We start from the raw sequence: 143,489 nt of genomic DNA, 5'->3' as shown, positions 1-143,489 counted from the left end.
TAGCGTTTAGTTTTGGCATCAACCAATATGAGATGAATCGTGATTTTTCTAGAGTTTAATTTGTTTGAATGATTAGTTGTGTTATATAAACCATCAAAATATAAATCCCCTATATATAATTAATATTGTACGTGTTTAAGAATTAATGTTCAAGAATTTTTTTTCCCATCATAATACTACCTCTGTCCTTAGTGGATATTAAGATAGTGGATATTTGTATTAAATATCTTTGTAATTACTATTGTTTTTACAATTTTATCCTTTAAGAAAGAAGATTGGTTTATGTTTCAACATTCTCTATTTATTGCTGATTGAAGAAAAAAATGTATAATAAATAAGGGCATGTATGTAAAGAAATAATTAATGTAGTTGAAACTAGAAAGAGATATTATAAAAAGGGACAAAAAAAATTCTCAAAAGGGTCCTATAATTAGGGACGGAGGTAGTATAATATACGAGATATTAAACATATATTACATCTTGTGTGTATTATACGGTGGCATTTAACATACACAGGTCAATCTTTTTATGTATCGTACACAAATGTATTTTTTACCATTGATATATTATTAAACAATTCAATGGCCAAGATTGAAGAATGGGTATAGTAAGTTTAGTGTTATATTGTAGGTAATTGCAAAGAGGGTATCCAATAATACTGGAATTGTATTTATGCATTTATATAAAAATATTTATTATGACAAAAAAATAATCAAATATTGAAAATATTATCTGATGATCATCATCGTATAGTAATAATTGACTCCAGATATTGGTTTAAACTATAATTAATTTTTTTTGGTATACTATAATTAATTTTTAAAAAGTGAAAATATTATAAATCCTAAAAAAATTTACTTAAGGAATGAATATTGTTGAAAAACTATATCTAGTAAAAATATCAATTAAACTAAAAAATTAATAAAATTAAGTATTTACTATCAAATTTAATAAAATTAAGTATTTACTATCAAAAATGAAAATATTTAATAAAAAAGTATTATTAATAAAGGACTGAGAAAGTATGAAAAACTATATTTAGTGCTAATATAAATAAAAAGTTATTATTTTTTAGTAAATACTAAAAAATGTATTTTGTTTTAAAAAAAAAAAACTAAAAAATGTATTAATTTAAAGATTGAGTACTTATAAATTATATTTTGTGGAATAACAATTATTGAATCCTTTGATGTATTCTCTCCTTTAATTGGTCAAGCTGTTGTTTTCTGGATTTCAACATGAATTGGGGGAGGGGCCTCACACAAACCAGCACAATCCTTACAGAAATATGTACCGGAAGAAACTTTGAAACAACCTAAAAAAAATTGTCTTCACCATCTTCGACCAAGCCAAATCAAACATTCCAAATTCCAATTTTGAAATTGTGATATGGTTGAACACCACATTCACAGTTCCCAAATTTTATTGCATCCTCAGCGTCGTATAGACCACGATTCAATTTTCTTCTGACTTTGGCTTAGATCTACTGGGGTTTCGACCTACTTGTTCCAGATCTAAGATGGTGGTTTTAGATCTAAGAGGGAGAGGATAGTGATTTGTAGGCATGACAGAGGGAGATGAGAGGTAGAGGATTTCAGGTTTACAAGAATTGTTTTGAAAGGAACTCATGTTTACAAGGATGTTGTTTATTAATAGTGATTATGGGTTTTCACTATGGAGAGAGAAGCATTTTCTTGAGTTTTAGACGTGAAAGAAAGTCTGTTAAATGGTTAAACTATTAGGCCATTTCATAATAATTAAAGTCATTGGGGTAGCTTTGTTGTAAATAAAAGTATGTTGAGAGGTTAAATGTCTATTATATATATTACCAGAAACTGCCTACGGTGGGTAAAAAATACATTTGTGTATGATACACAAAAAGATTAACTTGTGTATACTAAATGCCACCGTATTATACTATTCAAGGAATTCTCGCCTGGGTTACAATACACAAACATAAAATTTGTGCATGATGCACAAATGCCTCCAAAACCTCCTGTAGCCAGTCGTCCGGTTTCTTGATACTAATCTTTTTCCTGACATAAAGTTGTACGGCAGATGGATTCAGCTTTTTATAATATACTAATGTGTACTGTAGTGAAATGGTATGGTTTAATTTTTATTTTTGGCAGTAACAATGATTAAAGTGAAATCGAAACAAACAAAAAGCGAAACAGTTCGAGTTCTAGCATTTATTTAGATTGATTATTATTTTGAAATAGGTTAATACATCTTATAAGTAGTACTATTATATTTTATTAAAAAAAAAATTGCTACATCCGTTCCTTTTTAATTATGACATTTTGACATTTTACACAAACCAAGACAATTAACAATGTTATTACTTTTGATACAATTGTTTTTACTTTTACTGTAATGACTTTATTAATTTAATATTTCATTTCATATGTTTTTCTCTCCGCAATAAATATTCAAAGATAATATTGGTAAAACAACATTTATTGTTGCATTGAACTTTGAAAGTGACAGTTAAATAGGAACAAATTTTCTCTCTCTAAAAGTGACAGTTAGAAAGGAACGGTGGGAGTAGTACTATTATTTTATTTATGAAAAGTTGATTAAATAATTATTTAGTTCTTTAAATGTGTGATGTATCTCTATAGTAGTTTTCTTTTTGTTTGCAAAATTGTTTCAATCATTTTTAAATGTACCAAAAAAAATAATTTAAAGTATCAAAATTACAAAAAAAAATGTTATTAAATGTGTCTTTAGTTAATCAATTATTTTGGCATTAATGTGTGTTTTGCTAGTTAAATTAGAATTTAAATGTCTTTTGTTAATAAATTATTTTAGTAATTTTTTAAATAGCTTTTTCGTAAATCTTTAATAAAAGGATGTGGTATTATTGTGGTGGTTTTTAGATATGAACATTTTCTTGTGGTTGTGGTTTTCCATATCCAAAGATATGAATTTTTAGGAAGAGTTTTTTTGGTGAAGATGAAGATTCTTTAAAGAACACATGAATAATATTAATATTGTTTTGGGTAGAGATTAATAGTTTATTTTTATTTCCTTTCAATAAAATAATTTATTTTTAGTTAAAGAAATGATCCTATAAAAAATAAGCATAAATTTACACGGTAAAATAATTTGTAACCCACGTAAAAGTTTATTTCCAACTTTTATTATAAACAATTTAGAGGTGGGGTCACTATTTTTGTTGTTGGTACAATGACAAAAAGTTGATAGTAGATAACTCGTCTTTAATCTGAACCGTCAATATATAATAATAATATATCAATGGTTAACAATGAAAGAGAGAGTAACTTGTGCATGATGCACAAATTTTATATTTGTGCATAGGGTTGGGAATAGGCCAGGCCAGGCTTTGATAGGCCTGAGTCTGGCCTACGAAAATTTTTGCAGGCCTGAGCCTGGCCTATGGCCTTTCATAGGCCTATTTTTTTGGCCTGGTCTGACCTATTTAAAAGCCTGGCCTGGCCTGAAAGCCTATTTACAGGCCTACTTACTATTAAAGTCACTAAACATTCCATTTTAGCTACTTTTAAATAGGCTTAATAGGCCTCCAAGCCTATTTCAGTGTAGGACTTGTCTATCACTACTATAAGGCCTTAAAAGCCTATTTCACTATAAAGCTTTAAAGCCTATTAAAAAAGTCCACTATGAAGCCTAACATGCATAAACAGGCCGGCCTATTAGGCTTCATAGGCTTTTTTAATAGCCTAAGCCTGGCCTATTTACTTAAATAGGCTTTTTAAAAAGCCTAAGCCTAGCCTTTTTAATAAACAGGCCAGGCCAGGCCAGGCTTAAACAGGCCAGGCCATAGGCCCCTGTAGGCCGACCTGGCCTATTCCCAACCCTATTTGTGCATTCTAAATGCCACCGTAGATTTGGGTCACAAAAATGTTCATTAGACTCTTGAGAGGGTGGCGTTTACAATACACAAACATAAAATTTGTGCATGATACACAAATGCCTCCAAAACCTCGTGTAGCCAGTCGTCTGGTTTCTTGATATTAATCTTTTTCCTGACATAAAGTTGTACGGCGGATGGGTTCAGCTTTTTATAATATACAAATGTGTACTGTAGTAAAATGGTATGGTTTAATTTTTTTTTTTTGGTAGTAAAAATGGTTAAAGTGAAACCGAAACAAACAAAAAGCGAAACATTTCGAGTTCCAGCATTTATTTAGATTGATTATTATTTTGAAATAGGTTAATACATCTTATAAGTAGTACTATTATTTTTTATTTAAAAAAAATTGCTACATCCGTTCCTTTTTAATTGTCACTTTTTGATATTTACACAAACCAAGACAATTAATAATGTTATTACTTTTGATATAATTGTTTTTACTTTTACTGCAATGACCTTATTAGTTTAATATTTCATTTCATATGTTTTTCTCTCTGCAATAAATATTCAAAGGTAATATTGGTAAAACAACATTTATTGTTGCATTGAACTTTGAAAGTGACAGTTAAATATGAACAATTTTTTTCTTCTAAAAGTGACAGTTAGAAAGGAACGGAGGGAGTAGTACTATTATTTTATTTATGAAAAGTTGATTAAATAATTATTTAGTTCTTTAAATGTGTGATGTATCTCTATAGTAGTTTTCTTTTTGTTTGCAAAATTGTTTCAATCATTTTTAAATGTACCAAAAAAATAATATTAAAAGTATCAAAATTACAAAAAAAAACGTTATTAAATGCGTCTTTAGTTAATAAATTATTTTGGCATTAATGTGTGTTTTGCTAGTTAACTTAGAATTTAAATGTCTTTTGTTAATAAATTATTTTAGTAATTTTTTAAGTAGCTCTTTCGTAAATCTTTAATAAAAGGATGTGGTATTATTGTGGTGGTTTTTTAGATATGAACATTTTTTTGTGGTTGTGATTTTTCAGATCTAAAGATATGAATTTTTAGGAAGAATTTTTTTGGTGAAGATGAAGATTCTTTAAAGAACACATGAATAATATTAATATTATTTTGGGTACAGATTAATCGTTTATTTTTATTTCCTTTCAATAAAATAATTTATTTTTAATTAAAGAAATGATCCTATAATAGAGACATTTGAATATGAGACTATAAAACTACTAAAAAAACTGATGAAGGCATCGCAATAAAATTACTCAATTTTTTATAGGGACTAATTTTTAAACAAGTTTTTTTTGGAGGAATTTTTAAAACAATTGGTGGTAAATATAAGATATTACACTAAATTATTTGTTGTTTGATATATTTTAGATTAAATATTTTTTTCTTCCTTTAAATATTTCAATTTTAATTTTTAATCTCTTTAAAAAATTTCTTCAAACTTTGAAAAAATCAAAGTTCAATTTTTTTTTTAGAGACTAAAATGTATTTAAAGGCTTTAAAAGCATGTTTAACCATATATTTTATTGTCCTCGTGAGCATAGTTCGGTTAGTATGGACAATGCATAATATATGCAAGATCTGGAGTTCAAACCGCGCCACCACAAAAAAAAAACCTATATTTTATTAAAAATATGTAATATTGATTTATTTAAACAACAATATTTTATGAATTTTTTATTCAAAAAAATATTTAATTACTTTGTTGTTTCGTGGCCTATTATTTCACACAGAAAAATCCTAAACCCATTATCTTTATAATGTTTAAATAATTGCTTGTGGGGTCCCATTTTTTGTAGTTGCTTTATGACCAAAAAGTTACTATCAGGTTACCATCAATTGATCTAAACCATTTAATTAAAATAATATTATATCAATGGCAGAAAATTGTACAAAAATAAACTTTTTCATGATGCACAAATTTAACACTTGTGCATATTAAATGCCACCTCTAAAGAGACCTTGAAAGTTCTCCAACTTAGCTGCCACATGTTCATATATAAATCAAAATAGGGCTCGAGTTAGAGTAGTTTTTGGTCTAATCACACACATGGTGGGGCAAAGTTAGGTGACAATAATGATTTTTTTTATTAGATGAGATTTGTTTTGAACTGATTCACGTGTTTTATACTCCTTGTGTCATAAAATAAAATATAAGAAAAAAATCTCATTTTTTTTTCTCAAAATATAAGCAAAAAAGATTAATTTTTATGCTATTTTTATGTTTTTTTCAAACAAATCATCTTTTTCAATGTAAAATTAAATGCAAGTTGCATTTAATTTGTTCTCCTTTTTATTTTCTCCATAATTTTTAACCAATGAGAATCATTTTTACATCTTTTCATAAAACTTATTAATAAATATGAATTAGTGTTTTTTTCGCTTATAAATTAGAACGGAGGGAGTAACTATTAGTCTATTATAATCAACCCCACCTTTGCAACAATCAGCTGTACGATATTTCATAAGTGTAGTAAAGTAATGGTGATGGCCATTCCAAAATGAAAAAGTATAATGGCGAAACGGTCTCGATTTCCTCCAAAAAAATTGTCACTAATATAGCAATGAATTTTTTTTAGGAGTAAATAGTCAATTTTCTCATGAAATTGTAAGTTTCATCAATTATCTTTGTGAAATTAACAAAACTTCAATTACCCCCCTAAAATTTCACAACGTTTCAATTTATCCCCTCCGTCAAATTTTTCTGTTACTGAACATGACGTTTTGCAAATACCCCCCTGAAGTTTTGCACTTATGTGCAAAATGCCCCCCAAACTTAAAAATTTATATTATTTTTTTCTTAAAAACAAACAATTAATAGTTAAATATTAAAGCTAACTATTAATTTTGGAGTTTGGAAAAACTACATACATATATACATCAAAATAGGGAAAAATGTGTATTTTTAAAGTGACAATAATGATTATTTCTAATAGACAAATTATTATTTTTAGAGGTTTATAAACAAATTAATAATCAGATTTAAATTTATATTTTCTCCTTCACCATCTTAGTCTTTTAACTCCTCCAACTCCTTCAACAATTTGCTCAAACCATTTAAACTACACAACCCCCAATATTAATCCACAAATCATCCCATTATTGTCACTTTAAAAAATACATATTTTCCCCATTTTGGAGCCTATTTTGATGTATATATGCATGTAATTTTCCAAAATTCCAAAATTAATAGTTAGTTTTAATATTTAACTATTAATTGTTTGTTTTTAAGAAAAAATAATATAAATTTTTAAGTTTGGGGGGCATTTTGCACATAAGTGCAAAATTTCAGGGGGGTATTTGCAAAACGTCATGTTCACTAACATAAAAATTTGACGGAGGGGTTAAATTGACTAACGTTGTGAAATTTCAGGGGGGTAATTGAAGTTTTGTTAATTTCAGGGGGGTAATTGATGAAACTTACAATTTCAAGGGGTAAATTGACTATTTACTCATTTTTTTAGTGAAGCCACCCACTTTTTTTGTCTCGAGATTCTTACACACGTAGTAATGTACATACACTCCTCCTATTTGGCGTTTACGGTACCCAAGTAAAAGAGTTATGTATCATGTACAAATTGATAACTAAAGGACAGCTGTCGGTCTGGACTTGTTGTACTATATCCAATTAAATAAACACAAGACATATTTTAATGCTAAATATTGATTTTTTGTTTTCGCTAGATGCATCCACTTATCTGAAACAATACCATTAGCAAGGTTGAAAAGCAACGTTGTTTCCTGCAACCTGCAATCTTTTTTTCCCCAATCCAATTATGCAATATCATCACACTCTCAATATTTTTTATCAAGTGAGAAAAAAGAATTCACCCTCACCCACAATTGCTAAAAAAACGAGAGTAGCCCAAATGCTACATTACAACAAAAAAAATTAAATATTGTTGTTTAATGAAATGGTGGGTCTCACATTTACTAATTGAGAATCTAGCAAAAGGTCACCAGCAAATTACAGGTGAGAGATCTAAACCATTGATATATAGTAATAGTATATCAACGGTCTACAACAACTGTCATCAACAAATCAATCAACAAATCAATGTACTTATGTATCATGCACAAATCTTATTGTTGTGCATAGAAAACGCCACCTATTTTCCTGTAATAATTTGTTACATGTGCCCTGTCTCTAGGCTGACCCGCTGATTTTGTTTGTATACACACATATTTCACTTGCACATGCATTCCTTGCTATTTGCTTTTAAGTGCAGTGCATATTGAACTTGACACTATCATGCATCATTTGAGTAGACACGTATATTGATCTGGTGACCGCACCTGACTTCATTCCAGATGGCACGTCCATGTAACGGTTGAAGTGGATCCATTGGAATTAATGGAATTGGATTAGATTCGATTAGATGTAATCACAACCACATGAAGTCAGGTACGGTCACCAGATCAGAATCATTAGATTATGATAAGACAATTCAATTTAAGGTAATTTCCGATTTACGTTTAGTATAAAATTCTGATGTTAAATTATGGATGGTCTGATCAAGATCAGACAGTTCTACTAGCTTTCTTACTTTACGCCATCACTGATCTGTGACTGCTCTGGAAATAATGGCTGTTACATGTACTTGTTTTGAAAAAAGGAAGTGTCATGTGGGTTGGAGGCTACACGTTTTTTATTCCTGGGCCAAATGAGGTGTTGAAGGAACCGGGGGTCCATATTGTCCGATTAGTGTTTGTTCACGTACAAATCAATTCAAATAAAAATCATACATGTCATACATAATATATGTGATAATACCGTTAAATATATTTTTGGTCCCTATAAATATATCAACTTTTCGTTTTAGTTCTTCTAAAATTTTCCTTTAACTTTTAGTCCCTCTAAAATTTTCAATCACTACTTTTGGTCCCTAGTTTTAAGTAAATTTTTGTATTTTTTAATGAAATTGTGCAGAAATGTATGAAATATTGTAAAAATCACTCCAAAAAAAAAAATAGAATTTTTTTAACAAAACATGAATTAAATATGAATTTTTTACCGCCAAAAATATAAAAATTCATATTTAATTTATGTTTTGGTAAAAAATTCTAAACTTTTTTAGGAGAGATCCTTGTAATATTATAAATTTTTCTGCAAAATTTTATTTAAAAATATGAGTTTACTTGAAACGAGGGACCAAAAGTAAAGATTGAAAATTTTATAGGGACTAAAAGTTGAAGGAAAATTTTAAAGGGACTAAAACGAAAAGTTGGTATATTTATAGGGACCAAAAACATAATTAACCCAAAATATAAAGCGTAGAGTTTTCATATAACTCCTAATCTAATTTTCTTCCTACTATGATATTAACAAAAGTATAGCTAAAAGTACTTAAAACAAGTTAAGGAGAATGCTAACGAGTATCTCTATGATACTTTTTTTTTTAAAGATCTCTAAGGTCCTGTTTAAGAACTTTAAATAATAAGTTTTTATGAATTTGTGTGATCAACGTATAGAGAAATATAGTATTTCACTTTTTTTGTAGATTTTTTTTTAGGGATTATAGATTTTTTTTTTAATTTATGATCTTGAGCAACATCCAAAAGTTAATTATGATATTTCGTGAATACGTATACGCAAGTATTCATAGATTATTCGGATAAGTCACCATGTTCAAAGCATTCAGGCTTTTAACCAAGTTGTTTGCACTCCGGTGGCAAGAAACTCCTTCTAAGGACATACCCGGATAATATCAGGTTCGATTTCCAGGGTGAACAATGTTTGGCCAATGCGCATGCCCCAACACATGAGCCGGATTAGTCGTTCACAATTGATGGGTCGAAAACCGATGCTAAAGCAAAAAAAAAAAATCAGGCTTTTGGATGTTGTTTGAAATATTCCGTTCGTTATCTACTTCCTCTAATGGCTATTATAAGAGAAAATTTACTTTTAAGATTCATTCAATAAATGATGTATTTAATATATATTATAGACTATATACACCCTCCGGTCATTAACATAAGCAAAAATCCACTTTTTAGATACATTAATTTAATGATGTATGTGGTCTTTATTATATGCCACATACATCATTAATTAAATGTATCTAAAAAGTAAATTTTTGCTTATATTAGTGACCGGAGGGTGTACGATATTTATTAAATGCAATCTAAATAATGATTTTTCTTTTACAATAGAGACCCGAGGAAGTATATCGCTAATATTCAATAGTATTTATTTAATATAGTGTAACAAATCCGTATCGAAAATTCTTAAAAAAAAAATAAAAAAAAAATCCGTATGGAAAAAATATCTAATTATGCCGTGTCTCATGTGCCACGGTAATTAGGTTAAAGTCCCTGTAAATAGTATTTATAATTAATCTGGGTTTCGATCAAAGATTGATTATTAATTAATGAATAGATAAGTCGGTGATCCTTGAATGTGAATCCGTCCTTCTTTGTTGAATGTTTTAATTGCTATTACTATAAATAATCCTTTTTGTAAGATTCGGTTGCTGGGAAATAGTTTTCATAAGAGGGTGTGATAGTACAACATTTACCAGCAAGTGAAGAGAACAAAAACAAGTAAAATGGCTTGACCATGAACCATTAACAAACACATTATTCAATACGTGTTGCTTAATTACATGAAATCGTTTTCAAAAACGTACAACCGTAGAAACAACGCTTGGTGTGATGAAGAAACGCATCGAATACGAGTGAAAACATCTTAGTGATACTCTTTGTTGGTCTTTAACGGTTTCATGTCTCAGTCGCTTTAGAATGAAGCAGGCGCAACCGTTCTGGATTTTCCATTCCAGACTTTTTGGGACAGATGGTTTTCTTAATTTGGAAGGCTTTTCCTAATATGTAACGGATAAATTTTTTTCTAAGTCTTTTAAAGATGAATAAATAGGGTGTTTGGAAACAATTTTGGAAAGTTACTCTGGTCGGATCAAATGATATTTTTTACCCTTTCCGTTTCAAAATATATGTTGCAGTCAACCACTCTCACATGTCAATGCAATATCTTTAACTATCTAAAGTAAAAATTATAAAAATTTAATATTTTGAATATATTAATTGAGACAAATCAAACAACATCTTACATATTAATATTTGTATTTATATATTAATTAAAAAGTATGGTCAAAAGAAGTCATATGAATAATACACATTACAAAATACATATAGTTTGAAGAGTTAAAAGAAGTGAAGTGATAAAGATAATCTCATGTTTAATTCTCACTTCTCACATCAAACAATTTAGACAAAAAAAACATAAGATTAAATATTAAATACCTTTTAGATGGCATTAAATTAAATATTAAATTGAACATTCTATATGCACACAAATTTGAGATCAATAACAACTAAGTCTTATTCCATTCAGTGGAATCGGCTATATTTATACAATAAATATGAAAAAATAGAGAAAAATAAAATACTAAGATAACGTGTACTTTTAATATAAGGATGTATTGGTTAAAATGTTAAAAGTACATGTTATTTCATTATGTTATTTTAAAATGTACTTTTGCATAATTTAGTTTTGAGTTTTACTATGTAGATTTGCTCTATTAGAAGTATTCTTATTCGAGATGTATTAGACACTAAATATAGATATTTCTTTAATTAAAGTTTTAACATTGTAAAAGTTTAACCACCATCGTTAAAGACAACCGTCCGTTGCTAAAAAAAAATCGTTTGAAATATATAGAAGTTTTTTTTGGTCAAATAGTTTAACAGCTAGAAATTTTCTTTTTAAGGAGAATACATGAGGTGTTCGGATTTCCCTGACCCTTGCATATAGTATTATGCAATGTGCATATCAACTGGGTTAAACTCATGTGGATAAATATATAAAAGTTTTAATTAATCATAATATATATTCAAATCATTTATATTTAATGAAATGAACGTGTATAATTTCTTGGGTAGGGTAAATAATGTGTTTTTTAGAGAAATAAATAATATGTATTATCAAGGTCTTAGAGTGTAATTTTTTTATTTTTTTTTTATATAAGAGACTCATTTTGATCATGCTAACAAGTATCATAATAAAGAATACTAAAATAATAAATATTTTGCATGGAAAATGTAAAACTTTAAACTTTGAAAAGTTATAGATTACTTTTTCTCACTTTTAGGGTCTGTTTGGTAAACCCAAAAAAAGAGCTTTTAGCTCTTAGCTTATAGCTTATAAGCTCGTTTCACAAAAAAATCTCTGTTTGGCAACACTTTTTGACCATGAGCTTATAGCTTATTTCACGAGCTTATAAGCTATTTTTCAGAAGCTATTCCAAGTAGCATTTGAGCTTATAGCTTATAGCTTCTCATTTTTTATCTCATTTTTACCCTTATCAATTTAACAAAAATTCATATCTACCCTTTGTAATAAATAACTACGTTGAAGAAAAACATATCACTTTTAATCCCAAATTTCACTTTAACTAAATATATATGCTCACGCTTTTATTTATTTTTACAAAATATTTGCTCATGTTTACAAAAATAAAAACTACATTTTTTCTTAAAAAAATATATGTTACGTTTGCCTAAATAAATCATATTACGTTATGTTTAATTTTGTTTTTAAGTCTAAAAACAAAATTTTGTTTGATTTTGGGTCAATATGTTTAATTTTGTTTTAGTGGGTAACAATTAATTTTTTTTAAAGGTTTTGTTTAATTTTTTTATAAAGTCTAAAAACTGAAATAAAATCAATTTTAAATAAAACATTACCCAATTTATGAATTTAAAAATAACATATGAAAGACATATTAGATTAATATATTTAAACTATGAAATTTTAATATTTTAAATATCAATTGATACAAATTTTATAATGAATTAAAAATACCCTTTTATGTCATTTTACGTTTATAAGCTAGTTGAACCGCTAATTTTACCAAACACTTCAGTTAGCTTATCAGCTATCAGCTAAAAGCTATCAGCTAAACGCTATCAGTTAGCTTATAAGCTATCCGCTATTTTTACCAAACAGAGCCTTAAACTCAAAATTTATATATTAGCTACCTTAACAAGTATCACAATGACACTCTTTAAGAATACTCTTCTTATCAAAACTTTTTCTATATAAATATTTGTCTAAAAACATTAATTAAGAATGCAAAGAGAAGTTATAGAATTTATTTTATAAAAAAAATAAAATATTTTAATTTCCAATATATTTTATTATACAAATTTATCGTTCACCTTTCAGAAGTTACCGCCGACAGTTTAAACGGGAGGGAAATGAAACTTGGAAAGAGAGGGAATGGATGCTCAAAATCTAATGTGGACCAAAACCTGAAAACGCTAGCAAACCATCCACGATGAGTCATAAATAAAATACTTCCAGTACAAGAGCAATGTGAACTTTTCATCTTCTATTCTGGCCAGCCAGCCAGCCCCATCCATATTCTCTCTTTAATATATTCCATTTTTCTATTACCACCATCACCGTCCAAACCGTGTTTTTCAAATTTCAATACCTCAATACTCCATAATCCCACCCCATACATTACGTTCACAGATCTCACTCTTCTTAACCGACGACACACTCACAAACAAAAAACTCAAATCAAATTATGCAATCCAACCCAAAACCACCATTTCTATTCTTATATCTCATCCTTTTTTTTTTCTTTCTACCATGTTTATCATCTACCATCACCCATCAATTCAAAGAAGCTCCTGAATTCTACAATTCCCCAAAATGCCCTTCCATTACCGACACTTCAAAATCAACAGTAGTCCAAGTAGCAATGACACTCGACACAACATATATCCGAGGATCCATGGCAGCAATCTTATCAATCCTCCAACATTCATCATGTCCACAAAACATATTCTTCCACTTCGTTTGTTCATCAAACGCGTTCAATCTACGCGCCGCAATCATAACCTCCTTCCCCTACCTCAAATTCCATCTCTACACCTTTGATGACACTACGGTCACCGGACTCATCTCAACCTCCATTCGTTCAGCTCTTGATTGTCCTCTCAACTACGCTCGTAGCTACTTACCAAGTCTCTTACCACTTTCCGTTAACCGCGTTGTTTATCTTGATTCAGATCTTATTCTTGTTGATGACATTGCAAAATTAGCAGAAACACCTTTAGGAGAAAACTCTGTTTTAGCAGCACCTGAATATTGTAACGCAAATTTCAGTTCTTATTTTACTCCATCGTTTTGGTCTAATCCTTCTTTGTCTCTCACTTTTGCGAATCGAAAGCCTTGTTATTTCAACACGGGTGTGATGGTGATTGATTTGGAACGATGGAGAGAAGGGGATTATACTGCAAAGATTGAGGATTGGATGGAGTTGCAGAAGAGGATGAGGATCTATGAATTGGGTTCGTTGCCGCCGTTTTTGCTTGTTTTTGCCGGGAATATTGCTCCGGTGGATCATAGGTGGAATCAACATGGACTTGGTGGTGATAATTTTCGTGGTCTTTGTAGAAATCTTCATCCCGGTCCTGTGAGTTTGTTGCATTGGAGTGGGAAAGGTAAACCTTGGGTTAGATTGGATGCTAGTAGGCCTTGTCCTTTGGATGCACTTTGGGCACCCTATGATCTGTTACAAACTCCATTTTCTTTTGATTCTTGACAAATCTTCAATTCACTACCTGTGATGAAAGGCGTGTTTGAAAGTAACACATGTGTAATACATTCAATTATTACCGGTGTCGATATCTGATATTCATGTTAATGACTCATGGCTTGTGAATCGGATTCATCCATTTATACACATTTTTATATTTACATTTACATATACATGTAGTTATATACAATTTGAGCACTCCTTTGGCGCTTTCCTATTGGTTAAGAGAAGGTTGATCTTCTTTTTGGGTAAATAATATTCACACCAAGTTGAATCATTGGGGGAAGAAGTGTTAAGGGAGAAAAGTTGGTGAGTAAGATTTGTGATTTTTGCAATGATAACTAATTGATTGTTCTGTTATTATTATTTGCTGTTGATAATTGTTCTGTTATTTGTGTCAAATAACTCTGCATATCAAGATATCTCTGTAAGTTGGATGCTTGAATTCATGATTCATGAATTCATTATGATAATGAGAACGGAGTAAACTTCTGTATAGACTATATATATGATTTTCAATTCGATCTAATTGTAATTGATAAAAAAGTGTGTATACATTTTTTTATTACATAAATTTAGGGTGAGAGGTTGGTGTCCAGTTAATGACCGAAGACATTCGATATTAAAATACAATTACAGATGTATTTATATTTATCTTCTTCAAAGATACTAGCATGACTCAAACCCCACCGTACATGTTACATATAGAAAAAATGTGTATATATGATTTAACATGACTCGTTTATTTTTATTTTTTTTAGAAGATAAAATAGAATATATAACCAAAAGTTAGTCTCTCAAGCACAAGGAATGTCAGAAGAGAATTAAGGAAGACAAGTATATGTTACATCAGTTAACCAAAAAAGCTAAGCGATAAGCCATAATGTAGGCTCGCTTATAACCACAAAAAGAGATAGAATTAAGTGAAACTAAAGATCAACTCCCAAAAGTAAAATTAGGATGATTTACGTTCAACCATCCAAAACATTGGAGCTTAATTTTATCTATAAGTTGATTAATAGAATGGGGACTTCTACGATACACTCGTAAATTGCAGTGTACCGGTACTCTTGTTTCCTAAATCTATAAATTAACGATCAATTTTATAAAACAAATAGTTATTTATCGGCATTTATATTTTAGAAAATATAATTTCATAAGAAAAACAAGTCATTCATTGTTTTATAAGAATCATAGTAATTTTTTTACATATTATTGTATAAAATAATCAAAGTTCGATCATAATTCAAAAGAATTCAATTTTATTTCGTTGACGTTTTTGATGAATAAGATTTAATCATTATAATCATAGAGATAAAAAATAATATTTTTCTTAAAAAAATAACTCATTTAACTATAAATTTAAAGGTTTGGTGTACAGGTACATGCAAATATGTTGGATGTACTGTATATTTTGCCTAATAAAATTCCCTTTTTGTTAAAAGACTTTAGCATTCTTGTCATGCCAAACGGTCCAAATCAGCTACCAACACCCTCACTAGCGCTCCTCTTGATGCTAAGCAAATTAGACCACTACAGGGAAGCTAATCTCCCTCCATCACCTATAGTTCAACCTTCCTCACCATACCACGCAGCTAAGACTCTAGTATCCCATAAGTTAAACAGTGCCCAAGACACTTGACCTAAATCTCCTCCTTTTAAAAATTAGCCTACTGATGCTCACATTTTTTCATGGATTCTAAATAATTCTCCAACTAAAAACTCTACTAATATAATATGGTCTAAAGATAGCTTATATTTTTTCAAACTATCTGTAATTTAGATAGTCTCCCCCAAAATATGAGACCACAAAGAACTTCCCCACTCTTAGGATTAACTCAGCTAGTATGAGCAGCCAAACGCCCTCCTATAATAAAGTTGATTGCCACCTACATATCTATCTCCACAAACAAGCACAACTTTAAAATCCCTTCTCAAAGCAAATTGTAAATTTATTTTCCAATCTTGTATTCTCCTCCATCATTTAGTTTTCGTATTTGTGTTAAGACATAAGTTTCAATAAAAATATGTTAAAGAAATAAAATAAGATAACATAATAATAAATAAGTTTAATTTTTATGTACAGATAGTCATATAATTTTGTTTACTTAAATATGTAAGTCATATAATTGTAAATGTATGTAATATTTTATTAATTTTAAAAGTATTTCATGAAATATCTACATCTTAAGATGTGATTGAAAACATTCCAATAATTGTAGAGTGGTAAGAGGTTTTATGCACAACATTGTCCCAGTCGCAAGTGATGATAGGGCTCGTTAAGTTTGAGTAAGCTAAAACTGAACGGGAGAGGAAGAATTATTTTAAGTTTGAGTTGTTTTGTTTAATTATTGAAGGATGAAACGTTCTTCTATCATCATAAACATAAATGAATAATGTTGATCACACACACACATAAAAATATTTTTGTATCAAAATACTAAATCATCTTATTATCAATTTCTTTTTTATTATTAAAAAAATGTTTTAACGTGTATGTGCCCAGATACTATTTATTTATACTTATGACTATAATAAATTCTTCTTAAACAAGAGTGGAAATGAGGGAAGCAAAATGTCTAATAAGTCAATCTTATTCACCCTTCAATGTGACGTAAAGGATAAATTAGTTCCTCACATATTTATCTTAATCTCTACATGATTATTGTGATTTATGACAAGATCAAGATCATAAAATTCAGAGTGCATTTGAATTAAGAACAAAAATAGCCTCTTCACAAAAAAAGAACAAAAATAGCCTCAAAATAGCCTTAATACTAAAATAGCCCTTTTGTTTACCAAAATTCATATAAAACCAAAAATTAATCAGTGCCTTAAAAGTATGTTTTGTGTTATGTCTTGTGTTGTTACGTCTAATACTGGTTGTTTAGTAAATCAAAGGTAGCTCTCATTTTGCTATCTATATTCAACAATTACAATGCATATGTGATTTTAGATAAATATCAACCATTTGAAAAACATACACAAAAGATTACCTTAAAATAACAACCAAGAAAAACCTATTCAGATTCCCGTTTGCAACACACATACATGATTTTATCTCACGTTTCAAATCAAGAGCAATATTACGTAGTATGTGATCTTGAAAAACTCTAACTCAAACTTACATTATGCTTGGAAGGTGATGGAGAAGAATGTAATATAGTACCACTTTATACTGTCACATATGAAGGCACCGTGTGAGTTTGTTCCTTCAATAAGGAAGAATAAATTGAAAAGGAAGGAGTAAAGGGAAGAGAAGGAAGAAAATCAAAGATTGGTCATAGATTTAAATATAATTTGAGGATCAAATAGTTTAATTTGCAATTTTATTATAGGGACCCATTTATATCATAACGTCTTCAATGTAATGCCTATTTAATGTAATAAATGATTTGTGGAGTGTCACATGAACATTGGTAAAAGCATATATGAATATCATAAGGACAACTCAGATGATAACATTTTATAAACTATGAATGTGACAGATATCAAAATTAACGATACTCAAAATTTCAACACTTAGTGCTTATGATGAAAAAAATTGGTTGTGTGAAAAAACTTGATAAAAAGTCTAAGATATCATATTTGTTTTGGTCAAAACATGCAAATTATGTGTCTCATTGTTCAAGAGAGGGTTTGTTTGGTTAGTTTATAGTTGAAAGCTGATAGTTTATAGTTTATAAGCTTATATGTTAAAAAGAAAATATTTTAATAAGATAATTCAAGTAGCTTATAACTTACTGTCTCAAAATATAAGAAAAATTGGTTAAAGAAAGTTGATATAAGCAAAATATATGTTAAATTTAATTTTTACATTTATTATTATAATTATTATTTTGTTATTATGATATTGATACGAAGTGTCCACTCCCATTTAGCAGTGATTAATCTTCGTAAAAAAATATATGAGATACACAATGTGGATTCTTCCCTGCAATTGATTTTTTTTCTCTTACACTTATAATTTTAATTGAAAAATAATAAATATTAAATAAACTTATATTTTCTATCTTCAAAATTTTTAGTAAACTTACATTTTTTTATGTCATTTTATCGAACATTACAAGTTGAATCGGCTAATTTATCCCCTGTTAAAAGTAATTTTTAGAAGTATTTTTCCAAATTTGATTTCTTTAGTTTTTGTGAGAGACAACAAGAGCAGTTAGCTTTATTATGAAATGAGACGTGGATAAAAGGAAAAAGCTGTGCATGGAAAATTTGGAGCGAAAAAAAATGCAAATTAACACCGTGAAGGCGTGGCAATGGACCGCCTAAATTGTTTTTGCAACCAACAGAATTAGTTGGAAGCGTTGAACAGTGAAGTGACACGAGTCACGATGGAAGAAGCAAAGAGAAAGAAGATCCAACTGAAACCGTTTTCCCCAATTTCCACTCCTAAAAATAATACCCTGCGTCATTCTGCATCTCGATTTTCAGATCAGAGATTCGAAAATGGCGAAATCTAGCGCCGACGATGCCGAACTCCGGCGAGCTTGTGAAGCTGCAATTGAGGGCACCAAACAGAAGATCGTCATTTCCATCCGAGTTGTCAAGACTCACGGTACCTGGGGAAAAGCTGCTAAGCTTGGTCGTCAAATGGCCAAACCTAGGGTTCTCGCTATTTCTAGTATGCGCCATTACTCTCTCATTCTCTGCATTTTTCACCCAATGTCACGCCAAAATGAATTGAAATGTTGCATTTGTGAATTTCGGCGTGCGTCTTATGGAACTTGTTAGATGAATCAGTGCCTGTAGTGCTCGTTGTTTTGTTGATATATATTATTTTACGTAACACTTTCTGAGCAATGTAATAATTACTTGGTTCTGAGGGTGTGTTATTAGCTATGAAGCAAGAACATAGTGACATATTGACACTGATAATTTTTTAGAAAATGTCATAATTCAATGTAATTACGTGTGTTGGTGACACATGTCGGACACCAGGACCCGCCTTCATCAAGTGTCGGTGCTATAGAGGTCACTAGCTTAGGTTATATGTTTAAGGGTTTACTTGAATAAGTTGATTTCATAAGGAGTTAACATTAGTGTTTATGCATACAAATACTTCTTCGAGTTTTGAAACCAGTTAATAGACAATTTCTGTTTAATGTTAGCAGCGGCCACAGCGGGGGTTTAATCAGAAAACAGAAACTAGGCTTCTCTTATTTTCATTTAACACATCATCATTGTAGGTTTTTCCTTCTTGTAGTTAGTATAAATGTGAGGAATTAGCATTTGAGACATTAGCTTGCAGTGTGTTCTTATCTTGTTTATATACTGGTAAGATTATGTTGGTTGAACAAAAAGAATAGAAAGGGAGGTGAGAGCAGAAATCTTCTTTCCACTCTGTGTAGGTGATTACATGTGGTCAACCTGTTTACTGCTGCAATTAGTTGTTTAATTCTTTATTTGTAGAATTGTTGGTGACAACATGTTATTTTGTGTAGCAAAAGCGAAAACTCAACGGACAAAAGCTTTTCTTCGAGTTTTAAAGTATTCGAATGGAGGAGTTCTTGAGGTGATTTCCTACTCATCTCTCTTCCTTGCCTCTCTGAGACATGCTTGATTTTGTACTTTGCTGCCATTTCCATTCCATTTCACGAAGGAACCAGAGAAGTTGCTTTTTCCTTGCATGTTACTAGTATTGATTTCCTGCTCATCCTATTCCATAATCCATCTTCCATGTGCTGGTTTCCCAAGAAAGGAAACAAAAAGACCATATAAGAAAAATGATCTTTGTATAACTCTAGTTGAAATAATGCTCATACCACCTTTGCTGCCTTCCTTTTTTATTTAAATTGTTCAGTATATACAACTTATCCTTAGCGACTTTGGAAATCACACTTGCTGCAAGGTTTGGCCGTGTCAATTTTGCTTTATCTGAAGTGAAGAAATTGTCTACCTTACCTTTGTTGGTAAAAGAAACTGATAAACTGAAACTGGTTCAGCTAATATCTCACAGCCCTCTGTCCCAAATTTGTCTTGGTCAGATGTTTTAACATATTTTATCTATAAAGTTCCATGGAAAAAGAACGTGGTTGTGTAACATTTATCGTTCTTGCAGCCTGCTAAGATATACAAGCTGAAGCATCTCTCAAAAGTGGAAGTTGTAACAAATGATCCCAGTGGATGTACGTTTACGTTGGTAATGTTCCATATTTTTCTTCCATACAAATCGTTATGTTATGAAGATAGCTGATGTTGGACAATCCAAGCAGGGTACTCTGCTGATAACCTAGGGCTCCCCTACTCTTTGAATGAAGAAAAATTTAAGCATATAATCACGCAGTAATAAAAAGCATTCCATGTGTACGCTAGAATTATGCTACCAACACACTCTTTATTGGTTGAAATTCATATTTGTCCCACTAAATTTATGTGGGGCCTACATGATTTAGCTGAACCATTTGAATTTCGATAAATAGAAGAGTGTGTTGCTAGCTCTCTCTGTGTACATTGTAGTAATAATAAGCTATTCTTAATCAAAAGATGGAAAAAGATACTCCAAAATAGAACGAAATCCCTAAATAACATTGACAAGCAACAATAAAGAATCCCAAACAAAAAACCCTAATTATAATATCAGAAATCCTAAATAATTAATAAAATTAAATAGCCTGACTTACATCACAATGTTCTCAGTTTCGTAAACACAAGCAAATCAAGATACATCCATTTTGTATTTGGAAGTTTGTTTTAAATGTCTTTTGTTTATCTTTTTTGTTTCTTTTTCCAATGGGGTGCAGAGTACTGATGAATGTATGTCTTACAGGGATTTGATAACCTCAGAAATCACACTGTGGCTCCTCCACAGTGGACAATGCGCAATATTGACGACAGGTTAAATCTACACAAGTAAATTTCAATCATCTATGATTGTATGTAAGGAGACGGACTTTTGCTCATTGTATCTATTACATTATTGCAGGAACCGCCTCCTGCTTTCTACCTTGAATATCTGCAAAGATGTCCTGGGTCGCCTTCCTAAGGTTGTTGGTATTGATGTTGTGGAGATGGCTCTTTGGGCTAAGGTGCATAATGGTCTTCTAATGCTCAAACTTGAAGTTGCTTTACAATCAAGCTACAGTCATTGTCTTCTTTACTTGTTTAATTTATGTACTCAACATTTATTACTTTGGACTGAGGGTGCTTATCTCATTAGTGATCTTGAAGTCCTTGAATTAATGCGGAGAATTATTCTAGACCCTATGTAATCGATGACTAATTTCTGTTGATTATTCTAGACCCTATGTTCTCTCTATTTATTTTCAGCAATGTTATATAGGAAAATACACCTGCAGTTTCCACTCAAAATAACCAAACAGATGGTGCTACTGTTGAATCTGCTGTCAATGAAGCAGAATTGAAAGTCAATGTTGAAAAGGAGCTTGTCTCCCAAGCAGAGGAAGAGGACATGGAAGCTCTTTTGGGAAAGTAGGTGCTATCATTCAGCTTAAAATGTATTCTGAGTTTAACTGTTTATGATGTGTAAGAATATAATGTCTTATGGGTGCAGTGGGTTTATTCAATGCCATAGAAAGCCTCACTTTCTCTATGAAATTTTTGGCCATATTTTACGATTGACTAGGAAAACTATTAGAGAAATCATTAGAAAGGATTTAGAGGTCAATGAGTTGGATCCAAATATGGTTTATGATAGAACACTATGGCGTCATCTGATCCATGTAGCCGACCCCACTTAGTGGGATAAGGCTCGGTTGTTGTTGTTGTATTTTACGATTGACATTCACAAATTAGTTGCTAATGTCATGGTGTAATTTTAAAATCTACTAGAAGCATCTTGGGGATAGAACTAAGCCAACACCCAAGTAGGGATTACTTTATACCTAAAAGGGTGTGAGGACACCCGTGGTATTACTACCCCCCAACAAATAGAAAATACCGAACATGATGCTTGTACATTTTGTCAAAAAGAATTCAAATGAAACAACTATGTGCTTGCATTGGTTGGATACTCTTTTGATATGTATAGATTTGAATTATATTCTGTTGAGAAAATCTCTCTATATGATTAGGTTGGTTAATTTTTATCCCTATAATCAAGGGATTTGATTTGTAGATTTGATCGTAATCACTTGGTTATAAATAACAAGGCTGAGAGAGTAATTTCTCTCAAGCAATTCATCTATGCCTGTATAATTTTTTAAATCCTATCTTCTTTAATGTGTAGAATTAAATTTTTGTAGTTTTTGAATGGGCAGTTATATCACGGGTATTAGTCAAGCAGAGGCGTTTTCTGAAAGGTTGAAAAGAGAGCTCCAGGCTCTGGAAGCAGCAAATGTGCATGCTATTTTAGAAAGTGAACCTCTGATAGATGAGGTACAACTATTCATTGAGTTGATTATTACCTTTGTTTTACTGGTATCACATTATTGTTTACTTGTGTTTAACAGACCCCTTATTTCATATAGTATAGTGTTCCTTAGTTTTCTCACCTTGTGAATTCATACTGATAGACTGAAAAATCCGTCAATGTTTTTCAAGTCATGATTATAATTATTTAAAACGAATACAGCTTGGATTCTCTACCTTTTAGATAAACCAGTTTGCTTAACTTATCCCTTAGGTTTTGGTCTTAACCCAACCCCACAAAACCGGCTGGTGCCCAAGGCTTATCTAGACCATGTCTCTAGTCAATGTGAGACTCTCAACACACCCCTTCATGCTCGGACTGAGCATTTGAAGCATGGATTAATGTGGGTGGAATTATAGGAAGGGATCTTGAAACACCCCATCACACCCACGGTTGAACATCTAGAACGTGGTCAAATGATGAGATCATGGTCCAATAACGGGTCTGGGATAAACTCTAATACCATATTAAGTTTTAGGCTTAAGTGAACCCCAAAAAACACTCTTGTAAGGTGAGATTCTCCTCAACAATCCCCTGCCTAAACCTTTAACCTTTGCAGATATATTTTAGCTGCAATTTTATATCATCTTTGCCACTTCAATGGTTCAACCATTAAAGCTGTTGTGGTAACAACACTATGATCGGCAAAATGCTACTTCGTTTTATTAATCCCCATGTTTCTGATAGTTGGTTGTTTAAATTTGCATTCACACGTTTTTATGAAGTGACTCAAACTAATTTGTGTCTTGAAGGTTTTGCAAGGACTTGAAGCTGCTTCAAATTGTGTCGAAGATATGGGTGAATGGTTAGGCATGTTCAATGTGAAACTCCGACACATGAGGGAGGATATTGAATCAGTAAGGGCTTGTAAACTTCAAGTTGGAGCACATTGTGCCTATTCACGTCATGATTTTCTGTGGTTTTATAGCAGTGTTAATGGAAATCCCTGTTCATTCATTTAATTGATTTCTTAGTTTCTTGGCTAAAGCATCGCATGTCACATTCACAAGTCTAGTAGATTTTCTTTTTGTGGTTTGATCTCTGTTCTTCCTTTTCTTTATGCTGTTGTAACCACAATAGCGAAGATACTTTTGATTTTTTTCTTCCTTTTTTACTCTGTTGTCTACGTATATTAATATCTTATGTTTATTTTATTTTAAAAGTTTTGTTTTCTAAAACCAATACCAAGAACAATGTGAAAGGAAAAAAGGTAAGCAGGAGGAGAAACAAACCATGAAAACAGACCCTTTATCTCCCAATCTAGCTTCAAAACAGTTACCAAGTTAATTTTGTAGCATCCAAGTTCCACTTTAGTCTGGAGTGGAATATCTGGTTTGATGGCACATGTGGTGAATCTTGATTCTTAGATTTGTCCTTTTTCATTTGAACCAGTTTATGTTGCTTAGCGTCAAAGAATTTGACTGGTGTAAAGAGTGATAAACTTAATGGCTCTTCGCTATTCAGCCCTGTGGAGAGGAACGGGATAGCTTTATTGTCTTGAGCATTTTTTTCGTTCTTTTTTTTTTGTCTCTGTCAAAGAGGATATTGTTGGGAACCAGTTGTTAGGAACCATTTTACTAACCTTCTCACTAAGCCACTCCTCTAAGATTTGTCACTCAGACACAAGCCTAAGTTGGAAGACAAGATGACTCTCATTCAACTACCTTGACTTTGAGCGGAAGTAATAGTGTACAGTATAGTTTACCAAATAACTGACTCACATTCTGTTATAGCTATCACTTAATATCACAGTCAACTACTTTAACTTTAGTATTAATAGTTTATGCTCTCTTTAGACTAAAAGAAGATTAATATTTGTGTCAATATTCAATCTGTGTCACTCTTGGTGGACATGGTTGGAAAGTAAGTTGCATCTTCAAGGAGATTTCATTTGATGAACATCTTCTTTTGGCTAAGTTTACACATCCGGGCTATACTTTATGTAAAACTTATGGTACTTTTTCCAGGGTTTCTTTTATAGATTGTTGAGAGATTGGGTAGCTTTGCTGGATTGTAGTGTTATTTAATCTCTTGTTTGTTTTCTTTTATCTCTAGGGAGGTTTTCTTATCCTCCTAATCCTTTATAACGATCTTCTCTTTGTCTTAATGAACTTCATTAATTAAAAAAATGACATCTTCATCTTTGTTCACTTTACTTTTCTTATTTCTAGATTGAAATCCGCAATAACAAGTTGGAAATGCAATCAGTAAATAACAAATCTCTCATTGAAGAGCTTGATAAACTTATTGAGCAATTGAATATCCCTTCTGAGGTATGTCTTTATGCGGTGAATTTTCATAGTATGAGTTTAATATATTTAATATTTATTTTAATGAATTTTCATTTGCTGTAGTATTCAGCATTTTTGACAGGAGATTCGTTTGATGAAGTGCAAATGCTTCAAAATATAGAAGCATGTGAATGGTTGACCGGTGCCTTGCGTAATTTTGAAGCGTCTAACATAGATCCTACTTATGTAAAGATGAGAGCTGTATGTTCTCTGCCTTACTTGTAAATATGGGAAAGTTGCTGATAATATGGTAACAAAACAGTTCATGGTGATACAAACTTGATTTCATTTGTTAAAAAAATGAAAGAAATAAAATTGTTTTAAGGAGGAAATTATGATTTTTATGAGAGAGAGAGAGAGAGAGAGAGAGAGAGAGAGAGAGAGAGAGAGAGAGAGAGATGGATATGCACAAAGCATTGAACTTTGTTTGTACTAGTACTGAATACATAATCTTGATTAAATAAGGAAACAAGTCATAAAACCTAAGGGTTCATTTTCTGTTTTCACTAATAAATCACAATAACGTCACACACTGTCATGCTTGTTTTCCTGCTTTCAATTTTTTTCCTTGGTTGATGTATAAATCTTTGAAAAGAAAAACAAAGTAAAGGGGACATTTTGTAATTATTAAGGGAAATATTTACTCAAATCAAATAAATCTCAAGGAAATATAAAAACCTATTAAGAGATAATCTAAATTACTCTACATGATGCCATGAAGATACTATGAGATATTTTTCCCATGTTCTAACTAAAACATTTTTAGGACCTAAAAAGTCATTGGTTTTAATGGTGGTTTTTCTACTTCTGCAGTTCAAAGAGAAGCGAGGAGAACTTCAAATAATAAAATCTACTTTTGTCAGGAGAGTTTCTGAATTTTTGAGGAATTACTTTGCTACTTTTGTTGATTTCATGATGAATGATAAAAATTACTTTTCTCAGGTATTTTCTGCATAAATTATTTATGGAACTATAAACTTAAAATCTTTAATTTTCACTTTGTCTGCTTTCTCTAAACAGCGAGGACAGTTGAAAAGGCCAGATCATGCTGACCTTCGATACAAGTGCAGGACATATGCACGCCTTTTGCAACAGTTAAAGGTTTGATTATGAATGAAATACAACATCTTCTCAAAGTTTAGTTTTGCAAATCTATATTTGTTGAGTTTGCTTCTTTTTATTCTCCTCAACATGCAGATTCTCGATAAGAATTGCTTGGGCCCATTGAAAAAAGCTTATTGTTGTTCTCTAAACTTGCTTCTTCGCAGGGAGGTCTGAGATTACAAATACTTACTGTTATTATTGTTATTTTTATTTATTTATCATTTGGTGGTAAAATCATGCTATGAATTGAACTTGAGCATTTTATGAACTGCGAAGTGACCACTATACATGTGGAAATATTCACTGTTGTAATTACCTGTAAAAAATCAAGGTTTTGAAACGAAAATTTCAAAACATTACTAGCATGAAGTTTTATGAAATGTCTTGGACATGGTAAAAAAATCCAATGTAATCTCTCTTTCCTGGATATCTTGAGTGATACAAAACAGGTGGAAGAATTTTTGTTTTCTGAATCATTGTACAAGGAATTTTCGTTATGTATATACTATTCCTTACCACTGCTTTCCAATATTAGTGTTAAGTTACATTATATAAATTTGTTCTAGTAAATGGAAATAAAGAAAGAGCTATGCAAGATGGTGGATATGTATTGTTCTCTACTTCCCAATAAGATCTTGAAACCAATTGGTGGGAAGTCCTTTAGATGAAACATCTGCCAATTGTTGTCTCAAAGGAACATAAACTGTATAAATTAGAACTCCGCCTAGTTTTCCTTTGATGAGGTGTTAGTCTATCTCTATATTCTTTTTTCCCTATCACGCTTAGCTAGATTAGGAGCGATTTGCAATTGCTCAACAGCAACTTCATATATTCCTCGAGGCACAGATTAAGAATTACCCGCGTTTGAATGGGCAACTACATATTGTTTCTTGCTTCTCCATGCAGCTATGTGTTACCATGAACACATAGTAACCCGTGATTGAACTTCCATCATTGGCTGATTCTGCGTAGTCAAAGTTTGCATAGGTTTCCACCCTTTCTAAATAATAGCCTTCTACAAGTTGTAGACTTGAGATACTGTTGAATTCTGTTCACTGCTTGTAAGTGCGTCATTCTTGGGTCATGCATGAGTGTGATAACAATGGTAATTTCATATGCTTGCTATGGTCTCATATGAACAAGATATATCAATTTCTTCACTAACCTTTGATATTGATCTTTATCAGCTTTTGGGCATTCTTCATCATTCCCAATCCTGTGATTTTATTCCATAGTATACTAGAAAGTAGAAACCTGCCAACCTAATTTCCTAGTCTCCTTAAGAAGATGAAGAACATGTTTAGTTTGAGAAATAAAAATACTCTTTTGGAATAAGCAACTTCAATTACTAGGAAGATACCTCAGTTTTTCCAGGTCCTTTATCTCAAACTCAGATAGTACATTTTCTTTAGTAGTTGTTTCTTGGCCAAGTCATCATCTGTAAAGATAATGTCATCAACATACATTGCTACTGTGATTTTAGTATCTTGTGAATGTTTCAAGAATAGAGTATGGTCATCCTACACAAGGAGAATGTTTCAACCCATACACAAGGAGATTGTTTCAATCCATACAAAGCCTTTCTCAATTCTCACACCTTTGCTCCTCGTATGAAATCATACCCCTAATAAACTTCTCCATGTCTCTACGAAAAATTTATTCTTTACATCAAACTGTTGTAACTTGGAACTCCCAATTTTCATCATATAATGCATTTTGCACCAATGCCGGGATTCTTATAGAGTCTGGAGAGGATATTGGGTACAAGTCCATGTTCTTTCTCTGAGTTCAATCGATAGGTCATTTGATTTTGGATTACAAACATTCAAAAATATGTCTTAGGTGAAAGTTAGAAGTGTAGGAAAATCATTACCTTCAATAATTACCACAGGTTTAGGCAATTGGAATTGCCATTAAACCAATTTGGGTTTCCTCTTCCTCACATATTGGATTCATAGTAAGTCTTCCTTTAATTTAACAAGGTCTAAGAACTGTAGACGTAATATTCGCAACTCATACTCCGTGATCCTTTCAGAAAGAAAACACACTGGAATCTCAGGTGCAACACTGAAGCAACGGAGACAATGAGCTTGCATAACCGGCTGAACTTCTTAAAGCCAAACCAGATAATTTTGCTAGAACTCACAATCCTCACCTTACAAGCCAATGTTGTGGGGGCTGAGTTCCTAAGCCCAAATTTTACTAATGACAAACTGCTAAGGCTGATGCATGGCCACACAAAACCTGATAGGATTAGGAATGATTGGTTCAAAGATCTTTTTGTTGGGCCAAATTCTAAGATAATATCATAGTCTATTCTAGATCTATTGTTGGGTCGCCTGCTTCGGCCACTCTCTAGGTTGAAATCCCTGTGCATGAGAGGGTATATCGGAAATTCACATTAATTGAGGTCCCCTCTTAGCCGCCTTAATTGCAGAAACCTTGGGTTGTCTTCATTGAAGCCTCATGCACCTTCACTGTGCAGGGTTTGTTTAGTCCCACATCACCTAGAGATATGACCTAAGCAGTGCTTATAAGGTTTGGACAACCTTCACCTAACAAGTCGGTTTTGCTGGGATGAGTCAAGTCTAAGCTCAAATTTTATGAACGAAGTGTTAAGACAGACACATGGGCACACAAAAGCAGTACTTATAAGGTTTGGACAACCTTCACCTAACAAGTCGGTTTTGCCGGGCTGAGTCAAGTCTAAGCTCAAATTTTATGAACGAAGAAGTGTTAAGACAGACACATGGGCACACAAAACATGATAGTATTAGGAATGGTTGCATTATAGATCAATTTAAGGTAGCCCCTTTTGTGGAAAATATTATAGAATTTTAACTTAGGCTGTTGGGTATGTGTAATGTCTGTAGAAGCCAGAGTAAGAAAAGTAGATTAGGGGGAGGCTGGCAGAGGTAGAGACAGACCTAGAAAAACTATGCGCGAAATAATTATAAAGGATTATTTAAATGATTTTTCAATTTTCACTACATGACGCTATTTGATCCAAGTAACCAACTCTTCTAATGGAAAAAGTCTTTGGTTCTTTTTGTTGATATTAATTTGGGTTCTAGGTCATATTTACTAGTTTGTTATGTTTTGGTAGAATAGTGTGTATGCAGAACCTAAAGTTTCACACATCCCTTCGCAGGCTCGTGAATTTGCTAATGAACTTCGTGCTAGTACTAAAATTTCTAAAAATCCAAATGTTTCGCCTGAAGGTTCCGTGGGCTCTAGTCAGAATGTAAATTCTGCCGACTCTTCTGCAATTTCTGATGCATATGCAAAGATGCTCACTGTTTTTATCCCACTAATGGTGGATGAGGTGAAACTTATTAATATTCACTCCTTATTGAAACTAGTTTATCTTTAATGAACTTAAAAGTGTAACTATTCATGATTATGTTTCAGAGTTCTTTTTTTGCACACTTCATGTGCTTCGAAGTTCCTATGCTTGATGTTAATAAATCCGGACACAACGATGATGATGATTTGGGAATTGCAGACATCGATGAGAATGATAGTAATAGTAAATCCGGTACATTTACCTCTCAACAAATATCCTTTTCGAATGTTTTATATTTTATAATTAAACACCGTGGTTTGATTTTCCTCCGTTGTGATAAGTTGTTCCATAATTTGGCCATTTATTTATTCAATGTTCCAGGTATAAGTTCTGCGGAGCTTGCAGCTTTAAATGAATCACTTCAGGATTTGCTAGATGGAATTCAAGTATGCATAGAATGAAATCTTTCTCTCTTTTACAGTTTGAATTTATGATATGAGAGGAACGGATCTGGATCTTCTCTTGTTACATAGGATACGGATCTGATGAAAATTTTATTGTGTTGTTCCGTATCTTTTTCTTATCGCGCTCATCACTGTTATGATTCGCAAGAGGACCCAAATCCAAGATAATGTGGTAAAAACCTTGCCAATTATCCATAGCAACTCTGTGCATTTATCTTACATAAGCTGAAATGACATATTGGATGTTATGGAGTGATGATCAAGTTGTTCCTTATAAGTGGACACTTTGCGATAAGTTTATGGATCTTATTAAAACCCTGTTTGAACTAGCTTCTAGCTTAGGAGCTTCTCAACTGAACTAAATGCTTAGCACTTAACTTACAAAAATGCCCTTATGCAGGCATGCCATATAAATGGCAATCACTTTTTAGATTAGGGATCTTGGAAAATGTTGAGGTACAAAAGTCGATTCAAACTTACAAGAGAAGCTATTAGTTAGAATACTTGTAGTCACTGCAAGATCATTTCAACTTATTGTTTCTTATAAGTTAAAAGATTGTGATGCTATAAATCTGCTCTGTAATTTATATAATTTCAGGAAGACTTCTATGCTGTTGTAGATTGGGCATGTAAGATTGATCCTTTATGCTGCATATCAATGCATGGAATAACAGAACGCTATCTTTCTGGTCAAAAAGCTGATGCAGCAAGATTTGTCCGCCTTTTGCTTGGTGAACTCGAGTCTCGGATATCTATGCTATTCATCCGTGTATGTGACTAGCTTTATAAAGAATTTCCAATTACATTTAGAATATTAAAATACTAACACAACTCATCTAATTGGAAATCTTTTAGTTTGTTGATGAGGCTTGCCATAATATTGAAAGAAGTGAGCGTAATGTTCGCCAAAGTGTCTTACCCTACATTCCCAGGTAAAATAGATCTTTGGAATCTACATTCCCCCTCTTTCTCCAATCAAATTGATATGTTTTAGAATGATAGCTCAGTTGTACAAAATTTAGTTTTTAGTCTGTTATACAAAATTTAGAATGTAGAAAAACCTAAAATATTCTATCCACTACATGTAGTGAAAACTCTGTAACTATTCAAGATTGTTAAACAGGGAATCATTATCTTCTATTGTAAACCTCATTAAGGTCAGATTAGGTTATTCTGGGTTAGTCTGATTTACATGACATTCTTACATCATTTTGAGTTTTAGAGAAAATTGTTTTTTTTTGTCCAGTTCATTTTTAGATGAAACTATAAATATTGCATCTAAAGTTGCTTATCTGTCTAGAAATATACCGACATGGCATGCAAATGGACGACAGAGAAAAATTGCTGATGATGTGTCAAATTATCATGTTTGCTATGCATGTCAGGAATATGTTTTTTTTTTTTTTTGAGAGAATGTCAGGAATATGTTTAACTGTTTAAATTATCAACCTTGCATTCATGTGAGCTCCCAGTAATGTATGTGCTTAATGCTAAAGAGATGGAAATTGATAGCAGCTACGATATGGGTGGAGAATGTGAATAATAATGCTAATTAATATTTCTCTGATGTTATTATCAAATCAAGAACGCCCATTTATGCATCTACATTTATTAGCCAGTATATTATTTTGGTTTACTTGGAAAATCTGAGAATAAAGGCGTTATTTGAACTTTGAGGGAAGATGTTGACGTGTATGAAGCATGACCATAGACACAAACATCAGAGACAATATCAAGATGCACAGGCTAACGCAATAAAATATCTATAATATAGGGACACTATAGAGCATATTAGCTGAAAACATAAAAGATGTTAATTTTAACAATATATGGTGCTGGTCAATATTTTCTCCTCTCGATTATTAGGTTCTCACTTGATACACCCCCTATATATATGTAGTCATTTACATTTTTTTTTTTAATTCAAAAAAATTGGGGAAGAGAGAAATTTTAATGTCCCCGAGGGGATTTGAACTTTGTACTTGAGGTTACAAGGCTATAAGCTCTTACCACTGAGATAGCTCCTCAAGTGTATATGTAGATATGTACATGTGTAGGTTGTATGGATGAAAAGTGGAAGAGAAACATTTCCAAATTATAGATATTTTTTAATTGAAAAATTGAGATTATTTTCTTAGAGTCGCATCTTTTAAGTGTTGAGCCCTATTTGAATGTTGGTCAACTAACTAAGTGCCTATGAAGTGTCTGTCACATATCCAAACCATTAAATATTTAGTAAGACATTGAACAAGGAGTGTTCAATGCGTGTCATATGGGTGTCTGTGTAGGAAACTTCCCAGGCACGTGTACATGTTTCATCATAGGTTGAAGTGTATGTAGCATCGACACTTTACCTTGAAGGCACGTCCGGTGTCACCTACACATGTGATTACGTTAAATTACTTCTATTTTTCAGATTATTTCCGGTGTTTATGTGTCAGCGTCGTGTTTGTGTCGGTGCTTCACAGCTTGAAGTTGATAAACTGCCTCCATTATCATACCAGCTGCACTTTTTAATTCTAATCTGTATTTAATGTCTCAAGTCTCTTGCGTTAAGTGATGTTTTAATTTTTCTCTTATAGATTTGCAACCCTTGCAACAAAGATGGAGCAGTACATTGCTGGACAGTCCAGGGATTTGGTTGACCAAGCATACATGAAATTTGTAAGTGATTCCTTTTAAACACTGTTTTATTTTGATTCCTTTTAAGCTGTGTATTGTTTTGTGCTACCTCATATTGAACTTACATGAGAAACTTAGTAATTTAAGGTACTTGCTTTAAATGATGAAACTTTAATAAACCTAGTTAATCACCCTACCACTCTTGAATATGTTTTTTCTACCTGCGTTCTTTCTTCATAATAGAGGTTGCAGGAGAAGAAATATAGTTAAGAAATATAGTTAAGGTGTTTCTCTTTTTTCATGCTTGTGGTGCATTTATTTGGAATATATAGCAAGAATTACCGCCCTATGGTTTCTGTAGTGTACTTGCATCGGTATAGATTTATGTTTTTGATTTTTGAGAGGGTTCATTTTTTCATGATAGTCTCCTTGTCCTACGTAGATTATGCCTCTGACTTTTGAGAGGCTTCCTTGTTTCTTTTGATGTTAGGTGGTTTCCCAATTGTCTTATTCTGCATTCTCCTTGTCTCTTATGCTGCATTTGGTGTAAAGAATGCAACGTCATTCAATAAGTGGGCAAAAACTACCTACGGTACCATAGGTGCTACTGTCCACTAAAAATCACTTTCTACATATAGTTGTGGACTTTGAAGGCGATTATGGGCAATTATGAGCATTTTTAGCGAATAACAACACCCATAGTACTGTAGGTAAACTTTGTCCTCAATAAATATTAATAAATTTAATTACAAAAATACCATATTGTTTTCAAAGATTTAAATTGGAAACAAAAAATAATAATATTGTTTTCATTCTTATACCCTTGTGGACCGTAATCAAGAGTTGATAGTCTTAAATCATCTATATTGTGTTGATAAATGCAAAGGATGATTTCAATTGTGTACTGCTTACCCTCTCTAGTCTGCAGTCCAAGTATTCAAAATTTCTTCTTCTTTTTTGGTCATCAATTTATTTTCAATATGTAACTAATATCGGCATATTGTTTTCTGATGGGCTTGTTGCTTGACAGGTAAGCATAATGTTTGTAACTTTGGAAAAACTTGCACAAGTAGAGCCAAAGTACGCAGATATTTTCCTTATAGAGAACTATGCTGCTTTTCAGAATAGGTTTGTTTTCAGTTCCCAGGAAAAGAGGAAGCTCAAGACTGCTTCAGTTTTCCTGTATGTTAAGTAGATTCTGTATAAGAAGGCAGAAGATTTTCACCTGTTATTTTGTTTGTTTTGCCCAGTTTGTATGACCTAGCCAACGTGGTGCCTACTTTAGCCAAGTTTTATCATCAAGCTAGTGAAGCATATGAGCAATCGTGCTCACGCCATATTAGCATGATTATCTATTATGTAAGTATTTATTCTCTATTTTGTTCTGGTTGTTTACCATAGTCCATACTTGAATCTGTACCCTGTTGGAAATATCTCATTATCCATTTTCTGCCTTGTAAAGCAATTTGAACGCCTTTTCCAGTATGCTCGGAGGATTGAGGACTTGATTTTAAATAATGTTTCACCTGAAGAGGTTTGTTTGTTTCAATAATCTTTCATAGATCCTCCTCTACAACATTTCAATGTATCAGAATTCATTCATTAAATAAACTAGTTTGCAATGTTTTTCCTACATCATAGAACTAATCGTTGTTAATCGATTCCAAAAATCCTTTCTGGGCATCAAGTATAGAGTATGGAAATGAAAGGTTTAGTATTATTATTACATCTTCATTGTGTTGGGTGTGAAGGTGTGGGTTTAGCCCTTATTTTTTTCTAGAGATATGACCTCATCATTAGTGCTTCTACAGTTCCAGTAGTGCTCATCTTATATTCCTTGTATATATAGAGATTACAACATTTACAGGTATTTAGAGCTAAACGTTGCAATTAATGAGCATAGATCGATTCTTGATTTTACTAGCCTGTTCTAGTAAAGCTAATAAATATAATTAAGAAGGCAGATTAATTCCTGATTCACGTGATTGAGTTAAGTTCCACCCATATCTAACCTGCTTCATGCACTTCTAATGCTCGGACCTTACTTTTGAGCCATCTTTTCATTCTATTATTACTTTTTCCACTTTAGTGCAGTCCTCTTTCCAATAATTTACTTGTGTTATTCAGTTGTGTTGGAATTAATGTTAGTAAGGGGATTTGTAGCAAGACATTCATGTAGTTAGCCATGTACCTAGGTAATATCTTTGTGCACTTAGGTAGTAGCAATATCATTAATATCCTTGTAAATTTGAATTATATTATAATTGTTAATAGTGTAGAAATAGAGGATCAGCAGTGTGCAAATCACTCAAACATTTCTCATTTCCCGTAATCTAAATCTCCAAAATTTATCTTCTCTACTTTGCTATGATCTTCACCTTCAAATTGACCTGACATCTATAACATCATTGATTTTCTTTCTTTTTTCTTTTTCGAAAATTACCATCAGAGTTAGTACACACCGTTATATGGCTTAAAGGACTTTACATTTGCACCTCGTAGTTGTCAATTTTGTTTATTTTCAAGTGTACTAAATATATAGCCAAACTTGACATCTACATCCAGATATTTCACTTTCTACCTTAACAACAATTTATTGTGTTATACATCAATTTCAGATTCCTTTCCAGCTTGGGCTGTCAAAAGTGGATTTTCGGAAAATGCTAAAAGCCAGTTTGTGTGGGGTAAGTCTATCTTTTTCTACTACCCTTTTGCAAGTGGCATAATTTGTGACCTATCTTTGTTTTTGCATAAATAGATGGACAAGTCCATAAATGCAATGTATAAGAAATTGCAGAAGAATTTGACTTCAGAAGAACTGTTACCTTCCTTGTGGGATAAATGCAAGGTATGTTGAGACTTAAGAAAATATGATATGCAGAGAATGGTTTTTTTATTCCCTGAAAAAAATTAACGATGCTCAGACTTAGATGGCTTTATCTAAATCTAATTTAATAATAGTCAAGGATAAGTTCTAAGTATTCCTAAAGTTGTAGTTGAAGTAGGAAACAGTAATTCCTCAAATAGCTTGATTGGTACGTATTCAAACTCTGATTTTCGTTTCCCCAAACTATGGCAGAAAGATTTTGTGGATAAGTATGACAGTTTTGTCCAACTCGTCGCCAAGATTTACCCTGCTGAGTCAGTCCCTTCTACAGCAGAATTGAGAGAGCTTTTAGCTAAAATGTAAAGGTTTATGCGTGTCTACATTTAGTCGTTCTTTTTTACTAAGATGAAATGTAATTTACTTAATTGTAGTGCATTTCTATGATTTTAATTACTTGAAACAAGCATTTCATGTTTTGATATTAATTATTTGTGTTTTTCTTTATAATTATTGTGGTGGGGGACATTGAAAATGGAGAATAACATAATTTGTACTAAAATAACATTATTGTGGCGGGGGACATTGAAAATGGAAAATAACATAATTTGTACTAAAATAGCATAATTAAAACTTTATGTCATATCATAGTTAACACAAAAATCTCTTCAAATTCATACTATGCAATCAAACTTAAGGCATTTATTAGTAGCAATGCAATTCGGAATTTCATAACCGTTTGCTTGACGCCTAAAGATCACACAACTCTGTTAGTGTTGTGATTCGTGAATACAGTTTTACAATCTTGTAAGATCGCATTGTACTCTGAGTGATTTAAGTTGTCTTTGTTGACATCAACAACAATTTACAATCCATTTCCAATATTACATATTGTTGCTCTGATGAGGCCAGCCAGCCATTCAAGTGCACGCCAGTCCCCAATTTTCAACTTCTGATGTTGTCATAACATAACTGCAAAGATCAGTTAATGCTCCTCCCATGAACTGCCCTTTTGCACTCAGCAAGCACGTCCCATTCCAAATTTTCGACGATGCATCTACAGTATATTACATTTGACATATCCTACAGAGGTGGTTGCCATCTTATGTTGTTCGTCTGCTGCCTAATCACGCTTGCACCAGCACCCGTTCAAATTCATACTATTAAAAAATAACCTGAGGAGTTTTGAACTTTTATTGTATGTTCAACTTAGATTAATTGGTCAAAAAATTTAAATTATATTATCTTCAATTAAATATATTTTGATAATTAAGTATAAGCTCTACCACAAGTTTATAAATGGATTTTACCCAATAAGAGTGGGTGTTAGAGTGAGTGTTAAAAAGAGAGTGTCTACAACATGCTCGTATGTATGAGATTATGCTATTCAAAGATGACCTGAAATTTAATATATGTTTGGTTCCACTTCTAGAGGGACCATAATTGATTTTTGAGGTGTAGAATAGATTCTGATATGTTTAGTTGTAGTTGAATTGAACTGATTCCGTCTCCAAAATCAATTCCGCAAGCTAGGATTTGTAGCATTCGATTCTAGAATTAATTTTCACACACATAATTATAGTTCAACTCACTTTTATATGAATGTATTTAAACACAAACTACTTTTAGTCAGAATTACTTTTAATCAAAATTAATTCTATCAAAATCAATTCTCTCTACATATAATTATAAACTCTAATATTTTATAATGTACAAAAATTCTTTAAATAAATTCCTCAAAAGAAAAATTCTTAAATAAATACATGTAATACAAAGTATTTTTATTAATATTTTACTTAGTTACAACCAAATATTTGTATCCCTAGAAAAACTACATATTTGTGAATATTTATTTAAATATGCATATGATTTTTATCGAGACAAAGTATATTTGTAACTAATTTATGAGTTTTGTTTTAGATAATATTTTATAATTAATGGATTCGAAGAATGAACTTGCGAAAATAAGAATTTTTTTGATGATTTATATAATGTTAATTATTTTATAGAGATGAAGTTATACGAACGACCGAATTATTTGATTTAATCCAGTTATTTCATGCAATTAATTCAGTTACTAATTCACTACCATCTTTAAAAAAATAAAATCACTACAAAAAAAAATAAAATCAGTGACTAACATAAGCATTATTTTATCGATGACCGGTTCAATTTTGAAATCATTATGTTTTCATCTCCAATAATTCTGTCTCAGCAAAAGTTTATGGCAAATACAATTTATTGAAGGAGAAAATAAAAAGAAAAGCACAGTTGAAACATAAGCATGATTTTATTGGGAAATTGTTGTTTCATTTTCACCCAACCTCGACCTCGATCACTCCGCCACCACTCCAATTCACATTCAAAATCATCCTCTCTCATATTCAATATCCATAGAAGAAGAACCAAAACGGTGCAATGTTTACGAAGCTGTGAGCTCATAGATTTCCATCAACAATTTATCCCTTACGAAGTGGCATGGTCTTTACAAAAAGACATTGTCAAACAAAAGAAATCACAGATTCAAAATGAAGGAGATTGCAACGACACTCTTATTGTTTTGCAACACCCTTCTGTTTTTACATTGGGTACTGCTAGTTCCAACGACAACCTCAATTTCGACATTCAAAATCCACCCTTTCATATTCATCGTACTGAACGTGGCGGAGAAGTTACATATCATGGTCCTGGCCAGGTTTATTTCTTGTTATCTTTGTTTCTTCACTCTGTTGTTGTTTTATTTTTTATTTATTTTTTTGTTTTGAATTTTGTATTAAATTGTAAATGTGTTTTGGTTTTGTAGTTAGTGATGTATCCAATTATCAATCTCCGAAAACATAAGATGGATCTTCATTGGTATATGAGGAAACTTGAGGAAGTTGTTATTCGTGTTCTGTCTTCAACATTTTCAATTCAGGCTTCTAGGATGGAAGGTTTAACTGGTGTTTGGGTTGGTAAGTAACTCTACAATCTGAATTACAGAATTATAAGTTCCACACATATTAATTGAGTGTTTGTCTTTAGTCATCTCATAATTTTAAAGATTTTGTATTTGTCTTGATGCAACAAGAGAGTTTTCAAGGCAGTATAATATGCACGCTTTTATTGATTTCAATTCATGTTTTCTGAAGATATGTTTTAGTGGAGATACTAAATTGACTTACCTTCTTCAATTTAAAAACTAAATTTTCCACCAGTATTTGTTGTTGGATGGGAAAGACACGATTGGACGATTGGGTGAATGATATTCCTAGTCATATGAGAGATTAGTGTGTTCATGAGCTAGTGGATGATAATGGAGAGTGGAAGTTGAGTGAGCTCCAAGGTTTAATGCCTGCTGCAATTCTCCAAAAATTTAATGTTATTTTCCCTCCTAGAGTTGAGGAAGGTTCGGAATTGAGATATTGATCTGGTGAGAGTGGATGAAATTTCACTATTTCAAGCGCCTATAAGTTGCTATGTGGATTTTCCTCTACAAGCAAGCACCTGATTCGGTTTGGTCTATGGTTTGGAAATCGGGTGTACCAGAGCGGGCGTGTTACTTGGAAAATTGTTCATGGGAGACTCCCTGCTAATAAGATGATAAGTAGATGGGGGGGGAGTGCTGATCCGTATTGTTATAACTGAAGGAAGGAATCAATTTTACATGTTCTTTGTAACTGCCCTCTAGCATCTTTTGTTTGGATCCATTTGCTTCCTCTTGGTCAGAGACACCTTTTCTTTGTAGGTGACATTAAAGATTGTGTTAATTTTCAACATGTCCAACAACAACAACCAAGCCTTATCCCACTAAGTGGGGTCGGCTACATGGATCAAATAACGTCATAGTGTTCTATCATACACCAAATTTGGATCCAACTCATTGACCTCTAAATCCTTTCTAATGGTTTCTCTAATAGTTTTCCTAGGTCTTCCTCTACCTCTTTTAACTTGACTCTCCTCCATTTAATCTATTCTTCTTACCACGGCATCTACAGGTCTTCTCTCTACATGCCCAAACCATCTAAGCCTATTTTCTACCAACTTTTCTACTATAGGTGCTACCCCCACTCTCTCTCTAATGGTGTCATTCCTAATCCTATCATGTCTAGTCTTACCACTCATCCAACGCAACATCCTCATCTCTGCTACACTTACTTGATTCTCATCTTGACTCTTAACCGCCCAACACTTCGTACCATACAACAACGCCGGTCGGACTGCTGTCCGATAGAACTTTCCTTTCAACTTAAGTGGTATTTTCTTATCGCACAAGACACCTGAGACTCTTCTCCATTTCAACCACCCAGCTTGATTCCGTCATTTTGTACGAAGGACCCAAGATATTTAAACCGTGTAACTTGGGGTATGATATGATCTCCAACTTTCACCTCCAAGGTAGACCTACTTCTCCTTCCGCTGAAGTTACATTCCATATACTCCGTCTTGCTTCTACTCAAACAGAATCCATACGCTTCTAAGGCTTGCCTCCAGGTCTCTAGCCTCCCGTTCCCTTCCTCCCTTGACTCACCCACCAAGACTACATCATGTGTAAAAAGCATACATCTCGGTGCTAACTCTTGGATGTGTTCCGTCAATACATCCAAAACTAAAGTAAAAAGATAAGGACTCAGGGTTGATCCTTGGTGCAATCCTATTGTTATGGGAAAATCTTCGGTAGTCCCATCCTGCGTCCTCACACTAGTCGAAGCTCCCTCATACATATCCTTGATAGCCCTAATATAGGCAATCCTAACCCCTTTCTTCTCCAGGGCTTTCCACAAAATCTCTCTCGGTACTCTATCATACGCCTTTTCCAAATCAATGAAAACTAAGTGCAAGTCTTTTTTATCTGTCCGATATCGCTCCATCACGCGTCGAAGTAAGTAGATTGCTTTCATATTCGACCTCCCAGGCATAAAACCAAATTGGTTATCCGTAACTCGAATCTCCTTTCTGAGTCTTCTTTCGATCACCCTTTCCCATAACTTCATGGTATGACTCATTAGCTTAATTCCCCTATAATTCGCACAATTTTGTATATATAAACTTAATACACTTTACTTGGTTCAAATCTCTTGTTTTTCTTTCTCGTCCCTTAGCAAGCTTATATATAGATTTCTCTCCCTCCTTGGTACCTAAAGATTGGTATAATCCTTCAAAAGCTTGAGTTCTCGCTTCGCTCACCGCCTTCTCAGCCTCTTTCCTAGCTATCTTATATTTATCCCAAGTTTCGACATTTTTACACCTAGACCAATCTTTAAAACAATCTCTTTTGATCCGAACTTTACTCTTAACATTGTCATTCCACCACCAAGATTCTTTACCACTAGGTCCAAAACCTCGAGATTCTCCCAACGTCTCTTTTGCTACCTTTTTAATCTCATTTGCCATCCTCTCCCACATATCATTTGCACTTCCATGTGGTTACCTGAAGCCTCCCTCTAATATCTTGTGTTGGAATATCCTTAGTTTTTCACCCTTTAAATGCCACCACTTGATTCGCGGAGCTCCATTTTGACTTCTTCTCTTGGCCCTCCTCTTTACCCTTACATGCATCACCATCACTCTATGTTGGGTAGTTAAGCTCTCTCCAGGTATGTCTTTACAGTCCAAACAAATCTTCCTGTCGGATTTCCTAATAAGAAAGAAATCTACCTGAGAACATGAGACCCCACTCTTGAAAGTGATAGGATGCTCCTCTCTTTTCCTGAAACAAGTATTAGCTATAGTAAGATCAAAAGTCGATGAAAAATCTAAGATGGATTTACCCTCCGCATTAATCTCCCCGAGACCATACCCCCCATGCAAACCCTCAAAACCTCTTGAAACACTCCCTACATGCCCATTTAAATCCCCTCCTAGAAAAATCTTTTCTCCTAACGGGATATCCTGAATTAAGCCTTCTAGCTCCTCCCAAAACTTCACTTTAAGGTGTGCTTCTAACCCTACATGAGGTGCATAAGCGCTAATTACATTAAAGGTGTCTTGTTCCACTACAATCTTTAGGGCTATAATCCGATCTCCTATCCTTTTAACATCTACAATATCTTTCTTCCACTCCTTATCCACAATGATGCCTACCCCATTTCTCGATCTAACTTCACCAGTATACCAAAGCTTAAATCCTGAACTATCTAATTCTTTCGCCTTTTTCCCCACCCACTTAGTTTCTTGTAGGCACATGAAATTGATCCTCCTCCTAGTCATTGTGTCTACTACTTCCATAGATTTTCCTGTAAGTGTATCTATATTCCAAGTTCCAAAACGAATCCTCCTATTCTCATGAACTAGCTTCTTTACCCGCACCCGTTCACGAAGATGCGGGAACCCTTGCTTATTTTTCACTACATTCAGGCGGCGATGCAGCGGCCCTTGCTCATTTGACACTACTCGAGCCATACAACGTGTTGCTTCCGGGCAACGACCTAGCATTCACACTATTTCGTATTTGGTCTATGTCATAGAGATTCGACAAAGTTTTACGTTGGCTATCAAGGCCTAACACAACCCTCTCCTTTTACCCGGGCTTGGGACCGGCCTTGGCAGGATTTTTCAACATGTTCAATAAGCTTAAAATTTCTGATGTTGTGTCCTACTCCTGGTGGATTTGGAGGAACAGGAACATTCATGACTCATCTTTAATTCGACCTTACCATTTTTCCAATGTAACTATGCAGCAAGTGATTTACTACGAGACTGGAACCAATTCAGGTGTACACCGGTCTGGTCTTGGTAAGTCTGAAGTGTTAAGCAGATCGTCTCCTCTAGACCATGTTTCGATGTGTCTCAATTCTGATGGTGCAGCTAAGTGTGGTGACACGTTTGCTGGCTGCGGTGGAGTTATCAGAGACAATAGTGGAAAGTGGATTTGCGGCTTTTCTAAATCTCTGGGATCTTCCAATGCATTCATAGTGGAATAATGGGGAGTTTAAGAAGGTTTGACCATGTCTAAAGCACATAATGTTTCCAATTTAGAGCTGCAAGTGGATTCGGATGCCGTTATGAAGTGTACCAAGAACACTCATGCGAAGTCTCTACTCCAGCTGAGATTGGTTTTTGGTAGATGCTGATTGTATGAGAGTCTCTACTCCTCATCTGATTTTTGTGTAATCTCGCTTTTTTGGGCATTTAGGCCCCTTTAAATCCCCCTCCGAAAAAAACACCAGTTACAATTTTAAGGATCAATTTGATGTTTCATTCACTCAAAGTCTGCATTAACTCTGTTACTGACCACATCAATGATTTGTATTTGCACGGCCTCGTTTTTGTCTTGTTTTGATCAAAGAAATCATCTTATGTTATTGCTTATCTGCAGCAAAATGGGTTAGATAAGATTTTATTTATAATTTGGAAATCAATGTCAGAATTAATATTTTGGTATGCTGCAACCTATGAAGGTTGTCAGAGCTTATTCTATTTGTGCATGAGTTTGTTATGTTTTTTAAAAAAATGCTGAAATTTTAGCTGTCCATAATCTTTGTATTTTTCCTTATTCTTCATTATATTTCATTTCAGGAAATGAGAAAGTGGCAGCTATAGGTATAAGAGTGGCTCAATGGATAACATATCATGGCTTAGCACTCAATGTCACGACGGATTTGAATCCCTTTAAATGGATCGTCCCATGTGGAATACGCGGCCGTCAAGTAGGGAGTATCAAAGGGTTGCTGAGAGAAGCTCGGTCATCATGTAATGATCATGGAACAGCTGACTTTCATCATTTGGATGATGACAGTCTTATTCATATTGCTCATAAGTCCTTAATTGAAGAGTTCTCAAAAGTGTTTCAGCTTGAGTTACATCATAAAACTATTTCCTTACCTATGTTGTGTGAAAGTAAAGGAAAGGAAGTTATCATACCAAAGAAACAACAAACCTTGAATTTTTTGTGATGCACACAGCAGTCCCTTTATTTAGTTTTTATTTTATTTTAAATTTAGTTTTTATTTTATCTTCAATCTAGCAGTCAAGCACACTTATTACTCTATCTTCTTCTGTTATAGGATACCAATTGGTATCCTATAACAGAAGCTAATATGGTGGTTTATAAACCTCCTAGTCTTTATTACTCTATCTTCTTCTTGGTATCCTATAACAGAAGAAGCAATAACGTATCTTTGGCCGTCAATTGGTATCCTATAAACCACCAAATTTGGAGTTCCTGGATTGGAAATGAACTAGATCTTTTACCCATGCTACCGCCCGGGTCATAAACAATGGAGAAGCTAATATATTGCAATATGATCAATTATATAGATAAGAAAACATTTAGAAGCTAATTTTTTAACGAATAATCTTCCTCATTCTATTTTTTTGGTTCAATTTATAAGAGGTAAACAATTACTTTTTTGTCAATTTATGAATCTTGTTATTAATACATTTATTTAATATAAAATAAATCTTTTTTCCCAAATTTCACAAAGGGCCAGGTCAAATTTTTACAATAAATTTATTTTCTTATGCCAAATACTCTCATTCAATTCTTCAATATGTAATGACAATGGAATCTCTACCGAAACCATCTCATTCTTCAATTTATAACAACAATAGAGAGCTTGCAATAGTGTCATTTGAGATGGCAAAATTAATTAGTAAGGCACACATAAGAGAGGGTATTGAAAACAAAAATCCTTAACCAACAGAAAACCCCAACCAAAACTTGCAGAATAGCTGCACACTCCACCAAAAAACAGCAGGCAGCAGAACCTGCTACACCTTCCGTTCCATAACCAAAACAGCAAGGACTCCAGCAGCATACAACACAACCAGCCCCCCTGAAGCAAAACCTGCGGCAAACCACCTAGTCAAAACTAAGCACATGACTTGCCTTGAAAAAATATAACAAACAATAAGAAGAAAGAATCTCAAGAAACTTTTTTTCCCAATGCTTCATAGGGGTCCAAAGACTACTTACAGTATGTATTTGTGAAAGAAAAAAAATAACGACTGGACCAAAATTTTAGTAACAAATTGTCCAAATAATAAAGAACTGCTTGTACATGGCAAAAACACTGAAAAACTAACAGATTTGTATATGACAGAATAGATAAAGGAAGAAGAAATTTTGCTACATCAAAATTCGCTAAGTAATATTTCCCTGTTTTATGAAGTACACATATCAAAAGGAATTGGAAGATTAAAATACATTGTTACAACAACACAAATGAACAAACAGCTATATAAGAAACAAAGAAGAAGATTGATTGTATGGAAAGAAAAATGGTTGGAAGGGCAAAAATGAATGAAGGAAACAAACAATTAAAACTTATCCAAATTTGCAATCAATAGAAATTGAAGAGGCATGAACACAAATAATTGGCTACACAGATATTTCATATTGGCGTCACTCATATCAACTCCAACCACTCGTATGAAAACAATGCATCACAAAGCTTGTTGAATACACTGTGATGATGAGGGAACCGAAAAAAATTGAGGTGTTCATAGAGTGTGCATCTTACAGAGTGGTTTTTTAATTCAGGTGTTCATAAAAACTACACATAGGAATTAGAATAGAGGCATAGCTAATTAGAAGCATCATCATTTACAATCTGCATCTAAATTCAACACAGCTGCAGAAAAATCATCAAACACATCTCTATATAGAGATAGATATAAATAGAGAGGAATGAGACAGTTATTTCTGAGAACCAAGAGAACCGATAATTTAAAGAAAATCTATAACTTGAGCGCCATTTTTTTTCTTGGACTAACTTTACCTAGCTATCTCATCAAGATTTCAATACTCATGAAAAAAAAGACGCCAACTAAATTTGAATGAAATTTCACCTTATTTTAAAAATTTGAGGTTGAAGATAGTCATTTAATAAACCTGATTCAGATTCAACTGCTCTTCAATAATTTCTTCTCTTTTACACTCAACACCAAGCAGCAACCAAAAGAAACCTAAAAAACAAATTAAAAAGATGATGTTCATTAAAGACGTCAAGTTCGGATGTGAAATCATTTTCTGTTTTTTCCCTATGCTAAGCTACTATACACGTTGAATAATACCAAAAAAACTAAAAAACCCTTTAATCTTTCTACAGATTCTGCTAAATAAATAACATAAAGAAAATTTCTGCTAACAATTTAAATGACAAACCTAAGCTGCGATCTAACTGATAAAATTCAATGACTACTTGAATAGACAGTATGCAGGCCATAGTATGCAACTCAAAAAAATTGAGTTTTACATTACGTTTAGACTTACCGGATAAACTGTGCAAAGCCTTGCAAGTATTCTCAACAACATCATAATCCATCCGAGCAGTTTTCATGTGAATTGACTGAGAATTGGAACACACTGAGAGCAAATAGAACAATTTTGGAAATCTGAGCATCAAAGGGGTATATAAACTGAGGAATAACTGCATTAATACAGATTAATGCTGCTTAGGTAACAAAAAATTTCAATTAATGATATGACAGTAAGCTGGACAGACACGTCGAAACCAAGGCAATGCAAATGGTTATAATAACATCGGAAAGCACACAACGTGAAACCATTTACCATTAGCCAATGTGTATTAACTGGTACTCATTTAATTCCATATCTCAAGGATAACACCAACAGACTTGATGTTTCAAAGTTAGTTATTATGAATAGAGATGTTCACCATCATCCTCATACGATGCATTGAATTAGACTGCTATTTAAGTAGCCTAAACGCCGTAATTTAAACTGTAAGATAAGTGCAAACAACAATAACGTTGATCTATCAGTTGTTATTAATCCTTTTCTTGATGCATATGATATTGCTAACATAATCTATTAACTCTAAAGGGTCATTGTAATAGGAACATAAATAGCGATCAAAATTGCGGCAACACCGCAATTTTACCATTTTATTGATGAAAAACAACCCAAATTCAGAAGTACATAAATATGCAAATCCAATAACAACCAACTTTCCGCAATAACCATAATGTAAATTAAAACATAAACTAACACAAAACATAGTTTCTGGCTAAACATCAAAGCCTTCTTCATGAAAATAAAAATTACATTAGGGAAAACAAAATACTAATGATAAACCTGTCATGACACACCACCAAATCCGTTCCAAAGAATACACTTGATAAAAACCCTAATTACATTAGAATCCACCAACATTGGATTTTGTTTTTATAAAAAGACAAACCAGAATGATTTCTCAAAGTAAGGAGAAATTCTAGGTATAGGATCTTAAAAAATAAAAAAATAAAAAACAGATCAGAAAAAACAAACAAAAGTTTTAAGAAACTACATATCAAACACATGCTGAAGAATAAGGGGAAACATATAAAGGAAATGAACAATCAGTAAATTTGCGTACCTTTTATTCAAACCGAAGCTTGTATTTGACAAGGACACTAAACCAAGGCAGCAGAACATAACTTCTCGTGAGTACCAAATTGACAGGAAATGGAGGATAACGTGACGCTACATGTTCTTTGACTTCTTGTGAGAAGCGACCATGGTCTTACCGATGACAGAAGCTTCGAAATCGGATTGAGATACACCGTCAATAATAAATTCAATCTTGCTAATACAATTACCTGGATGCACTTGTATTGAATAATCATTCAACCGTGTTCTTCGTTTTACTGAACACGGATGGGCGTATTTGGGCGAATTTGGATATGGATATAGATGTAGAAGCATAACCCGAGAGGAAGAAGTGGAAGAATCACGATTTACAGGGTGGCGGGACTGGACGGTGGCGATGGGGAGAATGGGTGCAAGAGAAAGGGGGTGGAGATGGGGAATCGTAGAGAGATGGAGAGAGAGGAGGGTTAGGTCAGAGCCATGGTTGGATATTTCTCATTTGATGATGTATAATCAAAAGTGACAGAGGGAGAAGAAGAGGGAAGCATGGGGCACTGTAGAGTTTGCATCGGTATTGAACAATAATGGAGAGGTGTGATTGCGCGTGTTACAATTTTCAAGAGTGAGATTTGATCAATGGTTGATGTGCTAACCTCCCCTACTTACAATGATCTAACGGTCTGGATTGATTGGCGCCTAAAAATCTTAGAATTAGGGTTTTAAGTGGTAATTGGAGTGTTACCTAGGATTAGAAATAAGTTAGACTAGATTGTCTACCCGTGCTGCCGCACGGGTCATAAATAGTAAAACACGTAACTTGATGAACTATAAACCACCGTAGAGTGATATGATAACCAAACATGATTAAGTTAATATCGACTTTTATAAAAGAATACTCACAACGCAACGGTATTGGATACACACCTCTTAAATAAAGTATATTTAGAAAATACAATAACTCAATACGCTAAACATGTGCCCTTTTGCATTATGTAGAATACTTTGCATTAACAATGTTGCGCCAATAGACCTGGAATTGCAAATTAACTCAAGGGTGGGTCCTGAAACAACATTCTTATCAAAGCAGCTGCCTTAATTCCCTGTTACCCTGTTTTCGTATTCAAAATAATACAGTTTTAGTATCAATTTGTTTATGTTAACATATATAAATAAAGATGTCAAATGGCAGGTTGATGGAATATGCATCTTAAAAGAACATACCTATAATCAATATTCCTTTCAAGATACCGAACTATCTACCAGAATAAAACATTATCAGCGTTTTTGCAATGCCATCTGATTTTTCTATGAAGTGTATATGGCCTGAAACATAACATACACACTGAATACAGGTACACCTCCACAAACAACCGGAATCAGCAGTCATGTAAAACACCGTCGTATCTTTTGAAAGAAACGATTCAAACAACCGATTCTATGACATCATCTGAAAAGTGAAAAACGCATTAAACATAAATTAGTTACATATAAAAATCATTATAAAAAGAAGTTAAACATCAGAACAGGCGGACACATACCAGAACACTGGATGTAACATCATCGACACTTTAAGAATTTTGCTGCACGAAAATTTAAATTCACAATGTCATGTCTGTATGGAATATGAGCTTTTTTATCACAAACTCGGAACCATCCCTTCTGGAAACATGGCGCGATTTAACTTAAGAAACAACGGAGGAGTGTGAAACTGGTCCGCTCCAAATTCATCAGAAAAGTGCTAAATGCATCAGCACTCGAAAACAAAAAACACAGTCGCCGCTCCAAATTCCTCAAAACTAAACTCATCTCCTTCATATAGTCAAACTGGTCCAACGACCACCGATAAAATAACCACCATAGCTACTAATACAACTATCCCCCTAAAGAGCAACCTGCAAAATTATGCAGAAAAATAACTTTTGTACTTTCGAAGTAACTTATCATGGATTACTATTAACTCTATTAAATCATCAACTCAAGTTAATTACGAAAGTAGCATATATAAGTTTTGCACAAACAACCACAATATGCAATAACCACAATCAGCAAGAACAGACAAAACCAAACAAAAATAAATGATTCAGCTGCTCTCAAGAATGATCTGATACGATATGAGGATTAGATCTAAGTGTTACCTCAACTTTCGAATCTGAATCTTCGCCGAAATGCTATCAAGAAGCGTGAAAGAATCCAAAAGCTCTGCAATCACCTCATTCATTGGAGGCAGGCTTGATAATCGATCTTCCTCAAGCTCCATCTATGTTCTGAAATCAACAACTTATGAAATTGTGTTAAATAAGTCATATTTTATATTCTCAATGTATGTGAATCAAAACGGTTTATTAAGGTTAGTTAGAAAGGGCTAAAGCAGATCATTTTACTTTTACTTGGATGGATCAAAGAGAGATTAAGAAAAAAAATCCATTAGACTAATTTTCCATATCCAAAACTAAAACCTTTTGAAAGAATTTAGCATCCCTTAAAACTATTCACACTTGACCACTAAACACAAAGAACACCAACTGAGAAACACAAATGGGATTGGAAACAAACATAATTAGCAAATAAACTATACTGATTTTTTATGAATAAATTATTACGATAATCGATCTTCCTCAAGCTCCATCTATGTTCTGAAATCAACAACTTATGAAATTGTGTTAAATAAGTCATATTTTATATTCTCAATGTATTTGAATCAAAACGGTTTATTAAGGTTAGTTAGAAAGGGCTAAAGTGAATCATTTTACTTTTACTTGGATGGATCAAAGAGAGATTAAGAAAAAAAATCCATTAGACTAATTTTCCATATCCAAAACTAAAACCTTTTGAAAGAATTTAGCATCCCTTAAAACTATTCACATTTGACCACTAAACACAAAGAACACCAACTGAGAAACACAAATGGGATTGGAAACAAACATAATTAGCAAATAAACTATACTGATTTTTTATGAATAAATTATCACGATAAGATGCACGAATTTATACTTTGAGAGATAAAATTAAACGATGATTGATAGTGCTAATGGCAGAAACAGGTAAACTCTAATTGCCTTAACAAACCAGAAGTGACAAATAGAAGCAGTGATCAATATGGTTAAGCTGAAGTATTAAAAGAAGCTATTGATGTATGAACTGTGGCAAATGAGAAGTAAGTGATCTCAGAATATTATTTGACCAATCAAATGTGATCCAAATGCTACCAAATTAAATAATATGCATCCCAACATACCTATACACATATACACAATTTTAGATTTGAAAGAAACATCACAAAAATTTTAGATAATTATTAGTCTAATGGATTTTCAAAAGTAAGAATGGAAGAACTAAGAATCCCTCGAGTTCTCATTGTTATTGAGAGAATATATAATATGTTAGTACAAAAATTTTAAAAATTTAGTATAGAGTTATTTTAAAACCCACAATCAGATAACAGAGAGTTTAAAATCCAACACCAACATTCAAAATTATGGTAGTGGTTTTGATTTTGTTTCTAAAACCCCTGCTTCATCCTATGGTAGTGGTTTTGGTTTTGTTTAACATAGAACACCAAACCCTAAAAGGAATCAAAATGCAAGTGAATTCAATGTTCCCAATTCATCTTCAAGCTCATTTTGTAACACCAGACTCATTAAAAGTTACATGAACAACATCATCATAGATGTGGATTTACGATCAAATATATATAGTAGCATCTTCATTCTCTAATCAGAGACGTCATATTCAAATTCAAATAATGTTCTTAAATCACGTAATTAAAAAAGGGGTTAAAAACAATTTCTTACATGTAAATCCTTTGAGAACTTAATGAACACTATATTCGTAACCCACATAGACGATTGGGCTTCTGCATCGAACAATCACCATTTTGCCGCCGTCTTTGACCCATTAGATTTTGAGCTCAAAGAAATCCAGTAAACTATCAAAGTATCCGGAAGCGAATTGAGGAGTGATAGTTTACTGGATTTCTTTTTTTTTTTTGTATCCGACCCTAAGCTTCACTCGATGCTTGCATGCGAGTATCAAACAGCCATCACCTCGCCATTTGATTGTCAAACAAAATCGAAGAAAGAGAAAGCTGATTAAATAATTGAATCAGTAAAAATAGGGAAATCGGAAACCAATTGGTTGGCCATGGTAGGGCAGCATAATCGTGGATAGATAGAGGGAAAGACAACTCACCAATTGATTATGTTGTTTGTTGTGACGATACGATGCAGTAGACGGTGGCGGGGGAGTCGACGACGGCAAGGGTTGTGCCGGAACCGAGAGAGATGAGGGAGAGAGTGGAAAAGAAAAGCGACAGAGTGTTGGGAGACCACCGTAGCTGCAAGGCCATGGAGAGAGAGAGAGAGAGAGAGAGAGAGAGAGAGCTGACCGCAAGTAGGATTGAAGCTAGGTGGATTTCAAAAGGTTGTACAAAAAAAAGAAGAAAGGGTACCTTGTATAAATCAATTTGTATTAATTTGTTGCTGCATTGGAAAACGAAAAACGCCTGGAAAAAGAAAATTTGGAGCTAGTTGAAATTCAAATTTGGAGCTAGTTGAAATTTGGAGCAACATAGATTAATCCAACGGCTGGAACGATTTGGAGCCAAAAACTTAGGATTAGGGTTAAGAAATTAGGGTAAGCATGTTTGCTAGGATTAGATATAAAGGAAGCGAATTGAGGAGTGATAGTTTACTGGATTTCTTTTTTTTTTTTGTATCCGACCCTAAGCTTCACTCGATGCTTGCATGCGAGTATCAAACAGCCATCACCTCGCCATTTGATTGTCAAACAAAATCGAAGAAAGAGAAAGCTGATTAAATAATTGAATCAGTAAAAATAGGGAAATCGGAAACCAATTGGTTGGCCATGGTAGGGCAGCATAATCGTGGATAGATAGAGGGAAAGACAACTCACCAATTGATTATGTTGTTTGTTGTGACGATACGATGCAGTAGACGGTGGCGGGGGAGTCGACGACGGCAAGGGTTGTGCCGGAACCGAGAGAGATGAGGGAGAGAGTGGAAAAGAAAAGCGACAGAGTGTTGGGAGACCACCGTAGCTGCAAGGCCATGGAGAGAGAGAGAGAGAGAGAGAGAGAGAGAGAGAGCTGACCGCAAGTAGGATTGAAGCTAGGTGGATTTCAAAAGGTTGTACAAAAAAAAGAAGAAAGGGTACCTTGTATAAATCAATTTGTATTAATTTGTTGCTGCATTGGAAAACGAAAAACGCCTGGAAAAAGAAAATTTGGAGCTAGTTGAAATTCAAATTTGGAGCTAGTTGAAATTTGGAGCAACATAGATTAATCCAACGGCTGGAACGATTTGGAGCCAAAAACTTAGGATTAGGGTTAAGAAATTAGGGTAAGCATGTTTGCTAGGATTAGATATAAAGGATTAGATAGATAAGTTAGATTAGATTAGATTATGAATTAGGGTTTTCAAAGGCTTAATTAAATCATGAAATTAGTGCAGGTTTCATCCCAATGAACTTGCTCATTTGGGGGAGATGAATTGGGTGAGATTCTCTAGATACAGTCATGAATTTGAGCTACTGGAAAGGGAAAATTCTGATTTGGGTGAATTCTTGGTGAAAAAACGAAAATTAGGTTTTGATTATTTGGGAGTTCAATCAGGGAAAGTTGAAGAGGGTGTGGGAAATTCTGACTAGGTGAAGCTAGAAAAATTGTCTACAGTTTTCGGAGAAGATCCTCTACCTCAAGAAAATGTTGCGAATGACGATGATATATGCATAGAAAATTCAATAGACATAAATTGACTCCAAGAAAACTTTTAAAACCCTAGGGGGTGTTTGTTTCCAGGTTATAAAATTTATTCCTTGGAATATGAGGATGGGAATGCACTTTCCCATGTTTGGTAGAAGGTACAAGAAAAATATACCTGGAAACAAATTATACCCAGGAAAATTTTTAACCCATGATCTTCCCATTTTTATTCCCATGAAAGAGGAGTTGGAATGTTTTTATTCCTAGGAATGACTAGTGCCTTGCTACGTGAAAACCCCACTATGTCTCCTACCACCATGTTTTTTCAACTGCCAATTAATTTTTCCATGCAATGAACGTGTTGATTTTTATTTTACATACTCTACATCAAGACATTGTTATGGTGTATATAACTATTCAATCCATCTAATATTTCTTTGTCTATTCAAATTTTCAACAATATTTTTCTATTCTATCAATTAACTATATGTAAACATAATTTTATTTTATGGTGTATTTTGAAATGCTTCAAGTTATAATCAGAATAAAATATGGTAAAAATAAATTCAAATTGATTTAGAAACAGGGTAGGGGTATTTTTGTAACTGTATCATATTTTTTTAGAATATATATTCCAAATCAAACACCAACTACCTATTTCTGTGAACTTTTTTTGAAAATATTCCTGAGGAATTAGAATACTAACCAAACACTTTTTTTTTCAAAATATCCGGGAATAAACTTCCCACTACTTTATTCCCAGGTAAGTTATTCCCGAGATTAATTTATGAATCCTCGAAACAAACGCCCCCCTAGTTATTCAAAGTGTTGGGGATGTTAACTTTAGAGGAATAAGTCAAGTAACGAGGTCATAGAAGATTTTGGAATCCACTGTCTTTTGGAGAAAGCAACTGAATTGAAATCTGGGTAGGATAAGGGGGAAAAACAAAGCTTACCGATATTACTTTTCAATGTCCAATGTGGTGGTCGGAACATATGAAATCCAAGAGTAGAGGAAATGAAGCTCTTTCCAGAGTGAATTTTTGTTTGTTTGAGGATATTGATGGTTTTTTGATGAAGGATTCTCAAACGTACCTATGGCACTTGATGCTTGCAGTTCAAAGTGTATTTTGATGTTAACGGATGATGATATTTTATGGTAGGATTCTAATTCTATCATGTTTTGAATGTTATCTATCACTAGTAGAATGTGGTTTAGAACTTGAGTTAATATCAACCACCTTGTAAATTATGATCTAAATTTACATATGCTTATGTAGCTGGTAATGTTTTTCAAAATTTTATGATGGGGAAAACTATATTGTTCCATGTGCTATTATGTACTTCATTTAAATGATATCAAATACATAGAACAGAATGCTGGCTTTGTTGTAAAAAAACAGGACATTTGAAAGACATTGTTCATTTTGTTAGCAATTGATGATACTGAAATTAAAACATAAATGAATAACAGTGATACAGCTTCTTTAATGAAAAGCCTACATTGAAGTTAATTGCCTTATAAATGTTATCCACTCCGAATATGTACAACACTCTTCTCAATTCCATACAAAACTCAGTAATTTTCTGCTACTGGCCTAGAAGGGAATAGCCTCAAGAGAAACGTCATCAATGACCAAATGCATACAATACCCAGTAACTGGAAAATCACCATCATTCCAAACAAAGCTCCACTCCGTTCTAGTACTTCAGGTGACGCAGGTAGCCCCTTCATAGAGTACATCAACTTCTCGGAAAAATTGGCTGCTTTTGTTAGCTGATACAATCTGTATACCTGGCAAGTCAATTCAGAATGTTACAGAACTACTAATTACTATTAAAATCCAAGTTGTTGTTACTCCTCTCAGACCAGTAGACTCGTCAAGCTGCATTAAGATCTTAAATTGATTTAAAAATGAATAGATAGACAAACCTCAAATATAATAGGGACTAGAGGCCAGCACGATGACCCACGTCTGTCCAAATGTCTCTCAAATGCAAATTGAGCAGCACAGCCAACTAAAAAGGGAGCTATAGCAACAACCGCCGCCATGCGAACCACCGACCAGGTCACATACAATAGAAGAAGAGGAACGGCAATTTTCAAACCCGTTGTGAGGAAAGCAGAGGTTATATATCCTTTGAGGCCAGTGATGAGACCCCATCTTTTAGAGCTGTACTGTAAATATGGCCTCTGGACACGATCAGCCACCTGCAAAAATGTTGCAAGTCCGACATAGAACAGTGCCTCGGAAGAGAATGAAGTCACAATATCTGCATTTTATTGGTAACAGAAATGTGTATAAGAGTCAAGAGATACTTCATTGTCCACATTTTACAGCACAAACAAAACCATGACATTTATGTAACTCCATTCTTTTGGAACAGAATTTCATTTGACTTGTCAAAGTTCATAAGAGGAATGCTAGCAACACTCACTTTTTAACGCTCTCTCTAGCACTCACTTATTTGTTGGATGAAATTAATGTATGTCCCACTATTTTGTGGGGGTTCAATTTTCAAAGTGTAGACCCACAATGATTTAAACCAATAAGAAAGTGAGTATTAGAGAGAGTGTTCAAAAGAGAGTGTTGCTAGCATTAATGCATTAAACAAGTCCGATAGAATAACATGGAAACACAAAATTTTGCCAAAATCGCTAAAAGGTATACAACAAAGGCTTCAATTTTAATCCTCCATATATGTTAGTGAGAACTCAACTTATATGTTAGTGAACTACTTCCACAGGAGTCTGCATCTAAAACCCCCAAGAAGCACTAGAAATGCAGAGAAATTCAAGGGGCAGTGCAATATCATGATCCATTCATAATTTCAAAACATGGCTATCATTCCACAAAGATAACGGCAAATAGTGTCAGTGGTAAGTACAGAACCAGAGGTTTGCTTCAGAACTGATAAGATTTATGGCTTAAAAGAAATGATTTTGTTTACTTAAGGCTTCAATAAAATCTAATCAGACCATCAATTACCAATAGTCTTTGAGGTTCGCATATCACTCTGCAACTATATAAAACCAATAACTAATTTGGTATTAACATCAGCAAAAAAAATCTTAACAACGTACTACCATAGTGTAGACAAAGAACTGTAGAATCAGTAATATAAACACATTAGCAACAGCGATCATATATTCAAACACATTAGCAACAGCGATCATATATTCTGGTTGCTATTTCACGGTTTTACTTCCTACAACACAAACTATTATCATCCAATCTTTGTTTGTAACAGAATTTTATTTTACATGTCGGAAGTTCAGAATACAACAAAAAACCCCAACAGAACACCATGGAAACACAAAATTTTGCCTAGATACCTGAGAGTTATACAACAAACAGAGGCTTCAATTTTAAACATCCATATATGTTATGTGAGTGAGAATTCAACTTATATGTCGGTGAACAATAGCAAGAGCCATTCATAATTACAAAACATGGCTATCATTCCACAAAGCTAACAACAACTAGTGTTGGTGGTCAGTACAGAGCTAGAGGTTTACATTGTAACTGATAATGTTTATCACTTGAAAGAAATGACTTTGTATGCTGAAGGCTTTGATAAAACTTAATGAAACGATCAATTATCAACAGGCTTTGAGGTTTGCATATGATTCTGCGACTACATCAAGCCACTAAATAATTTGGCATTAACATTTGTGAAAAAAAAAACCTTAACAGTGGCCTACTGAAGTGTAGACAAAAAGAGCAGCGGCATCAGCATATGTAAACACATTTGCAACAATCATATATTCAGATTGTAATTTCACAGTTTTACCTCATACATCACAAACTATCATTTATGATCAAATTTAAAGCAGAAAACAGAAGGCTCGTAATTCAACATAAATACCTTTTAAAATCAAATCATTAAAGAAAGCCGCAACAACAGTGCCAACGAAGAACTGTGGCAGAATCAAAGATGATATGAATGCAACAGGAGCCAAAACCCATAAGTAAGAGCTCTCCTCTTGTTTGAACGGAGCAGATACCAACTTCCCTTCTTCTACAGATTGGTGTGTCAACCCATAAAAAGAGACAGAACCTGATTTACCATGAAATGGTTCCAACCCACTATAACCCACATTAACAGGAACACTGGAACTTTGTTTCAGTTCAACTTCCAATGCACCATTTACGGTGGAATCAGAAGCATGTATAAGAGTCCTTTGAAATTTGTTCAATCCCAAAAGTGAAGGTTCTTTAATCACCTGTTTGAATGCTGAAATCAAAACAAAAAATTTAAAACAATTTGATGAATGGTTTGTGATTTGAATAGAGACCCAAAAACAAAAATCGTACATTTCGATGATTTTTCGAACCCAAATTTCTGTTTCTGATATCTGAATAGAGCTTGAGTTCCAAATGCTTGTGACTGCGAAAAAAGAAAAGAAAAACAAAAAAAAAAGTTAGTGTGAAAGTGAAAGGAGTTTCAAATTAGCATAGAAGAATCGCAATGGAAAAACTGATATTTATTCGCGTGAATGAATTGTTCAGGTTTATGACTCACACGAAGTTTGGAGAATTGAAGTGGTTGAGAGGGAAGAGCGCAACAAAGAGCTTGAAGTTCCATCGTCACATCAGTTTAGGGTTCAAGGATGGATATGATTTCTGCTCCTAAAACCCTTTGCTCACAGCCTGTCCAAGCGTGGATACGAGATACGGTACGGATACGATACTGCACCGATACGGAAAAATTTCAAAAATCAAGATACGATACGGCTGGGATACGTTAATAAAAAAAATTATATAATTAAATGTATAATATAATTATAACATTTTTTTAATATGCAAATATATTAACAAACACAAGAAACTAGACTCGTAGCACATTAACATAAATATAAATAATATGGACGATTAAGAGAGTGGTGATTAGTCAATTACATACGCAAAATATATCAAAAAGAGCACCATCACTGTTATACATCAATATTATACTACATCCAAAAGGAACATTGTTAGTGCTATATTATATCGATCCAAAAAAAGAGCACTATATCCAAAGTGGAAGGCGACCATTTTGGAAGAAAAAGTTGAAACCCTAATTTTTTAGAAAGGGGAAGATGAAATTGTTTCTATGGATGATGTTGGTCGTACTAGAACCAAAGAAAGATAAAGGAAATATATATATATATATATATATATATATATATTAAAAATCACATAAATCAAAATAATATAAAAAACACAAGTATCCGTGTGTATCAGAAAGTATCGAAAAATTATTTTTTTAAAAAATAAAATTTAATATTTGGATACTCTCCCGATACGTATCGAGAAGTATCGGACAGGTATTAGTGCAGGATACGCAGGGGATACGATACGTCATCCATTTTGAAGTATCGGGGCTTCACAGCTCACAACAATGAAGTGTGTTTTTTTTTTCTTTTCTTTCTTGTTGTCTTAAAAAAAACGATTTAAATATGTTTTTGATCTCCACATTATAAAATCTTTCGTTTTAATTTCTTTAAAAAAATTCTTCCATTTTTATCACAACTTTTGTTTCTTTTTTTAAGTTAATTCACATGTATTTCATAACAAAATATGAATTAATTATAAATTTTTATGTTGGTCAATGGTGAACGACATCAATATTTATATTGATTTTGATTGTACATTAGGACGTAAAATTGATTAGAATGAATGACCGCAATTTTAAAGAAAGAAAAAACAAAAACTGTTTAAATCTCTTGTGAGGTTCAATTTTAAAATTATAGACCGAATTCTAATTAGCCCGTTTTGGAATCAACCGATTGAACCCACCCATTTATCCAACCAATCTAATTAAATCGAATCCGTCTAAATTGGAACTTGAAGCAGGTGAATTGGACCTGAGTGTTCAAACATAGACTTTTGTCCAAATTAAAAATTTGGGCCCGATTTCGAGCACAACCAACCGATTGTAGAAAATTTTATATTATACTCATATTGTTGTACCTTCATCTCTATAAAACATTAATAAATCCAATTTTGTACTTTTTTCCATTGAACTTTTTACACATTTATTTTTCACCCTCACTTTCAACTAGGGGTGAAAATGGATTAGGTCGGGTCGGACTTTGCAAGACCTAAGTCTGACATACTTCAAAAAATTTCAATGCAAGACCTATGAGTTTGCCTTATTACTTGTCATAGATTCATTTTCAATGCAGGATCTACCCTTTTTAAAAGTCAGGTGAAACCTAAAAGCCTAATTAAAAGTATATTTTATACTAAGGTGTAGCAACACAAATAGGTCTACCATCAAATAGGTCCACCATTAAGAGCATCCAAATTAATAAGGTCTTCACCATTTAAGACCTGATATCTAATAGGTACCTCCAATATAGATTTTTTTTCAGGATCTTCTAAGACCCAGGTCTCACTTAAGACCTCAATGTTTAAGTGGACCCCGTATTACTTTTGCCTAAAATAATAATTGTCATTGTACTATTGCTTTTCTATTGCAATTTACCTTTGCTTCTTAATGTTATCAGTGGGATCGATATAGACATTTTGTTAGCTGGTCTCCATTGTAGTGGTTGAGTATCTATTAGTTACTATTATTAAAAAATTATTAAAAAAAATGATGTGGCCATGCGGGACCTGTTCAAAACCTCAAAATTGATGGTCTCCATTGTGAATGCTCTAAATAACCAAATCTTATGAAGGTTTAATCACACTAATAGGTCAGCTATTAAATAATTAAATCATATGAAGGTATGAGTTTTTAAAGAAAACTTCAACGGTGGTAACAATGAAAGAGATACATGTTGCATATCTAGGAAATACTATATAGAAACAAGTCAACCTGACAGGTCTAATTAATAAGTTTTTTTTTTTTTTTTTTTTTTGTAAATATTAAAAATATTATATATAAATATATCGCCCTAACGGGCCTAATAAACTTTTTTATAACCCTAATTTTAACATGTATAATTAAACGAACTTTTTAAAAAGCTTTAGTCTAGCTTTTTTATTAAATAGGTTGGGTCAGGCAAGAGTTTAAACAGGTTAGGTTGTAGGTCAGACCTTGCATATATTATGCATTGTTTCTATCAAATCAGTTAAGTTCATGAGAACTCATATTTTTTCACCTTTTTTTTATGGTGGCCGGGGTTCGAACCCCGAACCTTGCATATATTATGCATTGTCCTTACCAACTGAGCTAAGCTCAAGATGACTCGTATTTTTTCACTTAAAAACCACATAAAACTTTTCATGTTTAATCATAAATTCCAAAAAAAAACTATAATTTGCATTTCCGAAATCTAAACTGAAACACTTAATTAATCCTATCCGGTTCGATGCTTTGTTTTGGAACCTGAAAATTGTACTATAACCTTTTAAAATATATTGACACTTATTTTGCTGATGTCCTTCAACCAGGGGCGGATCTAGACATGTCATATTAGTGTGGCAAAATTTTTAAAGAAGAAACTATAATACAGTTATACTAAAAATAATATATAACATTTTTTTACGGCAAATATTATTCATCGTCGAGAGGGTGTAAGACGCACCCACAACTCGGCACCGGCAGTAACAAAATAAACAAAGAAAATGATGAATTGTTAAACTTGCACATACAGGTTGAAATCACAGTTCACATCACCCTAAAGTAGCTTAAATTCAAACAGCAATGGCAGAGTAGACCACACACATCAAAGGCCTAAATTGAATTTTAAGACTAGACCTATCAAAGGAACAAATAACATGAGAATTAGAATGTGGTAGTAAGTAATTTTTCTTTTCATTGCAGTACCATGTCAATAATTTCATTTATTGCAGAACAACAGATAATCTCCAATTCAAACCCTAAAAAAACCCCAATTCTCAATTCACAATTCTAAAACCCTAAAAAAGCAATTGTAGAATGAATGAGAAAGTAGAGAATCAATTGACTATTTCACTTACCTTGGCTTAAACTTAGAGTGAGAATTGAGAGATACACTAGAATTGAAGAAGGAGTGAAGAGAGAAAATGATGCTGCTGACCGACGAGAGTGGAAGGAGATGTTTGTTTGTTTGTTGTGAGAGGAAAGGAGATTGTGAATTGTGATTTGTGAGAAGAGAAGAAGAAACCGATTGTGAGAGTAGAGAAGAGGAGAAGAAATGCGTTGTTTTGTTTGTGTGGTGTGTGTTTTCCAATTTCCACTTTCCTTCCCTTGCCTTAGAGTAAATAGTCAATTACCCCCCTGAAATTGTAACTTTCGTCAAAAACCCCCATGAATTTTGCAAAATGTCAAAAACCCCCCTGAAATTGTCAAGCGTCTGTCAATTACCCCCTCCGTTAATTTCCTCCATCCAACATGCTGATGTGGCCGTTAACTGCCACGTGGCACTGACACATGGTCAAAAAAGTCATGCCACGTCATAGGGGGGTAATTGACTATATTTATTTTTTTTTGAAAAAAATCTGATTTTTTTTTTTTAAATGTGATTTTTTTTTCTTTTCATAATTAACATTTATGTCACCCACTGAACATGCAAATACCCCCTGAAATTAAACATTTATGAGCAAATACCACCCTCAAATTTAAAATTTATGTAGCAAATATCCCCTCAAATTTATAACTTATATGCAAACATCTTTTCCAAATGTAAAACTTATATGCAAATTACACCTTGAATCATAAAACTTTAATGGTTAAGTAAAACTTATTCTTAATCTATAATTTACTATATCTCTAATAACAATAAAAAAGAAAAAAAAATCACATCTTTAAAATAACATGGAAACAGAGATGCATATGCATCAAAATGTTGTGTTTTGAGAGCAAATAATTGCAGATCCTACAGGAAAAAAAATTAACAAGGATTTGACCAAGACATATATATAATATATGAAGGTAAATTTGGTAGTTATGGCAAAGTGTAATTACAGCGGGAAGTTAAATTTTCTCCAACAACAAAAGTGTAATGGCAATAATTTGTCATCATTTCGAGCAACACCATTCGGCCTTAACAGATAGAGAACTAGTGGTGTGTTCCGTGGGAACCCCTGAAGGAGCATAGCTAGAAATATTCCCAAGCTCTTGGCCAAAAAACAATTATACGTGAGCCTACACACAACCATCCATTCATGCACCAATAACCTCTCCCCCTTTGTTTTATTTTAAAGATGTGATTTTTTTTCTTTTTTATTGTTATTAGAGATATAGTAAATTATAGATTAAGAATAAGTTTTACTTAACCATTAAAGTTTTATGATTCAAGGTGTAATTTGCATATAAGTTTTACATTTGAAGAGGATGTTTGCATATAAGTTATAAATTTGAGGGGATATTTGCTACATAAATTTTAAATTTGAGGGTGGTATTTGCACATAAATGTTTAATTTCAGGGGGTATTTGCATGTACAGTGGGTGGCACAAATGTTAATTATGAAAAGAAAAAAAAATCAGATTTAAAAAAAAAAAAATCAGATTTTTTCCCAAAAAAAAAATATATAGTCAATTACCCCCCTATGACGTGGCATGACTTTTTTGACCATGTGTCAGTGCCACGTGGCAGTTAACGGCCACATCAGCATGTTGGATGGAGGAAATTAACGGAGGGGGGTAATTGACAGACGCTTGACAATTTTAGGGGGTTTTTGACGAAAGTTACAATTTCAGGGGGGTAATTGACAATTTACTCCCTTGCCTTATGTTTATGCATATAAAAAATAAATAAAAAATTAGGCAAGAACTGCCACACCATGTTTCACACTCCATCCGCCCCTGCCTTCAACCCAAATGAATTAACATTGTAGGATGGGATAATAATCCAAAACAATTCCTAATTTACCACAAATCTAAAAATCGTAAGGCAACAACAAAAATCCAAAAAACAAACAATACAGATAGAATCATTTTATTTTTCTCTTTGTAATCCCTTGATCATCTCAGTACATATAGTGAGCTTGCTTAAAGCTTGTATGGATGTTCAATGATGTAATTCATTTGATCTTTCGAAAGTTTGGTCAGCCTAGCTCCGAACTGGCCAAGGTAAAGAGCAATCATCTCCTCATCAAGGTGCTTAGCAAAACATCTGATGATGTCGTTGTGGTTTGTCGCGCCTTATACGAATAACTTTGACATCTCACTTGAAAATTATGTTTCGGCACATCTAATATTTACTCCCTCACTCTCCCAGCAAACCTAAAACGTTTTAAATTTTTTGAGATAAATGAAAAAAATAATGAAGTATGTATGATGATTCAACTACTTTTCCAAAGTCGGTCCTAGTTTTTTAGCGATAGAAACTCCACATTCTCTCTAAATTCGTTTTTTTTTTTTTCACTCATCGAGGATGGTGGTTGTAGGTCTTTTTTAACCTAGAATCATTCATCTGCATCTTTTTTTCCCTTTGTTTTAATTTAAATAAGTGATTTTCACATATATCAAGTTTTTTCTTTTGTGTTTTTTTTTCATGATTTCGTCGTCTTATGCGGTGCTGTGTTGTTCGTCGTCTTATTTCGCATCTTGTTGTGCAGTGTTCGTTTGATTCTTGAAAGATCAACTTCAAACAATCACATATTCAATCAATGATTTAAGCGTCAACATTGCAGATCCAAAATCATGGGTATTCTAATGATTTAGATTGTATCATATTATTTGTAGTCATTTTGTTGTTATATGTTATTAACTTGGGTGTTGTGAGTTTGTTTGTTCGTAGATTCATAATTTACGTTTTTAGCGATATCAATCATGTTATTGTCTCCGATGTATTCTATCAATTTGAATAAATGAATATTATTTTTGCTTTTGTAAAAAAAAAGTAATGAAGTGTTTTAAGTTCATATGCAAGGATAAAATAGATAGTTGATGTCAAATGTTGTGACGAGGGAATAAATGTAGGGATACAAGTAATAAAAAAAATCCGATTGTCCAGCACTCAACTGTGGACCTAAATTAGGCAACTTAATTCACATTGCCTTAGCCCCACGGCTCTAAATTGGACTTTAAACTTTAAATTCAAGTTTGAATAAGGGATGAATATTTTCAACAATATTGTATATAGAATTCTTTTTTTTCGTCAAGAAATTCCTCTTTTCCTTAAAAGGAGAAGAAAAAGAATACTTCACTTTCGTGTTTCTTCATTCTTTGCATGCAAAACCATTACGTAAAGTCGTTGCAAATATGCAGCACGCTAGTTAGTGCCTGCCTACTATACTTCTGAAGATGAAGAGCACACAGTCCACATAAATTTGGAAATCATATTTTGACTCTGAATATAATATAGAACGAAACATTTGTTGGTAACCAGCGGGTAATATTCTTCGTCGTGTTTATAACATTCTACCGTCCAATAAACTGTCCTAAAAATTTGCAATTAAAAAGAAAAAATAGATAGAAACTTGCCTATACCAAAATAAGGATGGTGTTTTAAAGGACAATTTTTGTTTAAAAAAGTCTTAAGAATTTTAAAAGACTTTATAGGATTTTGATGATTTTAAAAGATTATTGAAGATTTCAATGTATTTAATTCACAAGATTTTAAAGGATTTGAAATGATTTTATAGATTTCAACAGATTTTATGAATTTTAAGAAATAATTGAAAAAAAATATCATAACACACTCTCTTTCACAAAATCTCAATAAATATTTTTTTATTTTATTTTACAGAAGAGCTAGAGAGAGAGAGGAAAAGAGAGAGTAAGAAAGAAGGGAGGAGAGAGAAGGAGAGATAGTAAAATCTTAAAAGAAAAAAACAATACAGGAGAGCTAGAGAGCTAGAGAGAGAGAGAGGAGAGGAAGAGAGAGAGAGGAGAGGAGAGGAAAAGAGAGAGTAAGAGAGAGGGAGATAGTAAAATCTTAAAAGAAAAAAATAATCCTAAGAAATCTCATGTTTTCACAAAAGATTTTTTCATGCTAAAATTTTACTAGAAAATTCCACAAAATCTATCAAAATCTGATTTATTAAACAATCCTGCGAAATTTGAATTATTTTGAATACCACTAGACTTTTTTTTAAGTGATTAAAAGTCTTGATTGAATACCACAAGACTTTTTTTAAATGACAAAGAATCTTGGTTGAATAACACAAGATTTTTTTTAAATTGAAAATAGTTGATTGAATACCACAAGACTTTATCATGATAAAAAAATCTTTTAAAATTCCTTAGAATCATGATCCAGTACACCCCTAAATTATATTTTAAAAGATAAAGTGTTAAATTATACTCTTAGTCAAAAGATTAACTGATAAAATTTTATAAAATTTTCATCTGCATATAATCTACGATATTATTTAGTAGAATTGTATGATAGATTTTTCTATCAGCATATATATTTTATATTGATTAAAGATTGAATGAAAACATTACCAAATATTATGCTGATATTTTCAGAAAAAGTTAATTATCATTCTTAAAAAAAAAAAAAAAAAAATATTACCTCTAGTCCTATTTACAAGAGACAATTTACTTTTTAGATACATTAAATAATTTATGTATTTGGTTTAGGTTCTTAACTAGATACATACATTATTCAATGTATCTAAAAAATCAACTTTCTCTTGAAGATAAGACCCGAGGGAGTATTAATTATCAATTATTATTTTTAAAAAAATATTAATTATCAGTTAATTCACCGGCTATGGATCTGGACGGCGCATATTTTACACACTTAGTTTTGATTTCCCAATACAAGTCTTCAATTTCAACTTGCTATGTTAATCTCACGTTGATTATCCATAAATACAAGTTTCAAAGTCCACTACAATCACTTCTCATTTCTCAATTATCCCCTTCCCACAAATTGTAACATTTTCCCCCCCGTTCACTTCCTTCATTTCATTTTGTGTGTCTAATCTAAAGTCTGATCCTAATTAGTTCCAAACCTAAAAATGGCATCATCATCACTTACCTCCTCAATATCTTATACTTTCCTTCAACCAGAATTTCCATTTAAAAGAACGATAAAACACCACAATCGCTGCTCCATTTCCAAATGTCCTTTCACTCCAATTTCAGCGACTCCATTGAAAGCATCAGTGTCCAACCCAGATACGACATCCTCCCCAATTCCAATTACTCCAATAGAAACAACAACAACAACAACAGCGTCCGGCACAGACACAACATCGTCATTAGTTTCACCCGAACCACCCAAAAAACTTCCAATGCGAAGAATCCCTGGAGATTACGGCCTCCCATTCGTAGGTCCTATCAAAGACCGTCTTGAATATTTCTACAACGAAGGCGGCCGCGACAAATATTTCAGAAGCAAAATGCACAAATACAAATCAACCATTTTTCGCGCTAATATGCCACCAGGCCCATTCATTTCCTCTAACCCAAACGTCATTGTTTTACTTGACGGAAAATCATTCCCTGTTCTCTTCGACAATTCCAAAGTTGAAAAACGTGACCTCTTCACCGGAACTTTCATGCCGTCAACAGAACTCACTGGTGGTTACCGTATCCTCTCTTACCTTGATCCAACCGAACCAAAACACGACCAACTCAAACGCCTTCTTTTCTTCCTCCTCAAGTCACGTAGTAGCCACTTTATCCCTGAGTTTCACTCATCTTACACAAACCTCTTTAACACTCTAGAAAAAGAGCTTGCAAAAACAGGAAATGCAATTTTCGCCGATGCAAACGATCAAGCAGCTTTTAACTACCTTGCAAAAGCATTTTTCGGTACAAACCCTACCGAAACAAATCTCAAAAGCGATGGTCCAAAAATAGTAACAAAATGGACATTGATGCAGCTAAGTCCAATTCTTACGTTAGGTCTTCCTAAATGGATTGAGGAACCAGCCCTTCATACGTTCCGTCTTCCACCATTTTTGGTGAAGAAAGATTATCAAAAGCTTTATGATTTTTTCTATGAGTCATCAACTGGACCGGTTTTAGATGAAGCTGTTCGACTTGGAGTTTCGAAAGAAGAAGCGGTTCATAATCTTTTATTTGCCACATGTTTTAATTCATTTGGTGGGATGAAGATTTTTTTTCCTAATTTGTTGAAGTGGATTGGACGTGGTGGTGTTAATCTACACCGTAAATTAGCAGAAGAGATTCGATCTGTTGTTAAATCAAATGGCGGAAGAGTGACAATGGCGGGGATGGAAAATATGCCGTTGATGAAATCAGTGGTGTATGAAGCATTTAGAATTGAACCACCAGTACCGTTACAGTATGGAAAAGCGAAACATGATTTTGTTATTGAGAATCATGAAAATGCGTTTCAAGTGAAAGAAGGTGAAATGTTGTTTGGGTTTCAACCTTTTGCGACAAAAGATCCAAAGATATTTGATAGTGCTGATGAGTTTGTTGGAGATAGGTTTATGGGTGAAGAGGGAGAGAAGTTGTTGGAGCATGTGTTTTGGTCTAATGGTCGTGAAACAGAACAACCTACGGCTGGTAATAAGCAATGTCCCGGAAAGGATTTTGTTGTGTTGTTTTCTAGACTTTTGGTGGTGGAACTGTTTCTTCGTTATGATACTTTTGGTATTCAAGTTGGAAAATCTCCTATAGGATCTGCTGTTACCTTTACCTCTCTCAAGAAAGCTAAATTTTAGTTTTGTAGTTTTGTTTTACTTCATAATACATTTTCTGGATTAATTATTAATTGTTTAATTGCATGTATATGCATGATGCATCCCGCAGCTTATGGTTCATCCACATATATATTGGCCCAGATTAAGATAATTTAAGTTTTTGTTTGTTTGTTTATGATGACTACTTGTACGTATTACGAGAGGAATGTGACCAACTTCACCTATGAAGTTAATTTTTTTAGAATTTATTTAATTAATTTAATCACCACCAATATGTTTGATTAGGATGATTAATGCTTCTATTACGTTACGTGCACAATGGAAGGCGATAAAAACTAATTTAGCTAGATGTAGGCAGTAGGAAGCACGATATATATGTAGTGAAATAATGGGGGACAACCTACTTTGAATTAAGGCGATAAAAAATGGCAGTGGCATGAACAATGACTGATATTTTGCTCCACCGTCTTGGCAAGGTTGCTTGATGTTTTGTTTTTCAAGAGATTGAAGTTGAGCCAAGTTTCATCAAATACCATGAGATTCATCTTCAAGTCACCTGACAAACAAATTTAATATAATCTTCTTTTAGTAAAATGACTCCTTGTCTTGGTGAGAATTTTATTTAAATACCGTAAAACTCTCATGGCAGCATCTCAGTGTGCTTGTTGTGGTTCCTGCATGATTTGACTCAAAATGTGAACAAAGTTAATAATTTTTGGGCGACTGATGGTGAGGTAAATAAAGCGTCCTACGAGTATGCCATATTGAGAAGGATCTGAATAAGGTGATCTAGTAGCCAATGATGGCACAAATAAAACCCTATAATTGAGTGAGATTCTCAAATCCCAAACTAAATTCATCCATTCTTCTTCTTAACTACTACTTCTCGTATGCATCCATTTTGTCATGAATTCTTCACTTCTTCATTTTTAACCACGGGAGGTGCTAGTGGAGACTTCGGTTCTTATTGTTTTCCTTCTTTTCCGTGTTGTCTCTTCTAACAATTTGAACCATGTGAGGCCATAATATAACGGCTATTACTTTTTACCATCCTATGAGTTTCTCATGCGTCTAAATACTAAAATCCGAAATATTTCCAAACTGCATAGGGCGTGTGAGAAACTCATAGGATGGAAAAAGAAACAGTCTAATATAATTGTTGGTGTGGACTATGGAGTACCCTTTCATCACTGTTTGGACATAAAATCCAAGAAAAATGAAAAACCTTCGCAATGTCTCATTTGTTGATTCAACACAATTTTGTAAAACCCTTCAATTTCCCCATTTTGAAACTGTGGCCTTTTTGTAGTTTAAACAAAACCATTGGCATGCCATTTATTTTTGCCGAATTTGTAAAATTGGTGAAAACTGAGTTGCGGGACAACGAAATAAGGAGATCAAAATTGCAAACGGGGAAACTAAGAAGACTGAAATTGCTCAAAAAAATGGAGAACTAAAGTTCCAATACTTGGGAGACCAAAAGTGAAGTTATAAGTTATAAATTCATACAGTTTAATTTTACAAATCATAAAAGCTATAATAGAGTGAGATAAACTTGCTTACCGTATATCTCTCTTTTGATCAAACAAGCTTATATTCAATTACAATAAACTACAAACTAGATTGTTGACCATATGAAACAGATCCACGATCAAATGACTTACTGGGGAAACTATTTGAAGGAGAGCTCTGCTCACTAAACCATGGGTCTGGGTCTTGCACCGAAACTGGTGAGCTACTGTTGGGCCTTTCAACTGACTTAAAAGAAATGGGCCCAGTCTCAAGCTTAAGATGGGATTTACCCTTAGGCCCAACATCCTTCAGTGTGGTGGTGCTCCTCAAAGGTTTCTCACTTTCGCTAGAAGAGGAGGAAGAGCAAGAAGACAAGTGATCTATTGAAGCTATAATAGAGTTATTTTCTTCAAAAGAGTTCCATTTATTCAACCTTAGTTGCTCTAACTCAGTTGCCACTTCAGTCATACAAGGTCTCATATCCCTGTGAAATGCAAGACATCTGAATGCCAACTCAGCTACCTTGTGTATGGAAGAAAGTGTCCACCCTTCACTGGTTGCTTGGGAATGAAGAAATATGATTGGGTCTATAATATCATCTAAAAGCCCTTTTCTGATCCTGTCAACAGCAAGAGAAGCCAAATTCACTTCATTATGAGGACGAGAAAAGTCCACTACTTTTAGTCCTGTTATGATCTCAACAAGAACCACACCAAAGCTATATACATCGCTTTTATCAGAAAGGTGATAGTCTTGATGGTATTGTGGGTCAACGTAGCCCGGTGTTCCTTGAGGAGCAGTTGAAACGTGGGAAGCGTGAGATATTTCAGTTATTCCAAGTCTAGAAAGCCCAAAATCTGCTACTTTGGATCCAAAATTTTGGTCCAAAAGTATGTTACTTGATTTTATATCTCTATGGTATATAGGTGGATCAATTGCTGAATGAAGATGTGATATGGCTTGTGCTGTTTCTGTCGCAATTTTGAGTCTAACAGGCCATGAAAGTCCATTTCCTGTCTCTCTTTGCAAATGTTGATTCAGTGTTCCGTTTGACATGAACTCATACACTAAAATTTGTTCTCCATATTCGATGGAACAACCCAACAAACGCACTAAATTGGGGTGACTAACAGAGGAAATGAGCTTGATCTCATTCATGACTTGTTCAATGCTCTCATTATCTCTGTGTTTTATTCTTTTGATGGCAACATATTCATCATTGTAAAGTTTTCCAGAATAAACTGTACCATATGCTCCTGTTCCCAACCTTTGTTTCTCTGAAAAACTATTTGTGGCTTTTTCGATGTCTTTGTAGGGATAGATAGGAACACTGTAATTGTTAGTAGTTTCTGTGAAGCGTCTTTTTGTGCTCTTTGTGACTCTCAATTTGGTGCGACGGCGAAAGTAACAACATACTGAAGCCAGAGTAATCATGAGTGAAACGCCAAAAACAAAACCTGCAAAATAATATAAGCTTGTTGGCATGGTGGTGGTCAACAATATTTCAATTGATGTGATATTTGTTAAATGAGTAAGTTATTCAGTTGCCATGTAATTTCTAAGATAATCTCAAATGGTTTTCGAAACATGAAATAGGCACACACCTCCAATTAAGACGATGAATCTCGTTGTTCCTCCACATCTTCCGGACATGTACTTTGCTGGGTTGCATGTTGATGAGGCTGTGTTACAAGCCAAATTCAAATAACAAAATTAGTATAATTCAGAATTAATAAAAAAAAAACTAGAATTAATTTTGATCCAGTTAAGATTATAGGGCAGAGTTTTGAAACTAGCAAGATAATGGAGAGATGATCTTTAAGCAACTTTTGTTCTCTTCTCTGTTCTTAAATTCAGTCTTAAACAAACTTCTTATATAAGGAAACATGTGGCAGCCATGTGTACATGCTCCAATGATTACACAATTTACACCTAACAAAGCTGGGTATAAAACTCAAGAACTCAACAAGCAAATTCAATTAGATTTCTCTCATAAAAAGTAGTTAGCCATCTCTTTCTATTAAAAATCCATTTCCTCCTCTCGTCTCATCTCATCTCATCAAAACAAAATATCTAATTAATTAAACCCTTTTCATTCCCTTATTTTAGCCAAATACCTAAGTTACACGCAAAAGTAGTTGAGTCGTAAATAGAAGTGGAAATAAGGAATCACGAAACCATGTTTTCAAGGTCTACCCTTGGGTTATTTCCCAAACATAAACTGGACCTTAACCTGTTTAAGTTTTTAACTAATGTAGATCTTTATTTTGATATATTTATTTAACTTGACCTTTTTTAAAGTATCACCTAGTCTAGTCCAACTGCAAAAAACATATATTTTGCATGAATCGGATATCCTCTGCGTGCAATGCAGAAACTAATCCCTTGAGACGGTGGGATCGCAAAGGGTTATTTAGCTCTTATATATAATCAAATATTTATACAAATAAATTTTACACCATGGATGCACGTGAGAATTGAAAAAATAGCCCAAAGCAACACAAATAAGTGTTGTAAAATTCGAAGGCCGATTAGGCCGGTCTGACTAGAAACTATAGGGGTAACTAATTCGGTCTACTAATTGAAACGGTCATGCTATCACAAACCCGGTTAAAACCAAAGAACCAATTATTTTTAGAACTGGTCGGGTTAAAGTTTATTTTATAAATAAATTAGTGCATTTATCCGGCGTTGCACGGGTTAGACATATTCAAGAAGATAAAAAAATTATATGTATGATATCCATAAATAAAATTTATAGCGGATTGGAATAGGATGAATATCTTAATAAATATATCATATTATAAATACTCGTAAATTTATATATGCACATACTGATAAAATTAATTGGATTTAGTAAAAATATTAACACATATATATATAGTAAAATTAACTTTTAGGAATTTGTTGTATTTCTGTTGAGATATTTCTGTTACATAAAATATTAGGAATTCAATGAAAAAGTTAAGTAAAATATTTAATAGATAAAATCAAATGTTTGTTGAGATATTTATGTCAAATCAAATATTGGTTTTGCAAAATAGAAAAATAATAAAATTATTGCGAATATACGTGGAAGTTACACGTGGCATAAAAAACCTTACTTTATATATATACTATTGATTGATGATTTATAGTTGAAGGGTATCATATGTAATTTGTTGAGATATTTTAGTTACATAAGATATTAGAAATTCAATAAAAAAGTTAAGTAAAATATTTAATAGATAAGATCAAAAGTTAGTTGAGATATTTATGTCAAATCAAATATTGCTTTTAAAAATAGAAAAATATTAAAAATATTGCGAATAAACGTGGAAGTGACAAGTGGCATAAAAAAATCTTACTTTATATATATACTATTGATGATTGATAGATTGATGATTTATAGTTGAAGGGTATCATATGTAATTTGTTGAGATATTTCTATTACATAAAATATTATGAATTCAATAAAAAAGTTAAGTAAAATATTTAATAGATAAGATCAAAAAAAAATTGAAGGAGATAAAATCAAAATTTTGTTGAAATGTTTATGTCAAATCAAATATTGATTTTAAAAAATAATAAAAAAATATTACGAATAAACGTAAAAGTGACACGTCGCATAAAAAATCTTACTTTATTATATATATATATATATACTATTGACTTGTTGTCTTAAAAATAAACTTTAACGAGAAAGAAAAAAAAAAAAAAAAAACGAGGTCGCTCATGTTATGTAAATAATTTCAGTGATGGAAAAAATTTCAACCAATGTGGGCAGCGTCTCCCAACGAAATTCAAACATTGATTTGATATGAATCAATCTTGAGACAATTAACATGGCAATATCTTCAATTATCAATTCAATAATGTAATGGACTTGCGTCAATATATATATACACTCAAATGGACTGAAATAAAAGATAGAATTAGCTGAATTTTTTCACGACCAAAAAAAATATAGCGTCACCACCAAAAATAAATTATTTTTTTTGAGAGCAGAATCAATTAAATTTTTTCAATATCAATTGAAAATTTGTTTTAACACTTAAAAATCAATTAAATTCATACTTTTCCCACTTTTATAAATTTGATGTATAAATTCAATTAATTGAAGTCTCTCTAACGATATCTCAGATATAAAGACATTATATAATATACATAAGAGCCGAGTATGAATCGAATTCCTCCTTTTTTTTTGTTAAATAGTCTAGTGGTTAGAGAAATTCAACTTTAAGATGAATAAGTGGAAACCCCAGTCCCTATACAAATTGTGCATTATCTCTTATCAAATTAACTAAGCCATGGGACGAATCAAATTCCTCCCTTATTTCCTTTAAAACTAATATTCTAGCCACCAGACCGAACCAAAAAAAATATTAAAAATTCATTTGAACACTTAAAAATTAACATACCGGCGAAACTTCCCTATCTTGCGGAAAATGAACTCTTTAAATATCCTCTCTTCTTCTTCAAAAAAAAAAAATATATATCCTCTAAAAAAAACTTTTTAAATATTGAGACAGCAAAGGGAAAAAGCGGAATAAAAGGAAGAAAAGTCCATAATGCTCCGAATTATGAAAAGAAAAATTGACCACTTGGTTAATTGATTAGTCATGTTGACTTAAATTCCCGGTAATCATGGGCGCATCTAGCTAAGTAACCCCTTATTTCAGGTCCTCTTTTTCTTTCCATCATCCCTTTATTTGTTTCTGCCGGGTCCAATTTTCCTTCCTTTTCTATTTCTTATCACGGTCAATCTTTTTAAGCCTTTGATTGGGACTTTCATGATTGATACTAAGCTAAAGTGCACTTTTCCCCTTAACTTTTAAAAGTTGTAATTTTAATCTTTACAAAAGCTACAATTTTAACTCCCTAAAATTTAGCCTCTTTACATCTTTGGTCCTTTTGGCCAATTTTGACTTGGTCAACGCTGATTTGGCATGCCGCATGTGTAATTAACTATTTTTTTTAAAAATGCCACAATTTAAATTGTTAATTAAAAAAAATGAAGAAAAAAAATTAAAAGGAAATGAAGAAGGAGAGGCATGTGAGAGGTTCATCAACCTTCTTCATCATCTTCTTAACAGCAGCAACAACATATCTCCTACGCATAACATCGAACACCTTGAGTGCAAACTCATGTTGACAAGAAGCATACATATTTAACAGAGTTATAAACAATTCTACCAGGACCCATATTGGAATTGGAATGAGAACGAAGAAAATGAGAATGTATAGCTTTTTAACAATATCTTTAGTTAAAGCACAAGCTTTAAGAGTGGAAGAGAATGTATAAGAATAAAAGTAGAACAAGAATTTGATCTCATTTTGGCGTATAAAAGAAGAGCTTGGTGAGGCAAGTTGTTGCAGATGAAGCCGGTGATGACGGAGTTCCAGACGACGGTGGAAGGACGAGGAAGAGAATCAACAAGATGAAGAGCGAGATGAGGTTGACCTTCGCGGCAGAGTTTGCTGAGACGTGAACGAATGTTTGTGCTGATTGCTTTGTTCCATTGATTTTGCTTTGGAGGGGTGTGGATTTGATTTGGGGGATGTGTTGTTGAAATGGGAAGAGGAATGATTGGTGAAGTTGTGCGTCATCTCTATTTCAATTTCAATTTTATTCAAATTTTGGGTTAAATCCCTAATTTGGGTTATTGAGATGATTTTCTGGATTTTTTTATGAAGATTGTTGTTGTTGTTGAAAATATTCATGTTGTATTTTCTGAATTTTCTGGGTTTTGGTTGAGAAGAAGATGAAGTTGTTAAGAAAATGAAGGAGAAGATGAATGAGATTAATGTTGCTGGGTTGATAAACCTCACCTCACGTGCCTCTCCTTCTTCCTTTCCTTTTTAATTTTTTTTTTTAATTAACAATTTAAAATGTGGCATTTTTATTTTTTTTAAATGGTTAATTACACATGTGGCATGCCGAATCAGCGTTGACCAAATTAAAATTGGTCAAAATGACCAAAGATGCAAATGAGTTAAATCTTAGGTGGCCAAAATTATAGTTTTTGTACATAGGACCAAAATTACAACTTTTTGAAAGTTAGGGGGAAAAGTGCATTTTAACCTTGATACTAATACTAATTCTTACGGTATGAGTCCATCTTTGCTCCATTTAGCAAGCCTCAGTTTACTCCTTTTTCACTTATGTGTGACATCTGTCAAAAATAAAACTAAAGGCTAGGATTAAAAGATTTACAAAAAGTACTTTTTAATGAAAAACAAAACACAGTTTTCTCTTTTCTATGATAGCTCACGCACGCCTCTTCTTCTTCCTTTCATCATCTTCGTCGCCGCAACCCCTCTCTCTCCATCCACCGCCGGCGTTCTCCCCGTCTGTTCCACACCTCCTCCCACAACTCATCGTCAGACTCGCCGTCACACCATTCACCGCCCACTGTCGCTTCGTCCTTCCAAAACGTCGTCGCTATTGTTTGTGGCAAGGTGTTGTTGTCTTTGAAAATTCAATGGAAATCTTCAAATCATTAAGAAATAGAATTCTTAACAACAAACCCAACTGGTTCGGCTAACAGGGAAAATGTAATGGCATCAATTAACACAAAATTTAGCAAAATCTCTTTCTCTGATTTTAAAACAAATATGACCTGATTTAGTTAGCATATTATAAGATCTGAATTCAGTGTGTGCAGTCATGAAAATCCGAACTTGATGTGGAGAAGAAGGGGATAGCGCCGCCAAAGTATGGACGGAGAAGAGTTGCGGTAGCGGCGACGACGGAGGAAGAGAAAGAGTGTGTACTGTATTTTTTTATTCTTTTTTTCCCAAAAGAGTGTGGACTGTTGTTGCTGTGCATCGGGGAGAAAAATATTTTTCCTAAATCGTTTAATCCTAACCCTTAGTTTTAGTTTTTCCACATATCACACATCCATGATAGTAAATGGGGTAAATGGAGCAAACCTAAATGAAGCAAAGATGGACTCCATTATTATATGTTGTCACAATTTTTTTTTCCCTTTCTTTATCGAGTTCATCTTTGCTCCATTTAACATTCCTCCATTTACTCCTTTCCAATGCATAGATAAATGATATATGTCAAATAAATCCAAGGGTTAATAATAAAATCTTAAAATAGAGACTAATTCATTTGATTCCTCTCATCATCTTCATTGCTGAAACACCAATACCCATCTAGCTTCTTCCACTCATCAATATCCATGGTTGCCTCTCCCTTTTCCTCTCGTCGGTGCCGTCGCCGCCACCCATCACTTTCCTTCCGACAACGGCCGGAAAGTCACCGGAAGCCATGGAGAAGATGTAAAGGATCAAAACTGTATGGATAACATGTTTCTATTCTACATCATCAAACTTTTCAACCAACAACCGAAACTCACACGCCAATTGATGCCTACTTGCTTGCTGATTTATAACTTCAGAATATGATAAATGTACAGAAATCAAATTTTACAGTCTATACTATTTCATTCAGTTCATAAACAAAATGAAGATTTATACAGCACATATGAGATAAAAGGGGTAAATTGAAACTATTCGATCTGTGTACATCTCATCTTCACCCACCCCTAAAAAAATACAATTTGCTAGATTATTATTATTCCAAACAAAATTCTCTTTTTCAGCTTCCAAAAAACAAATCTAGAAGGGTTCCGATCAACAACTCCAGAAAACGGTTATCATCCGGCAACTGTCGGAAGAAAAGAGATGAGCGGCGACGTGTTGGTTAGTGTTGGTTGCGGGATGGTGGAGTTCGCTCATGACGCTGACGGCAACGAAGAATGGTGTGTGAGGCTAGGGAAGAGATACGCCGCTGGTATAGGCGGAGAGGGGTTCCGTCAGCGGCGGCGGCAATGATAATGGGGGAGGAAGATGGAAAGCTATGAGAGAACAGAACACGTGATTGCTTTCTATTTTTTATTACCGGGATCCTTTAACTGTTAGATTTAATTTTGCCATATGTCATTCATCTAAGTCTTAAAATGGAGTAAATTGAGGAAACATAAATTGAGCAAAGATGGACTTTTCTTAGTCATAGACTTTCATTTTTGAGCCGGCAATACAATAAAAAAATGGAATTAAGAATATAACATAAATAGTTAAGATCCGTTGACACCAAATCTCGACCGTCTATTTTATTTGATCAAAGGCTCGTATGTTTCTACATGGTGTGTATCCTTTACCCCAATTACATACTATTATTTTATTAAATTCTTGATGTGCCACACACACCCAGATTCACGATTTCTTCATGGTGTGCACCCTTTCCCCCAATTTCCATATGGTGTGCACCCTTCAATTCCAGATTTTCATGGTGTACACCCTTTCCCCCAATTTCTATATGGTGTGCACCGAGTTTTCAATTACATGTTTTTTAAACATATGGTTATTCGAAGCACAAAGTAGATTCTACTTCTAGATACTGAAATGTCCATGTCCAAAAACTTTGTATACGTGTGATGTAAAATGGAGTAGTTATAAAACAAACTGTGTTCAACACGAGTTACTTCCTATGGACGGTATTCTTTACCAAGAATGTCTCCACGAGCACCTTAAAATACTAATGGAGTGATTTGCAGAAAAGGACTTAAATTTTAAACTAATAAGCTTAGTGTAAACTGTAAACAATTAAATATTAATTCAACAAAGACTAAGATATAAATCTATATATTTTTATATGTCAAAAAAATTAATATATTTATCAAATGAGGACCATAAGTTAGAATTTAGAAATGATTATAACTTTGATTTATTTGTTTATTTTTAGAATTTTTAAACATAAATAAATAAGGATTAAATAACAAGTTTGAATGTCTAATCTCATCTAATGCACTAATAATCTATAGAAACACTGTACGAACACGGACAAAAAGTCAATCCACAGCAACTAAAATTGAAACCATTTCTCAAGATTTTTATTGAAAAATTATTAAAATTTTAGCTGATATGTTAAGAAAAATTATTAATTAAAGAAAAAAATAACTAACCTTTTTTCCGGCAGCCAGTTCCAGCCAAAAAACCATCGCCGACGAACTCTTCATCACACTGACACCGAAACCCAGGCTTTCGATCAATCGGTGATACAATTTTAGTACAATTAGCATGATCAGAACAAAGACACTGATCTCCATGAATCCACCATCCAAGCTCAATCGTAGCTACTTCCAAAGAAATCGCCGAATCCGAACTCTTTCTCAAGTCTTCAATTGATATCGATGACATAAAGTATTTGCATCCAATTCGTTCCAATTTTGTCTCATTCACGAAACGACTCGTAGTATTTTCAAAGTAACAACTCAATTTCCCGCTACCGGCGCCGCCGCAACCGTCAGATTCAGATTCGAATTGACTAGGAAGCAGAGTCTCCGGTATAGAACAAGGCAAGAGATTTTCCGTACAGTTCTGTAACAGAATCACGTTTCCCGAAGTAGGTGCGTGTTTGTGACTGAAGAGTTGGTGAAACGTATCAAATGAACGATTACATTGTGATTCGATGTTTACTATTATACTGTTTGAGTTTACCGATTGGACTGGAAATTCTCCGATGAAGATTTCGCCGTCGACGGTGCAGTTGAGGCGGATTTCGCAACCGGAAGAGAATCCGAATGGGTAAGGGAAGGGTTTGTGTGAACCACATGATTGGTGGCACTCACGGTAATTAACTTGACATGTGATTATAGGGAGAAAGATTAATGATAGTAATAAAAGGAATAGAAGTGGGTGTTCTATGATCATGGCAGAGATTAATTATCTATGGAAGTGTGTTTCTCATTATTATTATTTAAGGTTAATTAAGAAAAAGAAAAGAGACAAAAGAAGAGAGTGTATTGTTGTGGAGGATTTAGAAAAGAAGCAGAAAAATGCATGTGATGAAAGAGGATTAGAGGAATGGGTTTTGATTGGAGAATACGTGTGGATGAAATAAACTTAATCCGTTAAGAAATGTGATTCAAGGATCGGATTTGGGAGATATGTTTTTTGTTTCCACGCCTACTTCTACTTCTATGTTTGTCTTCTTTTCACACTCCTTACTTTACTCCAAAGAGAATACTTTCATGACATTGACTAAATTAAATAATGGCGGAGAATTGGAAAAAGTGGGCACATAATAATGACATGAAAATTTTGTAAGAGTAGTGTTATTTGAACATCAATTTGCTTGACAATTAAATGGACAATCATATTTTTACAAAGAAAAATATGTATTAGCATAAATATCAAAGTAATAGAAAGAGAAAGTAAAAATATAATGTAAGTATGAAAGAGAAAGTTGTACAAAAATTATTAAAAAATGGTTGTACAAATATCATTTCTCATTTTGTAATAATAAACCGTTTGCTATTGACCGTTGAGCAAGTAACATATTTCACCCGTGTGACAATAAAACAAATTTAATACGTGGCGACGGAAGAGCTCTTGGATGAGAAATACAACTCTTTATGGAGAGTTTAAATGTATGCAGTTCGTGCGCATGATATTTGATTTAAACAATAATAGATTCAATATATGGCAAAAGCATTTGCATATGAAATAATTTGAGTTTTTTTAGTTTAACTATTGATTTTAAGTTTGAATTCAATTTTAAAAAAGCACCAACATTAAAACTCTTGAGTGTTTTGCTGTTCACATGGTCTTGATCAATTTGATCCTTTGAGGAGATTAGTATCCACAATTGTGTATAGGATAACTTTTAGGGTGTGTTTGGTTTAGAAGAGAAGTTGTGAAGAGAAAAATAGGTAAGAGAGAGTGAGAAGAGAGAAATATGTGAGAAATAGAGTAGATTTGATGAGTTGTTTGTTATAAGAGAGAGATGAGAGAAATAGAAGAAAAATAAGTGTTAATTATTTATAAAAGTACCAAGATGCCCCTACAATAAAGTGAATAGATTGAAAATATAATATTTTAATGCAAGGGCAATAAATAAACAACAAAGTGAATAGTCTTCTCTCTCTCATTTCTTCTCTATTTTCTTCTCTAAAAGAGAAACCAAAAAGTGATGGATCCTACTACTTTTTAATCTCTCTTTCCTATTTCTCTCCATTCTAAACAAGAGAAAGTTGCTCTCTCTTCCCTCTTTCTCTCTTCTCTCTTTCTCTCTTCCTTATTTCTCTTCAACCAAACAGACCATTAATGTTCATACCCCAAAGCGTAATTGCTGGTTCCGGATGATATGGGTTAAGTTAACATGCTCATCTTAAAAATTTCTAACCTTACTATTTTCATATTACACCAGGAGCATAACACATCTTAGAACATATTATTTACACTAAGCTTGTGGCAGAAGCAACCTCAAAGAGTCTTATGAGGGTGATGGGGACTAACCAATCTGAAAGTAAGCAAGTATGTGTAATGGATCAAATTATAATGAAGACAATTGTTGCTATTGTATTGATTTGAACAATGAATCCAACTCCTAGTGTATAAACTAAGGAGGAATACAACCAATTAGCAAGTAAAATAACTATTGAAAGAAGAACTTAAAGAAATGGTACAAGTAATAAGAGAGGAATTGAGAATGAGAGAGAAGAAGAGTTACATAACACATATTCCATGCTTATTTCTTTGACCTTTCTTATTTCTTATATTTATAAGGGTCTATATTCCTATTTTCTATAATGTCCTTTCTTCTAACTCTAAGACTCATTACAGTATGAGGTCAACAATATTATATTTATCAATGTAAATGTGTCAGTCCGATGTATATTGATATTAATTGTCTTCTTTCCATGTATTTTAATTAACATTTTTTTTTTTGTTTTTTGACGAGAGAAGGATTGGGATTCATAAACATGTATGTTTAGTCAATTAAGTATTTATATTTAACTAGTTTCTATCAATTTGATCCTTATATTTAAGTACTTGTTATCAATTTATTCTCTTTTTGACTCTCATAAGAACTAAAATAGTAAAATTTAACATAGTTAAGGATCTTTTTAAAATATTTTTAATCTTAAGAATTTATTTGAGAGTGCCTTTCAAAGTTATGGATCAATTTAGTGGTTTACTTGTGAAAAATCAATCACAATCACAGGTTGTTATGTAGTTATTCACTTTGCTAAGTTAATATTTTGCATACCTAATTTATCTTAATCAAGAAACATAATTAGACATGGACTGCCGTTTTATTAGAGAACATGTCCATCTTGGCTTCCTCAAGTTTGTTCATCTAAACATAAACCGACCAACTCTTTAACTAAGGTGCGTTTGATTTACTAAAAAATAGAGGATTAGACTTGTATACCTCGTTGATTTACAAATTGATCATGAAACTAGACAAAACAGATGAAAAAACAATAATTATTGTCTTTCACTAAATTATAAGACAACTTTTTCTTCAGAGTACAAACTATCAAAATGAACAAAATAACCTTTATTTACCTCTTTAATCTCCAAGTTGGGAATCCTAGATATTTACCTTCCAACTTGAGGAGTGTATAAAATGTTTGTTAGTTATAACTTAGTTGGGAATCCTCTCAAAAAAAAAAAAATGTTTGTTATAACTTATTTTAACTTTTGATTAATTATAAGTTAGTCCATACAGAGTTTTGATAGGATTTTAAATGGGCCAGCTAATGAATGATCTTTTAAATCAATTTATCTTTAGATTAGATATCGAGTGTAAAAAAAAGATATAAGTTAGTCCAACTTCTGTTAGTTACAAATTAGATTTAGTTGTATATAAAGCTTCTTTGTACAATTGTATTCTTCACTTTTTGACTTTCAATGAAATGATAATAATTTTCTCACAACCTTTCTATTAGTCTATATGTGAGTTTACAAGTTCAAATAGGGGATCAAGAAACTATAGTTCCATTCAAAAAGGTTCTGTGATTTTTGACAACTATCTACCTAACTTGGAAGCAAGCAAATATCGGGCCGACATTATACATCAACACTAACTGCATTCTTTCAAGATATTTGAAAATAATTTGTCAGCTTCTATTCACTATTGTGTCTGTAATACAGTGCTAGCATGCTTTTCCTAAACTTGATTGTTGAGATTTGATGGAGTGTTGATTATTAGTGATTATTTTAGGTCAAACTATATGTACATATATGTTATGCTTGTCGGTATCTTTCAGTTCATCAACCTATGTAACATCGTATGGTAGGCTCTGTCAGCTAATGAGCTCAATCAGAAACAGTCCATGTCTTCATCTCTTACAACAATGGCAAAACCTAACCATGAAACAAACAAAACAAATCCACGCTCATGCTATTGCCAACAACCTCACTCGTTTCTCCTACATCTCCAGCAGAATCCTAGCATTCTTTGCTGCCTCACCGCGTGGCGATTTTCGCTATGCAGAAACTCTCTTCACACACATGCCCAATCCAAATATATTCGATTACAACTCTATAATCACTTCATACACAACAAACTCACAATTCGATAAATCACTCTCTGTTTTCACCAAAATGCTCAACATGAACATTCGCCCCAATTCTCACACCTTCACCACTCTTGTAAAATCATGCGTTACTCTTTCCTCTCTTGAACAAGTCTTCACTCTAACGATGAAGTCGGGGAATTCATCTGATGTGTATTTTGTGAGCTCTGTTATCAATGTGTTTTCAAAACACGGTGCCATACACCTTGCACGTCAAGTGTTTGATGAAAGTTCTAACAGAAATGTTGTTTGTTGGACGAGTCTCGTGAGTGGATATTGTAGTTGTGGTTTGGTTAATGAAGTGAGGGATGTGTTTGACAAAATGCCACAGAGAAATGAAGCGTCGAATAGTGCTATGGTTTCTGGGTATGTTAGGAACAGTTTTTTCAGTGAGGGAGTTCAACTATTCCGGGAGTTGAAGAAGAAGGACAAGGGTCGTGCACGTGTGAAGTTCAATGGGGCTCTTTTGGTGAGTGTTCTTAACGCGTGTACAGTGATGGGTGCTTTTGAAGAAGGGAAATGGATTCATTCTTATGTTGAGGAAAACGGTTTGGAATATGATCTTGAGCTTGGAACTGCACTGATTGATTTCTACGCGAAATGTGGATGGGTGAAGGATGCAGAGAAAGTTTTTGATAAAATGCTTGTTAAAGATGTTGCTACTTGGAGTGCTATGATTTTGGGTTTGGCTATTAATGGGAATAATAAAATGGCACTGGAACTGTTTGAAAAGATGGAGAAGGTTGGACCAAAACCTAATGAGGTTACTTTCGTTGGGGTTCTCACCGCTTGCAATCATAAAAGTTTGTTTGGGGAGTCATCACGGTTATTTGGAATTATGAGTGAAAAATATAACATCACACCATCTATTGAACACTATGGATGCATCGTTGATATTTTGGCTCGAAGCGGACAAGTGAAAAAGGCCTTAATTTTTATTAATAGTATGCATATTGAACCAGATGGAGCCATATGGGGGTCTTTGCTCAATGGATGTTTGATGCATGGTCATTATGAATTAGGACAGAAAGTTGGAAAGTATTTGATAGAGTTCGACCCTGAACATAGCGGTAGGTACGTCCTTTTGGCGAACATGTATGCCAATATGGGTAAGTGGGAAGGTGTTTCTGAGGTAAGAAAACTGATGAAAGATAGGGGAGTGGTGATCGTTTATGGTTGGAGTTTCATTGAAATTGATCAAACCTTACACAAGTTTTCTGCTGATGATAAATGTTGTTTGTATTCAGGAGAAATTTATGAAGTTTTAAGCCACCTAGGAAAGAAAGTTGAGGAATTTTCAGGAGACAAGGATGCTTTTTTTATTTGCAATTTGAATCAAATAACTTGATAGGTAAAGAACTTGTAAATGAATTTTATATGTACATCGACACATTTTCAAGGTAAATGAAAGCAATTTGCAGGATTAGATATTATCAAATTAGTAATAATTCAGCATGTGCTAGTTGACATTGACCCATTTTCAAGGTAAGTCAAGGCTTTATTTTTAGAAGGACTCTTCTCTTTACATCTATGCATTGAAGGTGTCATTATTTCGTCTATAAAGGTGGCTGAAGTGAAATCCTTGTTTATTGCCCCAAACAAACAAAAAAGTATTGAAAATCAGGAAAATGTTATAGCAATCCTGTTGGTGAAATCTAGAATCAAGCCTAACAAGTATTATCCTTAGTCTTGGTGGCACTATTAGGCTACATCTGTTCTATGATAGAGTCTAGCAACATATTGTTTCTTGATGTACTGCAGTTTTATTGATGTGTTTACTGATATTGGAGACATGGCTTTCGTTTCACTGTTTCCGGATAAACTGTAATGATGATGCTGTTTCACTGCCTTCTTGATTTAGTTGATGCAGTTGTGGAATTTTATCTATTATGCTGTACGTATTGGTTGGTGTGCTGCAATATTGTTGGATCGTTTGATATGCTGAAATTCTTCTTAATCTTGTCTGTTATGTTGTATTGGTTGGTTAAGCAGTCAGTCTGTTTTGACATTATAACAGCGGTAAGGTTTGGTTTATCCGATTTTAAACATTCTGCACTGGTTTTTAGTGGAGTATGCTACCCAGAGTTTTGGGTTATAGTTTCTATAAGATACGATTTTGAATATCATGCTGGAGAAGTCTCATCTGATCCTACATCGGTAGCTCCTTCTTTTCAGTTTGTGACCTGTTAAGAGGCTTTGTAAAGCAATCCTATCCTACAGATTCTGAGTATATCATTTCTCATCTGTTTGTAATTGTTGGTTAGTTAGAAATTAGTTTGTGTTAGTTAAACACTTAAACATAGGAAACTTATCTATTATTGTGTTATAACTAACTCTATATAAACTTTGTATATATACTAATATACCTCAGTTTGTGACCTCTTATTAGTCATGTATCATTTTAAAACAAACATCTATTTCTTTTCAACCACATTATCTATTCATTTATAGCAACCTCTGGTCACCCCACACACAAATCCTCATCCCTCCATTTTCTCTTTGAAAGTCCGTCAATTTATTTTTAGATTGGAGATATTTAAATTTTGGACCGTCACCTTCCATTTTTTTGCAACAATAGAAATGTCAAAATTCAACTCTTAGTGATGGAAACAATGTACTGTTAATGAATATCCTAGTAGATGAGATCTTATGAGTTCGGAAGCTTGATATCCGTTGGTATGGACAATACATAATATATGCAGGGTCGAGGGTTCGAATCCAGCCACCACCAAAAAAAAATATGCCCTAAGGTTTTGTAAATTCTATGTAAGATAATTCGATGCCCTAAGGTTTTGTAAATTCTATGTAAGATAATTCGATGCAGTATTGATTTTTTTTTGTTTAATTTGGGTTATTACATATAAAATCATCATGTATACATCATAACTTAATTTAAGATATCGTAAAAAAAAAAAAAAAAAAAAAAAAAAAAAAAAAAAAACTTAATTTAAGATTAAAAATTGAAAGAAAAAAAAAATCATGTGGTGGCCTGTAGGCATTCTCTCTAACATAATATGATGGAGAGTATTAATTACTTCCTCCGTTCCGCAATAGATGACTCATTTGAAAATTTGCAATTTTGATCTAACTTAATTTGACCATATTTTTCTACTAATATACAAAGATAAATAATATCATATAAGATGTCGTTAGATTCGTCTCGATAAGTATTTTCAAAATATCAAATTTTTATAATTTTTTATAACATATTATTCGAGATATTTAAGCTCAAAATTATGCATTAGCATGCGTAATAGAGTCAACCGTGTCATGTATTATGGGACGGAGGAAGGAGGAAGTTGTTTCGTTTAATTTAGGTTTTTTTTTTTTTTGGTCAAGTAATATAGTGGTCAGATTCACACACAATATGTGTAGGGAATTTAGGTTCAAACCAAATTATCCCTGATAGCTACCAACTGAGCCATACTTACGGGACTTAATTTGGGTTTGTTACATATAAAATCAGGTAGCCTTTCATAACTTTTTTGGTCAAGTAATATAGTGGTCAGATTCACACACAATATGTGTAGGGAATCTAGGTTCAAACCAAATTATCCCTGATAGCTACCAACTGAGCCATACTTACGGGACTTAATTTGGGTTTGTTACATATAAAATCAGGTAGCCTTTCATAACTTTATTTAAAAAGTTAAAAAAATATATATATTACGGGACTTAATTTGGGTTTGTTACATATAAAATCAGGTAGCCTTTCATAACTTTATTTAAAAAGTTAAAAAAATATATATATATATTGCAGGCTGTGGGGTTTGAACCCACGCGCACTCAGTGCAGTAGGTCTTAAGTCTACCCCCTTAGACCACTCGGGCAAGCCTGCTTGAGTTGTTTAGAGTTTTCAAAACTTGGATATTATCTAATACTAAAATAGTAAAGGTTAAAGAATACCCATGGTCTTGATTTGAGGGCTACCCTGTTGAATGATATAGCACAAACACTCTGTCTGGATCCGCTGCCTTTATACTGTTGGCTGCATCACATTACAGCATTCCTTGGTTTACTAGTTGCAAAGTCCACACAGGGAATCACTTTTTGCAAAGTCCTAGGAATTCAATTTTCCCAGCTTCTTTCGTGGGAATAAAAAATAGCTAAACTTTGGGTAGAATAAATTATTTATTTCTGGATATATTATTTAAGTTTAAAATTATGCATTAGCATGCGTAATAAGGCCAACTGTGTCAAGTATTGCGGGATAGAGGAAGTAATTTATTTTTGGGTTTATTTGGCTTTTACCTCCTGCCATTTAAGGATTTTTTGGTTTACCCATATGAAGAAAAAAAACTTGGAGATTCCTCCTTGTAAAATAAAGATTCTTTGATTTACACCCCACAGCCAACGGTCAGCATCTGACTGAATAAATTTGATGATTTGACATGCTGAATGTGTAACGTGTGCCGCGGCCTTGACACGTCATAATTTTTTTATTTTTTATTTTTAAAAGAATGTTTGGAAAGTGAAATACCTAAAATACCCTTAATGATAAATTAAAAAAAATTCATTTCTTTTTCTCTCTTCTTCCTTTTCTTCTTCTTTCTCTTCTCTCCCACCTTCTCTGTTTATGTTCTTTCTTTTCTTCTTCCTTCTATTCTCTTTATCAGTCTCTTCTCTCTTCTCTTCTTCCTTCTATTCTCTTTTCAATTACATATTCATCTTCTTCCTCACTCTCGTTTTCAATCTCCTTCTTCTATCATCATTTTTCTCTTCATATTTTTTATCTCTTACTTTTACTCCATCTCCCTTAAATCTCTTTGCTCCCTTGAAATACAAACCCCAAATCAATAACAACAACACAATATCTTCTCAAACCAACAACAACACAACATCAACAACAACCCCAACAACACACAGCAACAACAACACAACAATTTCAAACCTTTGACATAACCTCATTAAAAAAAAATCCATAAATTTTAGAACTTGTAGTTGAACCCATAAATCCATAAAATTTCTAAAAATAAAAACTTAGAACTTGTGAAACTTGAAATTACAGATTGCAATTCCAAAACCCCAAATTTGCAAAACTTAGTAGTTGAACCCAATTTTTTTTCCTAGCAAAACATAGAACTTGGAATTGCAGATCCCAATTCGAAAACCCATAATTTTCTTCAATTTTTTCCAGCACATGGCCGCTGCAGATCCTGAATTTTTTCTTCAATTGTACGCTTCACTTCTCTTCTCTCACGAACCAGAAACACAAGCAAAGTTGAATAAGGAAAATGGTGAGGGAGGAGGAGGGAAGGAAATTGAAGATAAAGAAAGAAAAGAGGGGAAGGGGAATACGAAGATGGAGAAGAAGGAAATCACGCTTCTTCACTTCTTTTCTCCTTTTTAACAATTTATTTTTTTAATTTAATTTTATTTTGATTTTTTAATGACATGTAAATGTTTTAATATAGGCAAAATTACACAAATAGTCCCACAACTTATTTTTTGGTAACTTTTTCGTCCTTTATCTTATTTTTTTTCCGTTTTCGTCCTTTATGTTTTTAAAATGTTTCACTATTACCCTTTAACTAGAATCTGTTACCCATTCCGTTAAAAAAAACAAATCTCGCGTTAACTTCATCTTCTCCAATGTTACATAGGAAGCAACAGAACCATAAAAATCAATCCTTGGAATCTATGGCATCCTCACACACAAAGTTATTATACGGTTTCTTCATTTTCAGTGGACCTCGCCTGCCATGAGAATGTTTCTGTAGGATGCAGCATGTTGTGCGAACAGTTACGATATTGAATCATCCTCTTTAAATCTGAATCGAAACTCAAATCAATATTATCCTAGCAAAACAGAGCAGAATCGAATCAGAACATAATCAAATCGCGTTTTCTGTAGCATTGCGTTTTTAGGTTTCCCTCTTCTGTTTCAGAATCACAAATAAATCTTGCAAATCGAATCGCAGCATATGCAACTTCGTCCTCCTCCTCCTCCTCCTCCTCCTCCTCCTCCTCCTTCTTCTTCTCTTCTTCTTCTTCTTCTTCTTCTTCTTCTTCTTCTTCTTCTTCTTCTTCTTCTTCTTCTTTTCTTCTTCCTTGTACGTTTCTGGGTTAAAGGATAACTAGAAAAGAGCAATAAGAAAGTGTTAAAAGGGTAATTAGAAAAAAGGAAAATAATAAGATAATAAGATAATCTGAATTTTGTGGGTTTTTTAACTGATGAGTAACAGAAGGGTAACGGTGACTAATTTTAAAAAGATAAAGGACGAAAATGAGAAAAATAAAAGATAAAGGACTAAAACGTTACCTAAAAATAAGTTAAGGGACTATTTATATAATTTTGCCTTTAATATAAATGGGTATTAAAAAAATCAAAAATAAAATTCTATACACATTCATCCTGCCACATCAACCAAGTGATCTAGTCATATGGGATTCGGGGGTTAAAATCAAAGAATCTTCTAATGTCGAGGGGGGATCTCCAAGTTTTTTTCTTCATAGAGAAGTAAACTAAAAGTCGCTCAAATGACAGAGGGTAAAAGCCTATTAACCATTTTTTTTTTATCTTTTTGTCATAAAATACATAAAATGTACTAAAGTCATAATACCTTTTCCACCACCAAAATCATTGATTAATCTCAACTATAACCTTTCATTTTACCATTTTTACAATCATCTTATTAAATATGTTAAATATCCCTTATAAATTTTAAAATTAAATATCAATGAAATTAATACGATGTAATTAGTTGTAGATGAAAAATCTTGATCGAATTTAGATTTACTTGTTTAAATCCTCTCTAACTTGCTACGAGTATTGATTTTCTTGTTTAATTTGGGTTACATAAAGTCATTATAACTTGGTTTTAAAATTTAAAAATAAATTAAATAAATTATTGCAGGCTGTGGGGTTTGGGATAAATTAAAAAAATTATTGCAGGCTGTGGGGTTTGAACCCACGCGCACTCAGTGCAGTAGGTCTTAAGTCTACCCCCTTAGACCACTCGGGCAAGCCTGCTTAAGTTGTTGATTATCTTCAAATTTACAACTAATAGTATACCATGGGGTCCGAGCTTGAGTTTTGCTCATGTAGGTCATTTCAATCAACGCACTCTAAGTAGGTGGACAGTTTATTTGTCAAAAAAAAAAAAGTAGGTCGACAGTTTAATTTTGTAGCACTGTTTGTTTTGTTCTTGCATCCTATGCTAACTACTTGAGAATTGATATTTAAACAATCATTTTATAATAATTTTGTGACAACTTTCTCTTTTATATCCATATTATATTTTTACTTTCTTTCTTATACAACATTTTATAATTATTTTTACTATGCTAAGATTTTCTTTGTAAAAATAAAATTGTCTATTTAGTTGTCAAATTAATAGATGTTTAAATAACACTACTCTAAATATTTATCCAGCAGTGAAGTAATGATGAATGAATTTGAAAAATGTTGTATAGTAGGTACTAATTAAACAAATAGCCTCTTCTTCATATATCATATTGTCTTTTAATTCAATCACATAACATATAGTCAATATGGCGACATAATGGATTAAATTATTAAAGGGTTAGATACGTTTTTTTTTTTATTCTTGTAAATATATCAAATTTTTGTTTCAATTTCACTAAAAAATTTCTTCGACTTTTAGTTTTTATAGAATTTTCAATCACTACTTTTGATCCATATTTTTAAGTCAACCAGTGTATTTTTTAATAAAATTATGCATAAATGTGTAGAATATTGTAAAAATCTCTCATTTTTATTATAACAAATATGATTTCATATTTAATTCATGTTTTGTTAAAAAAAGTCTATTTTTTTAGTGATTTTTTTTTGTGATGGCCGGGGTTCGAACCCCAAACCTTGCATATATTATATATTGTCTCTACCAACTGAGTTACACCCACAAGGTTTTTTTTTTAGAGATTTTTATAATATTATAAACGTTTCTGCAAAATTTTATTTAAAAATATGAATTATAAATATTTTACTTAAAAGGTTTTGCCAGCCACCCATGAAGGTGTCTTTTAGCAACCCACATCTCAAGGTGATATTATCCACTTTTTAGTTATAAACTTGCTAAAAGACACCTTCATAAATATTAGTTGGTGTTTTTTAATAAATGTCTATACAATAACTTGCTAAAAGACACCTTCAGACACCTTCATAAAAGGTGTCTTATAGCAAAACCCTTACTTAAAAGGATTCAAAAGTGAAGAAGGAAATTTTATGAGAGACTAAAAGTCAAAGAATTTTTTTAGAGAGACTTTAAACGAAAAGTTATTATATTTTTAGGGACTATAAACATATATAATCCAATATTAAATGTTAAGAAAAAACATTTTTTATGGATGTTTGGTTGATCATTGATGAGTGAAGACTAAAGTATATCGGTTTATTTTTGTGAGAAACTAAAAATTGTATTTTTTTTTTTTATAGTGAGGGACTAAATAGGGTCTCAATTTTTTTGCCGGGGACTAAAATGGAAGAATTGTAAGGATTATTTCATTTAGATAATAATAATCTAACGATATATAAAGGGAATATATGATTTTTGTTTGGCTGATTTTATTATCATTCCAATTATACCCTTAAAGAAATTTGTTGTTAAGAAAACTATATTATTGGTGTTATTAAAATGATACTGATTTTTATTATATTTGTTATATTATTGGTAAAATACATGCATAGTTTGTTAATATTTAAAAAGTCACGGACGTCTATACATATAACTTTAATTAAAATAAAAATTTTACAAAATAAACGTTGATTATAATTTACACGTGTTAACATAGGAATAAAAAAAAAACGGACAAACAGACACAAAACACCCCGTTTTAGTGATAGCAATACAAATAACAATATTAATGATGATGATGATGATAATAGTAATATGATATAAATCATACACACACAAAGTTTTCCAAATACACCATTATGAGATCTAGTCATCAGTTACTACATGAACTAACATCGGTTGTGTAGGAGGTGGTAATGATGTGTCAACGAGAGGTGAAGTTTGTTGAATTGTTATGCTTGCTAACGTCTGAGATTTAGTCACTAAAGCACTAAAGCAATCTTTGCACTTTAAAAATTGTTGTTGACATATTTGATAGGGCTGAAAAAAAAAACCATCGGCACTTAAGTGCGGAAGAACACAATTTTTTTTTTTTGTTGAAAATACTATGGTTCCATGTTAGAAAAGACCAGGTACAAAAGAATATCTTCTAACTGTGTGAAAAATATTATGATCTCATACTCACGCAAGTATTTTATCCATTATACAAGATTCCGATTTATTCATTGGTTGATTTTGCTGGAAACTGTGTGAAAACTAACAGCATTCTTATTTTAGAAATTAATCCCCTGAGCTAGATGTATACCTCTATTGTCATCAATTTCAAAAGTTCCAGCATCATGGAAAACCAAACGAAGCACACCTGCAGCCTTTCCCGCTGTACCTGGTCTTTTGTAACATGGAACCATAATATTTTCAACAAAAAAAATTATGTGTTCTTCGGCACTTAACTGCAGCCGGTTCATTACTTCGGTAGTTAACTGTCGAGGGGGTATTTTCGTCTTTTACATATGTTTTTCAGCCTATCAAATATGTCAACGTTAATTTTCTTGCACCTTTTCTAGTCATATTTTTTTGGGGTGAGAATAAAGAAAAGAACAAGAAAGTATTGTGAGAACATCGCTCCCACACAACACCTGTGTACGACTGTTCTTCATTGAAGCACGATGGTGTACCTGCAAAGACATTCTAATACTCAAGTTATATGGGGTTTTTAAAGAGCTTTTAGGTATTTTCTAAGTATATGAGTGTGTGTGCATGTTTTTTTTAGCGAGTTGAGTTGCTGTATTTTATAGATTGTTTATTGTGCCATGTAGGCTTGATCAGTTTGACGGTTGCACATTTTGTGATGTGAGGGCTGAGCGAATATTTGATCTTTTTAGTCACAATACCAATCCCTTTCTTAACAGCCATCAAGCTTCTCAGATTCAATCATTTGTGATCTGGAGCTACCAGAGAGTTTTACTTTCATCAACGAGCGCCTAATTTATAATTAGTTTTACATATCTAGCTATAAGTGTGTAACCATTTTTCATTTTTATAAGGAAACTTCAACCAAAACAAATTCTTTAAAATCACCGGCTATTCCAATTTCCCAGTAAAATACATATATACACTATGCCCAAACATAACAATATTATTAAGAAAAGGTTACTTTGATAAATACAAATAAACGGATAATCAACTAAAATCATACAGCACTAATTTACAAAGCAGCAAAAGCATCATCCACCCATCTCTTATGTTGAACAGATGCGTCGCCATTTCCAGTATTATTGGCACTAGAGCCTAAGAATATGGCTCCAACAGCAGCTTGTACTTTGTTCATCCTCTTTCGGTGTCGAATTCGTCGTAGAACAACTTCTTTGTCAAGATTCTTACAGTTCTCAATTGGTTTTAAGAACAACTGACTAGTAACGTTGAACACTGACTCTTCCTCTTCTTCTTCCTCAACTCCCCTGTTTCCACCAACTTCAACTTGTTTGTCATTTAACACAACACTTCTTCGTTTCACTGCCTTGTTGGAGTTGGAAGAAGACATGTTTCTTTGCATATCGAAAGTGATGATTCGAAAATAGCTTCAGACTTAAGAGTGTGTGAGCATCTGCATAAGTTGGTAACGAGTATCTACTTTTATAAGTGGTGACAGAATATTTTGTTTCATGCATAATCTATTTTTTATACATAGAGTTAAAGAATTTTTACTTTTTAATTTTGAAGAAGGTCGGTGTGATACGATATACGATGTGTCTTAGACACCGACAACAATAAATAAATAAATATGGTGTTCAAGGCCATGGGGGATGGCCGAGACATTAATGTCCCCCCATATGAGTAAAAAAAAAAACTCTAATGACTTCTAACAAAGACAATAAATAACCTAATAATTGAATTCATATCTTTAATGAGTTTTAACAAAGACATATTGTTATGAAGATTTTAAGTTCGACTTAAGTGAAACAATTTTTTATTAGATTTTACTCACTCTCAATCAAACTCCGAATTATCAATGTCATTTTTTCTTGAAAATAAATTTTTACATTGATAAAATGTGTTTTTGTACAGTCTAAATTAGATTTTTAGGTGGAACAATTCTTTGTCAGACTTACCTTACGACTGAACTTTGAATTATCAAGGTCCTGTTAGAATGGAAACTGAATGGTCAAACTTTTTATTTAAATTTTTAATCTTCAATTAATCAATCAATAGTACGGATTTTATGTCACGTGTCATTTTCACATTTATTCTCAATATTTTATTTTTAAACAAATATTTTGATTTGCCATAAATATTTTTATGTAGCATATATATCTCAACACATAGGTTAAGATCAAATGGTTGAGATCACAATTGATGACAAAGCTCTCAAAATACATACATTGACACTACCTACTAAATATTTCATATAATTTTTTAATTGATTTCAAATATTTGATGTAGAATTCCCTAAAAAAATAATTATATTTGGTGTAGCATAAATATTTCATTTTTAAAAAAATACACATAGACTTTGATTATATCTTACCAATTTATTTTAAACTTTCTAATTTTATTTGAACATTTTTTTTTCAACAAATTTAACTATTTAATATCAATTCAAATATAAAAAGCATATGGCAGTTGTGAGAATTTTATGTGAAGAACCACATGAAAAACATTTAAGAAAATGCACTAAAGTTTTATCTTAGCAAAAAAACTTAGGTCCATTTTTTTGGTATGGTTTCTAACTAAACTACGCATGATTTCCTCAAACTCACAATTTTCTCCGACTTTGTTATAGCCACAAAAAAATATATTTTTAACTAAGAATCATACGAAAAATACATTAAGGAAATTCACATAGGTTTTATCTTAATACTATCTATTTATTTGTTTCTTAGTTTTCTCCTTCATTAAATTTCCTTGAAAATTATATTTAATTCATTATAGAGTTTGTCAAATTTAATATATAACTTGTAATTTTTAACTAATAGACCAATAGAGAAGATTTTAGATAATTTTTTGATTAAATTATTCATTTTAGTTAATTTTATATATTTAATAGCAAAAAGACGGGCACGTTATGAACGGTGTTTTTTATGAAATTGTAATTTTGATTAAAAGTATAAAGATTAGATGCTTGTGAATTTCAAATTATAACAAATCCAAAAAACTGCGTTTCTCTCTTTCAATGACATCGATAATATATCAAATATAATATAAATTCATATTTTTTTTAGTGACACCAAATATATAACATCCTAAACAAATATTATTATTGAAAAATTTGTTTAAGGGTGTAATTAAAAAAAATTAAAAGTCATCCCAAAATCTCATATCCTCTTTATTAACACAAATACAACACAAATATAACACATTTTTGAGATGACTTTTGAGTTACGTGAATTTTTAATAAATATAACACAAATACTAATATTTTTGATAATCTTTAAAACTTAGGCCGCTATAATTTATTTATTTTATATTTTAGGCAAATGTTAATAGTTTATTTAATAAATTAAGGGTTGTAATATGACCGGTCTTTCTTCTTCTTATAACTTTTGACTTAAATGAACTTTTAATAAATATTATATATATGACACAAACATTAATACTATGTATGTAACCTGGGCAAAGCGGACAAATAAACTGGTTAATAGAAAATTTGAGATCATGAGTGGTTGAATTAGAATCCAACAATTCTAAGTCTTTTAAAAGAGAGTTTAACATCAGTTACCGTTCTAGTTCAAATTCAACAATGTTAAATCTCTTAAAAGAAAGTTTGGTATCAATTACGATTCTATTATCCAGTTTTATTATGATTTCTATTCACTCTTTAACCAATTCTCTGTAGCAAGTGTGTTAGTTAACCACTCGATCAACATGTTAATGTCATTTTACCATGAACTTTAGAATTATTTCAAAGGTAACAATGACTTGAGTCTTAAAGAAAGGATTGTCTAGCCATGCTAAAATCATGATTCGTATAAGCAAAATCAATTTTTGCGGTTCTACAAATCAAGGGTCGTCCAAAAGTAAGGTCAGACAATCCCTTATTTACAATCTCATCTTTTGGTACATAACAAATTGCCTCTTCATGATTTGTTACTCTTAAAACCTTAGTTAACTTCAAGTATTACATTGCCTTGGTGACCCTACATATACCAAAATGCTAAGTCACTTAAAGATGCATCTGAGAAGATGTTGTCTGTTAATAGATTGAGTCTGTGTAGCATCGGGGGACAAGGGTATGACGGGGCTAGCAATATGCGATGTCGGTTTTATGGTCTGAAAACTTTAATCCAAAATGAGAATACATCTGCTCAGCGATGGTGATGTTGGTGACAACAGTGATGGTGAGAAATCAAATCATGTTGGTGACAAACACGATGGTGAGAAAAGGAAGTAATAAAGATGTTTTTGGCTATGTCTGAACACATGAAAGAACCAGAGAAAGAGAGATCTAGTACAAGTAGAAGGAGACTCCTAGAGAAAACGAGATGAGCCTAAACTGAGCATAATAAGTTATGCAGTATACATTTTAATATTTACACTTAGTATTAGTTTTATAATGCGACTTAGGTGAACATGGGATGTATTCAATATTATTTCATTTCTTGCCTATTCAACTAACAGACAATCTTCATGCACTTTTCAAAAATAACATGTGTACATAATTGCTTATTTAATTTTCATGTAGAGGACAATTTTTGACGAAACCAACTTTCATAAACTTTTCCAAAACAACATCGGTACTACATAACTACTTAATTAATTTTTTCTTGAGAAATCAGTTTTTGACCTTTGGCTCTTGTTTTTCTACTTTTTTCCCCCTTTTTTCTGCGTAGTCTGATCTTTGATTGTTTAACCCATATTTCTCTTCATAAAAATATGACCAATATAACATAAAGAAACAATACAAGTGTACGATAATAAACATTAAACATGGATACACTCATGTGCCAAAAATAATTGTCAATCTGGATAACATTTGTGTAATGTTTTTCTATTTCTATTGTTGTTGAATTATTGTTTTATTGTTGTTAATGATGAGTAATGCTTATAAAAAAAGGTTAGTTAAAAAAAGGGTTAAATATGTTTTTGGTCGCTATAAATATATCACCTTTTTGTTTTAATCCATGTAAAATTTTCCTTCAACTTTTAGTCCCTATAAAATTTTCTATCACTACTTTTGATCCCATTTTTAAGTTAACTTTTTTATTTTTTAATGAAATTGTGTAGAATATTGTAAAAATCTCTCCCAAAAAATTTAGAATATTTTAACAAAGCATAAATTATAAATGAATTTTTAACCTCCAAAAATATAAAAAGTCATATTTAATTCATGTTTTGTTAAAAAATTATAATTTTGTTTGTGAGAGATTTTTGTAATATTATAAACTTTTCTGTAAAAAATATGAATTCTACGTATGAGTTTATTTTAAACGAGGGATTAAAAGTGAAAATGAAAATTTTTTAGAGGACTAAAAGTTGAAGAAATTTTTTAGAAAGATTAAAACAAAACTTGACAAATTCATATGAATTAAAAACATATTAAACCCTTAAAAAAAAAAAACTTCCAAACCCATCTAAAGATACAAACCAAAACTCTTTTGGATTTTTGGGTAATCATTCTTGTGGCTTAATAGAATAGAAAACACAAGGACTACTACGCCCCCATCAAGACATTCAAACTAAACAAAGTTTCGGAGAATGAAATAAAGATAGGGGCAAATTCTATGGTACACCTAAAGATATGAGTGTATTGGTATTTGGTACATCAAATCATTAAATCAATAGTTAAATGTGTTATTTTTTGAAGAGAAAAATTATTTTCTATCACCTATAATTATAATAATTAAATCTTATTTATCAAAAACATCGACGAAATAAAATTTGATTTTTCTGAATTTTTAGTACTCGTAATAGAGAATTTTGATTATTTTTTACAATAAAATGTAAAAAAAATTAGTATGATTTTTATAAACAATGAAATGATATTTTCTAAAATATAAATATCAACAAATAACTTTTTATTTCATAAAAATAATAGTTCATTTATAAATTTTTGAAGTAAGAGTACCGGTACACCTTAATTTGCGGGTGTACCGTAGAAGTTCTCATATTTAAGAGATATCTTCCAAAATTGTCTGAGCAAAAGCTATTTTTAAAACACATCAATTACTAACTTTCCATTGCGTTATTTAGGGATAAAATGAGAATTTTGGAGGGCATAAGAGCAAATAATGAGTGAGAAGAGCAACCTTAAAAAACTTAAGTACCGCATAATTGCGGCATAGATCCATCATATCCAAGATTTGTCACCTAATCCCATTTGTTCGAATTTGATGACGTAGTGTCTCCCTCGCCTTAATGGCACGTAGAGTAAAACACAACTATTTTTTCTTCTAGTTCGGTTAAATAGTTGAGTGACTAGATTTTAAATGTGAAAAAGTGAAATTAATCTCTACAAAAAGTCCATTTTAGCTATAAGTGAAAAGTGATATCTGATAACTACCTTCTATTTCCTTTATATTTTATTTGTCTATATTGTACAATCAATTCAATTGTTTATAATTTAGATTTAGATTAGATGGTGGAAGGAAGGTCCACATGCATGAGAAATGTTATTTAAACAATATTTATAAAATAATTAAATATATAAAAAATGTAAATATTAACTAACATAAAAAAAAAAAAGATAATTAAAATAAGAGAGTTGTTCCGACATTTGTTTTTACAAATGGACAAAACTTATGCACAGTTCCATACCTGCTGTTTTCAAATCAAAACGTGACATTGTACAACTTATCCACATCAGCTAACGTAGTGAAAACGGCGTGAAGTTCTTAACGTTTCCAGCAAATCCCTTTTTTAGGAGCACTACACAACCACCGTCCCTATGCGCTAACAACATAAACCGGCAAGGAGAGAATCTAAAAGAGCAAGGTAAAGAATTGATGGAGATGCACATAAAGAGTAAGAGGAATGGGTTGGAATTTTGATTGAAGATGTTAAATACATTGATTTTATGTATTTATCTCTATTTTTCTCAATAAAGAAATAGTTTGAGGCATCAACTTTAATCTATGTGACAATAGACAAAATCCAAACTTGGTTTGGAATGTTGTACAATCAAACAAAATTGTTACCTTCAATCAATCTCCAACTTAATAGTCTCCACTGTTTATATAGTGGTTTGTTCCTGAGTTAATGAATCGCAGACTCAATCACGACCACAATACAATTTCTCACCAACAAGTGATAACCAACATCGATTATTGGAAAGATGAAAGAAAGCATTAAAATTAATTTGACCAAATTATATTAGAAGGATCGTATGCTTTTGACTATGGATTATGTGTGGTGCTCGTCAAAAACGGTTGCGATTGATTACAGGGAAACAATAAAAATTTCACACCGTTTCACTTCTTTAGGTGACGTGGATAAATTGTACAGATGTCATATTTTAATTTGAAAACAGCAAAAACTGTAGGTATGGAACTGTGCATAAGGGGGTGTATTGGATTATGATTTTAAAGGACAATTTTTTTTTTTTTTAAAAGTCTTGAAGATTTTAAAAGACTTTGCAAGATTTTGATGATTTTAAAAGACTATTAAGGATTTCAATGGATTTAATTCATAAGATTTTAAAGGATTTGAAATGATTTTATGGATTTCAAGAGATTTTATAAATTTTAAAAAATAATTGAAAAAATATCATAACACACTCGGATTTGAAATGATTTTATGGATTTCAAGAGATTTTATAAATTTTAAAAAATAATTGAAAAAATATCATAACACACTCTCTTTCACAAAATTTCAATAAAGACTCCTTTATTTATTTTATTTTTTACGGGAGAGCTAGAGCTAGAGAGAAAGAGAGTGAAGGAATCAGAGAGAGAGAGAAGTTTTTTTACAGGAGAGCTAGAGAGAGATTTTTTCGGGACAACTAGAGAGAGAGAGAGAGGAGAGGAAAAGAGAGAGTAAGAGAGAAGGGAGGAGAGAGAGGGAGAGATAGTAAAATCTTAAAAGAAAAAAAACAATCCTAAGAAATCTCATGTTTTCAACTTTTTCATGCTAAAATTTCATTAGAAAATCCCACAAAATCTGATTTATTAAACAATCCTTCAAAATTTGAATGATTTTGAATACCACTAGATTTTTTTTAAGTGATTACCACTAGATTTTTTTTAAATTGAAAAGAATCATGATTGAATACCACAAGATTTTTTCATAAAAATTTTAAAATCACTTAGAATCATGATCCAATACACCCCTAAGTTTTATCCTTTGCAAATTATCATTTCTGAAGCATAAAAGTAGAGTCTTCGTGCACCAAAATCTGTGTTCTGGTTCCGTGTTTCATTCGTAAATTCCGAAATCTTCCCATAGCCTAATTCCCGTAACCTTTGTAATCACTCTCTCTAATTTAATCTTCTCTTTCTCTATTTTCCTGAAGATTAGGTCGTAGAATAACATTCTGTTGGATTCATTTTTGTTTTAACGACATGACAACAATGCCCGATCAAGCCACTAGCATATGCCCTCACTGGTAAACACGTCGTTTTTCAATTCATCAATTATTCATTTAATTCAACACTAATTAACAACTCTCAGCTCAAATTTATGCCTAATCAAACTTGTTTTTGAATTATTGATTCTGTTCTGTTCATATTGAAAGTCTTATCTTTTATGGTTTATTTTAGTGATCGGGCTATCCCAGCTGCAAATATTGATTTGCACTCTGTTCATTGCGCTCGGAATCTTGAAAAATGCAAGCTTTGTGGTGATATGGTACCAAAGATACATGCTCAAGATCACTATTTAAACACCCATGCACCGGTATGTGACAATTACTTGCTCATTAAGCTCTTATTTTAACCAATTTTAATAAAATCAGCTTCACAATTTTATTTAGGGCTCATCACTGATCGACCAATCTATAGTTATAAATCATCCAATCCAACTCATCCAGTTCGGTAGAGATAGAAATGATTTGTAAAAATAGAAAATAAAATAGTAGATTGATAGGATGGGTCGGGTATTGATACACTCAAATTGATTTAGAGATGGGTGGGTTAGTTAGTTTTTCTTCATAATTTTTAAGCGAAACTTGAATAGGAAAATGGTTAATTTGAACTGTCCATTGGAATTTGATCCATTCAGTTACCATCATTTATATAAGCCGGATTGACCAAGGCATTAAGTTTGGCATCAAATGGTGACCAGGCATCTAGAAGGATTAGATGCTGATTGTTTTTGAAACTCTTGTGTATTGAGATAAAACTCTTGGCAGTTAGATACTTTTGCTAGCATCACTTCTGGGATCAGAAAATTGAGTATCAAAGAAGATTGTTCGTGTTCAAGTTTCATTCTTTAACTTGTTGGAGGTCTGAAACTTGTTTTCCTGACATGGTTCTGGGATATGCTCTTAATAATTCCCCATTACAAAAATGTTAAATTTTTTGGAGGGAATGTTGTGAATAATATTTCAGTTTCTTAGTTATTTGTCAAGTAATTGGTGCTTCAGTTTATAGGTTTGGATTTTACAGATTGAGTATTAGCTTTTGTAATCTTTTCTTGGTAGTTTTGTTCAACACAGATTATATATTGTTGGCCAGATTCAATTTTCAGTAATCACGTATGTACTATTTGGAATGGGAATTTGGTGAAAAATTATTGAGCCACTCTTATTTTTCATTGTATCAATGTCATGTATACAATGTGACGATTCCTATCAGTCATAAAGGGGAGAAACTTAAAATCTCAACTCACTATATACATTGTGACTAACATAAAAAATTTAAAAAAATTGGAAGTTCCCCATAGTTGATTCAGTTCCCCGGGGTGCCTAACAAACTTTGACTTATAGAATCGAATTCTGCTTTTCAAAAGAAAATGTGAATTGTGCAGGTTGCCTGTTCATTGTGCAGTGAAACAATGGAGCGCAATATTTTATATATCCACGAAGGTGAAAGTTGCCCCCAGAGGATTGTCACCTGTGAGTTCTGTGAGTTTCCATTGCCTGCAATTGATCTGCCAGAGCATCAGGTGTAGTGGTCTTAAAAAACCTTTGAATTAAGAAGTTTGCATTAATCTATGTAGTATAACCGAGGCACTAATTTTAGTTTGATCTTTAATAACTTTCAGGAAGTATGTGGGAATCGAACAGAGATGTGTGACCTCTGTAACAAATATGTCAGACTACGTGAAAGATACAATCATGAATTCAATTGCAACGGAATACAAGACAATGCTGCAGGGTCTTCAAGGTAGGAAAATTTCATCATATAATTACGTGCAAGTTTTAGTCTTTCTGAGGGTTAATGGATGGGGGTATATCCTAACTATTCTATTTGCTTATTCAAATTTTTGTCCATTTTGTGCAAGTGTTACATGCATTATTATATTTTCTTGCTTTTGTTCCTGTTAGTTACGGAGTTAATACTTGCTCAGGTGGTCCCTATTAGGCCTAAGTTGAAATGTGCTTCATATTACTCCCTCCCTCTCAAGAAAAGCACCTCCTTAAGTTTCTTATTGTAGTATAATTCTAGAGAAGAGACTTAAGTACCCGTCCAAAATGAAGTCTATTATTTTTAGGTGATTGGGGTTTTGCAGTTGTTTTTTAAGGTTGTTGGAAGCCCGGTCAGCCGATCCCACTTAGTGGGACAAGGCTTGGTTGTTGGAAGCAACTGGTTAATATTTTTGAGTTTTTTTTTCATTGCATATCATTATAATTATCTTTAGTTTATGCTCACTAGCTTTCAAGTACAATCTTTAGCTGAGGCTTAATGTTAAATAATAGGGAACTAATCCTTTAATCTGCTTAAAAATGTTGTCACTTTATTGTAGTCCGAGCTACTCAAAGGTCAAAAACCACATAAGTGAACTTTGTGATTTTTCGTTGTCTATAATTTGCAGTCAGTGTCATTTCAATAATATTAGTATGACCACTTACAGCTGATGCAGTAAGATGAGTACTGAGGTACATTTTGTAGGAGAGTAGCTAAGAACTGTCATTTATTTATCTATCTTCAGTTCTGAGCATACATTAACTGAAGATAGATGAAATAGCATGTCAAGTTTAAATTAACAAGTCATGGTTTGCTTGTTGTGAACTTTTGATGTAATCGATTTTCTTGTGTTAGGATTATGAATTTATGATTTTGGCTACCAAAATTGTTATTCTATTGTGGTCTACGTGGGACGTAAACATTTACTGGAGAACTAATTTAGTGTCATAAATCTTATTTGGAGGACCAAGTTGATGTCAAGTGTATCTTTAGAGAATTAAAATGGAAGTTTAGCATACTGATTTATTTTCCTTGTGAGTAAACCATTTACTTCTATTTCTTTTTTCTGTGAAGGAATGAGAGGCCAGCTGAAAGAGATGCGAACGAATCCTCAAAAAGACGTCTTTTTTTCACAATAGCTATAACTGGTATTGCCGTCATACTCGGATCTATTTTTATTCAGAGAAAGGCAGAACCCAGTAATGTGCATTAGCAGATGAGAGGAAACATGCTATGTTAATGTAAATTGATCTACCTGTATAATTCATTCGTATTCAACAGAAGTCGTATGAGATAATACTTCATTAGTACATGGAAACACATCGGCATTGTGATTGTCACTAAATACCCGGTGGTTATGCACTTTTATTTTGAAAATCACTGTAGTTCTGTATTTGGAAAGAACTACCAAGAGATAAATTTGAGTCATTGATTATAATGATTGCCATTAGCTGTTTATCTTTCAACTACTGCATAGTGTCTATTGAGATTTAGTTTTTTCTGCTTATCTACTCATAAATACGTACGAGATTGTTTGGGAGAACTTGTTGAAATATCTTATCACATGTTTATAAACTGTTTTCGCCTTTCTGCTTATTTCCATAAATTCTAACTTTAAAAAGTCAACTTTATTTTATCTTTCGTAGTTTTTTTTTTTTTTTTTTTTGAATCGGCAAAATATTACTAACCAACAAGCCCGTGCGAGAAGCACTAATAAGCTCGGGTGGAGAAAAAAAAAATACAAACAAGGGGTAATCGGTTGCCATAAAACAAACGCTCGAACAAAAACCCCTTAAAAAACCACCCAAATACAATTGGACACAACCAAAAGAGTATTGACGCATGCATATACAATTGGCAATACACATGCATACCCTTGCGTCAACACCAAAGAACACCCGGCCCGCTCAAACACCGCCCAACCACCTAGAAAGAGACCAACAAGAACCTCCCTAAGCCAACTAGAAGCCCCCAAAAAACAACCGCCCAGCAAGTAGTAGCCAACCGAGCTGCAAGCTGCCAACAGCACCCCTAACACACCACCCAGGCAACAAAAACTGCTACCAGCCCACAGCAACTCAGCCCCATAACAGAACCGAATACCAGAAGAAACAGCAGAGGCACAGGCAACAAAAGACAGCAGCAGCAGAAGCTGCATAGCCCCGAAAAAACAGCACCCCATCACCTCCGAGGGGAGGTTCTACTAAGAATCCACCATAGAATCCACCTCAAAATTAAAATCATTGAAAACTTTATCATTCCTAGTTTTCCATAACACCCAAATTGTTGCTAACCAAATAATTCCTTTCCCCGTGCCAACACTCCCAATGAATGAAGAGATTAGGGGGAAGAATGAAATAATAGTCTAACCACCGCATTAACTTAAACAACACCACACTAGCCACTAGACAATGGAGAAGAAGGTGATTTGTGGATTCCTCCACCCTATTACACAAAGCCACCAAGGTTGCTCTCCCGGATTTAAGACATGTCTCAATGTGAGGTTAATTTTAGTTGGTATCCGGTTGAGAATAGCTCTCCAACCGAAAACCACCACCTTTGACGGAGCCGGACACTTCCACAACTTCTCAAAAACCTCTTCTCCTCATCCGTCCACCTCTCCTCATCAAGCACCACACCCACCAACCTCTTATAGGCCGAACTCACCGAAAAAATACCGGAATCTTCTAGCTTCCACTTCCATCTGTCCACTTGATTAATCAAATTCACTCCCTCCAAATCCTCCTTTAAACTAAGAAGCACCTTCTCTTACCACATGAAAAGATGTCTTCTCCAAATAGGCGGTCAGAGAAGGAGTCACTTCTCTTGTGTTTGTTTGAATTGAATGTACTTTTATTGAAAAAACAAGGAAAGATTTTCTAAAATAGTGCAGGAGATATATGAAGTCATACTCAAAGTTTAGTTTGTTCTGCTCATTAGCATCAATCACCCGTTGTTGTAAAAAGAAAATCAACCGGCCAACAAAAAAAGCATGCCTATTTTAGGCTAAAGTTGTAAATTCATATGTTAATTAGTATTTTTTTTTTTTTAATAATATTGAAGAATTTGAAATTTAAAATTAATCTGTCTATCTACCAAAAGAAATTGATATCTGTCTGTCTTTTAATTTCCTTATATTTGGTTATATAACGAAAAGTGAATGAAAGAGAAGAAAATAAAGCAAAACAAACTGAGCGAAGCTTCTTTTATTATTCTCTCGAATCGATCGATCCATTTATTTTTCTCTATCTGCTCTTTGTCTTTGTCTGTTTTCCGTTATTTTATTCATTCATTCGTTTATGCGCTTAATTTCACACCCTTAGGTGTGTGCCACGTGTCTATTTTTATCACACCCCTCCCTCCCTCCCATCATTTCATCTCTACCGATAGTGATTCATGATTTCTCGGTGGGTTTTTTTATTCATCATCTGTTGCAACTGTTTTTTTCAGTTCATAAACAAATGAAGTAATTGAATTTGAATTTGAATAATATGATCGATTAATTCTTAATCTTGTCTGGTTTAGATTTCTTGCTCATAGAAAGAAAAATAAGGAGGACGGATTCACCATGTCCGCCCCAGGTGTACGGTTACACATTCAACAAAACTATGTAAGTTTAATTTTGCACTATTTGCATAGCACCCGACGTGTTCGGTGTCTGATACGCAATCAGACACCGATACATTTAGTTAGTTACATTCGATCACCTTCCTTTACTTAAATGTTTTATGTGTCAGTGTCGTCACTTGCTTCATATGCCTTACCTCATTCATGTGCAGGTGGTGATGGATAATGGCATAGTCCAAGTTACATTATCAAATCCAGATGGAATTGTCACCGGAATACGATATAATGGTGTTGACAATTTGCTTGAAGTTCTCAATAAAGAGACTAACAGAGGGTAATTCTTGTCATTTCTCTCTCTGTCTTTCACACCCACATCTATCTTTCTTTGAAAATGTAATCGTTAAATTAACTGGTAAGTAGGTAAGTCATGATTTGGCAATTTGGTCGACAAATCAAATTTGCTTGGCCGTGCCAACATTTTTGAAAGAAAAAAAATATACTGATTGTGCAAAAATTAGAGGGAACTATCCCTTTTTAAGATGGAATCTGAATTTTATCTTTCAATTGAATGTGTAGGTATTGGGATCTTGTTTGGAGTGCACCAGGAAGCAAAGGAATCTTTGATGTGTATGCCAATACTACTTTCTTTTGTTACTACCTGGACGAGTCTTTTGCTATTATTTGGCCATGTCAAATTCTTAATAATGATATCTTCAAATCCATCCACCAATTAGAGTTTACAATTAAAGTGGGTGTGACTGGTTTTTTTTATTTTTTTTTATTTTTTTTATCTCACCTGAATATAAATATAAATCAGCTGTCCAATCCCCTCCTTTTTGCTTAACTGTTCTATTGGCAATCTTATAAGTTCAACTTTCACTTGTGGATAGTATTTGAAGCAAATATGAACTTTTATGGTTCAGGATTAAAGGAACATGTTTCGAAGTTATAGTTCAAAATGAGGATCAGGTGGAGCTTTCATTCAAAAGAACGTGGGATCCTTCTCTTGAGGGAAAGTTTGTCCCCTTAAATATTGACAAAAGGTAATTGGTCAAATTTTGTGTATAATGCATTTTTGAAGCGGCACATATTGGATTAATATTTGTGAATGGTCCATTTCAGATTCATTTTGCTTCGTGGTTCATCAGGCTTCTACTCTTATGGAATTTATGAGCACTTACCCAGATGGCCAGATTTTGATATTAGTGAAACAAGGATCACTTTCAAGCTTAGGAAAGACAAGTAATCAACTTTTATTTATATTGGAGGTGGTGGCAATGATTTTTTTACTTTTGGATATTTATCCAATTTAACAACCAAGTTTATAGGTTTCAGTACATGGCTATGGCAGACGATAGGCGAAGGATTATGCCTTTTCCGGAGGATCGGTTACCAGGAAGATGCCAACCCTTGGCCTACCAAGAAGCTGTCCTACTAGTCAATCCTAAGGATCCACAATTGAAAGGAGAGGTACTGGTAGTCAAGCCAAATACATCGCCTTAGCAATCTATTTTAGGCCTTATGCTCATGCATGTTGCGAGAGGTACTTTTACAATCCATGTAGAACAATAACTACTGCTGAATTGCATGGATTGTTAACAATACCCCTCCTATATACAATTATACATGCATGCTAAATTGCACGGGTGTGTTGTGAACACAATCATGCTCCTCGAGTCCACAAATTCGCAACTTCTGGACATCTCGGAGCCACTAAGGGTGTGAAATTACTCCCTGCTCCAGAAACTCTTAAAAGATGACTCCTTTTAGCCAAGTTTTTGGAGGCTCGCAGCAGTCATTTGGCTAATCAATTCTATAATAGATAGGGGGAAATGGATTTAATTCATGATTGAATAGTGAATACTCAGAAATGAAAGAAAAGTGTGCCTGGTTTCCCCCTTGGATAAACACGTATAATGAAAGTTTATCAACTATTTCCCATTGTAATACCCTCCTTACCGCTCTTTTTGTGGCTCTTCTCCACCCTCCAAACAAAACTCATTCTTATATGAAGATTTAGGGTAAATGCTTTTATATTATCATAAAACTCATTCTCCTAAATTTAATTTCTCAAAATTAATTCTTAACGCAAGGTTTCTGTGTCAACTGGTTGAAAAGGATATAAAAATGATTTCTTTCGCATGGATTGAGCGTGTATGAGTTAGAATATAGAATAAAGGGAAGTAAGATTAGTTGGTTAGTGTCATGTAATAGGAGAATACAAGGGTAGAGAGGGATATTCATATTTGTTGAACATTTTGTGAATAGAGAAGTGACTCTATTGTAGAAGGAGAAAGGGGGAATCTTTGGAGGACAATTTTCTCTCTTATTCTTTCATATTTCTTGATAAAAGTGTTATTTCTATTCAATACGATTTCTGGGCTCCTAAGAATTGGTTTGACCTTCCGCATCTTCGAGGAGTGCCAGTGTTGCTTATGGAGGAAGTGCATAAGGGGAAACGGCCAATATATACGGGGATTGACCCTATTGAGTCAGTTGCAAGGGCAGTATTTTTTTTTTGCAGTGCAAGAATGCATAGGTTCCATAAGTTCCAATGGGCGTTCATGAGCATGGATGATGCGATAATGTTTTGATTTTCTTATTGACATCAGAGAATCAAGATCCAAATTAGAAATCATTTTCCATGGTTACGATACGAATTTTTGGAGCACTCAATGGAGAAAATCATGTTGGAAAATACAGAAAAAGATCCAGAATCATGGGAAACGGCATAAATAAAGGATTAATCAATATTGGAGGTTACTGACTCACTGTTAACAATGGAGAAGAAAAGCACCAAAATGAATCAGTACCTCTGTCCGCAAGGGTTACAAAATTGATGCAGCGGTGGAAAAAATGGAAATGGTAGCCAAGAAAGAAAAGAGGTAGATGCAACCCAAAGAAAAGGTGGCCAAGATGTGGTGCAGGCAAAAGGGAAGAACGGTGACACAGAAATCAGAAGTGGAAAACAAGCAAGAGAAGGGAAGAAAACAAATCTGAATGCCCCTCTCTATCGTAGTACTCTCCTATTTATACATGATACTTCCTAACTAAACGATTAACTAACTAACTACTTTGGTAAAATAAAAAAAAACTAACCACTCCAATTTCCCTTTTTTCTATATCCTAACAGTATGAAGTATTTTATTATGTTTCTTATTGATTTTGATTGCAGGTGGATGACAAGTATCAATATTCCTGTAAGAACATAGATAATCGAGTCCATGGCTGGATATCTTTCAATCCACCCGTAGGATTCTGGCAGATCACACCTAGCGATGAGTTTCGTTCTGGTGGGCCTCTCAAGCAGAATTTGACCTCACATGTAGGACCCACCACACTTGCGGTAAGTGAATGAACTTAGACCATGGTGATAGATTTGCTGCCAGCTGCATGGCTATCATACAAGTTAAGATCATTTTACTTGATTATTATCTCTTATAACATCACATTTATTATATTGGAATCATCAGATGTTTCTTAGTGGTCACTATGCTGGACAAGATTTGGTACCCAAAATTAGAGGTGGTGAACCATGGAAGAAGGTTTTTGGTCCTGTATACATTTATCTCAATTCTGGACCAACTGGTTATGACCCACTCTGGCTATGGGAGGATGCAAAAATAAAGGTATGCCTAATACCTATGTGTCTCTTGTACTTTTCTTGTTTGGAGGTTGATAGTATTAGAACATTTGGATGCAATAAGTTTTAAGATAAAGACTAATATGAAGTGATATTCAGATGATGACAGAAGTTCAAAGTTGGCCATACTTATTCCCCGCTTCAGAGGATTTTTTAAAACCGGATCAACGGGGCAACGTTAGTGGGAGATTACTTGTCTTAGACAGGTACAGAGGCATGATTTTTCCTAGTTTTTCTTGAGGGTTTTAATTTGCATTATCGGGTGTGTATCTTATTGTTTTGTCAGTTCATGGATACAAGCATAACTTTCCTAATTCTGTTGCAAATCAAGCATTGTGCTAACTACTGCATAAAAAATTGGAGGACATAAATGCTGCGAATTGAATAAGTAATCAATTGATGAGCTGCAACGAGATTATGGTTGTTCTTTTTTCTTCAACAGGTGAATTTGAGTGAAACATTTTAATTATTTTTAGGTACATCAGCACTGACTTAATATCAGCAAATGGTGCTTATGTTGGTCTGGCTCCACCAGGAGATGCAGGGTCATGGCAAAGAGAATGCAAGGTGTTCTTGCTTCGCTTGTTGAAACCTAGTATTTAAGTTTCATGAGCTGTATTTTTGTAGTTTGCGCTCGGCCTTCATTTTCCCTCTCCATTTGGGATGAGGACTCCAGGAAGGGCCTATTGAACTTCTATTTGCTTTATAGTAAGGGCTAAGTTGACGTTAGATATTCCTTACATTTACAGATAACAGTTTAAGTTTCAGGCCGAAACTGTAATAGTCACTCTTTACAGATAAGTTGACTGTGCAGACTATAATAGATATTACATTTGTTTTCCTTTTCTTCTGAAAAACATAAATTAAGTGAATCAAGATAATCATAAGAATGCTTTTGTGGATGCCCAAATAATTCCTTTCCAATCCAGAACGTTATATAACTTCCACTCCTTCCAGGACTATCAATTCTGGACCAGAGCAGACATGAATGGATTTTTTACGATTAACAATGTACGTCCAGGTGACTACAACCTTTTTGCCTGGGTGCCTGGTTTTATTGGAGACTACAGATTTGGTGATTTTGTGAAGATAACCTCAGGTTCATTAACTTAGTCAATGTTAAAATCAGTTGCCATCTTGCAAAAAATTTACGTGCTTACCAAACTTGCCACGCAGGTTCTTACATTGAACTAGGTGAACTTGTATATGAACCTCCAAGGGATGGCCCCACATTGTGGGAAATAGGCATTCCTGATAGATCCGCCGCAGAATTTTATGCTCCTGATCCCAATCCACAGCATATTAATAAGCTTTTTATCAACCATCCAGACAGGTTAGCTTTGTATTGTCTTATTAGGGGCATGTTTCTTCTATTTTCCCTGTATATTACTACTCATGATTTCTCTTAATTTTGAATCTTCTGGTACATATTATAACATGATAAAAATACTGAATTCATGATCTATCTGTGCATTTTTTCTGTTTGCATATGATGAAAATATTTCCTAGATATGTCAGTTATGTTTTTAGATCTTCCATTTTTCTCTGAACTTGTAGGTTCAGGCAGTATGGATTGTGGGACAGATATACCGAATTATATCCTGATGCAGATTTAGTTTACACAATTGGTGTTAGTGACTATAGGAAGGATTGGTTTTACGCTCAGGTTCCCAGGTCAGTTTCTTTGAATATTAATTATTTGCATAACATGGCTGAAGACTATATAGTGCTTACCTATGAAGCACAGACTCTGACCGGACACGACACACACGTCAACACTGCTAATGTCAAAAACATAGGACATCGACACACACACACACACACATGTTAGTTAAATAAAATATAACAATCAATTGTAAAATATCTAAATTAAGAATGAAAATTTATATATGCATCTAAATTGACCAATTTTTTGTTATTACAAAAATAAAATAAAATAAGATATGCTAGTATTTCACCTTCGTCTATCCATCTCCTAACAAAAAACTAAAAATAATGTAATCAAATTTGAGATATTTAACCCACTTATTAATTACCATCCTTGAATAATGTAGAAGATGAAAATGTTTGTATGAGAAAAAATTTGTATATGCAAAGTGTGTCGAAGCAGAGGAAAAAATATTTTTTTTTTTAGACTTCTATGAGTTATCTGACACGTGTCATATGAGTGTTGAACACCAAGGCGTGTCCGACACCATGACATGCCTAATTCGAAGAGTTTCTGTGTTTCATAGGTGCTTACTTCATCTTAAATAATTGCATTTCTTGAGTTAAACATCACATATTCCCTAATAATTTTCCAAGGTTGTATAACTGCAGAAAAAAAGCAGATAACACTCTTGAAGGAACAACTTGGCAAATCAAGTTTGAACTAAGTGGTGTGATTCAAGGAGCTACATATAAACTCAGAGTTGCAATTGCATCTGCAACATTAGCTGAATTGCAGGTAAACTCCTGTTGTATGTAACATGATGGTGTTTCACCTTTTGAATTTCGTGCTGACATGTATAAATTGCCTGTGAAGATTCGAGTCAATGATCCCAATGCAAGGCGTCCCGTATTTACCACTGGATTAATAGGAAGGGAGAACTCAATTGCAAGACTAGGAATTCATGGACTCTATTGGCTGTACCATGTGAACATACCAAGTTCTCTTCTTATTGATGGCACAAATACTATATTTTTCACACAGCCAAGATGTACCAGTCCTTTCCAGGGTTTCATGTATGACTATATTCGTTTGGAAGGTCCTCCTTGTTTTTAAAGAAGTTTAACCTAGCCTTTCTGAAGTAAATAATGATACAAAATAACACTGTTGTTTCATCATATTGGAATGTATTGATTTTTCTATTGAAACAATGAAATGTATTTGTTTGTGAACATTGTAATTATACATGTTATGTTATTAATTAATTTTAATTATCCTTTTTATCATCCTCTTCGTTTGATGTTGTGTTGTTGTTGCCAGCGGCTGCAGCATTTATATCTGTATTTCATATGCACAAATTCATATTTATTATGTTGTTTATCTTAGACTAGTTCATGCTTCATCGATCACTATCCATGAAACAGGCAGAACATCAGTTTGATGCACACCGTTTTGAATAATGTGGGATTTCACTCGTAATTTGAACCTCTGTTAAAAAAATCAAATACCATGTAACTCTTTCAAATTCTATGATATAACATTTTAAATTTTGCTGTTATACTGTGTGTGAATTCTTCGATTTTTTGAGGATACAATGTTGTGTATGGCCCATAAGAATCATTTCGTCAATGGTTGGAAGGCTCAAAAGCTGTACATGGTAGACTTTTTTATATCAGATATCCTTCCACAAACTCTATAATTAAGTGAAGATATTGATAATTGCCTGTTGAGTTGCCTTTAAGCATTACATATACTATATATAAAGATATGTAACAGCTTTACAACAATGGGTTTATTTAAAAAAATGTAGCAATGACACTTTTGATCGAAGGTATGTCTTGTATCTGACACCGACATATGTAACTATAATCAATTAATTAATTCATTTTCTTAAATTATTATTGGTATCGACGTGTCAGTGTTGTGTCCGGTGTCTGTCAGTGCTTCATAAAAAAACACAATTTAGGCACATGTAACTACAATTAATTAATTAATTAATTTATATTCTTAAATTATTATTGGTGTCGACGTGTGAGTGTTGTGTCTGATTTCTGTGTCGGTGCTTTATAAAAAACATAATTTAGGCACATGTATCTACAATTAATTAATTAATTCATTTTTTTAAATTACTATTGATGTCGATGTGTCACGTTGTGTTCGATGTTTCATAAAAAAACAGAATTTAGGCATTTGTTAAAGTTCAATTGTTGAGATTGTAACGAAGTTTTCATACATCTATAAATTCGTTTTGAAAAGTGATTGACCGTTTCTTCACTCTGAAGCCTTTATTTAATGCACTATATGCACCAAACAAATGTGACGACTAAGTAAAGAGATTTAAAGAATGCTTTGTCTCTAGTTCAAAGGAAACTAATAAAACCAACATATATATAAGTCCTCAAGTATACTATCCAATATCTGCTGGCACATTACAGAGTATTACTATTAAGTTATCACAACATGAACACAAACTGTTTTATCCAAACATTGTGCTCAAAACCTGCACTCAGTGCCATATAAATTAAAAGGCCGTGTATTCTTTCTTCTCATTATATTGAACATAAATTCTCAGCCATTCTGTGAGACTTTCATTGCAAACTTTTCTTTGGTTCACTGCAAGTCATGTCTTCCCTAGGGGTGCAACTCAGCATTCAAGATCATCATGTAATTAAAATCTTATCTCTAGAATGATTTTCTTTCCACATGAATACTTTTATAGCTAGTCAAGTCATCATCATGAAGCACATGCAATTATGTAAAATTCTTGTTTGGATATGAACACTGTTTTAAAAGCTAGATCGAACTGGCGGAACAAGAAACTAGCTGGTTTATCGGTTGGTTTAATTCTAATTACATTGTAGCTTGTTTGAATCACATTGAATAGGATGTTGAACCCGTTCAACCATGCATGGTTGGTTCAACCAATTTTCATTTTTTTTTATTATTTACTTTTTAAATATTTTTATTTATTTGTCATCTGGTTCAACCGTGATTAAATTGATTCACCCAATTGAACAATGACTCAAAGTCTCACCGGTTTGATTTCCAACCCTATTTTTAAAACATAGTCTTAAAAAAGTGAAGTGTTTACATTAAAACTTCATGAATTCATGTGTAGGTGGTGATGGACAATGGCATACTAAGAGTCACTTTATCAAATCCCGAGGGAATTGTCACTGGAATACAGTATAGTGACATTGACAATTTGCTTGAAGTGTTGAATGAAGAATCTAATAGAGGGTATACCTTGCAAAGTTTTATTTAGTTGTTTTTACAAATCAAATAGTAACTTTTATGCAATAAAAAAGTTGAAATTTTATAAATATGTGTTTGCATGGCAACCTTTGATGTAGGTATTGGGACCTCGTTTGGAGCTCACCAACAAGTACAGGAACCACCGGAAAATTTGATGTGTATGTCTATCTTCTCTTGCTTTCTCTTGCTTTACTTAATTTGCAAGACAATTTGAGGTGAAGATTCCTCTAATAGTAGTATTGCTTCAACCTATGAAACACCGACACATATACGGCCATCAGAAACATGTGACATATATATATTATTAGTAATTTAAGAAAACACAAATGGTTGAAAATAACATATGTCGGTGTTGTGTCAGCACCGAACACATCTTTAATCTAAAGTGTCGGTGCTATATAGATTATAGCCATATGCCCAACTTAATTACTTTCACATATACTCATTTTTGCACAAGCTTAACTTTCAGATTCTTGATGTTTTAACCATCTATCTTAGTAGTTCAATAAAGTCATATTTGTATGTATGTATATACTTTATTTTCACATGTTTTTAAAAATGTAGGCGTGTAGTAAGCAAATAACATTTTTGAATTGTGATTAACGAGGGCAGGATAAAGGCAACCACATTCAAAGTTATATTGGAAGATGAGGATCAAGTTGAGTTATCCTTCACCAGGACTTGGGATGCTTCCCTAGAGGGCAAGTTGGTTCCTTTAAATATTGATAAAAGGTCTGGGACAATAACATATATCTAGCTAAATATATCAACTTTTCTTTAGCTTCCGTCTTAGTTATAAGTAAAAATGAGTCGTTGATATATCAACTTTCTTTGACTCATTTTTGCTTATAATTAGGAATAGAGCGTACCCTATTTTATCTACAACAATGTTACTATAAAATGAAATATAAACTTTAATGATAGACATAATTTATGTGTGACTCTAGGTTCATAATGCTTCGTGGTTGTTCCGGTTTCTATTCCTATGCAATTTATGAGCACTTGGAGGACTGGCCTGCTTTTAACCTTGATGAAACAAGAATTGCTTTCAAGCTTAGAAAAGACAAGTAATTAGCTTTAACATTTTACTTTATTTTGTACTTGTGTGTAAACGGTGCGTGCGTGTCTTGTTTGAATAAAAAACTCCATTAAGCACTTATAGCTAGCATAAACAGTTAAAAACTTATCATACACTATTTATGCATAAATATGTCTACAACAAAAGATAAATTAAAATCAAATTATTTTCATATAAGTCATAAGTTCTCTCAAACAGCCTTACAAGTGTTTGATGGAAATAATTGGATGGTGTGGACATGCAGATTCCATTATATGGCAATGGCGGATAATAGACAGAGGAATATGCCTCTTCCAGATGACAGAGTGGCACCAAGAGGCCAAGCACTTGCATATCCAGAAGCAGTTCTACTGGTCAATCCTATAGAACCAGAACTTAAAGGAGAGGTACATTTTACATTACATGCATCACACTGAGAATATAGATACTTCAATATAATGACAAAAACATAATAGTACAAATTTAAGATATTGGTATTTATGTTTTCCTTTGTCAACTTTGTTGATTCTAGGTGGATGATAAGTATCAATATTCATGTGACAACAAAGACAGCCAAGTTCATGGATGGATTTGCATGGATCCTGCTGTTGGATTCTGGCTTATTACGCCTAGCAATGAATTTCGATCCGGTGGACCTGTCAAACAAAACTTAACTTCACACGTCGGACCAACCACACTTGCTGTAAGTGCTTAATCATATCATACACTAATACGCAAGTAATCCTACAAAAAATGTAGAAAAACATATAATCATATTATTTTTAACCAAAGTTCATTTTCTGCTATATATTGAAATATTTGTTGTATTCTAAGTGTCATGATTCGGGTTTGATTTTACAATCCCTTGTCCAAATCAGGTGTTTCTCAGTGCTCATTATAGTGGAGAGGATTTAGTGCCTAAATTCAAAGCTGGTGAGGCATGGAAAAAAGTTTTTGGCCCAGTTTTTATCTATGTCAATTCTCCATATGATGGAAGTGACCCTATTAAACTATGGGATGATGCTAAACTGCAGGTTCAATATTACTTAATTTATCATCATTATCTATCTACATACATATTATGTTATGTACATAGCTATATTTTCTTAAAAAATTTACCAAATCAAACTTACAGATGTTAATGGAAGTTCAAAGCTGGCCCTACAATTTTCCCGAATCAGATGATTTCCCAAAATGGGACGAACGTGGTAATGTCTGTGGCAGGCTATTGGTTAAAGAGAGGTGTGTTCTTCTATTATTCATTGAAAGAAAATGTAGGAATATTTTATTTCAATGTCGTTATGTGGGCAAATATCGTCAAATAATTAAATTAGCTATTTATCAGTTAGTATTCTTTATTGATTAATGATCAAAATAAGTAATAAGACTAACTAGATAAGTAATCAGAAATCTTATTCCAATAATATTGTTGGTTTTTTATTTAATTCCATTTTGGCATATAAAACATACAGGTATATAGATGATGACTATTTATCAGCAAATTGTGCTTATGTTGGCTTGGCTACACCAGGAGAAGTGGGATCTTGGCAAAGAGAATGCAAGGTAGGTGTGACTTGAAAAATAGATATATATGTTAGGAACTTTTATATGTATGGCTAAAAGAAACTGCTAGCTAACTTGTATTTACATCAAATTGTTATCAGAATTATCAGTTTTGGGCTAAAGCAGATGATGATGGCTATTTCTCGATTAGCAATATACATGTTGGTGACTATAATTTTTATGCATGGGTGCCTGGTTTTATTGGTGACTATAAATATGATGTAGTAATTAGCATAACAGAAGGTATTAATTCATCAATCAATTTAGTTATTTTCTTTTATAAACTGCAGACAATTTTTGTGTTAATTAGTGTTGTGTATTTTGTTTATGTGAAATTAAACAGGCTGTGACATAGATATTGGTGATCTTGTTTATGAGCCACCAAGAGATGGCCCAACATTGTGGGAAATAGGCATCCCCGATCGCTCAGCTGCTGAGTTCTATGTTCCTGATCCAAATCCCAAATATATCAACAAACTTTATGTTAATCATCCTGACAAGTTAGGATCACTTTTTTTTTAATGCATTTCAACATAAATTTACATCATATGATTATTATTTTTTATTAAACATTCATCCGACAACCGTTTCAAAATAAATTCAAAGTAGCACTAACATTTCAAATTAAAGGTGTGTCTGTGCGTCTCACACATGTGGCTACATTTAATCACTTTTTTTCTTCGAATTATTATTAGTGTCTACATATTGGCACCAGTGTCCAAAACACCGACCCTATGGCATGGACCATGTTTATTGCCAAAGTAAATGAAGTGCATATTGACCAAAGACTATTTATATAATTTTTGTAGGTGATTACAATTTGCATTTTGCAGGTTTAGGCAATATGGTATATGGGAGAGATATGCAGAACTATACCCTGACAACGATTTGATCTACACAATCGGTGTTAGTGACTTCACCAAAGATTGGTTCTTTGCTCAAGTTACCAGGTAAAGATAAAGGTTTTGCATTATCAACTAATTATCTGCTACTTTACATTATAGTTGATTTTCCTCCTCAATTTTAGGAAGAAAGAAGATAATACATATCAAGGAACCACATGGCAAATCAAGTTTAACCTTGATAATGTAAACAGAAAAGGTAGCTATAAACTTCGAGTGGCTTTGGCATCAGCTACATATTCAGAACTTCAGGTAACATTTCTAAATTCATTTTGTGTATTAGATTAATGTTAAGAAAACTTCTTATTTCACTCCCTGTTAGGTTTTACAGAGCAAATTGAACCAATTTATCTTTAACTTGATATTTAAAATCTGTAACTATTAGTTTAATTTCCAAGTAATTAAGATTTAAAGCTTACCTTATGTTTGATGAAAACTCTATTAACAATTTTAGGTACGAGTCAATGATCCCAAAACAAATCGCCCTTTATTTTCAAGTGGGTTGATAGGAAAGGATAACTCAATTGCTAGACATGGAATTCATGGACTTTATTGGCTTTACAATGTGAACATACCAGGTTCTTTACTTGTTGAAGGAGATAATAATACCATCTTTTTGACACAAGCTAGAGGCAATATTCCATTTCAGGCCATTATGTATGATTATATTCGTTTGGAAGGTCCAGCTACTTCTAGTTTCAGTAAGAAAATTTGAGAAATTTTTCTGTTTTATAATATTCTTCTATTAAATTCAAAGAAATAGGAAAGTAAAGAGTCATGATGTTTCTGATTTAAGATTTCTTGCGTTGTAAGACAATTAAAGATTACAAATGAAAAATACCTTGTATTTATTTTGGATTATAACATGTTAAATGTGTACCGTGTTATTTTATTTATCATTATCAATCCATAATTTGAGTATTTGATCGTTAGACAAATCGCAATACTTGTGAAATCGTGACATATTCGCTGCTATTTTTAAGGCCAAATTTTATAGTTGTACTTGAAAGATATCATGTGTATGAATCAAAGTGATATTTTATTCTATTACATGAAAATTGTTCATTTCAGGAATCACATTAGACTTGGCATGGTGAATTGTGTGCATCTATAGGATAAGATGATTTGAGAGTCGACATTGTTTGTACACTGGTTTATTTTGCTTTAATATCTCTACTTGTTGCTTTATGTATGTTTCATGGACATGATCAAGACAATTATTTCAATTTTGAGAGTTAATCTTTTATGCTTTAAATGGAAAATTTTCTTTCTTTTTAATAAATCAGATTCAGAACACTAAACCTAAAAGAAAGACAGTGAATATCTCCAATGCTTATAAGATAAAAGAATATTAACTTGTTGTATCTTGGAAAAGAAAGAAAAATCGAAGTGAAATACTCCGTGGTGATTGAAAGAAAATGTAAAAGTTCCTTTTGCAAATAATAATAAATAAATAAAAGGATCAAGAGGAACAACCAAGAATCATCAAATTAGAAAGTGGTTGTGTGTGTGAAAAGGAAAAGATAGTTATTTGCGTATAGTGTATAGTGTAGAATTATGAAAATAATTGCTCTCTTAACCTTTATACATTTGTTTTGTATTAACTAGAAAAACAATGATTGTCGGAAGCCGAGTCACATTAAAACCTTGAATTGGTTACATTTTTTGTTATATACTCCCTCCGTCCCAAATTGTATGTCACTTTAGAAAAAATATTTGTCTCAAATTATATGTCGCTTTACAATACCAATGAAAAATTAATATTACTTTTCCTATTATATCCTTAACTATTTATTACTCCCTCTTCTTTCAATTCTTTCATTTATCTTTCCCATATCATTTATTGAGGATAATTTTGTAAAACAACTCATAATATCTCTTTCCCACACAATATTAATTACATTTCTTAATATGTGTGAAATGCCCAAAACGTCATACAATTTGGGACGGAGGGAGTAGTAGTATGTAGAGATGATTTTCAAAATTAATTTTGTTTATAGAATGACTATTAGAATTATTTTATTGAGTTCAACACTTCTTGAGAGGAATGTAATCCTAAATCATCGGCATTGGGGTACAGTAGGGGGACAATTAGGGAGTTTCGGGGGCAAAATTTGCTAAGCTAAGTAATAATTTTACTTGGACAATCAAGGTGAATTAGCGACTCTTGAGAACAACCGGCGATTACTTTAAAATGAAGAAATGCAGCTCGTCAAGCGAACTACAATTTCACTTGGTGAAATCTCACTTACCCTCTCACTATAAATAAAGTTCATGTCTTCCATTTGAAGAATAAAAATGTGCGAATTAAAGTAGAGTTGTAGAAAGGAATGGGGTGTTCAAGTATTGATATCATTTCATCTCAATTCTTATCAATTGTGTAAAGCTATCCTAACAATGAGTAGTTAATTCTCTCTTTTGTTTGGATTATATGTAATTAATCATACTTTTTTGTATCTTTTTTTTATCGCGATGTTCTAATTTTCTTTTATGATATGATCAATCATGAAATAATGTTTTGATTTAGATTGTCATTGGAAAATGCTTTTTAAACCTAAATTTATTTGATAGTGTGTAACTGTTCATGGTCTACTTGTAGCTGAAAATTATTGGAAATTAATTTTAATTTCTAAACAATAATAAATATTAATGCAAGTGATGCAAATGTAAGAGATATATTTCAAGAAGTTAATTGATTCCTGTCCCAAAAAAAAAAAAAAAAAAAAAAAAAAAAAAAAAAAGAAGTTAATTGGAGATGGAGTGAAACTACTTGATAATATGTGATAACTAATGCTATTTTTCATGAATGAAAGTTATTTATCTTTCCTAAAAATAGGAGGACTAGTGAAGATCGAGTTAAAGTATCCTTAAGTTTGAATGCTCATTTAGAGATATTCTAAAGAGAGGAGGATGTGATGTTGGTGATCATTTATTGTGTAAGATGTACTTCCTCTGTCCCTAATTATAAGACTCTTTTGAGAATTTTTTTTGTCCCTTTTTATAAGACCCCTTTGTTATTTCCAACTACATTAATTACTTCTTTACATACATGCCCCTATTTATTATACATCTTTTTCTTCAATCAGCAATAAGTAGCATATGGAAAACATAAACAAACTCTCTCTCTTAAGGATAAAATTGTAAAAACAATAGTGATTACAAACAACTTTAATACAAATATCCGTTTTCTTAATTCCCGTGATTTTAACAAAAGGGTCTTATAATTAGGGACGGAGGGAGTAACTATTAATTAAGTGAGTGCTCTCTTCATGTGTGTGTTCATTAAAGATGTTTGAATATAAGCATAAATATTTAGGCAAATTCTATGGTACACTCAAATATTTGAGTGTACCGATACACTAAATTGTTAAATTATTAATTAAATGAGTTATTTTTTTTGAAGAAATCTATCATTTACAATTATAAAAATTAAATCTTATTTATCAAAAGTGTCGACGAAATAAAATTTAATTTTTTTGAATTTTTATTACTCATAATGAAGATTATTGATTATTTTTTATGAGTAATGTTAAAAATTTAATATGATTCTTATAAACAATGAAATTATGTTTTTCTTCTTATGAAATGATGTTTTCTAAAGGATAACCTTGACAAATAGCTCTTTACTTCCTAAAATAATCATAAATTTATCAATTTATGAAGCAAGGAGTACCGGTACACCCCAATTTGTGAGGTGTACCGTAGAAGTTCCCAAATATTTAACGTGTGCGGTTTTTCAAACACGAATTAGTTGCTCTTAATGATATTAGATTAGATGCCAACTTTCACTACTCTACAACTAGCAACATCCGACTGAGTTTTAGTCACCATTTTACAACTTTTTTTCCTTATTATTTCTAGGAAAATTGATCACAATGGAAGACTAATAATAATTAGAGCACTACCAAAAAAAAAAAAAAAGACTAATAATTAGATGACCGTGGGTTTAGCACACAGAAGGAGAGAAAAGAAAAATCCATTACTGAAATTAGTTATTGCATTGGTGAATAAAAAGCGCCTACCTTTTTCGTTGTAACTGCAATTGCAATGAGTAAGTGCGGCATTACTATTATTGGAAATTCGCTTAACATCAATTTTAATCCCACAGAAAATAGAGAACTCTCCAAAAAAAAAAAAAAAAAAATGAAATTTTAACACAGATTGGGCTGGCCAGTTTCGAGCAAATCCGATCAATTCTAGTTGGTTTGGGTTGGATCAATTGGTCACTAAATACTTTTTAAAAAAACATTCCAAATAGAAAATATAATAAAATGACATTCTATTTTATAAAAATTCTAATATCTAAATTAATTTTTGGTATTAAAAATGCTAACACTTGAATTTATTTGAAAAACATCAAAATTAAGGTATAAAAGACTTAAAACTATATTATACAAAATAAAAAATTTAACAATTTTTTTTGAACGGATTGAGTTCGCATGTTCTTGGGTTTGAAATCATAAAAGCATTACCTGAACTAAACTATTATGGTTTGAATGGGTTGGCTCGGATTAGACCCAAACTTGAGCATGCTCGCTTAAATGCGGGTTGATTCGGATAGAGTAATTGGGTTGAACAGGTTACCCATACATGTTAACACCCTTAGATATATTAGTCTTTTACTATCAATATTTTCACATATATTATTTAGTTGAGCGCATATGTTTAAAACTAACATAAGGGATATTTAGATTTTTGGGAGACAACTATTTGTACATGTAATTTTGGGGACAACTGCAACAAAATTATTTTGTCAAAAAAAAAAAAAGATTTAATTAATTTAATTAGATGCGTGTTTGAAAAGGTTTGCATCCTCAATATATACAAATTAAATCTTAATAATAATACTGACTAAACAATTTATTAATAAGTTTATCTTGTTAATTTTTACTTATAATATCTAGTAGTACACTAATAACTTCACTTTGTGACCTTGTATTATGGTAACTACCGAACCATATAGACTATAGCGACCCGTGAGCAACTAGAGAAACTATGGTCTATTGGCAGGTAGCAACAAATAAAAGTCCAACAAGAATTAGATTATGAAAATTGAATTGGAAAAAAAGTAATATAACATGATTTGGTCGGTTCAACAAGATTAGATTCTTCCAAGCATTCTTTCACATGACTATGGATTTGGATCCTCAGCTGCAGTATCTTCTGCTGCAATGTCTACTGCTAAATCTGAGCCATTGGATTAAATAAATAATTAATTAAAATAAATAATAATAAAAATATGAAAACTGCTCAATTACATCATGTCGTGCGCGCGTTATTTTGTTTCTACCAGGGAAGTTATTCATCGTTGCTGCAAAAACTAACTAGCTTGTGCCAAAACACAAAGAACACTAATATTCAATTGCCCTTATTTACTTTTTCGATTGTCTCAAATCTCAGGTACGTCTATTGTTTTTTCTCCATTGGTCATAACTAATTTCATATGCTGATCCATTACTTTTACTTGTAATATTTTTCACTTACTTGTCCTCATTACTTATATAAGAAACAAATTATTTCACATGTTTGTCCTCATTCACTTTTATGATTACAAAAAACTAACCAACAGAGTTGAGAATTGATTTTAAAATGTGATACATTAAATATTATATATATGTTTCTTTTGTGAGTTATATATACTCTTTTACGTTAATTTAGATTGTTTATATTCATGTATAATTGTTTCTTTTGTGAGTTATATATACTCTTTTACGATGATAATTTAGATTGTTTATACTCATTTATAATTAAATAAGGTATACATTTGGCTACCGCAAATAAGATATACATTTTTTGTTTTTAGGAATTTTTAAGACTTTTGATACAAGATGAATGAAGATTGGAAGCCAAAAGTAGATATGGTTTTCTGTAGCTTTGAAGATGCTTGGGAGTTCTGGAACACTTACGGTGGTAAGGTTGGATTCGGAGTGAGGAAAGATTATACACACAGGAAAAAGGATGGTTCAGTTTCTTCTTGTAGGTTTGTTTGCTGCAAAGAAGGCATGCGAAAGCCAGACAAGCGAGATTATAAAACAAAGAATCCAAGACTAGAGACCAGAACAAATTGTGAAGCAAGGTTAGGACTTAAGAATGTGGATGGAAAATTGATGGTGCATGATTTTGTGGAGGACCACAACCACGAGTTACTTTTGCCAGAAACAACTCATATGTTGTCGTCTCAACGAAAGGTTTCTGAAATTCATTGTCAACAAATTGAACTAGCTGATAGTGTCGGTGTACAACAAAAGAAATCGTTTGATTTATTGAGTAAAGAAGTAGGAGGCAGAACTAACTTGGGTTTTATACGTCTTGATCAAAAGAATTATCTTCGGAAAAAAAGAGAAAGAAGTTTGGTACAAGGGGAGGCCGGCTATTTATTGCAATACTTTCAAAGAAAGACGGTAGAAAATCCAACTTTCTACCATGCTTATCAGCTAGATATTGAAGATCAAATCACCAATGTGTTTTGGGCAGATGCTAGGATGCTGGTTGATTACAGTTATTTTGGTGATGTTGTTTCTCTTGATTCAACATATTGCACAAATAGTTCGCACAGACCACTAGCAATCATCTCGGGATTTAACCACCATCGAGGAGCCGTAATTTTTGGAGCTGCATTATTATATGACGAAACTGCTGAGTCATACGAGTGGCTATTTGAGACATTTCTAGAAGCACATAAGCAGAAAATGCCTCAAACAGTTTTTACTGATCAAGCCAAATCAATGGCAAAAGCATTAGCCGAGGTTATGCCTGAAGCTTACCATGGTTTATGTACGTGGCACTTGATGCAAAATGGAATTAAACACTTAGGAAATTTAATGAAGGGGGAATCTTATTTTCTTAGTGACTTTAAGAAATGCATGTATGGTTATGAAGATGTAGAACAATTTGAAGATGGTTGGACATCCCTCCTTATAAAGTATGGTGTTCAGAAAAATGATTGGTTGCAAAGAATGTACAATATAAAGGAGAAATGGGCATCTTGTTACATGAAGAAGACTTTGACATTAGGGATGCGAAGCACTCAACTTAGTGAAAGTGTGAATGCAGATATTAAAAATTTTATGAGTAAGAACTTGGATTTAATTAAATTTTTTGAGCGTTTTGAAGATGTTGTAGAAGAAAAGCGGTATAAAGAATTGAAGTGTGAATTTGAAGCACGCCAAAAAATTCCAAGACTGAAGAACTCATATTCTGATATTTTGCAACAAGTGTCCAAGCTTTATACTCCTACTATTTTCGACTTATTCCAACGTGAGTATGAGTTGTTTGAAGCATGCTTTGTGAAAAGCATGGACATACAAACATCATCATCTACTTATGTTATTGCCAAGAAAAGGAATATGGGAGAATGGCAAGTGACCTTCGATTTGGAAAAGAATACAATTTGTTGCTCTTGTCGTAAATTTGAAAGCTTTGGCATACTTTGTTGTCATTGCTTAAAAGTCTTCATTCATATGGACGTTACATCAGTGCCTGAGCCTTATATTTTAAAGAGGTGGACAAAGATAGCAAGAAGTAGAGCTTCACAAACTATTGGTGTTAGTCATGTGGTAGAAGACTTGGATTTATCTCCAGCACAATGTTATAAGGAAATTTGTCCCCGCTTTATTAGGATAGTCACAGAAGGATGTAGAAGTCCAGAAGCTGTTGAGTTTCTTAAGGAAGTTGCTGATGAATTGGACGAGCAAATGCTAAAGTTTCAAAATATGCAAATAAGTAGTGAACAAGTGAATGGAACCTCTAACAATATTAAAGAGATATCAATTACTAATGATTGTGCAACACAAGTAAAGGGGTTTAAGAACAACGAAGGTCCAAAGGGTTCAAAACGTTGGAAAGGTTGGGTAGAAACAAAACTGGCCAAGAGAAAGAAACGTGCGAAGTCCATTGCTTCACAAATTCAAGAACCTATGGTATTATTAATATATTTAGTTTTATTTTTTGTTTTTGTTGACTACATAAGCTTACCTTTATATTCCTTTTTTTCGTGTAGAAGAACAAAGGTAAGCAGGGTTCCAAAAATATAAAGAGGCGGGATGAAGTGTCAAACATAAGTGTTCCACAAAGTCAAAAGCAATATGTTGTGTCCAACACTAGTGATTTACAACGTCAACAACCATTTGCATCGTCAATTACAAGTGCACCTATATGGCTTAATAATGCATACAATCAACCATCTATGGTTAGCTAATAACAATTTGAATTTGTGAATGACCTTAACTATGTTTAGTGTTTAAATTATTTTGGGTTTTATGTAGGGAGACGATGGAACTTCTAGTCAATTCGGTGTTGCTAGTTTTACTAGCTTATTGATGGTAAATTTCAAATTATACGATTCACTTTCAAATCTATATATATAATATTAATTTGCATTTTTTAAATTATAGGAGCAACTTGATGATGGTACCAGAGACTTGAATTGAGGCCCATAGTTGTATCGAGATGTTGAAGAGCTTATGATACAAATTCAGTGTTGACATGAGTTTTTTTTTTTTATTAGCTGCTATTTTTGATTAGTTATTTAAGTGTTATCATGAATTTTTAATTAGGTGTTGCTTTACATAAGCCCCTTTTACAATTATTGTACTATTTCTTTGTTGTTTGATTAGGTGCTGTCAAATGTCAATGCAAGTAAAACATCCATTTGCTTTTCTTGTTTACAAAAGTAAATGAATTCTATATTGTTATAATTAGAACCAAAGTATAAAATGAGGATGAATACTTGTGTGGAAACCACAAATGTAAAACATTTGGACACACTCACACAAATTGAAGGTGCAGTAGTTGTCTTTGGTTTTGTTTGTGGGGTGGTTTTTTTCCAGTTCATGCTTCAAGGGCTGGTCATGCACGGATGTTGGCTGCTATGGCTTTTGGTTTGTTTTTCTTTCAAACAGTAGTGTAGGTAATGGTATGGTATTGGGGGGTGGCAGCCTTGCTGGAGTTTTTTGTCTAAGTTTTTTCTATGTGAATTATGAGGAAGGGGTATGCGTTCTTTTGTTATACGGGAGCAGCTGTTTTTGTATAATTAACATATAGGTGGCCCTTACGCAGCTCTTTTTGTCTTAGAGTTTTCAAACCAATAACAACATCGACGTCTACAATCATCAATGGTTGCGCTGAATTCAGATATATCATTGCTTACCTTATTGTAATAATCTACAACCCTTTTGGCATCCATCTCAAAGTCGACATTAGTGAGTTTCAGCTCATGTACCCATTGGATAGCGTATGAGAGGCCCAAAGCTTCACCTATACCCGATTCACATATAGGACCAGACCGTAGCGTCTTGGCTGCCACAAACTGTCCAGCTTCGTCCCTTATAAACATATCAACACCAATAACATTCAAGGATCTCGTGAATTCCACGTCAACATTACACTTAAGCCTTCCCGTGCCTGGTTTCTGCCACCTGATGTGCTGCTGCTGTGTGGAATTGCTGCCGCCAGCTGATATGGTGCTGACAGCACGCATAGCAGGTTGCTGTTCGCCCTCTCCCAGCACTGAACTGCTGCTCCTGTCGGCTGATACGGTGTTGTTCGCCCTCCCCCAGCCTAGCTTTACACATATATGCTTCCTTCCATCCTTGTAACAACTTACGCGCACATTCAAAAATAACTTGACAGGTTTCCGACACATTTTGCCAAATTTGCATATTCCGTGACTTCCAAAAGTAAAAAAGAAATGAATTTAATAATGTATTTTTTTTTAAATAATCAAAAGTTATATTGTTTTAACTTCTCTAAAATGAGTTTGTACCGTCATTAAAATAAGTTTTTTAATTTAAAATCCAAGCAACATGATATAATACTCCAAACCAGTACATGTTCAAAAAAATAAAGGCTTAATAACAGTTTTGTACAATCTCTTTTGCACTTTCAAATCCTACAAACTAGTATGCACTAACCAAACCAAACTCTACCAAGCCACAAGGCATGCATAATAAGTCCACACAACTTGCTCCATTACCCAATGACCATATTTCTATTTAAGGAGAACTAACTTTTACTAAAAAAACCTCCTAAATGCAGTACAAAATCCAGTAAAGCCAATAAATCTAATTGCAACCCAACAACTCACATGGCAAAATACAAACATAATCCTATGACAAGAGCATGGCTTGAGATGTGGATGTCCAACTCGAACTCAATGAAAAATGCGATCATCCTCCAAAAACAATTCTAATAATTGTCCGAATTTGAGACTGAGGCAATTTTAAAGCTAAGCCACCAATACCAGAAAATTGCAGAAGAAATATTAGTTAAAATCACTTGTGACTCCTTAGTAAAATTACTCACCAATTCACCATCCACCTCAAAGCACATAGCAAAACACACAGAGCCACACTCAATAACTTATCCATTTTATAGGAAGCACTAAGCAGTGATTTCTAACAAAATTTCTTTTTAGTTTTATCAATGTTAAAACCTGAAAAACTTATCTCCCGGTTTAACCCAATTCACAGAACCCAATAACATGTATATGCCAGATTTTGAACCGCAAGAAAGATGAGAAGTGAGATGATGAGAATTGAATAGAGGACCACTGATCACTCAACGATGAAAATTTTGATCCCTGGTTCTTCAAATCGCGTTTCGCAACTTGAATCGGCACATACCGCACCCAAAAGAAATTTAGGGGTTTGAATAGGTGATTGTTGAAAGAGACGGTGTATCTGATTTTTGAAGATTTTGTCATTCTCACTCACTGAGTTGTGTGTTCTTGTTTGCCATTCGAAAACAAAATAACGCGCGCACGACATGATGTAATTGGGCAGTTTTCATATTTTTATTATTATTTATTTTAATTAATTATTTATTTAATCCAATGGCTCAGATTTAGCCGTAGACATTGCAGCAGAAGATACTGCAGCTGAGGATCCAAATCCCACATGACTATGCTTATTAGTTAGCCTATCGTTACCTTCATTCCTCCATTTTATCTATATGATTTAGCTTGCTTAACCGAACCTTTATTCCCTCGATTACCAAATCAAGTTAATTCCTAATTTAATTTCCATTTAGACTCTTGCTTCTCCCTTCTTCCTACCTGCCACATGCTTCTCTTGTCAAACCACACCTAATAGCCACCACCTTCATCACCAAGTCATGCTGATTTAAACATTAAGTATTAGTTGTTCAAATTATACAAATTTACCACTCATGGTTTATTGGTATTTTTATTTTATTTTTTATAAAGACATAGAAACAATTTATTCTCTAATTATTCATAGTCCAAAATATGATTTTAATTAACAATTCAAATTTTATTATATTCTGAAAAGTAGTGTATCAGCTGCAAAAATGTGACTGAGTGCATGCATCTTAGGAAAAAAAAATCATTAACATTCTATTATGTTTTATTAGGTATGAATTAAAATTATGTTTAATGTTTGCTTTCACATGCAATGTCTTAAAATTCATTAAATGTGCAATAACACACTTTCTATAAATTTATGCAAAATCAAATTTCATTCTCCTAAAGCAATTGAAATTCGCTTTTGCAGAAAACGTTTTGATGAAGTTTGCATATATGGAGATATATAAAGAAGCTGTTGTGTCATACAAATATACAAATTAATTCAAAGAATCTGAAAGTAATATTTGTCGTCAAGCAAAGTTTTCATAGAAAGAGAAAGATTACGGTTGAACAAAGAACAATGGACTTCCACAATCTTTTCCTGTTTTTGATGTTACAATTCATCCTGGTTCTTGGTTTGTTCTCTCTTTCTCTTTCTCTTTTTTTTATATATTTTACTTTTTGTTACCAAAATTCTCTCTGATACGAGGTTTTCAATGACTTTTACACAGTTCTTGCGTTTCATTTTATCCGCATTAAAAGAATAGCTGCACTAGGATTTAATCTATATTATGAAAATAAATATTAGCTGAATGGGAACATTTCATGTGACTAATTTATAGTATGTAATCTCCAGGGGTGCGATTGGATATTCAAGAAAACTATGTAATCCACTTCTTTTAAGTATATGTTTTATTATTTTTATTTAAAAGTGATCTTTTAGGATAACATTTCTAAGGCAATGAACTTAGAATAAAATATGTTGTATATTTTTTTTGTTCTGTTTAGGTGGTAATTGATAATGACATAGTACAAGTCAATATATCAAACCCAGAAGGATGTGTTACTGGAATTCAATATAATGGACTCGATAATTTGCTCGAAATTAATAACCACGAATCTGATAGAGGGTACGTACAACAACTTAATTTCAACTTATTATTACGTTCTTGGTGTTTTGGTTTACCAATGAAATTGTAGGTATTGGGATATTGTTTGGGATCAAGGTGGGGAAAAAAGAACAAAAAAAGGTGCAAAGGGAAAGGGTAAATTGGACAGGTATGCATGTATGTATGTATGATTCACGGACCTTGTCCTATTAATTAAATTTGATTAAATGTACCAAAATGAATTATTATTATTATTATTATTATTATTATGTTTGAAAGGCTGGAAACGACAAATATGAGGGTGATAATGGAAAGTGAAGAACAAGTAGAGCTATCTTTCACTAGAACATGGAATTTATCTCTTGAAGGAAAGCTTGCGCCACTCAATATTGATAAAAGGTTTATTGGTTACCCTGCTGCTTTAGGAGCAAACTTTAAATTAGTTCAAGTAAAATAAATAATAAAAATGAGGAAAATCTATACATACGTAGGTTTATAATGCTTCGTGGTTCATCCGGATTCTACACGTATGCCATTTACGATCATTTGAAGGAATGGCCTGCCTTTGATCTTGACAATACTAGGGTTGCTTTCAAGCTTAGGAAAGACAAGTAAGAATTTTTGTTTTTTTTTTTTTCTTCCGAGATTTAGAAAATTAGAAAGCAAAACCAAACCATGCATTCAATTGTTTCAATATTTATTTATTTGAAAAGGTTCAATTACATGGCTATAGCTGACAATAGACAAAGATTTATGCCTCTACCTGATGATCGTTTACCTCCTAGAGGCCAAGTTTTGGCTTACCCAGAGGCTGTCCGCCTTGTCAATCCGGTGGAGCCAGAGTTCAAAGGAGAGGTATTTCAAGTATATATATATTTTGAATTTGAAAGGGAAATAGTAAGTATTGTATTTGAAAGCAGGTGGATGATAAGTATGAGTACGCATGTGAGAGTCGAAGTAACCAAGTTCATGGTTGGATTTCCATTGATTCATCATCAGATTCCACTGGATGCTGGCTAATTACGCCTAGCTATGAGTTCAGATCTGCTGGGCCCTTAAAACAATATCTTGGTTCTCACCTGGGCCCCACCATGCTCTCTGTGAGTTTTTTTTTTTTTTTATTTAAATTTGGCGTGTTTTATGAGTTCTTCTTATTTATTTGGTAAACCACCCTTGTGATTCAGGTATTTCATAGCACACATTATTCAGGGGCAGATCTTATCATGAAATTTGGAGAAAATGAACCATGGAAGAAAGTCTTTGGTCCAATATTCATATACCTTAATTCCAACTCTGATGGTTTTAGCCCAATCAAGCTTTGGGAGGACGCCAAACAACAGGTTAGGCTATGCCGCCTGCCACAATCAATTTGTGACAATTATTAAGCTTTAGTTTTATTTAATTCAATTAAATTTTAAAAAATACATATTGCAGATGGTGAATGAAGTTGAAAGCTGGCCCTATACTTTTCCTGCTTCTGAGGACTTCCTCTCATCTGCCCAACGAGGTAAATTTGAAGGTAGATTGCTTGTCCGAGATAGGTAGGTATCATATTGCCAAGTTTTATCACATTATGACTCAAATATAGGTACATCACGGTTCACTACTAAACTTGTATAGGTACATCAGGGATGCATTCGTCCCAGTCAGTGGTGCTTATGTGGGATTAGCAGCCCCAGGAGATGTTGGATCTTGGCAAAGAGAATACAAGGTAACCTTTTTAATTAACCATTTCCTTCTTGTACCATTTGAATAAATACTACTACTAGTATAGGGACACATGATATCTGATACCTTTTTATTATTTCGTAACAGGGCTATCAATTTTGGACCATTACCGATGATAAAGGCTATTTCTCAATAATTAATGTACTTCCTGGTGACTATAATTTGTATTCGTGGGTCAATGGATTCATCGGTGATTATCAATGTAACAATATCATTAACATAACCTCGGGTAATGATTTATGAAGTTTTTCCTAAGTTCCAAATGATACTAGACCTAGTACTACTGCTATTCTAAACTCAATACTCATTTGGCAAATGTGTGACATAGGTTCTGAAATTAATGTGGGTGAGCTTGTTTATGAGCCACCAAGACATGGCCCTACACTGTGGGAAATAGGCATCCCTGATCGCTCAGCTGCTGAGTTCTATGTTCCTGATCCAAATCCCTTGTACGTGAACAGACTTTATGTCAACCATTCAGACAGGTATAAGAGTTGTAGAATTGCACATTGTACATTTTTTGTGTTCAAATCAAAGATTAATCTACCTCATGCGTTGATCTTTTTTATCCAATAATATTATTAATCTCGCTAATGCGTTGTTTTTTTTTTGTCAAATAATATTATCACTTGAGCCTTATTTTTTGGAAAACATAAGGAAAAACTTTATGAGCCTATTTATAATTTACAGGTTTAGGCAATATGGCTTGTGGGAGAGATATGCTGATCTGTATCCAAATGAAGACCTAGTTTACACTGTTGGCATTAGTGATTACAAAAAAGATTGGTTTTTTGCTCAGGTCACCAGGTTTGTTTTGCCTTTTCTTTTGCCAATGTCAACCAATTAGCCTCCATCCTGACCCCCTGCCACACTTTTATACAAAAAAAATGTAGCCGAATATTAGCGATCATTTTAACAAATGTCGCCGAATATTTTTGAACTTCGTCTCCTAAGATTACAAAGTCAAACTATTACCGTCATCTCACACCGGTGAACTTTGTATCATGCATGAATGCACAAGTGTTATGGCAAACTCGATCCTCTCTAATAATTGTCTCAATTAGCTTCCCTTACTAATTTGCAGGAAGAAAGACAACAACACTTACCAAGGAACCACATGGCGAATTAATTTCAATCTTGATTCAGTGAATACAAAAGGAACCTACAAATTGCGACTAGCTTTGGCATCTGTACATTATGCGGAGCTACAGGCATAACAATTATTCTTTTGATATAAGAAATAATAGTAGCTACTTACTAACTACATAAGCATTTATCTTACTAATTACATATATTTTTCTTTAATTTTGGAATGCTAGATTCGCATAAACAATTTAGATGCAACAAGTCCGCCTTTATTTTCAACTGGGGTTATTGGAAAGGAGAATACAATAGCAAGGCATGGAATTCACGGGCTGTACTGGTTATACAACATTGATGTACAAGGCAGTCTTCTTGTGAAGGGGAACAATACCATCTTTCTAACGCAAGCTACCAAGGATGGTCCTTTTGTAGGAATTTTATATGATTATATTCGTTTAGAAGGACCTCCAACTTAAAGATTCTTGTAGAGAATATTCATTTGGAAAATATCATAATCTCATTCAACTCCAATCAATAGAAAATAAGTTCTATATTCCCTAAAAAAAGTTCTATATTGTCTAGCATATTGATATCAAATAATAAATAAAATTAGAGAGTTCCTCGTTATTTAATGTATAGACACCTTAATTCAAATTAAGGATTTACTCTCAATTTTTTAAAAATTTATCATGCTTTGTCCACCTTGTATTTTTATTTTTAAGCACAAAAATCCACTTTCCTCAACAATAATTTTGGTTTAGTTCATTCCCGTGAGCTTAGCTCAGTTGGTAGGGATATTGCATTTTATATACAATGGTCGGGGTTCGAACCCTGGACACTCCATTTCTCCATAATTAAATTGTGTGAGCTCACAAATTATCTAATATAAAATGGAAAATACCAGATTGTCTTCCGTGACTGGAGAGTGTTGTGGAATCACAGCCACACATTTTCCTCTACTTGACTTGGTCAAGATCATTAAATAACTATTGAATGATAAAGATTTACACCGCACCACATCCAGTGAACAGTTCACCGGAGAGATCCTTGCCCATCAGCCAGTAGCCCATTTACAATTCGCTAGAATCTAATTGGTCAAATATCATATTTTCATGGATTCTTCTCTTTCTTGTATAGATTCTTCATATAGAAATTTTAATAAAACTATGGTGAGGTTTAATCAATTTTAAATGCGTCAATTCACTCGCCGTTTTGTTCTTCACTCAGGGAAATGAGCCATCTTTTTTTGTTGTAAATCGAGTCTCTTCGGTGGACAAACGGAGAAATTAATCTCTCGAGTCTCATTGACTTCAATAAACGGCAATCTCTTTCTAAAAAATTTAACACTACTATATTTCTAAACTCATATTCAAACTCAATATCTTGATTAAGTTAGAAGAAATTTGTGTAATTTATTCTAAGTGCTGATGAGTTAGAAATGAATCATCTTATTTTAACATTTATTAGAGAAAAATTAATAATACCAAGCTTTAAAAGATTGACGGCCTAAAAATAAATAAATAGATTTCATTATTTTAGTTTGTGTGATGGATTTAATTTATATGTATGATAAGTGCTCAAAAGTAACATATTTCATGTGTTAACTTAGGCAAATTTGTGACTTGTTTTGCAAGTTATCTAAGGAAAAGCTACCATTTGAGTGTAATTTTACCATTTATGCTTTACATGCCTGATTCTAGCCAATTTATGCAGGAAATGACAAGCAAGGACCAAAAGAAGGAAGCTTCTGAACCAAGGTCCGTTCGCTTAAGTGAACCAGTTCCAGAGAGCAACCAGCTTGTTCGCTTACAAGCACGCCTTCAGTTCGCTCATGAGAAAAGTTCAGTTCGCTTAAGCGAACAAGTTCCAGAGAGCTCCAGGAAAGTTCGCTCACAAGTTCGCTTGAGGTTCGCTTGAGCAAGTTTCATCCAACTTCAGAAGATAAGGACCACGTGGCAGCTCCTCAATGGTCAACAGAAGATTACCTGGAGGTTCGCTTAAGCGAACTCTTCTTCGCGTAAGCGAACAAGCACGCTCTCAGCCCATATAAATAGTTTTCTCTTCTTTTTCCAAGCATTCTCTTACATTGTCTTAGGCCCTTTAAAAATTTTCTTCGACTTATAGTCCTCATAAAATTTTCAATCACCACTTTTGGTCTCTATTTTAAAGTTATTTCATGTGTAGCATTTGTAATTTTTAAAAAAATTGTGTAGAATACTGTAAAAATTTCTAAAAAAATAGAAATTTTCACCAAATCATGAATTAAATATGAAATTTTAACCGCCAAAATATTTTTAAAAAATCATATTTAATTCAGGTTTTGTGGAAAAAAAAACTAATTTTTTGTTGGGAGATGAAAAACTTTTGGAGGACAAAAATCGAAGAATTTTTTTAAAGAAACTAAAACGACAACTTATGTTTAAAACAATAAAAATATTACAACCTCCGTCCCTAATTATAGGATCCTTTTGAAAAAATAACGGGAATTAAGATAGTGAATATTTGTATTAAATATGTTTGTAATTAGTATTATTTTTACAATTTTATCCTTTAAGAGAGAGATGGTTTATGTTTTCAACATGTTATTTATTGTTGATTGAAGAAAAAGATGTATAATTAATAGGGACATATATGTAAAGAAATAATTAATGTAGTTGGAAATAGCAAATGGGTCTTATAAAAAAAGATAAAAAAAATTCTCAAAATAATCTTATAATTAAGGACGGAAGTAATATATATGTATATACTCGAAACTTCTAGATCCATTCTAGACTAATTGCATTTACGAATTGAGTTTTTGGTGGTGTATAAAATACAATATAATAACATAATAAATATTCTGAATGAATTCTTAAACTTTTTTTTGAGAGCGAATTCTTAAACTTAATTAGTTTTTTTTTACAAAGTTAATTAGTCATACATTAGTGTTTAATAAAAAAATCTTATCATTATCAAGAACAAAAGAAAGAATCAGTTACGAATAGCAAGGAAAAAGCGTTCAATCCAATTCTCAAAACAACAGCCCCTACATTTCGAAATAAATAAAAAAACGCCGTTGCCGGGGATCGAACCCGGGTCACCCGCGTGACAGGCGGGAATACTTACCACTATACTACAACGACCTTATTGTTAAATTATCATTAATTTTTAAATTTATTCCTTTTGAAAATATTAATCAACTGGTTGTCATAAATTATATCAGCAGCCAATATAATAAAGCCAGTGTTTGCATTCATTTAGCCCATGACGAGAGTTTTACTTGGTTTGTAATGGCAGTCGCATTTTAAGCGAGGATTAATATGTATATAATATAAGTCTATTATTAAAAATTTGTAAATAATTTTAACAAAAAAATAAATAAATATATAATTATAATAAAAATACAATCATAATCTACTCAACAAAGAGTTGTGTATCAATCTTTTCTTCTAAAATGTACCTTTTCTTATAGATAAGATTAAATTAATCCAACTATAAAATTATTTGTCCTACTTATTTTTATCTTTCAACCAAATTTTACATTATGAAGACTTCATTTCCCTAATACATGGGATACTACAATTGTTGGCTACTCAGAAGTGGTAATGCTTCAAACTAATACTAGATTTTCATTATTGTATATGTATTTGAGGGGAAATGTGGGTCCAAATCAACATGAAAAGACAATTTAGTTGTAATTAAGTGGTTAACAATGGTGGTCTTCTCAAGAGCGGACCGAAGCCACGACACTCTTCAATTAATTTATAAGGGTTAATAGGCTTTTATCTCCTGTTATATGAGCGTCTTTTAATATACCTCTATGAAAAAAAAACTTGAAGATTCCCCTTTGAAATATCAAGATTATTTGGTTTACACCCCCAAGTCATCTGACTGGATCAATGAGATGATGTGGCACGATGATGTGTTATTCTTTTTAGTTTTGATTTTTTTTTGGTTAAATTCCACGTGGGACATATAATATTTTTTTATAAAAATTAATCCTAAAGATGTGAAATGTCTAAAGTACCCCTAATGCTTAATTAAAAAATCCCAATTTTTTTTCTCATCTTCTTCTCCAGCGGCCTCTTCTTCTCTCTTCTTCCCATTCTGTTCTTGCCTTTATCATCAATTATTTCTCCTTATACCCAAGTCCAAACTATGCAAAATCTAAAGATGGATTCAATAGAACAACAACAAAATCTCAATTGTTTGTGTCTATTACTTTTGCTTCTTAATTTAGTTCAAAACAACACTACTCAAACCCATAACAGCAATACATGCTAATGCTAACCCTTCTCTAAACAAAACAATAAGGAAAACACTGATCCAATTGAGATTTGGTTGGTTAAGTTTTTTTTTTTTTTTTTTTTTAAAAAAAAAATATTCAAACGACTCTCTCTTTTCCTCTTCTCCAATCTTATCTTCTTCTCTCTTTTCTTCTCTTCTCTTCCCAAATCCCCATGATTGTTTCTTCTCTTCTATTCTCAAATCAAAATCAAGTCGTGTATGAAGATGGTGGTCGAGTTTGACGGTGATGGATCTGCGATGGTTGGAGGTCGTGCGCGGTGACGACGGTTGTGATTGTGACGGCGACGTTGTGGTGGATACTACGGTGACGGGTTTAACGGCGGTGTTGATGTGGTGGTTGGATGGCTGCTAGTTCAAGCATTAGTAGTGTTGTTGGTGGTGATGCAGAAGGTTGTTGTTGTTGTTGTTGGAGAGTGAAAAAAATTATGGGTTTGAAAACCACCAATATTGTTGTTGTTCTCTCAGTGAAAAAATCCTGGATTTGAAAAAACCACCGAAAATTTGTTGTTGTTGATGTTGTTGCTGATTTTCTATGAAGTTTCTGGAAAATCTATGAAGTTTTTTTTTATAATTGTAAATAAAGACATGTTAGTGAGATGCAATAAAAAAAATTTAAAATAAAAATAATTATACAATCAGTACGCCACCTAATCAATTAAATGTGACTCAGTGTGCCACATAGATTGAAATGTACAGTCAGATGCCATAAGGGTTGAAAACCAAAGAATCTAAATTTTAGAAGGGGGAATCTTCAATTTTTTTTTCCTAGAGAGTAAACCAAAAGACACCCATATGACAGGGGGTAAAAGCCTATTAACCCTAATTTATATATACTAAATTAGGCATAATTCTTTGATAAATTGTGCATCTTATCTCGTGGAAAGGGAGGGGGTTTCTCTCTCTTCCTAATAAGGGGTCAAAGTTTGATACTCAGTTTACACCTTCAGTTGTACATATTATTAATTTTAATAATAAAATAAAAAAAGTCCTTACTATAAATCAAACCCTCGCTTTTGGGGGTAATATTTAAGCAACAATTACCACAATACCAAATATTATTGTTTTAATATGCATTTCAAACCCTTCCACACACATATAATTTTTGGCACCCCCAATAAAATCACTCAAGTGCATCATAACATATTCTCGCGGAGGATACCATGTGCTCTGGTACCAAATTCAAAATTTTGATAGAGGTCGTGGAAGAGAGAAAATGTCCAAGTATAAATGAATTGTGTATTAATATAAGAAAACTGCTAACAAATGCCTTTGGGGTTTTAGCAATCAATAGTAATAACTTTTGCATAAAAATATGTGTGAATATTGCTTTTTCATATGTTTGATTTATGTTTTGAGAGAATATTTCTATTTATGGTTTCATTAAACAATGTCTTTAGGACACTTGTTAGCAAGACCCTATGATAAAGACGATTACATCAAATAATACAATTAGACTTAAATACTCCATTAGGATAACATATCTTTCTTACTAAAGCTTGTCTGGTCAAGCTATTGTTCACCCTAATTTTAACCTAATATTTTCCTTCCATCACCCAAGCATTTAATTTTGGTTAGTGCTTTTCCTACTCATCAAGCTAAGTTCAATTTTTAAATTTCCCTCCTACAACATTTGCTAATTGCCGATGCATATACATAAGGAATGTGAATGTGTAAAATTAATATACCCTATCCTCATGTACATATTATTCTACTCTCTTTCCCATGATATATATATGTATGTGTGTGTGTGTGCGCGCGCGTTCTGGTTACAAGTTTTAGTAATAAAGGCAGATACATGTACAATGTTGTACGACATTTACTACTAGGAAAATTCTGAGGTGAAGTCATGAGAATGACTTTTCTGGTGAAGTTAATACTATAACATCAAAAGTGTAGTGAGTAACTCCCCAAATGTTTGTATAGTGGCATCAAAAGTTCAGTCATCATAGTATCATCAATTCATCAGATTAACAAGATTACACTTAATCTAATTTTATCCTACCTTGTTTTAAGTGTAATACCCCACATAGTGTAACACTTAAGACTATCACATAATATCATCAACTCTGTTTGCATGTTAAAGATGTCAACGATAAAATAGTACATGTAAGTCCAAGATGTTGCAAACATTACTAGATGAATGATTATTGATCATTAATGAGTAATCAACAATTTAAAAATGAATCAAACATTAAGATCAAAATTAACTTTTCCAAAAAAGTCAGTTGTATGACTGCAGCGTAGAAGCTCCCTTACTGCTATATCCCACACCACTATCTATTCCCACCCTATTTCCAATGCATATGCACCGCCCTCCGATAACATTCAAATTTGAATAAGAGTCATGGAGTATAACCTATTGGATACAATTCCAATGCAAAAAAGCGGTGCCTCATTATTACTACTCCCTCCGTCCCAAAATGTATGTCACTTTAGAAAAAATATTTGTCCCAAATTGTATGTCGCTTTACAATACCAATGAAAAATTAACGATACTTTTCCTATTATATCCTTAACTATTTATTACCCTCTCTTCTTTCAATTCCTTCATTTATCTTTCTCATATCATTTATTGAGGATAATTTTGTAAAATAACTCATAATATCTCTTTCCCACACAATATTAATTACATTTTTTAATATGTGTGAAATGCCCAAAACGTCATACAATTTGGGACGGAGGGAGTACCATTTTTCAATGCTCTATTGTGGGAGTTCTTTTTTCATTGCAGCTATTGTAGATATATATATATACTCTGCATCGGTTTGCTTTTTTTCATTGCAGCTATTGTGGTAATTCTTCTTCCCCATTGGTGTATCTTCTGCGGCAAAAAAAGCTCTACAATAGACATTGTTTGGCTTCTAAACAATACGATTAGGAAAATACGTTTCACCTTCAAACTATAAAGTTGATTTCCAAAGTTTATTCTTCCAAACTTATCATGTTGGCTATTAATGTTTGCAAGATAGTTTTGATATTCATTATTTGATGATTGTTATTTTGTATTCGCAAATCAACCCCGTTACATACAATTGAGTAAATAAAAGAATGCAGACAAGTGAAATGCATCAAATTGAAGGGTTCAAATCAAATGCTCTGTTTTTATTTTTCTTTCTTTCTAAACTATTAATTAAGTGTGCAGGTATAGTCATGTTAAGTCATTTGATCTCTTCACTGAATAAAGTTTAAATTTATACTTAATATTCTTAATTTTCTAACACAAGTTTAAGGTATACGATCTCACAGTTGAAGTATGATATGTTGATTCTTGACAGACCTTTTTCCCACATGCTATTCTGTTGCTCTTGCTTTTCTATTCACCATCTCATACATCTCACGTTAAAACATAAATGGGTGAATGGTAACATTGTTGGTGTGCTTCATTTTGAATTTGTATTTTTTAGGATTTAAATTAAGTAAGCTATCATGTTTATATAAACGTGCTTCATGAAATGATTCAATATTTCATGCTATCATGTTTATATAACTAATTAATCTTTTTTATTTTTGAAGCTATTACATGTTCAGATTTGTATTTACTGCATTTGGTTAGTTAATTTGTTATAGTGGAGAATTTATGATATACTTTAGGTGGTACAGAAAACAAAGGCTCTTATGTATATTATTTTTCTTTTGGAATCAAGAGTACATGGTTTTGTAGCTGTACATGTTTTGCAAAATGTAAGAATGAGGGAGCTGCTATGGTTAGAATGAGACTACAAATTGAAAGAAAGATTATGAATAAGTCATGACAAATAAATAATTTGATGGAACCGTTATGCATGAATCCAGGGAAACAAATAATTGGAATTAATATGGATGGAGTTGTCATGCAAGAATAGAGGCTGTAATATGAGGGAGCAATCATGAGAAGAAATCAAGTGTTGTTGAATACAACTATAGGTTGGAGTATTGGCTCCGAGTGTTTGTGTCGGACAAAGATAAACTGATAAAGAAATCTATGAGACTATAATCTTAGGTTCTTCAACACTGCTGAGAACGGAGGGGATTAATTTGTATGATCAAATTTATCTACTTCAAAACTTTATTTGCCTTTTTTTTCTAGAGCCAACTTCCTAGATAGAATTTAAATGGTATATGAAGAACAAGTTTCTAGAAATAGTCATGAAAGATGTCTCTAAAATCAATAGAGAATGACTTATGAATTGAAGCTAGAGATCTGTGATTGTCTAATGGGTAAAATAGTGAATGCTTTTATTTGAAGTTTGAGATATATATTTTTTTCAAATTTCTTTTCTTTTTTTGACGTAAATATTTCTTATCAAATTTCTTATTTTTTCTAAAAAAATATAGCGCATTGTACAACTCAAGGAGGAAGACATTTGTACTTTGACAATTATTGCAAGTTTATTCTTTTTTTTTTATCTTCTTTAAACATTTTTGTTAGATACGTAGACGAAAAATGCAAACATCACTTAAAACTTACGGAAACTTCTACAGTACACTTATAAATTGAGATGTTTCGGTACTCTTACTTCCTAATTCTATAAAGTAATGATCAATTTTATGATATAAAGAGTTATTTATTGACATTTATATTTTAGAAAACATTATTTCATAAGAAAGCGTATATATCTTTACTATATGCGAGACTATTAGGTTTTTTATTTGATATAACCCATCCTAAACTTACAAAATTAATTTTTGTGGCTCTATATTTTTTCTTTGTCAAGTTTAGGTTATATCTTTACTATATGCGAGACTTAATTTTTTTCTTTAACTAATTTATAACCGACTTTTATTTATATCTCTAATAAATTATTAAATAAAGGGGGTTTTATTTTTAGTCGGTATAGCAAAAGGAATAATAGACCATATTTGTTAGCAAGATCCTATGATAAAACTTCAGCTACCACACAAGGCTGATACTGCCACTCTTGGTATATCATCCAATCATGTAATATAAATTAGAAAGCGTATCAAATTCAAAGGTTTTTGTCTACAGGTAAAAACAACAAGTTTTGGAATCAAAAATTACAATTTTGACCCGATAATGTTTTTGGAGGAACATAAAATTTAAATATTTTTGCCAGTGCTTTTTAAACTCAAAGATCTTCTATATCATCAATCGGAGCATTATTCTCTCCCAATATATTTCTCTCATAACAAAAAAAGGGATATTCTCTTGAAAAAGTAAACCTCCAAATATTTGCCCTACCCGCCATAACATCAAACAGATAAATCCCTTTCTTGCACAACTAGGATTGATATTTCAACCTAACCCTACATGGCCACACACCCTTATTCTATAATTACAACAAATATTGTAAAATTTACTATTTAGAATGGTGCATTAACTCTTTCAAAACAAAAAAAACAAAAAAATGGTGCATTAACACTTGCTTGGTCATAAGTCCAAATAAAATGGATTTTAACACATACAACTATACAACCGAACTTTTGATTTAAACGTGTATTTTGAATATTTTTTTTTTAAGGAATGTATTTTTGAATAATTAAATAGCGTATATTTTGATGCATGTGTGTGCGCTAAAATTATTTCTATATTTAGAGTTGTAACAAAATAAATTGTTCGAAATCATGATCCGTAAATTCACACAATTTTTTTCTTACAGGGAAATTTTAGTTGGTAAGAAAGTACTAATGATTATGTTAAGGTTATTATTTTGAACTTTATATCTTTGATTAGTACTTCCTTAAAAAAAAAAAATCTTTGATTAGTACTCATTCAATTTATCAACCGAGTTGTCTACTATGAGACTCCATTTCCTACATAACTTTTCGCAAAAATTTTGGTAAAATTCATTCAAAATATATTTTTATTTTTAATTAAATTAATACAAAAATATAATATGTCGTCGAATAATTTGATGATGGACACATATTTGATCAAACTTTCTTTCAAAAAAAAAAAATTGATCAAACTTCAGAGTACAATAATTTTTATTTTTTTTTCACTTTTTGAAACTAGGGATCTAGTCTAATAAGAATACTTGAAAATGTATGTCGATAATGAGGAACAATTATTCTCCACTATGTGACATGTTCCCTTTTGAGTATTAGTTATAAGCTACACTTTCTGGCATCAAGAGCTAGCGGTCCTCCATACTCTATAATTTGAATATAAAGATTAATGAAAGTATTAACTGAATTACCATTCACATTCTAAGATTCTTTTCATAAAAAACAATCTTAAGAGGACAATTATATATTCTGTAAACCAAAAAAAATGGGTTTTGTTTCTTCTCAAGTTATATTATTCTCTACCACACACTTAAAATCCATACCAAATTAAAATAGAAGTTGTGAATAAAAAAAGACCCCACGAGAGCTAACACTAAGTTTTCATTCAATGAAGCTATCTATCTCAAAAATTAGCTAGCAATGGAAACAAGTCCATCATCTACTAGAAGAAGCAAAACAGGTGGAGGAGGGTTGCTTTCATGCTTTGGGCGTCTCAAATTGAAGCTGCCGTGGAAGAGGAGAACCGTTGGTGGTTTTAGGTATGATCCTTTAAGCTATGCTCAAAATTTTGATGATGGTAGTTGGGAGGAGGACGACGAAGAAGCTTTAGGCCGCGGTTTCTCTGCTAGATATGCTGCATCTTCAGCTAAAACACTCAAGCAATGATATAAGGTTTATAGAAGTGTTTTCGGAGATAACATGGTTTTCAATTACGGTTCATACCTTTTGCTATATCTTGAGACTTTTTTTTTTGTAGTTAAAATAATCATATGGTTGTAGAAATTATTCATGTTTGATGCATCAATGGTTGTATTAATCTGAACCTGTGTATAGTGAATTTGTGCAACACCAATAGAGATTCTTATTAAATGGAATAAATGCAATTGGTCGTTGTTGTGAACTTAATTAGCATTCGCAATTATTGTTTACTTGTTGTATAGAATCTCAAACAGACTAACAACAGTAGTTGCCTTGCCTTATGTTGAGGCATCCCCTGTTCCCACAGAAAACGGTTAAATGGTTAATGTAATCTATTGAGTGGTTTATCAATTCCATCCTCTTACATTTTTCATTCATTCTTTTCATCAATTATCCAAACAACTTGCAAGAACACGTATAAAAAATATCAATTACTTCGAATTATTTTGTTTACAAATACTAATATTGTAGAAGCTTCACAGATAATAAGTTCTCTCCCGACAATGTATATCATCGCTCATACGGCAAGTTGAGTCGAGTTAAAAATGACATGAGATGCTTTTGATCACAATATTGACAAAACGATGCAATGAGTGTGTATTAAATTTTAGCTACTTTATTTATTTCATTCTCTAAAAAATGACACTTTTGTAAAAATTGAATGAAAGATTGTGAAAGAAAAAGCATATTATTCGTATCAATGAACCACTTTATTGTCTCTGACCAATTTCAACATAAGACTGCCTCAATTCATTGTTCTACCCATGCAATTCCTTGGTGCTTTTGACATGGTTTTTAACTTAAAATCATAGATAATTAAATTTAA

At 32.8% G+C, this 143,489-nt stretch overlaps 12 protein-coding genes, 1 long non-coding RNA gene and 3 other non-coding genes across 24 annotated transcripts; 10 read left to right on the top strand and 6 right to left on the bottom strand.

Annotated features, from left to right (window-relative positions):
- Positions 1-13,154: 13,154 nt before the first annotated feature.
- LOC25490170 (probable galacturonosyltransferase-like 1) lies at positions 13,155-14,936 on the top strand. The gene has a single exon (XM_013606643.3). The coding sequence runs from the start codon at positions 13,417-13,419 to the stop codon at positions 14,437-14,439; it is 1,023 nt and encodes a 340-aa protein (XP_013462097.2). The 5' UTR covers positions 13,155-13,416; the 3' UTR covers positions 14,440-14,936.
- A 3,649-nt stretch (positions 14,937-18,585) lies between these two features.
- LOC25490169 (exocyst complex component SEC3A) lies at positions 18,586-35,889 on the top strand. Of its 4 annotated transcripts, none has more exons than XM_013606642.3 (25): positions 18,586-19,063; positions 19,884-19,954; positions 20,501-20,581; positions 21,209-21,276; positions 21,365-21,467; positions 21,722-21,870; positions 22,659-22,776; positions 23,563-23,667; positions 24,982-25,083; positions 25,165-25,302; positions 25,915-26,043; positions 26,122-26,202; positions 26,299-26,373; positions 29,357-29,530; positions 29,617-29,743; positions 29,873-29,937; positions 30,554-30,724; positions 30,811-30,887; positions 32,538-32,619; positions 33,608-33,705; positions 33,828-33,936; positions 34,040-34,111; positions 35,196-35,261; positions 35,336-35,425; positions 35,657-35,889. In XM_013606642.3, exons 1-25 carry the CDS (start codon positions 18,889-18,891, stop codon positions 35,765-35,767), a joined length of 2,637 nt encoding a protein of 878 aa, XP_013462096.1. In that variant the 5' UTR covers positions 18,586-18,888; the 3' UTR covers positions 35,768-35,889. The 4 variants fall into 4 exon arrangements, with proteins under 4 accessions (XP_013462096.1, XP_024635266.1, XP_024635267.1 ...); XM_024779498.2 differs by having other exon boundaries at positions 18,994-19,063; positions 20,501-20,567; XM_024779499.2 differs by lacking the exons at positions 18,586-19,063; positions 19,884-19,954 and adding an exon at positions 19,968-20,421 and having other exon boundaries at positions 20,501-20,567.
- Positions 35,890-37,557: 1,668 nt separating this feature from the next.
- Positions 37,558-43,329, top strand: LOC25490168 (octanoyltransferase LIP2p, chloroplastic). Its single transcript, XM_024779763.2, has 3 exons — positions 37,558-38,096; positions 38,205-38,355; positions 42,899-43,329. Exons 1-3 carry the CDS (start codon positions 37,686-37,688, stop codon positions 43,273-43,275), a joined length of 939 nt encoding a protein of 312 aa, XP_024635531.1. The 5' UTR covers positions 37,558-37,685; the 3' UTR covers positions 43,276-43,329.
- Positions 43,330-43,831: 502 nt separating this feature from the next.
- Positions 43,832-48,976, bottom strand: LOC25490167 (uncharacterized). 3 transcript variants are annotated; one of them, XR_003010503.2, is made up of 6 exons: positions 48,830-48,976; positions 47,916-48,586; positions 46,702-47,802; positions 45,597-45,753; positions 45,173-45,289; positions 43,832-44,169 (listed from the first exon to the last, which is right to left on the bottom strand). It is a non-coding gene; the product is annotated as an uncharacterized lncRNA (long non-coding RNA). The 3 variants fall into 3 exon arrangements; XR_005645368.1 differs by having other exon boundaries at positions 45,216-45,289; XR_003010504.2 differs by having other exon boundaries at positions 45,597-45,689.
- A 4,844-nt stretch (positions 48,977-53,820) lies between these two features.
- On the bottom strand, positions 53,821-57,819 carry LOC25490165 (uncharacterized). Its single transcript, XM_013606637.3, has 6 exons — positions 57,798-57,819; positions 56,941-57,068; positions 56,733-56,805; positions 56,284-56,652; positions 54,347-54,687; positions 53,821-54,208 (listed from the first exon to the last, which is right to left on the bottom strand). The coding sequence occupies exons 2-6, from the start codon at positions 57,001-57,003 to the stop codon at positions 53,990-53,992; spliced, it is 1,065 nt and encodes a 354-aa protein (XP_013462091.1). The 5' UTR covers positions 57,004-57,068; positions 57,798-57,819; the 3' UTR covers positions 53,821-53,989.
- Positions 57,820-65,073: 7,254 nt separating this feature from the next.
- LOC25490164 (allene oxide synthase) lies at positions 65,074-67,083 on the top strand. Its single transcript, XM_013606636.3, has one exon. It carries the CDS (start codon positions 65,247-65,249, stop codon positions 66,924-66,926), a length of 1,680 nt encoding a protein of 559 aa, XP_013462090.1. The 5' UTR covers positions 65,074-65,246; the 3' UTR covers positions 66,927-67,083.
- Positions 67,084-68,338: 1,255 nt separating this feature from the next.
- Positions 68,339-78,396, bottom strand: LOC11428172 (wall-associated receptor kinase-like 14). Its single transcript, XM_003603671.4, has 3 exons — positions 77,375-78,396; positions 70,022-70,099; positions 68,339-69,874 (listed from the first exon to the last, which is right to left on the bottom strand). The coding sequence occupies exons 1-3, from the start codon at positions 78,120-78,122 to the stop codon at positions 68,517-68,519; spliced, it is 2,184 nt and encodes a 727-aa protein (XP_003603719.2). The 5' UTR covers positions 78,123-78,396; the 3' UTR covers positions 68,339-68,516.
- Positions 78,397-81,572: 3,176 nt separating this feature from the next.
- Positions 81,573-83,126, top strand: LOC11426825 (pentatricopeptide repeat-containing protein At5g66520). Its single transcript, XM_024779088.1, has one exon. The coding sequence runs from the start codon at positions 81,573-81,575 to the stop codon at positions 83,124-83,126; it is 1,554 nt and encodes a 517-aa protein (XP_024634856.1).
- A 2,407-nt stretch (positions 83,127-85,533) lies between these two features.
- Positions 85,534-85,616, bottom strand: TRNAL-UAA (transfer RNA leucine (anticodon UAA)). The gene has a single exon. It is a non-coding gene; the product is annotated as a tRNA-Leu (tRNA).
- Positions 85,617-88,668: 3,052 nt separating this feature from the next.
- TRNAL-UAA (transfer RNA leucine (anticodon UAA)) lies at positions 88,669-88,751 on the bottom strand. Its single transcript has one exon. It is a non-coding gene; the product is annotated as a tRNA-Leu (tRNA).
- Positions 88,752-99,099: 10,348 nt separating this feature from the next.
- On the top strand, positions 99,100-102,559 carry LOC11435490 (TRAF-type zinc finger domain-containing protein 1). Its single transcript, XM_003603664.4, has 5 exons — positions 99,100-99,352; positions 99,507-99,642; positions 100,714-100,851; positions 100,951-101,072; positions 102,168-102,559. Exons 1-5 carry the CDS (start codon positions 99,309-99,311, stop codon positions 102,304-102,306), a joined length of 579 nt encoding a protein of 192 aa, XP_003603712.1. The 5' UTR covers positions 99,100-99,308; the 3' UTR covers positions 102,307-102,559.
- Positions 102,560-104,254: 1,695 nt separating this feature from the next.
- LOC11442502 (rhamnogalacturonate lyase) lies at positions 104,255-111,183 on the top strand. Its single transcript, XM_003603662.4, has 16 exons — positions 104,255-104,500; positions 104,619-104,703; positions 104,873-104,994; positions 105,237-105,287; positions 105,584-105,703; positions 105,783-105,902; positions 105,989-106,130; positions 107,836-108,006; positions 108,134-108,289; positions 108,403-108,509; positions 108,780-108,870; positions 109,261-109,402; positions 109,480-109,636; positions 109,861-109,977; positions 110,623-110,749; positions 110,828-111,183. The coding sequence occupies exons 1-16, from the start codon at positions 104,490-104,492 to the stop codon at positions 111,065-111,067; spliced, it is 1,959 nt and encodes a 652-aa protein (XP_003603710.2). The 5' UTR covers positions 104,255-104,489; the 3' UTR covers positions 111,068-111,183.
- Positions 111,184-112,573: 1,390 nt separating this feature from the next.
- LOC11435489 (probable rhamnogalacturonate lyase B) lies at positions 112,574-117,674 on the top strand. The gene is made up of 16 exons (XM_024777977.2): positions 112,574-112,615; positions 113,070-113,191; positions 113,305-113,364; positions 113,819-113,938; positions 114,154-114,273; positions 114,529-114,670; positions 114,796-114,966; positions 115,142-115,297; positions 115,399-115,505; positions 115,736-115,826; positions 115,928-116,069; positions 116,170-116,326; positions 116,660-116,776; positions 116,854-116,980; positions 117,183-117,537; positions 117,590-117,674. Exons 1-15 carry the CDS (start codon positions 112,574-112,576, stop codon positions 117,441-117,443), a joined length of 1,935 nt encoding a protein of 644 aa, XP_024633745.1. The 3' UTR covers positions 117,444-117,537; positions 117,590-117,674.
- Positions 117,675-122,556: 4,882 nt separating this feature from the next.
- Positions 122,557-124,741, top strand: LOC112420295 (protein FAR1-RELATED SEQUENCE 5-like). The gene is made up of 2 exons (XM_039832122.1): positions 122,557-124,573; positions 124,728-124,741. Exons 1-2 carry the CDS (start codon positions 122,557-122,559, stop codon positions 124,739-124,741), a joined length of 2,031 nt encoding a protein of 676 aa, XP_039688056.1.
- A 2,930-nt stretch (positions 124,742-127,671) lies between these two features.
- LOC11422528 (probable rhamnogalacturonate lyase B) lies at positions 127,672-132,358 on the top strand. 4 transcript variants are annotated; one of them, XM_024780181.2, is made up of 17 exons: positions 127,672-127,905; positions 128,239-128,446; positions 128,668-128,696; positions 128,820-128,941; positions 129,012-129,089; positions 129,200-129,319; positions 129,412-129,531; positions 129,634-129,775; positions 129,841-130,020; positions 130,105-130,260; positions 130,355-130,461; positions 130,550-130,631; positions 130,736-130,877; positions 130,977-131,133; positions 131,339-131,455; positions 131,733-131,859; positions 131,968-132,358. In XM_024780181.2, the coding sequence occupies exons 2-17, from the start codon at positions 128,392-128,394 to the stop codon at positions 132,205-132,207; spliced, it is 1,974 nt and encodes a 657-aa protein (XP_024635949.1). In that variant the 5' UTR covers positions 127,672-127,905; positions 128,239-128,391; the 3' UTR covers positions 132,208-132,358. The 4 variants fall into 4 exon arrangements, with proteins under 4 accessions (XP_024635949.1, XP_024635948.1, XP_039688084.1 ...); XM_024780180.2 differs by having other exon boundaries at positions 127,673-127,905; positions 130,541-130,631; XM_039832150.1 differs by lacking the exon at positions 128,668-128,696 and having other exon boundaries at positions 127,677-127,905; positions 130,541-130,631.
- A 2,423-nt stretch (positions 132,359-134,781) lies between these two features.
- TRNAD-GUC (transfer RNA aspartic acid (anticodon GUC)) lies at positions 134,782-134,853 on the bottom strand. Its single transcript has one exon. It is a non-coding gene; the product is annotated as a tRNA-Asp (tRNA).
- Positions 134,854-143,489: the final 8,636 nt, after the last annotated feature.

The sequence above is a fragment of the Medicago truncatula genome, chromosome 3, assembly GCF_003473485.1.
Source record: "Medicago truncatula cultivar Jemalong A17 chromosome 3, MtrunA17r5.0-ANR, whole genome shotgun sequence".
NCBI classification, from domain to species: domain Eukaryota; kingdom Viridiplantae; phylum Streptophyta; class Magnoliopsida; order Fabales; family Fabaceae; genus Medicago; species Medicago truncatula.
The sequence above is the reverse complement of the archived record's forward strand: the minus strand, read 5'-3'. Positions and strand labels throughout refer to the sequence as shown.

What these genes read in the sequence shown, in the direction of transcription:
- LOC25490170 (XM_013606643.3), top strand. Translation starts at nt 13,417, where the DNA reads ATGCAATCCAACCCAAAACCACCATTTCTATTCTTATATCTCATCCTT.
- LOC25490169 (XM_013606642.3), top strand. Translation starts at nt 18,889, where the DNA reads ATGGCGAAATCTAGCGCCGACGATGCCGAACTCCGGCGAGCTTGTGAA. An exon ending in ACTTGCTTCTTCGCAGGGAG is followed by an intron (nt 26,374 to 29,356) that starts GTCTGAGATTAC and finishes ATCCCTTCGCAG; the next exon opens with GCTCGTGAATTTGCTAATGA. An exon ending in ACCAAGCATACATGAAATTT is followed by an intron (nt 32,620 to 33,607) that starts GTAAGTGATTCC and finishes GTTGCTTGACAG; the next exon opens with GTAAGCATAATGTTTGTAAC.
- LOC25490168 (XM_024779763.2), top strand. Translation starts at nt 37,686, where the DNA reads ATGATTTTATTGGGAAATTGTTGTTTCATTTTCACCCAACCTCGACCT. An exon ending in CATATCATGGTCCTGGCCAG is followed by an intron (nt 38,097 to 38,204) that starts GTTTATTTCTTG and finishes TTGGTTTTGTAG; the next exon opens with TTAGTGATGTATCCAATTAT. An exon ending in TTTAACTGGTGTTTGGGTTG is followed by an intron (nt 38,356 to 42,898) that starts GTAAGTAACTCT and finishes ATTTCATTTCAG; the next exon opens with GAAATGAGAAAGTGGCAGCT.
- LOC25490165 (XM_013606637.3), bottom strand. Translation starts at nt 57,003, where the DNA reads ATGGAACTTCAAGCTCTTTGTTGCGCTCTTCCCTCTCAACCACTTCAA. An exon ending in GTTCGAAAAATCATCGAAAT is followed by an intron (nt 56,653 to 56,732) that starts GTACGATTTTTG and finishes TTTTGATTTCAG; the next exon opens with CATTCAAACAGGTGATTAAA. An exon ending in TAATGATTTGATTTTAAAAG is followed by an intron (nt 54,688 to 56,283) that starts GTATTTATGTTG and finishes AATAAAATGCAG; the next exon opens with ATATTGTGACTTCATTCTCT.
- LOC25490164 (XM_013606636.3), top strand. Translation starts at nt 65,247, where the DNA reads ATGGCATCATCATCACTTACCTCCTCAATATCTTATACTTTCCTTCAA.
- LOC11428172 (XM_003603671.4), bottom strand. Translation starts at nt 78,122, where the DNA reads ATGATCATAGAACACCCACTTCTATTCCTTTTATTACTATCATTAATC. An exon ending in AACTGGCTGCCGGAAAAAAG is followed by an intron (nt 70,100 to 77,374) that starts GTTAGTTATTTT and finishes CTTGTAACACAG; the next exon opens with CCTCATCAACATGCAACCCA. An exon ending in ATTCATCGTCTTAATTGGAG is followed by an intron (nt 69,875 to 70,021) that starts GTGTGTGCCTAT and finishes ATTATTTTGCAG; the next exon opens with GTTTTGTTTTTGGCGTTTCA.
- LOC11426825 (XM_024779088.1), top strand. Translation starts at nt 81,573, where the DNA reads ATGAAACAAACAAAACAAATCCACGCTCATGCTATTGCCAACAACCTC.
- LOC11435490 (XM_003603664.4), top strand. Translation starts at nt 99,309, where the DNA reads ATGACAACAATGCCCGATCAAGCCACTAGCATATGCCCTCACTG. An exon ending in ATTTAAACACCCATGCACCG is followed by an intron (nt 99,643 to 100,713) that starts GTATGTGACAAT and finishes TGAATTGTGCAG; the next exon opens with GTTGCCTGTTCATTGTGCAG. An exon ending in AATGCTGCAGGGTCTTCAAG is followed by an intron (nt 101,073 to 102,167) that starts GTAGGAAAATTT and finishes TTTTCTGTGAAG; the next exon opens with GAATGAGAGGCCAGCTGAAA.
- LOC11442502 (XM_003603662.4), top strand. An exon ending in TAGGACCCACCACACTTGCG is followed by an intron (nt 108,007 to 108,133) that starts GTAAGTGAATGA and finishes TGGAATCATCAG; the next exon opens with ATGTTTCTTAGTGGTCACTA. An exon ending in TTTTGTGAAGATAACCTCAG is followed by an intron (nt 109,403 to 109,479) that starts GTTCATTAACTT and finishes CTTGCCACGCAG; the next exon opens with GTTCTTACATTGAACTAGGT.
- LOC11435489 (XM_024777977.2), top strand. Translation starts at nt 112,574, where the DNA reads ATGTCTTCCCTAGGGGTGCAACTCAGCATTCAAGATCATCAT. An exon ending in CCTTTAAATATTGATAAAAG is followed by an intron (nt 113,939 to 114,153) that starts GTCTGGGACAAT and finishes GTGTGACTCTAG; the next exon opens with GTTCATAATGCTTCGTGGTT. An exon ending in CTTGGCAAAGAGAATGCAAG is followed by an intron (nt 115,827 to 115,927) that starts GTAGGTGTGACT and finishes AATTGTTATCAG; the next exon opens with AATTATCAGTTTTGGGCTAA.
- LOC112420295 (XM_039832122.1), top strand. Translation starts at nt 122,557, where the DNA reads ATGAATGAAGATTGGAAGCCAAAAGTAGATATGGTTTTCTGTAGCTTT.
- LOC11422528 (XM_024780180.2), top strand. Translation starts at nt 128,392, where the DNA reads ATGGACTTCCACAATCTTTTCCTGTTTTTGATGTTACAATTCATCCTG. An exon ending in TATGTCAACCATTCAGACAG is followed by an intron (nt 131,134 to 131,338) that starts GTATAAGAGTTG and finishes TATAATTTACAG; the next exon opens with GTTTAGGCAATATGGCTTGT. An exon ending in TTTTTTGCTCAGGTCACCAG is followed by an intron (nt 131,456 to 131,732) that starts GTTTGTTTTGCC and finishes ACTAATTTGCAG; the next exon opens with GAAGAAAGACAACAACACTT.